Source organism: Clupea harengus, chromosome 21 (assembly GCF_900700415.2).
Source record: "Clupea harengus chromosome 21, Ch_v2.0.2, whole genome shotgun sequence".
Classification (NCBI taxonomy): Eukaryota; Metazoa; Chordata; class Actinopteri; order Clupeiformes; family Clupeidae; genus Clupea; species Clupea harengus.
The window spans coordinates 16,495,158-16,638,277 of NC_045172.1; the positions used below are offsets into that span (position 1 = coordinate 16,495,158).

The 143,120-nt window shown below is 42.7% G+C and overlaps 9 protein-coding genes and 1 long non-coding RNA gene across 21 annotated transcripts in view; 6 read left to right on the forward strand and 4 right to left on the reverse strand.

Annotated features, from left to right (window-relative positions):
- The first annotated feature begins 17,297 nt into the window (after nt 1–17,297).
- LOC105911865 lies at nt 17,298–21,349 on the forward strand. Its single transcript, XM_031558535.1, has 4 exons — nt 17,298–17,837; nt 18,624–18,739; nt 19,881–20,233; nt 21,283–21,349. The coding sequence occupies exons 1-4, from the start codon at nt 17,417–17,419 to the stop codon at nt 21,347–21,349; spliced, it is 957 nt and encodes a 318-aa protein (XP_031414395.1). The 5' UTR covers nt 17,298–17,416.
- Nucleotides 21,350–26,662: 5,313 nt separating this feature from the next.
- On the forward strand, nt 26,663–38,189 carry LOC116218142. Its single transcript, XM_031558536.1, has 4 exons — nt 26,663–27,114; nt 27,362–27,477; nt 29,229–29,431; nt 38,186–38,189. Exons 1-4 carry the CDS (start codon nt 26,673–26,675, stop codon nt 38,187–38,189), a joined length of 765 nt encoding a protein of 254 aa, XP_031414396.1. The 5' UTR covers nt 26,663–26,672.
- A 7,742-nt stretch (nt 38,190–45,931) lies between these two features.
- LOC105911780 lies at nt 45,932–46,974 on the forward strand. The gene is made up of 3 exons (XR_001162849.3): nt 45,932–46,202; nt 46,508–46,555; nt 46,788–46,974. It is a non-coding gene; the product is annotated as an uncharacterized LOC105911780 (long non-coding RNA).
- Nucleotides 46,975–47,442: 468 nt separating this feature from the next.
- Nucleotides 47,443–57,632, forward strand: carm1l (coactivator-associated arginine methyltransferase 1, like). 5 transcript variants are annotated; one of them, XM_042702918.1, is made up of 14 exons: nt 47,443–48,313; nt 49,597–49,722; nt 50,964–51,073; nt 51,382–51,486; nt 51,760–51,870; nt 52,990–53,167; nt 53,605–53,695; nt 55,118–55,199; nt 55,476–55,561; nt 55,711–55,800; nt 56,315–56,452; nt 56,540–56,629; nt 56,866–56,995; nt 57,302–57,632. In XM_042702918.1, exons 1-13 carry the CDS (start codon nt 48,151–48,153, stop codon nt 56,888–56,890), a joined length of 1,395 nt encoding a protein of 464 aa, XP_042558852.1. In that variant the 5' UTR covers nt 47,443–48,150; the 3' UTR covers nt 56,891–56,995; nt 57,302–57,632. The 5 variants fall into 5 exon arrangements, with proteins under 5 accessions (XP_042558852.1, XP_042558851.1, XP_031414783.1 ...); XM_042702917.1 differs by having other exon boundaries at nt 56,315–56,629; XM_031558923.2 differs by having other exon boundaries at nt 51,406–51,486; nt 56,315–56,629.
- A 493-nt stretch (nt 57,633–58,125) lies between these two features.
- pum3 (pumilio RNA-binding family member 3) lies at nt 58,126–69,982 on the forward strand. 2 transcript variants are annotated; one of them, XM_031558779.2, is made up of 19 exons: nt 58,126–58,229; nt 58,745–58,827; nt 58,977–59,456; nt 59,562–59,700; nt 59,957–60,032; nt 60,272–60,365; nt 60,801–60,867; nt 61,053–61,227; nt 62,079–62,182; nt 62,301–62,379; nt 63,195–63,293; nt 63,644–63,697; nt 63,818–63,898; nt 64,141–64,283; nt 64,725–64,947; nt 65,251–65,338; nt 66,461–66,551; nt 68,268–68,444; nt 68,515–69,982. In XM_031558779.2, the coding sequence occupies exons 1-18, from the start codon at nt 58,222–58,224 to the stop codon at nt 68,392–68,394; spliced, it is 2,211 nt and encodes a 736-aa protein (XP_031414639.1). In that variant the 5' UTR covers nt 58,126–58,221; the 3' UTR covers nt 68,395–68,444; nt 68,515–69,982. The 2 variants fall into 2 exon arrangements, with proteins under 2 accessions (XP_031414639.1, XP_031414640.1); XM_031558780.2 differs by having other exon boundaries at nt 58,127–58,224.
- Nucleotides 69,983–70,082: 100 nt separating this feature from the next.
- Nucleotides 70,083–73,248, reverse strand: kcnv2a (potassium channel, subfamily V, member 2a). Its single transcript, XM_012840550.3, has 2 exons — nt 71,794–73,248; nt 70,083–70,438 (listed from the first exon to the last, which is right to left on the reverse strand). The coding sequence occupies exons 1-2, from the start codon at nt 73,108–73,110 to the stop codon at nt 70,100–70,102; spliced, it is 1,656 nt and encodes a 551-aa protein (XP_012696004.2). The 5' UTR covers nt 73,111–73,248; the 3' UTR covers nt 70,083–70,099.
- A 1,768-nt stretch (nt 73,249–75,016) lies between these two features.
- On the reverse strand, nt 75,017–95,181 carry vldlr (very low density lipoprotein receptor). 4 transcript variants are annotated; one of them, XM_012840683.3, is made up of 20 exons: nt 94,844–95,181; nt 92,045–92,164; nt 89,234–89,356; nt 87,540–87,662; nt 86,629–86,997; nt 85,006–85,128; nt 84,261–84,383; nt 83,024–83,143; nt 82,403–82,528; nt 81,719–81,890; nt 80,901–81,125; nt 80,400–80,518; nt 79,989–80,128; nt 79,549–79,690; nt 78,749–78,898; nt 77,430–77,492; nt 77,168–77,254; nt 76,620–76,700; nt 76,044–76,213; nt 75,017–75,888 (listed from the first exon to the last, which is right to left on the reverse strand). In XM_012840683.3, the coding sequence occupies exons 1-20, from the start codon at nt 94,902–94,904 to the stop codon at nt 75,853–75,855; spliced, it is 2,673 nt and encodes an 890-aa protein (XP_012696137.1). In that variant the 5' UTR covers nt 94,905–95,181; the 3' UTR covers nt 75,017–75,852. The 4 variants fall into 4 exon arrangements, with proteins under 4 accessions (XP_012696137.1, XP_031414638.1, XP_012696138.1 ...); XM_031558778.2 differs by lacking the exon at nt 77,430–77,492 and having other exon boundaries at nt 94,844–95,180; XM_012840684.3 differs by lacking the exon at nt 77,168–77,254 and having other exon boundaries at nt 94,844–95,179.
- Nucleotides 95,182–97,381: 2,200 nt separating this feature from the next.
- sh3bp2 (SH3-domain binding protein 2) lies at nt 97,382–113,725 on the reverse strand. Of its 4 annotated transcripts, none has more exons than XM_012840551.3 (13): nt 112,821–113,725; nt 105,515–105,654; nt 105,058–105,160; nt 102,541–102,658; nt 102,289–102,356; nt 101,604–101,689; nt 101,254–101,325; nt 100,430–101,078; nt 99,972–100,092; nt 99,429–99,484; nt 98,756–98,831; nt 98,568–98,627; nt 97,382–98,316 (listed from the first exon to the last, which is right to left on the reverse strand). In XM_012840551.3, exons 1-13 carry the CDS (start codon nt 112,997–112,999, stop codon nt 98,179–98,181), a joined length of 1,866 nt encoding a protein of 621 aa, XP_012696005.2. In that variant the 5' UTR covers nt 113,000–113,725; the 3' UTR covers nt 97,382–98,178. The 4 variants fall into 4 exon arrangements, with proteins under 4 accessions (XP_012696005.2, XP_031414641.1, XP_031414642.1 ...); XM_031558781.2 differs by having other exon boundaries at nt 99,972–100,095; XM_031558782.2 differs by having other exon boundaries at nt 99,972–100,095; nt 111,474–113,725.
- Nucleotides 113,726–135,246: 21,521 nt separating this feature from the next.
- spp1 (secreted phosphoprotein 1) lies at nt 135,247–139,900 on the forward strand. Its single transcript, XM_012840552.3, has 8 exons — nt 135,247–135,336; nt 136,783–136,847; nt 136,967–137,008; nt 137,274–137,336; nt 137,704–137,754; nt 138,025–138,141; nt 138,738–139,046; nt 139,158–139,900. The coding sequence occupies exons 2-8, from the start codon at nt 136,794–136,796 to the stop codon at nt 139,635–139,637; spliced, it is 1,116 nt and encodes a 371-aa protein (XP_012696006.2). The 5' UTR covers nt 135,247–135,336; nt 136,783–136,793; the 3' UTR covers nt 139,638–139,900.
- Nucleotides 139,901–142,051: 2,151 nt separating this feature from the next.
- LOC116218234 (clumping factor A-like) overlaps nt 142,052–143,120 on the reverse strand; it is a 1,331-nt gene continuing 262 nt past the window's right edge. The window contains exons 2-3 of the mRNA XM_031559016.1: nt 143,038–143,120; nt 142,052–142,825 (exon numbers count right to left, since the gene is read on the reverse strand). The exon at nt 143,038–143,120 is cut by the window's right edge and continues 2 nt beyond it. Coding sequence (XP_031414876.1) covers nt 142,220–142,825; nt 143,038–143,097 — 666 coding nt within the window. The 5' untranslated portion in view covers nt 143,098–143,120 and the 3' untranslated portion in view covers nt 142,052–142,219. The remainder of the gene's footprint in view (nt 142,826–143,037) is intronic.

Sequence of the window (143,120 nt, forward strand, 5' to 3'; positions counted from 1 at the left end):
TTGTAAATATGGTCTTTACATGTCTTTGCATCATAAGGCAATCATTTTCAGTTGTGCCAGTTTGTCACCTCAGGACAGCTTTTCATACAATCCAAGTAGCTTAGGTAATCAAGAGGGTTTCCCTAAGAAGCCACAAGATGTCAGCAGAACGTGGCTCACCAACACACAACAGCGTTGATCTCAATTTAATGAAAGAGCAATTCTGTCCTGTTCAGAAGTTTATATGAGGACATCAACAGTGAACTCTGCCATCTAGACTGCAACTGGAATATACAAAAAGGTTAAATTAAAATGCACCATAACATCATGTAATCCTGTCATCGCTTTGTGTGATAGAAATTGGCTGAAAGACCGAGGAAAAGATATAGAGATGAGAGAAGATGTCATGAGATAAATAATGTAAAAATCCTTCAAATATAAGATTTTTGCAGTTGTTGTTTTTAACCACTGTATTTACCCGTGGATACCAGGCTCCCTAAATTAGAGGACAGACTGGACCGAAGAGCAACTCCTGTTTTAATTTTTTTTATTGAACTTTCAAGATGCTGTTGTAAATAAATGCTGGAGTAAAGAGTGATATGAATTGAAAATATGAAAGTATATTCCATCTGGCACAGCATACTGTGTGAGGAGTACAGGGCCGTCGCACCAAGGGCTACCAAAAATAAATACATACAATACATTTTAATCAGCACTAATAATCCACACTCTACTTTTCACACTATTACATCAATATAGGCTATAAACTATATAGCCTAATAATAACATGAAGGATGGCGGTGCGCCTCGCTCTCTGTGGTTTCTTTTGATTGCTCCTGTCATAGTGACGATATGAAGGCTGCAGTCTACAATTTACAAGAGACATGGTGGAAAGGCAACCAGAGTCGGGAGCAGAGAAGAGAAAAGGACAAAACTGCGGGATGGCGCTCTTGCGAGTTTGAATGTGTTCACTCTTAAAATACTGGAACATTAGCCTTCATGCATACCTGACAAGAAACGTCCAAGTTAAGCTAATGTCAGAAAGCAAAAGATTTTATAGGCTAGATTTGAATTTTAGTTATACACAGGAGAAGCTGTTACATGCCACTCATGCTCATACCCATACACAACAACCTAACCTAATCAATATAACAAATTAACCTAATCAATATAACAACAACCCAAACATGGATCCTGAGCAGCAAGGATACAACAACAACGTACCACTAGCTGGTGACAGCCGCAACACACGCCACATGTTGTACCCAGGATCCATAATGACTTTCCTTCACAGTACAACAAGCGCTGTCTGTAGCCCACAACAACTAAACACAACATGACTGCCCAACCATAAAACCTGAGCAGCAGGATACAACAACAACAAAGCTGCCTTCGTGAGCATGTCACTGGGGTTCCTTATCGCAGTTCACTGCGATATAACAGTATGGTACATGACGTCAGTCATGGGGTACAAATCGAAGCATTTATCTATTCACGCCTGAAAGGCCGCGAGATCTGTCACCGCGCGCTCCTGAGCCCGCCCCTCAGGAGTCCTTATCTTATTACGCGCCCTCAGATCTGCCTCTTTTGAAACTTCGCAAGACGGAGTGAACATCTCCGAGCATATCTCAAACGCTCTACCACAGTCAAAGAGTTTTGTGTGCTTTTCGCTCTTTACGGGTTGGTGAGTTATCTGGGTTCCTTAACCCTCACTAGCTCAGGGCGCTACAAAATTCGTTGGCTCAACTTAATTTTGAAAGTAGTGGCTGCTATCCTGGCTGCCTGGCTGGCTACGTTTCTGACTAGCCTGCTAGCTTGCTAACAACGTGTTCGTTGCAGATAGTGTGCTTGTGTTTTAACATTCTTCTCTACTTTCAGATTGAAAAAAGATGGCCAGACACTACCCCGACTGCGGTCACGTCCGTCCCAAGGGCGACCGCCACCGTCGGTGCGTGACCTGCCTCGGCAGGGACCACGCAGAGGGCGCGCTTTCGGGCAAAGCCCCTGTCTGTTCCATCTGTGCTAGCCTCCCGCTAGCTAAGGCTACCAGGCGCCTTGCATTCTGGAAGCGCAAGGACGCCGAGGAGACTGTGCCCCCGTAGGAATGAGTGCGTCTTCAGCCTTGGACTTGGTGAGTGTGAGCAGTCGCCTTGCAGCTGCAGCTCCGCTCCCGGGTCTCTCCCCGTCTCCGCCGCCTGTCAGCCCTGGGGCTGCGGGCAGCGAGGCTGAGGAGCTTCAGCCAAGCGGTGTCCAGCCTGAACTCGAGCTGGACATCAGCCTGGATGATGATAGTCTGCTAGACTTCTCCGATGAGCACAGCTCAATCGTGGAGGTAATGCAGACGAGCCGAGACGTTAGGATGCGGGTGGATACACCTCCTACCTCGTCTCGGATCCTGGGCCAGCAACTCCACGAGGTTGCGCTGAGAGCAGCCAGCTGCCTCGGGCTCCCTCTCTCTCCCCCTCCCAGCGTGCGGTCCTCGCTGCTGGACGGGGAGTTTTATGCTGGCCCCGCCGCGTCAGTTCCCAGCTGCATCCCCTTTTTCGAGGAGGTGCACGAGGAACTGCAGGCGACATGGGCGATACCCTACTCGGGCCGAGCCCCGGTGCCGGGGTTCGCGCCCTACATGCAGCTCCACATGGCTAAGGAGAGGGGCTACCTCTCCTTTCCTCAGGTGGAGGATGCAGTAGCGGGCTACCTCTCGCCCGCCTCCCCCACGATGCGTCTCGGCCAGAAGCCTCTCCTGCCCACGCGGGTGGGCAGACACCAGGCTCAGCTGGCAGAGAAGTCCTACTTAGCTGCAGGGCAGGCTGCCTGCACAACCAATACGGCTGCGTTGCTACAGCGCTACCAGGCAAAGCTCCTGACTGAGCTTGCCTTGTCGCTGGCAGGGATCTGTCGCTCAGACTAACTCGGTGCACGTCACAGGCACTGGGGAGGGTGATGGGTGCCGCGGTGGCTACCCAGAGGTCTCTGTGGCTATCACTGGCTAAGCTGTCCGCCCTCCAGCGCAGCCTGCAGCACAGCAACCAGCTGCGCACCCTGCCCAGGGCGCAGCCCAGGCTCCGCTGCAGCACTCCGCTCGCCACGGGCGAGGCAGAGGGAGACCTCGGGCTTCCTGATCGTGACAGTCCGCCCCTCGGCACACAGGGGGAGCGGTGGAGCCCACACCGCCTCCACAGAAATCAGCCCGTCGCTCACATGTGGAAATCATGTCCAGCACTGTAAGCAGGTTCTCACAAGCACCACAATCATATGTCCTAACTCCTGTCCCAGATGGCGCAGTGCCCAGGCATGCTTGTGCGACTCCCCCCGCGATGCACACAGTGCAATCGCACCACCACATTTTTTTCAAAAACATGAGGGGGCAACCCCAGATCTCGTCTCCCTCCCTAGGCGGAGTGGGTGTAGATCTAGGCTTAGACTCATTGACCATGAGCGGGTTAGTCCCCGACAAATTCAACTCAAAGCACAACCTCCCTGGTTGTGTGGCGAGTTGGCGCGCATGCGCAGTGTCACCATGGGTGCTATAGACAATCACAAGGGGTTACGTGCTGCAATTCGCCCGTTCCCCTCCGCCATTCAGCGGAGTGATACAATCTGTGGTGCAGCGAGAACAGTCTCACTTCCTACGGGAAGAGATAGTCTCCCTGCTCAGAAAAGAGGCAATAAGCAGAGTTCCTCCCGAGGAGGAAACTGCAGGCTTCTACAGCCGTTACTTCCTCGTTCCCAAAAAGGACGGGAATTTTCGGCCAATATTAGATCTACGTGTGTTAAACAAAGCACTCATGCCGCTATGGTTCAGAATGTTGACCCCACGCAGGCTTGTGCAGTTTATAAGGCCAAACGATTGGTTTATCACAATAGACTTAAAAGATGCTTATTTCCACATTCCGATCCACCACAGACATCGGAGATATCTGAGGTTTGCGTTCGGAGGAATAGCGTACCAATTCAACGCACTTCCATTCAGCCTATCTTTAGCGCCGAGGGTATTCACAGAGTGCGTAGAAGCAGCCATCGCTCCGTTACGTCTACGCGGCTTACGCGTATACAATTGTTTGGGCAACTGGTTAGTTGCTTCTCATTCAGAGGCTGCAGCGGTGCAGGACGGCCATCTAGTGATGGCACACCTGTATCGACTGGGCTTTGTGATAAACAGAGAAAAAAGCGAGTTGTGCCCGAGGCAAATTACGCATTTTTTAGGCATGATTCTAGACTCCTCCTCCATGGAGGTCAGGTTGTCTCAAGAACGAATAAATGCCATCAAAACATGCGTGCGCCAGTTCCGACTGGGACAGCAGTGCAGGACGGCCATCTAGTGGTGGCGCACCTGTATCGACTGGGCTTTGTTATAAACAGAGAAAAAAGCGTTCTCTGCCCCAGGCAAGTTACGCATTTTCTGGAGGTCAGGCTGTCAGGCTGTCTCAAGTACGGATAAATGCCATCAAACCATGCGTGCGCCAGTTCCGACGGGGACAGTCAGTGTCGTCACTGTGCTGCCAACGCCTGTAAGGGATGAGGGCGTCAGCCGTCATAGCGCTCCCGTTGGGGATGCTGCGTATGCGGCCATTCCAAATATGGTATCTGTCTATGAGGCTCAACGCAGTCACAGACAAACATCGCAGAGTAGTGGTGTCCTCCAGATGCAGGAAACCCCTGGCGATCTGGAGAACCCCCTGGTTTCTCGCCACGTCGGGCACGATGGGCTCGCCTGCTCCTGTGGGCAGCGAGGCACGTCCTTCCCTCAGGGCAGTTCATATACCAGGTCACCTCAACTACGGTGCGGACCTGTTATCGAGGGGCGATCCTCGAGCAGCAGACTGGTGTCTTCACCCACAAGTGATAGACCAGATCTAGGTGCGCTTTTTCAGGTGGACCTGTTCGCAAACAGGCAGAACACCTGCTGCCCGCTCTGGTTCTCGCTAGGGGGCGACGATCCCCCACTAGGCATAGACACGCTGGGCCACCAGTGGCCAGCTCTACGCCTATATGCTTTTCCCCGATCCCGCTCCTCCAGCAGGTGCTGTGCAGGATAGCGGACGAGGGCAGGGAATTGATATTGATAGCCCCCCACTGGCCCAATCAGCCGTGGGCGGCAGATCTAGTCAATATGTCAGTGCAGCAGCCTTGGGAGCTGCCTCTGCGGAGAGACCTCCTAACGCAGGCGCACAGGACAGTGTGGCATCTCCATCCAGAGTGGTGGCGTCTCAGAGCCTGGCACCTGAGAGGTGCAGGCTCATAGCGTCAGGCTTGTCAGATGCGGTGGTGGCTACAATACAGAGCGCCCGAGCTGTATCGACACGGGCTCTGTATACGCTGAAGTGGCGCAGTTTTGAGCGGTGGTGTGCTGCGCATCAGCACGACCCCATTAACTGCGCGCTGGGCGTTATTCTAGAATTCCTACAGCAGTTGTTTGATGAGGGGAAGGCGGCTTCTACTCTCAAAGTGTACATGTTTCAGCCTGCCACGCAGGCATTAATGGCAGCTCTCCTGGCAGTCACCCGCTATCGTCACGCTTTATGACGGGGGTGAGACGGCTCAGGGTGCCAGAGAGACACCTCATACCCTCTTGGGATCTGCTAGTGGTGTTACGTGCTCTCACAGGGCCTCCGTTCGAGCCCCTGGAGACAGTGGACATAAAGTTTGTCTCTTTAAAGACCGCGCTGCTGCTGGCGTTAACGTCAGCAAAACGCGTTGGTGACATGCAAGCCCTGTCAGTCAGTCCATCGTGCCTTCAGTTCTCGATCGCTGGTGACATTCCGCAATCAGGTGATTGAATTAGCAGTTTTCTCGCCTCCTCCTTTTGCGTCAGCAGAGGAGGAGCGTTTGAATAAGCTCTGTCCAGTGCACGCTCTCCGCTGTTACGCAGAGCGCACTAGAGCTTTCAGACAGTCAGATCAGCTATTCGTGTGCTTCGGTGCACGCGCAAAAGGCAGACCTCTATCAAAACTGAGACAGTAGAGGCTATCGTGTTGTCTTATAAGAGCTTGTCTTTAGATCCCCCGGAGAAGTTGCATGCGCACTCTACGCGGGAGGTCTCGTCTTCCTGGGCCTTACTAAAGGGCGTCTCAGTGGAAGATATTTGCAAAGCTGCAAGCTGGAGTTCTCGCCACACTTTCATTAGATTCTATATGTTAGATGTGGCTGAACCTAGTTTTCTTCATAGCGTTCTGCGGGCAAGCGATCTCTGAATCCCCTGGCCTGAGAACGATATATATGATAAGTGTGTTCATTAGTGTCTACATGTTATGTTGCACATGAAACATCCCAGGGTTTTCCTACGGCTGCGGGATCACGGATCCCTGTCGCCTATGATAAAGGTGGCCCTGTTCACCTGGTGTACGCCACATTCATGGTGTTCTGCAGGCAAGCGATCTCTGAATCCCCTGACCTGAGAACGATGTATATGATAAGTGTGTTCATCGGTGTCTACATGTTTGTTGCACATGAAACACTCCAGGGTGGTTTCCTACAGGCGCAGGATCGCGATCCTTGCCGCCTATGATAAAGGTTGCCCTGTTAATATGTTCACCGCCAGCGGCCGTATGAACCTCTATGAGGGCAAAGGCTTCAATAAAGCTGGTGTGTGTAATTGGCTGCCACTGTATTATCACGCGGGAATGTATAGGGTCCCATACTGTTATATCGCAGTGAACTGCGATAAGGAACGTTTCGGTTACTTACGTAACCTCGGTTCCTTAAGCAGGAACCAGATATAACAAAGTTGGCGTGTACAGTGTTACCTTGGATTGATTGTCTTGCTCAGTTTCTTTCCGAGGCAGATCTGAGGGCGCGTAATAAGATAAGGACTCCTGAGGGGTGGGCTCAGGAGCGCGCGCTGACAGATCTCGCGGCCTTTCAGGCGTGAATAGATAAATGCTTCGATTTGTACCCCATGATTGACGTCATGTACCATACTGTTATATCTGGTTCCTGCTTAAGGAACCGAGGTTACGTAAGTAACCGAGACGTTTTCAAACAGTTCAATTCAATTCAATTTTATTTATACAGCGGCAAAACAATAAAATTGTCTCAAGGCGCTTTACAGAGCCCAGGGTATAATATGCCATACTTGATGGATATGGTGATGAGGAACAATGTTTCCACAGCAATCAGCTATTGCGAGCAAAGGTCATGCTATAAGAGAGAGAAAATATTGTTAGTAAACATCAAATTGATAAACAGATCAAGAGATACATTTAGGTAAACATTTAACAGTAGGTAATTTGGCCCCTTTATAAGTATCAGTGATATAGCATAATGGGTGTGTGGAAATTTTGTTTATGATTAGTTTTGATGAGTTATGTTTATATGGTGCATGCGGATTTTAGTTATACGAGGATAGTAAGGGTGGCGAGCAGCTGTGCCCAGGATGCAAGAGCAGTCCTTCACAGTACAACATGTGCTGTCTCTGTAGCCCAATTTAAGTGATATTGGGAATTTTATACGTGTTCAGATTTGATGTTTTTGTTATATTGAGACATGTGGAATCTGAGCTTATATGAATTACATGATACTGACAACACCTGATTCATGTACACATTGGCTGTCAGTCGAGTTGAATGAAGGATGAAAACAAAACCTGGGAAATGATGAAGTTTTTCTATCAGTAAGGGAAAACTGGTGGTGACTGATGGTGAGATGAATCCTTCTATTGTAAAAAAAAATCTGTGAGGAATTTGGGCATGTAATGACTGTAGTGAGGACAAGTTTCAGAGTTTAGAGAATTCTTTGTTAAGGCTATCCATACTATTGATAAGACCTTCTGGCCTGGTAGCATCTCAAAGTCAAAGTAGCTTTATTGTCAATTTCTTCACATGTCAAGACATACAAAGGAATCAATAGGATGTTTCCCACTCTCCCACGGTGAAACATATAAAAGTGCACAGGCACAACAGATAAGACAAGACATTTCCTAATACTAAGTAAACATAAAGATTCATGTACAGTGGTTATAAATACGTAATACATTCTTAAATGTAATACAAGTGATAAAAGTGCTGAATCCTGAGTTATTTTTAGGGGGGGGCGGGGGGATTTCAGCTTCCTGTCAGACTGGAGGATATGGCTGGGGGGAGTGAGGGGAGAGAATTGAGCTTCCTGACAGCTTGGTGTATGAAGCCATTTCTGAGTCTGGTGGTGCGGCAACGGAGGCTCCTATACCTTTTTCCAGAAGGTAGGAGGCTGAACAGACTGTGTGCGGGGTGGCTGGTGTCACTCGCAATCGAGGTAGCTTTACGGGTGAGGCGAGTGGTGTATATGTCTTGCAAGGAAGGGAGTAGGGCACCAATGATCTTACCAGCTGTGTTCACTATGCGTTGCAGTGCTTTCTTGCTGTGTTCAGTGCAGCTACTGCCCCACACAGTGATACAGTGATACAGGACAGGATGCTTTCAATGGTGCCCCATAGATTGGAAATCCTGATCACACCCACCTGTTACTTGTGTTCCTGTCCAAATCTAGCACAAAGCTAAAGTTTCAAATTTGCTGTTGTGTATGAAGCGCCATTTGTAAAATGTCGCACGTTCTAAAACCCTGCTCAGTTTTGGTACATTTAGCATTATCATATGGGGAAAAAAGCACAACAATATTCAAATGTCACTTTTTCAAACATTTAGAGAGATATTCATGTAAGAATAATGTTTGGCAGTAACACAAAGTTGTTGAATAATATAAATGTTTCATCTAAATGTAAATGTTAAATATAAATGTAAATGTTAAATGTAAATGTAAATGTTAAATATAAACGTAAATGTTCAATGTTATATATAAATGTAAATGCTAAATGTTAAATGTTAAATGTAAATGTTAAATGTAAATGTTAAATGTTCAGTCTACATGTCAGATTTGAAGACTGAACCTTACAATATTTACGGTAATTGGCTTTCATAGTTTTCACGTCACGTCAGAATTACCAGCTTGCGGGCAAGAAATACACTCCACAGCTGTCTACCACTGGAATTTATACTGGAACTGACCATCTTTCATTCAAGATTATTTAATATATCCGCTTTAAAATTGTCTGACATAAGTAGTAAAATGCCAGACAGTTGTTGCTCGGTTGGCTGTTCAAATCGGCGAGGAGACAAGCCCGGCTGTTTCCAGCTGATTGTAGACGTCTTCTGGGTCAACTTTTCTCAGGCGGGCAGTAAAGTAGCCTTCTTTTTGGAGCTTGCAATAAAAGCATTAACCCTGTTTTGGTCGCCTCATTCATCAGAATAACTACCTAAAACGGGAATAGATCAAGAAATAAAGTCAAGAAACAAAGCATCAACACGATTTAAATTGGATTACCCGGTTTCTGCTCTGAGATTGCGACAAGTACCTAAGCAACTAGGCTAGGCTACTGTATTTTGTCATCCAACTGGTAATACTACAATGCCAGTAGAAAATACTTGGGAAGATAATTTCAGTTGTCATTCGCCAGACCAGGTGGTTGTACTTGTGTTAACCAGGAAATTGTGTAAAATGATAAAGAACAGTGTTGGGTAGGCTAAAGGTTGCTAGCTAACAGCATGTAGCTCGCTAGCTGGTAGCTAGCAATTAAATGGCAATCATCTTTGCTCTGATAATGAAGATGTTTATTAGTTTTCACCTTCCAGACGACATCGTTATTAACCCATCCCCTTCTGAAAATTAAATTACTATCTGTGCTTTTGGTAGGCTTTCAGTTTTTGAGGTGTGTAGGGGGACGGATTTTCTATTAGATATATGTAAATATCTCCATACTGGAGCTCAGGCAGGGACTTCTACGACGTTATAGAACAGGGTTCCCGCGGGTCCTTAAAAAGTCTTAAAATGTCTTAAATTAAAATTCGGGTAATTAAGGTCTTAAATTGTCTTAAATTTCACGTAAAGTTGCTGTAGGTATTAATTTTTTTGCCGGTGCGCTTAATGACGATGAGAAAGCACAGTGGCGCATCGTAAAACATCTAATAGTTGATTAATTTAGTATTGTGTGAATTGAGTCTCCGCAATTTAATAGCTGTTTACGGTAGGTCGGCTACAGACGCTGACGTCAGGCTGCGTGTCGCCATTACGCAGTTGTCGATGTGAGGTTCAAAATGCAAAGAAGATGGGGAAGTGCAACGCAGATTTCGGTGCTTCATTTCGGTGCCTGAGCCAATTGAACACGGTCGCTAGGCAGATTCCGTGGGGCACATGTAAAACTGCCCCAGCTCCCAATGTAAACGTTTTCCTGTGTCGCTCACGCTCATTGGTGTTTTCATAGCAACAGTCTTATGACAGTGAAGAGCAGGCAGCATTTCACAGAGCAAGCACAAACAGAACTAGCCAATCAACCTTTTAACAGAGAAAATACCGAAAGGTAAACGGTCAAAAGTGTCACTGTATTTCGCACAAAAAGATTAAAACATCGCGACGTGCAGCAAATGCAACAAAACAATTGCGTGAAAAGAGGGGAGAGAAGGCAAGAGTCAACAGCAGATCAGCAACCGAAGACTGAAAAATAAACGGAGATGACAGCTAAAGTAGGGTGACCAGACGTCCTCTTTTCCCCGGACATGTCCTCTTTTCGAGACCTAAAAAGTGCGTCCGGCAGGGATTCCAAAAACGTCCGGGATTTTGCTTCGTCGGATATTTGTGTTTCTCTGGCTCTTTCACAAACTAGTTATTACGCCCTTACAAGTTTTGGAAATGGTATCTCCCTTACGTTCCACCTTCTTGCGCGAGCTCTGACTGTAGAGAGAACAGTCATTGGTCGACCGATCTCAGTGTTGCCAGATACACAATAATTATCCTCCAAATACGACCATTTTGAGCCTTTGGTACGATACTTAACCATTTCCAATCTGGCAACACTGAGCACCTTGCCGCCTCCTCTACTAGTTGCATTGTTTACAGCACATGACATCTGCAGCCATGCCGAAACGTAAATGTAAGTTCACGGACGAACAAAAAAAAAAATACCCATGTTTTCGCCTCGGCCGTGATGCTTTGGAAGCTGAGTGCATGACATGCAGAGCAGGCACTTACGTGTCAGTGGCAAATAAAGGTGGCAGCGATTTGGAAGCTCACGTGCACTCTGCAAAACACAAAACTGTAGCAAGAGGAGAGAGCTCATCGAGTAAAGTGACAGACTTTTTTTGTGAGTAAAACAGACACTTCTGTTACGAATGCCGAGGGTACCCTTGCTTTTCATACAAGAAAGCATCACAACAGCTACAGATCAATGGACTGCACATCTGGTTTGCTAAGAAAGATTTTCCCAGATTCGGTGACCGCTCAAAAAATCTCAAGTGCTGAAGGGGATTCTGTGCACCCAGTACAATGTCAAACACATGACCTGCAAGGACTTTCATATCTACTTGGGAAAGATTCAGTCTTCAGAGAAATATGCCCAACCACATGAGGAGGACTGAAAAGTTTCTTAATTTTCTTATTTAATATGTGGCCATATAAAGAATTTATTATTTATTATTCATAATTTTGTATTTGTTATCATTATTGCTTTAATATATGAGGAGGACTGAAAAGTGTCTTAATTTTCTTATTTGAATATCTGGCTATATAAAGTATTTATTATTTCGAATTTTTATTTGTTATCATTATTGCTTTAATATATGGACAAGACACATTAAAGAAGCGCTGGACTAAATGCCACAAAAAAGATTTGTTTTACATTTGCATTTTGCAGTTTTGTTAAAGTTCAATAAATAGATGTTCATGTAGTCATTTGTGTCATTTTTGTCATTTCATTTGTGACATTTGTATGCATTCACATGGTCATGGTGCGGCATGCTATACACTACCCCCCCCTCCTCCATCACGCCCCCTGCCACGCCCCCCCCCCCCCCCACCCCGCGCGACGAAGTGTCCTCTTTTTCACAAACTCAAATCTGGTCACCCTACTATAGCCAGACAGAGATATTTAGAAAAAAATAAAATGTTTGATCCATTTACTGCACCTGCTGACATTTGTATTTCTATAACGTCGTAGAAGTCCCTGCCAGAGCTCCAGTGTGGAGATATTTACATCTATCTAATACAAAATCCGTCCCCCTACACATCTCAAAAACTGAAAGCCTACAAAAGCCCAGATAGTTATTTAATTTTCAGAAGTGGATGGGTTCACAACGCTGTCGTCTGGAAGGTGAAAACAAGAAAACATCTTCATAATCAGAGCAAAGATGAGTGCCATTTAATAGCTAGCTACCAGCTAGCGAGATACCTGCTGTTAGCTACGAGCTACCTGCTGTTAGCTAGCAAGATACCTGCTGTTAGCTACGAGCTACCTGCTGTTAGCTAGCAGCCTTTAGCCTACCCAACGCTGTTCTTTATCATTTGAAACAATTTTCTGGTTTAAACAAGTACGAACACCTGGTCTGGCGAATGACAACTTAAATTATCTTCCCATATATTTTCTACTGGCATTGTAGTATTACCAGTTGGATGACAAAATACACTAGCCTAGCCTACTTGCTTAGGTACTTGTCGCAATCTCAGAGAAGAAACCGGGTAATCCAATTTGAATTGTGTTGATGCTTTGTTTCTTGACTTTATTTCTTGATCTATTCCCGTTTTAGGTAGTGATTCTGATAAATGAGGCGACCAGAACAGGGTGACTGCTTTAATTACCAGCCCCAAAAGTATGGCTACTTTACTGTGTGTCCGAGAAAATTGACCCAGAAGACGTCTACAATCAGCTGGTAGCAACGTGGGCGGGTTTTAAATGCGATAAAAACAAAATCCGGGCTTGTCTCCTCGCCGATTTGAACAGCCAACCGAGCAACAACTGTCTAGCATTTTACTACCCAAGTCAGACAATGTTAAAGCAGAGATATTAAATGATCTTGAATGAAAGGTGGTCGGTTCCTGTATAAACTCCAGTGTTTAGACAGGTGTGGAATGCTTTTCTTGCCCTTCAGCTGGTCATTCTGACGTCACGTGAAAACTATGAATACGTCGGACAAATGGAGAGAGGAGAGCCGAGTGGAGCGCCAGTCGTTACGAGTTAGCTAGTTGCTCCTATTGTAATGCTGCCTGTAAGTGCACTGATATAACGTACGTTAGCCGACATTAGTAGCTAACCGTTGGCGAACGTTACAGACTAGCAAACGCTATAGCTATACAAGTTATAACACTGACTGCATTAACGTTACACTTTAACCTACCCTTCCAGTGACGATAAAGCCATTTTTAGCCGGTAGACTACAAAACTGAATATTCATCACGTCCACTGCACTACATAAGTCAACCATGCACAATTCAATATACATTTTAATATGGGATCTTCTGTATGCAAACCACTAGGCAATACATAAATATAGAAAATAATGTGTCAATTTACTCATATGATAATATTGGCTTATTGCTATGGTTAATTGCTTGAAATCATTAGTTCTCGATGGCAAGAGTTTAACAATCTATGCTTTATTTTCATTATTATATCAACATTGTAATGCATTTTGGTATTGCCATGCGACCGATTTTGTTTTGATTGTGTTAATGTTGATGCAACAGTTGATGTTGATTAAGCAGAATATAGAAATCTGTTATTGCAAATTGCGTTATTTACAACATTTAAGTAGGCTATAAGAGTCAATAAGATAACATTTATGTTAACATTATATTATAATTCTCACTAAGTAAAAGCAGGTAAAATTGCTCTGTTGTCTAACTGTAGCTAATTGTTGCAGGTGTTGATTCCGGACGAACTGGTGGAGGACGAGGAGGAGGAGGAGGAGAATTAATTCAGGCTTTAAAAAACTATTTAAATAAAGTGTTTGTTTATACTTTAAATCGTGTTTTTTCTTCTATGAGCATATACATAATAAGTTACAATACACAATACTTAGCAGCCTGTTATACTTTAAGTAGATTTATTTTAAATAAAGAAGTTAAATTACATTGTTGAGTTTAAGTGAACACATTCAGTTTAGTTTTTCACTATAGGCTACACTTTACTAGGTAATATGCATTATAAACTTTGTATACAAAAAAATATCCATTAAATGCATAAATGTGATTATAAATTAAGGTTGAGAACTTGATCCTGCATTTGGTATGTGAAAGTCCCAAGCATAACCTCTCCTACCAAATCTGGGGACGTCCCCTGAACGTCCCCTAAATGTTATGAAGACGTTACATGGACGTCCCGGGGACGTTTGTCTGCAACGTCCCCGGGACCTTTAGGGAACCCTACAAAAAGACATCATGGGGACGTTCCCTTGCGACGTCCTGATAACTTTCGGGGACGTTCAGGGGACGTCCTGGGGACGTCATTTTGTTAGCTGGGCTAGTCCCACATCCAACAATGAGGCACAGTACCATAATTACAAGGCACTGAAATTGTGTCTCCTTCAGAATATGATGGTCAGAGCGGAATAAAACACAGCAAAACAATGCCGTACATGGACCCCAAGATGGCCGCCAAAGCTTGTTGTTATGGATAGGGGTCATGTGAGTGAATACGCCCTATAGTGTAGTCAGCAGTATAGTAGGCACTGGGTCCACGGCTTTATGCAAGTTGTAGTTTTTCTTCACTTTGCTGTAATGAATACATTGGATGCTGATCTTTGGGCTTTGTCACTCTACTCTCTAGTATACATCACACATACACATGTTCCTGTATGTGTGCGTGCGCCCGCATGTTATGTAGTCTGCCTCCTCCATGAAATTAGCCAGCGGCCGCTACTGAGAGTAACCCATGCTGTACCTCTCTACTGTCACGGATGCTGACCCAGCCAATAACCCAGCAGCTGGGCTATGCCAAACTACCCAACAAAATGACCCAACAGCCTCAACCCAGCGTTTGGGTTGAAAAAAAAAACAGATTGGCCCTGATAGCAAGCATTTATCAGTCCACCGGTGGATTTTGGTTGGCAGCCCACTGACCTGACCAGATCCGGCTGAGATGCGGCTCAGGTGGGCTGAGTTTTTTGTGTCTCACAACTCCGCAGAGCTGGCCGAACATTTGAGTGACAATGCCTGGCTTACCAAGCTTGCATATCTTTCAGACCTTTACTGTGAGCTGAACAGACTGATCACTTCTATGCAAGGACATAATACACACATCATCCAGCTGTATGACAGGATAGAGGGCTTTCTGAAGAAAATCAAAAGATGGCGGGATTGAGTCAGAGAGGGCACTTTTTCCATGTTTCAATCTGTGAAAGAGTTAAGTTAAACTGCAGTGCTGTGTCCTCACCTACACACACAATTGTTGCACATTTGGAGGCACTTGATGATGAGTTTGGGAAATACTTCTCTGAGGCTGAGTTGTGGTGCAAAGACAAGACATGGTTACAGTTCCCATTCAAAGATAGTGCAGCAGATGGCTCAAACTTAACAGTGACAGAGGAAGATCAGCTCATTGAACTATCCACTGACAGCACATACAGGAATACATACGACACAAGACCACTCATCCAATTCTGGATTTCTTGCCAGAAATACTTCCCTAAATTGACAGCAAAAGCAATGAGGAGCTTTTTACCTTTTGCTACTACATATCTTTGTGAATTTGGATTTTCCTCTTTTGCCTGCCTGAAGAGCAAATACAGGTCAAGACTGCAGCCTGAGGCTGCTATGGCACTCTGCCTCACAACCTCCATCTGCCCCAGAATAGACAAGCTCAGTGCCACTCACCAGGGTCAGGCCTCTCACTAGGTATGAGATATTTCATCCATACTTAAGCTTCTCAAGGTTGCCAATTCTTTGTCCGTCTCTAATTTAATACAGAGTGATGGCTAACTGTAAGGGAGAAAAAAATGTCAATAATAAACAGAATAAATTGAAACGAGTTGTGTGTTACAGATGATGTGTAATTCTGTTCAAACATGTGTAGGGGAGTGTGTCTCATTCGTAGTTCCACGTTGGTGGAACAAGCTGCCTAGCACTAACAGAGCAGAGCTTTACCTTTAAGAAGCTCTTGAAGACCCTATCTTAAGAGAGCACCTCCCATCCTAACTTGCACTTTCAGCAGTTACATTCCTGCACTTTTTTTTCTATTTCTTATGTAAAATAGTATTTATTGTTACACTAGGTCTCTATTGCTCGTAGCTTGATTGTTCTCTCCCTTGTACGGTGCTTTGGATAAAAGCATCTGCTAAATGTTATGAAATATAATGTAAATGTGTGACTGACACTTAGTTCTAAATAAAATATCTGAATATCAGGTCTAAATTTGGGGCGGCGTGGTGGGGGTCCCCTTGGGCTGAAAAAGGTTGAAGACCCCTGGAGTAGAGCATTAACCCCTCTGGAAATGGTCTACGCAGCCAGCTAGCTAGGTATCCAGAGACACGTCGCTTTGGACAAAAGCGTCTGCTAAATGACTAAATGTAAATGTAAATGTAAATGTAAATGTAGAAGGAATGTTCAGAAAGGAAAGATACAATGGTGCCCTGCTATGGGTATTTAGCAGCATGTTATACCTATCTAGTTGTGTTTATCCTAGAGCCATTACCTTTATGAAGTGCATAGGTATGGTTAGTTTTATGTAGTCATATTATACGGCTCTTCAGAATGTTCAAAAGAGTTCCGTTGATTTGAATGGGCCACCACAAAGTTCACATTTCTTTGTATTCACTGTGCGAAAAATGAATGACCGCTGTCATTGGCAACGGGAATTCACGAAACTGTAACAAAATCATTAAAAACAGGTATTTTGGAGGAATGTCTTCTATAGTTTTGGCAAGTAACCGTATAATAAGGGGGGTAGGCCTACTGTATAGTCCGGCAGTCATTATCGTAAAATAAATCCCTTCAGTACAAAACCAGACTGATCCTCCAGTCAGGATATCATTTTTGGATAATGACCGCATACATGATCCCTTATTGGACTACATACTCTCCGCACGTGCAGTTAACGGAATTTATAGGCAGATTTTTTATTTGCTCGGCTAGGTCTACCAAAAAGGGTCAACTACATCAAACAGATAGATTAAATGGGCGATATAAGTCTTGATAATTAGAGTAAAAGAAAAAAGAAAAAGAAAAAGAAAAAGACACATGTCCTCTACGAGACTTTCGGACAATTTAGATCGGCACTCAGTTCGTCCTTTATGGGAAAATTACTACAACTATGTTCAGCTGTTAAGTCAATCAAATTTGTGAGTATTTAAGTAAGTAAAACCAGCTGCGTTGTCTGATAAACTGAGAAGGAGTTAAGCGATATCGTTGGTCTGGCATCAATTTGTGTTAATTGGGAACAACAGGCTTTGTCAAGTCAAATGTATTTATAAAGCACATTTAAAAACAGCTCACGCTGACCAAAGTGCTGTACAATTAAATCACAATAAAATTAAATATCAAAACAAATAGAAAACAGAAAACAGAAACAAAACAAAACAATTCAATTAGATCACAAAAATTATATGTATTATCTAAAATCTAAAATTAAATCTAAAATCTATTTAGTTTGTATACCCAACTAAAAGAGTCGCGAGACACGCGTTGGTGCAGCTCCCTGTTTATGAACGAAATTTCCAAAATGAGGCTTAAACCAAACAGGGATGTTTTACTTTTGTGTCTTGGCTTTCTTTGTTTCAGCCAAATATGCTGTGTAAGCCTCGAAATCGTGCGAAGACAAAAGAGACACGGAGAGGAAAAAACAGATGATGTTAGAGTGGGGACAATTATGTTCGGCAGAGGAGATATTCCTGATTTTGGCCCTGTGAAAAGTGAAGGAAATCGACACATTAGCGAGGACACTGCAGACGATGGCTTTAACAATCAAGCCGACGCTGGTGGGTTGGTGGGTGGACAAGATGTCATTGATGACTCCAGTTCTAAGACAGCCTGGGCTAGTATGCGACCAACTGTGTTATGTACTAAGGACCTCATGACGTTCTCGGCACAAGGCCCAGGATCATCTTCTCTTCAGCTAGACAGAGGTAAATTACTTCTATTGGGTTCTTAAATATTGGGCTTCAGCCGACTGCTCGTTCTGGGGACATATTTTCAGCAACTCACCGGGGCCTTGCTGTTATCGGCTACTAACTAGCTACACTAATAAACATAGCACAAAAAGTAAGGAGTTTGGTAGATTATTTCTTTGTTGTAACAATTCTTCTTGGCAATAAATCTTATACCGTTGGAAAGCCCCTTTATTTCCCTTTTAAATGGTGCCACATTTGTAAGGAACATGCATTTGGGGGATGAGCAGCAGACCTGAGTATGTAGGTTGAGCCCATGAAACATTTGCCAAATCTTCTCTGCCAATGCCAAACAGCTTATTCTGCCATTGACTCTGGTTTGGTGGATTGGATGATTGAAGTTTGAAGAAACAAGACATATTGGCAATTTAACAATTTATTAATTTATCAAACAGGAGCCTCAGTAGCGTGTGGGAGAACAAATTTGTCATGGGCGCAACCCACATACTCCGCTCTGCTGCTCATCCCCCAAATGCATGTTCCTTACAAATGTGGCACCATTTAAAAGGGAAATAAACAGGCTTTCCAACGGTATGAGACTCATTGCCAATAAGCATTGTTACAACAAAGAAATAATCTACCAAACACATATTTCCTTACTTTTTGTGCTATGTTTACAAAGGCTTACCAGATTCAGCAGACTCTAACTTTTTCTGTTCCTTTCTTGTTTGTGGGGTTGGGTCATTGTAAACTATTGGCATGAACCTCAATACTTGGTGTCCTTTTTATCTTTTTATTCAGCAGGAGGAAAACCCCTTTCGCTAAACCAGCTGCCGCAGGACTGTGGTTACTCTGTGTACAGGACTGAACTGGGCCTTCTGTTTCTCATCCCCTATGATGGTTGTGATGTTATAAATCAGGTAGGCTTTGTCATCGATAGACTAGAAAGTGACAAGTACAAATGGCGTAGGAGTAAATGCGCTCATGGCACCCAGAAGGCATTTCCTTTTATCAGCTATGGAATTTTTGTATTTATTTTTTGTTTCCATGTAGGCAATTTGTTGGATCTGCTGCTGACCATTGGGGTGCCCTAAATATTGAATCATGAAATATAATATGAACATGCTAAAATGTAAATATAAAATGTAACTCTTAAATAAATGACCAAACCCCCACAACATGCAAGCCACTTGAAATGAAAACAAAAAACCTAAACATCGTCTTACAGGCTATATAGGAGTTTTCTTTAGTCAATTGAAGGTGATTAATTTGGTTTGGCTACTCTAAAATGTCCTGAGTCACTTTTAGACATTGTTTTATTTTCTGTTAATCTCTCTTTACGTTCTGTGACCATAAGTGAAGTAAACAATGTCCATTAACTTGAGAATGTAGCAGTAAACAAAATTGGGCGGTGTCTTTTATAGCATTTGATATGGGACAGCCAAAATAAAATAAAAAGGCAAACTTGACAATAATTCATGCTATAGCCTGTACTGAGGTGACTCAGCGGAGATGCTAATGTTTGGAAAGAAGCAGGAGGGTTTGGTGCTAGGCTAGCCTTTAACACCGTATTTTGCATGCATGAGGTGGGTGTTGTCTTGGAATAAGCCACATTCATTAACTTAACTGCTGGCTGCTTGGCTATTTCCCCATTCTGGACCTGTGACACGAGTTGTATTCCATTATAAGTTCTTTTGCTTGCTAGGACCTACCTAAACCAGGATGTGTTTACTGTTGAGTGCATGGTGTAAACTTTTTTTTTTCCTGTTGTCCTGTTAATGTTGTCCTCTGTTCTCCTACTTTTTTTTTTAATCATACCATTTTGTAAATTGATTGCAGTAGCCTATATTTACGTACTTACCTTACACACAGCCTGTAGTGTGCATGTACATGCCTACTGGGTGTACATGGCTTCCAAACCAGAATTGGTCCTGGAGATGGTGCAAAAAAAGACCCTGAAGTAAATCTTTAGCATTCCAGCTCATGTAGGACAGTGTGGAGTTGTTTAAAAACTGGGCATGACTGCATTTTCTTATTGGTATTTATTTATTTTCCCTCCAGGGTGGCAACCATTTGCTCCAGATGTTATGGCAAAGCAATCCAGTAACCCTTTGTTGCCGTATGTCAACCCAAGCCTCACAATCTCCTATGGATCCACCACTTCAGCCTACTCCTGCTCCAACAGAAGCAACTTCATCCACTGCCTCTAAGCTTCCTCCACAAAATCAGCAGCAGCAACAACAGTTGATGCAGCAGCATCAGCAGTTGAATAACCCCTACTTCATGTACACAGGATACTCTAACCCTTTCATGCCAGTGAAGAATCCCTCCCGAACTACTGAAGCTCCAACTACTACAGAAGCAACTTCATCCACTGCCTCTAAGCTTCCAACACATAATCAGCAGCAGCAACAGTTGATGCAGTCTTACTTCATGCAGCCAGGATACTCTAACCCCTTCATGCCAGTGAGGAATCCCTCCCAAACTACAGAAGCAACTTCATCCAATGCTTCTAAGCTTCCTCCACAAAATCAGCAGCAGCAACAGTTGATGCAGCAGCAACATTTGAAGCAGTCTTACTTCATGCACCCAGGATACTCTAATCCTTTCATGCCAGTGAAGGATCCCTATCAAACTACTGAAGCTCCAACTACTGTAGCTCCAACTACTACAGAAGCAACTTCATCCACTGCCTCTAAGCTTCCTCCACAAAATCAGCAGCAGCAACAGTTGATGCAGCAGCAACAGTTGATGCAGTCTTACTTCATGCACCCAGGATACTCTAACCCTTTCATGCCAGTGAAGGCTCCCTCACGAACTACTGAAGCTCCAACTAATACAGAAGCAACTTTATCCACTGCCTCTAAGCTTCCTCCACATAATCAGCAGCAGCAACAGTTGATGCAGTCTTACTTCATGCACCCAGGGTACTCTAACCCTTTCATACCAGTGAAGGACCCCTCCCAAACTACTGAAGCTCCAACTACTGCAGCTCTAACTACTACAGAAGCAACTTCATCCACTGCCTCTAAGCTTCCTCCACAAAATCAGCAGCAGCAGCAACAGTTGATGCAGCAACAACAGTTGGTGCAGTCTTACTTCATGCACCCAGGATACTATAACCCTTTCATGCCAGTGAAGGATCCCTCCCAAACTACTAAAGCTCCAACTACTGCAGAAGCAACTTCATCCACTGCCTCTAAGCTTCCTCCACAAAATCAGCAGCAGCAACAGTTGATGCAGCAGCAACAGTTGATGCAGTCTTACTTAATGCACCAAGGATACTCTAACCCTTTCATGCCAGTGAAGGATCCCTCCCAAACTACAGAAGCAACTTCATCCACCGCCTCTAAACTTCCTCCACAAAATCAGCAGCAGCAACAGTTGATGCAGTCTTATTTAATGTACCCAGGATACTCTAACCCTTTCATGCCAGTGAAGGATCCCTCCCAAACTACTGAAGCTCCAACTACAGAAGTGACTTCATCCACGGCCATTCCGTCAGAACTGCCAACTACCAGCTGCCCTGATAAAAAATCTGCCTCAACAGCACCTCCACCACAGCAGAGTCTGCAAGAGCAGATTCCCTACTACAATGAACCCTTCCAACCCATTTTTGTCAAGTTCCTTAATCCCTCTGATCCTGACCAACCAAAGACCAAATCTTGGACCCAGGTGTTCTCTCAGAATTACCCGTTTATGAACCCTGAGCGCAAGAACGACCCCAATAAACATGTTACTCATTAGTCCAGTGGAGAACACTCCCGTTAGTCCCACAAGACATGCTGGCTATGTCCCTTTTAATAAATGTCTCCAGACCATTGAGAGGAGACTTCAGTTGTCAGAATATGTGCCTTTTTTCCCTTTTATACCAGGGACAATGTGGTCACCAGGATGTGGTAGTATCCTTCAATGTACAACTTTGTGGAAATAAATACAATTGTTTAAGCAGCTGGTCATTGCCTTGTCAGTTTCTTTGAAGAGGAGATTTGCACCTGATTTATCCAAAGCTGGAGGCTTGAAATGGTTCTGGTGCATTTACTTGAGTGTTCAACAAAAATTCTCAATTTTCACCTTTTTGTTAACCAAACAAGCATACAGATTGTTTCAAATAACCTTGACTGATATATTATTATTGTGAAGTCAGAAAATGACTGACTTTTTGCATCCCACAACTGGGGCAAATGGTTTAAAAGTTGCCATAAATGTCACAAACTGATTGTGTAACAAATAACCCACAATTTGTTAACGGAATGTGATCTCTATATGCCCCACAACTTGCAAATGTGCATGCAATGCTTTACAAATACAAAACGCCTTTCAATGAAAATGCCCCCCCCCAAGTGCACTGCAACCATGTCATATATGGATCATGTGACTTGGCACTGTTATTCCTCTTGTATGAGTTGCAAATTTCTAGGCACCAAAACAGCAGGTTGCACTATAAGGGCATCGGCCTTCTGTTCAGCTCTGGAAATGCCTTAGTGAAAATGGTGGGTTGTGTGACTAGAATAAAGCTGATCTGTCTTATTTTTATATGGGTCAGAAACTATTGATTTTTATTCTTTAATTTTTCATAACATCTTTAGAAATTGTCAATTATTATAGCTCCATCTTCCATGTTAAGGTATCACATACATAGCTACATTGCTAGCTGTATCGCTATAATGTTAGCTAGCTTGCCCTCGCACAGTACATTCAAATTCAGTGCTTTTCTCTCAACTGTTCTGTTTTGAGATCTGGATGTACATTAGCACATAGCTCAGTCTTGGTCTGTGTAAAGTAGGACACTGTTGTGTTTGACCTTATTATGTGGACCTCGTTCCTCTGACGGTATTCTAGCTCCCATTTCAAAGACCTCTTCCAATCCAGGGTTGTTTGAATCAGTCCATGGGCCTCATTTATAAAATGCTGCGTAGAAGCCATCTTTCATTTGATCTAAGAACTTTTCTGAAACGATCGTGTGATTCAGAGAAAATAAACCTACACACAAAAAAACATGTGTACGCCAATCCTTCAGTTATAAATCACAAATTATCGTGGAATTGTGCGCAACTGAATCTCCGCCCTAAAAACGCCCCTACTTAATCTAATTAGCATATAAATTGAGTGCATTCTCAATGCACAATCTCTCTGTGACAAAGGCAAGCAAGAAAGAAACACGTAAAAAGAAGAATTATAGTGAGGCCGAAATCGACGTTCTGCTGATGGAAGAGCAGATGCGGGCCAAAACATTGTTCGAAAGCCTGTCTGGTGGCGTAATGGCAAAAGCAAAGTATGTGACATGTGTAAGATAAATTCAGTTTAGGTATGAATTTATTAACATTTTATTTCTATTAACAATGTATGCCCATTTAACCAGTAAAGGCAGTTGGAAAACAGGTTTCAGACAGAGGGGCCTAAGATAACATTCAAAGCATATGCTTTCAAGTTTAGGATGACCAGTGACATAAATTCCAAGGTCATAGGGCACCCTGGGCAGGAGACAGATGAGATAGGGAGACTATCTGTAGGAAGGGAGTGAAGATTCACAGAAACTTAATTGTCAGGCCAGAAATTACGACTGAAACATGCAAGTCACAGAGAGGCGTATACGTGTGGGGCCCAGAAAGTACCAGTGAAGATTGGACTTATAAACCAATTGTGATCACATGTAAAATTCAGAACGCCTTCTCCAGCCGTGGGTGACAGAGCTATTGTGAACTCTTCATTCCGGCTGAATCTTGTCCAATCCTAAAACCAGTGAACTCAACTGTATCAAACCAATTGCTACGTGTGGCGGTCCGTTACTCTGATTTCTCTGTAAACCAACACGCAGTTCATTTTAACTTAACACATGGTAGTAGAAACGTCTCCGAAGCACCAGCGGCCGCACCTGCGGCACGAGCAGCACCAGAAGCCGCATCTGCGGTAGCAGCACCTGCTGCACCAGCATCAGGGCCTCGCCGGCCATTCTTCTTCGGCCCGTCTTGCATCAGGGTGTCGCCGGCCTTCACCAGCTTCCTCTTCCACCCATCATGGTAGGTAATTATCCGAGGCTGTCCTTCAGACACAAAGGGACTTGAATGAGTCTGTTAGTGAGGTTGTTGCCGAACTCTGTCCGCTATTGAGGGTTCTTTGAACAAACGTGCCTAAATAAAACATCCGGAAGAAAATGTGAACATGTGTGCATTTATTCTTCAGCTCCTGTCTTCTTCTCAGCGCACAGATGTGCATGTTCCAGCCAGCGGGGATGGGAGGGTGGTCATCTTGGTCCATGCGCATTTCGTCTTCTGCTAGCTCTATGCCATGGCTTCCACAGATGTAGTGTAGCACAAAACAGGCTAGGATGACCTGGCATACCTGTTTGGGGTCATATAGTAGACTCCTTCCCGATGCATCCTCATATCGCCACCTTCCTGGGAAACTGTCAATGTCAAACTGTTAAGATCTTTTTATGCTTGCTATGATTGTCATGAAAATGTAAGCAGATTCAAAACAGATTTTAAATATTCAAATCTGAAAAAGAACACAACTCGGTAGAAATGGGAAAGAAAGAGGATAGGATAGGATTAGGTTTGCATTTGTTTGAGGCGTACTTTATAAATATCATTGTTTTTGGTATTATTATTGTTATTATTGTCATAATTGAGGGTTTTACTTTAATATGATGAAATTTGAAAGTCATTTGAAAGCCAGTTATGGCAGTTTTTCTCAGTCGCTTTGGTACATCACTTGGGCACATCATAACAATTTTTCATTCTTTTGAACATTTGGCAAATGCCTAAGCACATTCATGCAAACGGTTATGTACAATCAACTGCTGTTTATTCTTACCCCCCGCCCCCCCCCCCCAAAAAAAAAAAACAACCTAGGTATCTTCATTGTGTGAGTTGTGACATGCAAATGTATTAAACTAGTTATGTGTCAAGTTACCAACCACATGTTCCATTAGTTTCAGTGACATGGTATTTTTGGAATGTTTGCTAAATTACTTACTCATTCAAACCTTAATTGTTTACATGTAATTGGTGAGGATTTATTCGATTGGCTGAAAGGCTAAACAAAATTGCGTAAAACCTCATAGGCCACTATGCCAGAGTGGATGTGCCAGTCCAGCATGAAGACAAATCCAGTAACAGTATGACAAGAATGTTTTCAGTCATATTTTCACCATTTGGCTTTACAGAATCTTACCTTACTTCCATAAAAACATTAGCAGGGATCTCATTCACGAGAATGGGAGGGGTTTCGTAAGAAGCAACATGCCACACTACATACTGTACGTGGTCATCTTGGGCTTTATTTACTTAAACAACATTAGATAATGGTTTGGTGGACTCAAGGGAATGCTAATTATTGTTCTATTTATTTTACTCGGTGGTTCTTCGAATTAATTCGAAAAATGCACTTACGGTTTTGAAAATGTTAAGGATGATTTGAAAAAAGTACCATATCGACTGAGATGATGGCGATACATCTTGTTATTTATACGGTTCTTCAGAATGTTCCAAAACAGTAAAGTAACAACACAAGTGATTCAAACTATAGTTTCTAGTCTTCATCATCACTTTTAATAACACATTTTCGGTGCTTCTGAATTTCTTCATGGCTGTTGATGTCTATCAATATCGCTCATTTTGAAGATGACGTCAGAGGGCAACACGGATCCGTATTAGACCGGCGAGGAGGGCAATACGTGGCTGGCATGACTACCCTATTAGCCAATCAGAACGCTGGTACTGTCGTTGCTATATAATAATTCTTCATAATGACTGCTGCGAAAAAATAATGACCGCCGTCATTACTTCTAATTCACATCTTTCATATCATTCCGAAAGTGGTCCGTTTTTTTTAACGTAGCGGAAAGTTGTGGTCATTTGTATCTAACTGTAGCGATTTGGCAACACCTTGCGGGAGAAAAAAACCTTTCGAAAACATGGAAGATTTTACCATCAATTTCAATGTTTATGAGGAGTAGCCTACATTTGAGCGCTGGTGGCAGGCCTAGTTTTCAGAAAAGAAAGGAAAACGGGAAACTAGCACAGATGAAAAGACATAAAGACTTGGATGAGGAAGATGTCTACAAAATAGAGGAGAACAGACATATAAATAAACACCAAACGGATCACTTCATGGGCTATGGAGTTTTCAAGGACTGGTTACTGGAGAAGGGTACAAGTACAATAAAAAGACTTTAAATCAAACTTTGCGGTCATTTTATGCAACGGTGCAGAATTCCTCGGATCATAGTTATTCCGTTGCTAGTTACAATGCCCTTGGAGCTGGTATCAACCTGACCGCATACATTATCCCATTTGGACTACATCCTCTCCACACGTGCGGTTAACATAATTTCTAGGAAGATTTCTGATATGTTCGGGTAGGTCTACTAAAAATGGGCAACTACATACATCAGACAGACAGATTAAATGAGTAGGGCAGCCACCATTTGGTTATCTCGAGATAATAAATCGTGATAGGCCTAATGGGAGTTAAAAAAAAAAAAAAAAAAGGCACATATCCTCTACGGACTTCCGGATCATTTAGATCAGCGCACAGTTCGTCCTTTATGGGAAAATTACTACAACTAGGGCCGTTCATGTCATTTGATGACAGATACCTCGTTTAGCGCCTGAGATTATCCAATTAAACTGATTGAATAGTTGATGTGAACGAGTTGTCATTGGGCTGGCGTCTAATTTTACATGTTCAGCTGTTAACTCAATGAAATGTTCTAGTATTTAAGTAAGACCAGCTGCGTCGTCTGATAAACTGAGAAGGTGTTAAGCGATATCGTTGGTCTGGCATCAATTTATGTTAATTGGGAACAACACGCTTTGTATTTATACCCAACTAAAAGAGTCGCGAAACATGCGTTGGTGCAGCTCCCTGTTTATGAACGAAATGTCCAAAATGAGGCTTAAACCAAACAGGGATGTTTTACTTTTGTGTATTGGCTTTCTTTGTTTCACCCAAATATGCTGTGTAAGCCTTGGAATCATGCGAAGACAAGAGAGACACAAAGAGGAAAAAACAGATGATGTTAGAGTGGGGACCATTATGTTCGGCAGAGGAGATATTCCTGGCCCAGTGAAAAGTGAAGGAACTCGACACATTGGCGAGGACACTGCAGAGGATGGCTATAACATTCAAGCCGACGCTGGTGGGTTGGTGGATGGACAAGATGTCATTGATGACTCCAGTTCTTCTAAGGCAGCCTGGGCTAGTATGCGACCAACTGTGTTATGTACTAAGGACCTCATGAAGTTCTCGGCACAAGGCCCAGGATCCTCTTCACTTCAGCTAGACAGAGGTAAATGGCTTATATTGGGTAGTTCTTAAATATTGGCCTTCAGCCAACTGCTTGTTTTGGGGACTGAAATATTTTCAGCAACTCACCGGGGCCTTGCTGTTATCGGCTACTCACTGGCTAAACTAATACAAAGGCTTGCCAGATTCAGCAGACTCTAACTTTTTCTGTTCCTTTCTTGTTTGTGGGGTTGGGTCATTGTAAACTATTGGCATGAACCTCAATACTTGGTGTCCTTTTTATTCAGCAGGAGGAAAACCCCTTTCGCTAAACCAGCTGCCGCAGGACTGTGGTTACTCTGTGTACAGGACTGAACTGGGCCTTCTGTTTCTCATCCAATATGATGGTTGTGATGTTATAAATCAGGTAGGCTTTGTCATCGATAGACTAGAAAGTGACAAGTACAAATGGCGTAGGAGTAAATGCGCTCATGGCACCCAGAAGGCATTTCGTTTTATCAGCTATGGAATTTTTTTATTTCTTTTTTGCTTCCACGTAGGGTATTTGTTGGATCTGCTGCTGACCATTGGGTTGCCCTAAATATTGAATCATGAAATATAATATGAACATGCTAAAATGTAGCTCTTAAATAAATGACCAAACCCCCACAACATGCAAGCCACTTGAAATTAAAACAAAAGCCCTAAGCATTGTCTTACAGGCTATATAGGAGTTTTCATTAGTCAATTAAAGGTGATTCATTTGGTTTAGCTACTCTAAAATGTGCTGAGACACTGTTGGTCCTCTGTTTATTTCTCTTTACATTCTGTGACCATAAGTGAAGTAAAGACTGTCCATTAACTTGAGAATGTAGCACTAAACAAAAGTGGGTGGTGTCATTTAAAGCATTTGGTATGGGACAGCAAAAAAAGGCAAACTTGACAATAATTCATGCTATAGCCTGTACTGAGATGACTCCGAGCAGATGCTAATGTTTGAAAAGAAGCAGGACGGTTTGGTGCTAGGCTAGCCTTTAACACCGTATTTTGCATGTATGATGTGGGTGTTGTCTTGGAATAAGCCACATTCATTAACTTAACTGCTGGCTGCTTGGCTGGTTGCCCCATTCTGGACCTGTGACACGAGTTGTATTACATTATAAGTTCTTTTGCTTGCTAGGATCTACCAAAACCAGGATGTGTTTACAGGAAAAGTTTACACCATGCACTCAACAGTAGTCTGGTTAATGTAGTCCTCTGTTCTCCTACTTTTTTTTTGACTTGAACCATTTGGTAAATTGATTGCAGTAGCCTATAATTACTTGGCTAATTTGATGGATCAGGCACAATTAAACAAACCACAGGGGTTGAGGCAACGGTTCCATGGCAATGTTCCGAAGGCCCATTATTCCGACAGCCCGCTGTTCCGAAATTTTGAGCACAGCAACGTGAACCACTATAGCCCACATGCACATCCCAATTAATCACACAATCATAAACGTATAAATGCATTTATTTCACAAGCATGAACTTTAATTCAGAATATTATTATACACACATGGCATTTGCATCGCGATGATACAAAAATACTTTTATGATTGCCAAAGCATGCATGCTTTGTCAGTGCTTGACAAGATCTGCGTAATGTCCTGTGACAATCTGCCGGTGATTTCCTTCGCATGAGTGGTACCCCATATTCAAAACCAGAGTAGGCTAAGTTAACAAATATTGCCTAGGAAAAGTTATATGCATGATAGCCCGGTGAGCGTCTCCGCTCCGCTGCGCAAACTAAATGCTGTGTTTTGTGCCACTTAAAATATTTCTAAATTTCGCCAGGAGGACTATTTTTCGGAATATTTAGATTTCGGAATATCGGGCTTTCGGAACACTGGGCCGTCCCCGAGGCACCGTACTACAGTATTTGGTGTGTGTTGCTCATTATATTGGGTTTAATGGTGAACGTAGTGGCCTGTTCAGTGGCTGATCTCTCGCGCTCAAATATAATGTACATACCTACTGGGTGTACATGGCTTCCAAACCAGAATTGGTCCTGGATACGGTGCCAAAAAGACCCTGATGTAAATCTTTAGCATTCAGCTCATGTAGGTCAGTGTGTAGCTGTTTAAAAACTGGGCATGACTGCATTTTCTTATTGGTATTTATTTATTTTCCCTCCAGGGTGGCAACCATTTGCTCCAGATGTTATGGCAAAGCAATCCAGTAACCCTTTGTTGCCCCATGTCAACCCAAGCCTCACAATCTCCTATGGATCCACCACTTCAGCCTACTGCAGCTCCAACAGCAGCAACTTCATCCACTGCCTCTAAGCTTCCTCCACAAAATCAGCAGCAGCAACAGTTGATGCAGCAGCAACAGTTGAAGCAGTCTTACTTCATGCACCCAGGATACTCTAACCCTTTCATGCCAGTGAAGGATCCCTCCCAAACTACAGAAGCAACTTCATCCACTGCCTCTATGCTTCCTCCACAAAATCAGCAACAGTTGATGCAGCAGCAACAGTTGAAGCAGTTGTACTTCATGCACCCAGGATACTCTAACCCTTTCATGCCAGTGAAGGATCCCTCCCAAACTACTGAAGCTCCAACTACTGCAGCTGCAACTACTACAGAAGCAACTTCATCCACTGCCTTAAAGCTTCCTCCAGTGAAGGATCCCTCCCAAACTACTGAAGCTCCAACTACTACAGCTGCAACTACTACAGAAGCAACTTCATCCACTGCCTCTAAGCTTCCTCCACAAAATCAGCAGCAGCAACAGTTGATGAAGCAGCAACAGTTGATGCAGTCTTTCTTCATGCACCCAGGATACTCTAACCCTTTCATGCCAGTGAAGGATCCCTCCCAAACTACAGAAGCAACTTCATCCACTGCCTCTATGCTTCCTCCACAAAATCAGCAACAGTTGATGCAGCAGCAACAGTTGAAGCAGTCTTACTTCATGCACCCAGGATACTCTAGCCCTTTCATGCCAGTGAAGGATCCCTCCCAAACTACTGAAGCTCCAACTACTGCAGCTGCAACTACTACAGAAGCAACTTCATCCACTGCCTCTACGCTTCCTCCACAAAATCAGCAGCAGCAACAGTTGATGAAGCAGCAACAGTTGATGCAGTCTTACTTCATGCACCCAGGATACTCTAACCCTTTCATGCCAGTGAAGGATCCCTCCCAAACTACAGAAGCAACTTCATCCACTGCCTCTATGCTTCCTCCACAAAATCAGCAACAGTTGATGCAGCAGCAACAGTTGAAGCAGTCTTACTTCATGCACCCAGGATACTCTAACCCTTTCATGCCAGTGAAGGATCCCTCCCAAACTACTGCAGCTGCAACTAATACAGCTGCAACTACTACAGAAGCAACTTCATCAACTGCTTCTATGCTTCCTCCACAAAATCAGCAACAGTTGATGCAGCAGCAACAGTTGAAGCAGTCGTACTTCATGCACCCAGGATACTCTAACCCTTTCATGCCAGTGAAGGATCCCTCCCAAACTACAGAAGCAACTTCATCCACTGCCTCTATGCTTCCTCCACAAAATCAGCAACAGTTGATGCAGCAGCAACAGTTGAAGCAGTCTTACTTCATGCACCCAGGATACTCTAACCCTTTCATGCCAGTGAAGGATCCCTCCCAAACTACTGAAGCTCCAACTACTGCAGCTGCAACTACTACAGAAGCAACTTCATCCACTGCCTCTAAGCTTCCTCCACAAAATCAGCAGCAGCAACAGTTGATGAAGCAGCAACAGTTGATGCAGTCTTACTTCATGCACCCAGGATACTCTAACCCTTTCATGCCAGTGAAGGATCCCTCCCAAACTACAGAAGCAACTTCATCCACTGCCTCTATGCTTCCTCCACAAAATCAGCAACAGTTGATGCAGCAGCAACAGTTGAAGCAGTCTTACTTCATGCACCCAGGATACTCTAACCCTTTCATACCAGTGAAGGATCCCTCCCAAACTACAGAAGCTCCAACTACTACAGAAGCAACTTCATCCACTGCCTCAAAGCTTCCTCCAGTGAGGGATCCCTCCCAAACTACTGCAGCTGCAACTACTACAGAAGCAACTTCATCCACTGCCTCTAAGCTTCCTCCACAAAATCAGCAGCAGCAACAGTTGATGAAGCAGCAACAGTTGATGCAGTCTTACTTCATGCACCCAGGATACTCTAACCCTTTCATGCCAGTGAAGGATCCCTCCCAAACTACAGAAGCAACTTCATCCACTGCCTCTATGCTTCCTCCACAAAATCAGCAACAGTTGATGCAGCAGCAACAGTTGAAGCAGTCTTACTTCATGCACCCAGGATACTCTAACCCTTTCATACCAGTGAAGGATCCCTCCCAAACTACAGAAGCTCCAACTACTACAGAAGCAACTTCATCCACTGCCTCAAAGCTTCCTCCAGTGAGGGATCCCTCCCAAACTACTGCAGCTGCAACTACTACAGAAGCAACTTCATCCACTGCCTCTAAGCTTCCTCCACAAAATCAGCAGCAGCAACAGTTGATGAAGCAGCAACAGTTGATGCAGTCTTACTTCATGCACCCAGGATACTCGAACCCTTTCATGCCAGTGAAGGATCCCTCCCAAACTACAGAAGCAACTTCATCCACTGCCTCTATGCTTCCTCCACAAAATCAGCAGCAGCAACAGTTGATGCAGCAGCAACAGTTGAAGCAGTCTTACTTCATGCACCCAGGATATTCTAACCCTTTCATGCCAGTGAAGGATCCCTCCCAAACGACTGAAGCTCCAACTACTGCAGCTGCAACTAATACAGAAGCAACTTCATCCACTGCCTCTAAGCTTCCTCCACAAAATCAGCAGCAGCAACAGTTGATGAAGCAGCAACAGTTGATGCAGTCTTTCTTCATGCACCCAGGATACTCTAACCCTTTCATGCCAGTGAAGGATCCCTCCCAAACTACAGAAGCAACTTCATCCACTGCCTCTATGCTTCCTCCACAAAATCAGCAACAGTTGATGCAGCAGCAACAGTTGAAGCAGTCTTACTTCATGCACCCAGGATACTCTAGCCCTTTCATGCCAGTGAAGGATCCCTCCCAAACTACTGAAGCTCCAACTACTGCAGCTGCAACTACTACAGAAGCAACTTCATCCACTGCCTCTACGCTTCCTCCACAAAATCAGCAGCAGCAACAGTTGATGAAGCAGCAACAGTTGATGCAGTCTTACTTCATGCACCCAGGATACTCTAACCCTTTCATGCCAGTGAAGGATCCCTCCCAAACTACAGAAGCAACTTCATCCACTGCCTCTATGCTTCCTCCACAAAATCAGCAACAGTTGATGCAGCAGCAACAGTTGAAGCAGTCTTACTTCATGCACCCAGGATACTCTAACCCTTTAATGCCAGTGAAGGATCCCTCCCAAACTACTACAGCTGCAACTAATACAGCTGCAACTACTACAGAAGCAACTTCATCAACTGCTTCTATGCTTCCTCCACAAAATCAGCAACAGTTGATGCAGCAGCAACAGTTGAAGCAGTCGTACTTCATGCACCCAGGATACTCTAACCCTTTCATGCCAGTGAAGGATCCCTCCCAAACTACAGAAGCAACTTCATCCACTGCCTCTATGCTTCCTCCACAAAATCAGCAACAGTTGATGCAGCAGCAACAGTTGAAGCAGTCTTACTTCATGCACCCAGGATACTCTAACCCTTTCATGCCAGTGAAGGATCCCTCCCAAACTACTGAAGCTCCAACTACTGCAGCTGCAACTACTACAGAAGCAACTTCATCCACTGCCTCTAAGCTTCCTCCACAAAATCAGCAGCAGCAACAGTTGATGAAGCAGCAACAGTTGATGCAGTCTTACTTCATGCACCCAGGATACTCTAACCCTTTCATGCCAGTGAAGGATCCCTCCCAAACTACAGAAGCAACTTCATCCACTGCCTCTATGCTTCCTCCACAAAATCAGCAACAGTTGATGCAGCAGCAACAGTTGAAGCAGTCTTACTTCATGCACCCAGGATACTCTAACCCTTTCATACCAGTGAAGGATCCCTCCCAAACTACAGAAGCTCCAACTACTACAGAAGCAACTTCATCCACTGCCTCAAAGCTTCCTCCAGTGAGGGATCCCTCCCAAACTACTGCAGCTGCAACTACTACAGAAGCAACTTCATCCACTGCCTCTAAGCTTCCTCCACAAAATCAGCAGCAGCAACAGTTGATGAAGCAGCAACAGTTGATGCAGTCTTACTTCATGCACCCAGGATACTCTAACCCTTTCATGCCAGTGAAGGATCCCTCCCAAACTACAGAAGCAACTTCATCCACTGCCTCTATGCTTCCTCCACAAAATCAGCAACAGTTGATGCAGCAGCAACAGTTGAAGCAGTCTTACTTCATGCACCCAGGATACTCTAACCCTTTCATACCAGTGAAGGATCCCTCCCAAACTACAGAAGCTCCAACTACTACAGAAGCAACTTCATCCACTGCCTCAAAGCTTCCTCCAGTGAGGGATCCCTCCCAAACTACTGCAGCTGCAACTACTACAGAAGCAACTTCATCCACTGCCTCTAAGCTTCCTCCACAAAATCAGCAGCAGCAACAGTTGATGAAGCAGCAACAGTTGATGCAGTCTTACTTCATGCACCCAGGATACTCGAACCCTTTCATGCCAGTGAAGGATCCCTCCCAAACTACAGAAGCAACTTCATCCACTGCCTCTATGCTTCCTCCACAAAATCAGCAGCAGCAACAGTTGATGAAGCAGCAACAGTTGATGCAGTCTTACTTCATGCGCCCAGGATACTCTAACCCTTTCATGCCAGTGAAGGATCCCTCCCAAACTACTGCAGCTGCAACTAATACAGCTGCAACTACTACAGAAGCAACTTCATCAACTGCTTCTAAACTTCCTCCACAAAATCAACAGCAGGGACAGTTGATGAAGCAGCAACAGTTGATGCAGCAGCAACAGTTGAAGCAATCTTACTTCATGCACTCAGGATACTCTAACCCTTTCATGCCAGTGAAGGATCCCTCCCAAACTACTGAAGCTCCAACTACTGCAGCTCCAACTACTACAGAAGCAACTTCATCCACTGCCTGTAAGCTTCCTCTTCAAAATCAGCAGCAGCAACAGTTGATGCAGCATCAACAGTTGAATAACCCCAACTTCATGCACCCAGGATACTCTAACCCTTGCATGCCAGTGAAGGATCCCTCCCAAACTACTACAGCTCCAACTACTACAGGAGCAACTTCATCCACTGCCTGTAAGCTTCCTGCTCCAACTACAGGAACAACTTCATCCACTGCCTGTAAGCTTCCTCCTCAAAATCTGCAGCAGCAACAGTTGACACTTGATTTAGCATCAACAGTTGAATAACCCCTACTTCATGCACCCAGGATACTCTAACCCTTTCATGCCAGTGAAGGATCCCTCCCAAACTACTACAGCTCCAACTACTGCAGCTCCAACTACTACAGAACTAACTTCAACCACGGCCATTCCATCAGAACTGCCAACAACCAGCTGCCCTGACAAAATCTGCCTCAACAGCACCTCCACCACAGCAGAGTCTGCAAGAGCAGATTCCCTACTACAATGAACCCTTCCAACCCATTTTTGTCAAGTTCCTTAATCCCTCTGATCCTGACCAACCAAAGACCAAATCTTGGACCCAGGTGTTCTCTCAGAATTACCCGTTTATGAACCCTGAGCGCAAGAACGACCCCAATAAACATGTTACTCATTAGTCCAGTGGAGAACACTCCCGTTAGTCCCACAAGACATGCTGGCTATGTCCCTTTTAATAAATGTCTCCAGACCATTGAGAGGAGACTTCAGTTGTCAGAATATGTGCCTTTTTTCCCTTTTATACCAGGGACAATGTGGTCACCAGGATGTGGTAGTATCCTTCAATGTACAACTTTGTGGAAATAAATACAATTGTTTAAGCAGCTGGTCATTGCCTTGTCAGTTTCTTTGAAGAGGAGATTTGCACCTGATTTATCCAAAGCTGGAGGCTTGAAATGGTTCTGGTGCATTTACTTGAGTGTTCAACAAAAATTCTCAATTTTCACCTTTGTGTTAACCAAACAAGCATACAGATTGTTTCAAATAACCTTGACTAATATATTATTATTGTGAAGTCAGAAAATGACTGACTTTTTGCATCCCACAACTGGGGCAAATGGTTTAAAAGTTGCCATAAATGTCACAAACTGATTGTGTAACAAATAACCCACAATTTGTTAATGGAATGTGATCTCTATATGCCCCACAATTTGCAAATGTGCATGCAATGCTTTACAAATACAAAACGCCTTTCAATGAAAATGCCCCCCCAAGTGCACTGCAACCATGTCATATATGGATCATGTGACTTTGGCACTGTTATTCCTCTTGTATGAGTTGCAAATTTCTAGGCACCAAAACAGCAGGTGGCACTATGGGCATCGGCCTTCTGTTCAGCTCTGGAAATGCCTTCGGGAAAATGGTGGGTTGTGTGACTAAAGCTGATCTGTCTTATTTTGATATTGGCCTCTTCCATGTTAAGGTATCACATACATGGCTACATTGCTAACTATTGCTATAATGTTAGCTCGCTTGCCCTGGTTCGCATATTATTCAAATTCAGTGCTTTTCTCTTAACTGTTCTGTTTTTGATATCTGGATGCACATAAGCACAGAGCTCAGTCTTGGCCTGTATTATTAAGTAGGACACTTTGTTGGGTTAGACCTTTATTATGTGGACCTGTTCCTCTGACAGTATTCTAGCTCCCAGTGCAGTTTTAGTTACTAGGGTAACTTCTGGACCAATCCAGCCAAGTCAACTCATACTGGTTATTAAAACATTACTTTGTCTGTAGAAACCAAACATTTTTTCATTAAATTTCACACATTCTCCTGTCAGCTCTATTTAGACTAATATCGATTATCTAGGCTAAAAAGATAATAATAGGTAAGTTCGACTTGTAACTTATTTGTATTTTACAACATAACAGGCCTAACTTTGATTTTACAACGCAAGTTCTACTTTCTATCCATTTTGGGGGTAACATCAGCCTTGTACCTTTAAATCAAACACAGAATAGACACTATTATTATCAGTCACTCTTTAAGTAAAAAAATATTCTTGTATTCCATTATCTCCCATAGCAAGAATTTCGTGTACATCTTTGAGAGTCTCTGCAATTGATTTTGACTAATATCACACTTTAAAATAGGCTTTACATCAGACACATTCGTTTAATATTATCAAACATAAACATTAGCTTACTGACAACGTTAGCTAACATAAGCTATAATAAATTAGCTACACAAAAGATACACTTCTTTTCCTCATGCATTGCAAACTTTTCACATGGTTGCCCCGCAGGGGTGGTCCTTGAGTGAGAAATTTGTCTTCGGAAAAGGGTTTTCTCAAACTCACAACCCTGGTCGTGGTGAGGCATTTCCGGGTAACCGAATATAGAAATAATAATACATTCTTGGGATATCTTTTCTGCCGCTGTTTTTCCAGATTTATTCTGTGTCGAATACGCCTGGGCAAAGCACATTAAGTGATCGACTAGGACCAGAATATATTCATAACCCCCTTTAATAGGCTGTAGGTGCAGATAGTCCACACAGACTAAAGGCTGAAATATACTTCTATGACTCCGTTACTCCGTGGTCACGGAGTTGCCTCGACAGACTCGTTTTCATTTATGGTTCTCCGACGGTTGTGGGTGTTGTAAAGCATTTTAATAAAAAAGATGGCGGCGGACCAAACTCTGCAGATGGTCGTATTTGCACATAAAAGTTGTTTGACTTTTTTTTGCTCAGATTTTTTTTAAGTTACTGAGAAATAGACACTGTGCAATGTAAAAACCCCATTATTGTAACTGAAAAATACATCTGAGGGGATTTGCGCAATTTATGGTTGTCTGTTTTCGGAGACACGGAGAGCCCTCTCCGACGTTGCAAACCCTCTCCGAGCACCTCTCCGTAGCCTGACGTGAACCTGCCGATTTTTGTTACTATCCGTCTCCGTCAATCCGTCGCTGTTTACCTTGGTAGTTGTATGCCAACATTAGATAGCTGGCTCAGACACCTCGCAAATTGCTTTCCAACACCCACAACTGTCGGAGAACCATAAATGAAAAAGAGTGGGTCGAGGCAACTGTGTGACCACGGATTAACAGAGTCGTAGAATTATAACGGCAAATTAACTAAATGGGGCACTTGAGGTGATTGAGCCCATGGGTGCTTTCTGAGGCACAGTGGGACGCGTATGCTTTTGCATTAAACAGGAACACGTCTTAGTCACGTAGTCCTCCATCTCGCACTGCATGAAGGGCCAGTAGAACCGCTCACCGTGTCAAATGGATGACCACCAACATGTCCCATCTCATGATGCAGGTTCTTCAGTACCACTGCCTTTAGCTTTCCAGGGAGTACTAACTGATTTGTGCTGTCCACTAGTCCGGTAGAATTTACCATCTTCCACACTCAACTTATTCCACTGAAATAGTATTTGACTTTTGAACATGTTTTCATGCAATGGACAATGACTGAGTGTGTCTGATTATTAAAAAACGGATCAAGATGTTACTACGTTCACAGTCCTAACCTTCAAATATGACATTGACCCCTTTGTTTTCTGGAATGGTTAACAATAATCTGTCATCACATTTGACCTATGACATCAGCAAAGGGTTGGAATTACACATGCAAATCTGAGTTGGGAATTAATATCACACTCCTGGAACTGCTCACATGCAAAGATATATGAATCTGTAGGCACACTTTTTATCCATTTAACACAGAACATAAAAAACATGATGTGCTATGGTTCAGCATCAAAGCAGAGGCTGATTTCTTAGAACATTGATTTTTCAGAGTTCCCAGACGTGTCGATTCAGAATCCACCTTCACAGGAAATTGGCTGAAATTACATGCAAAGCACATTATTAAAACCCCTTGATATTTGCAAATCTGTTCCTGAAACTGGTAACATGCAAAGACATAGGAACCTAGGAGCAACATGTAGAAGACAAACCTGTATTCCTCCTCCAAACCTCCTGTTGGTGGCTGACCAGCTCTTGTCTGAGATCCTTTTGTTGTTCTTGTAGGTAGTCGATCAACCTTTCCCTAGACTTCCACGCAAGCCGGACCCCAATCGGCCAAGCTCTTTTCAGCCACTTGCAGAACACCACGACGTCCACCAGCTTCTTTTTAATTGTTGTTGGGGCCAAGCCCTTCCCCTTCAACGTCCTGATGGCACTAAAAGGTTTGCGAAACAAGTGGCTGTTACTTTAGCATGTGCAGGAATGTTGTGTATACTCACCCTCTTACTTCCTACCTCATTCTGACTCGATATAGAAACAACGCCCTTTTGAACACTTGTACTCCTATTCAATTTATATTCTGCAGTGTCACTGTCACTTATCAACTGATAATTCAAAAGGTCTATCTGACATGTCCACAAATCAGATACATTTTTTGCACCAAATATGATTCATGATATGAAAGTATGATTTTGAGCAAAATAATAATACTGTATTATTTATAAAAAAAGGTACAATATAATGAAAACACATTAAATATTTGATTTCAATTGTGTTTCTCTCCAAAGTACACCATGATGTTTATTTTCAGTTGACAAACTGGAAATTACTGTTGGTCTCAAGAAATCACTGTAGTTTACTGTTGCTTTAACTTGTCAGTCATATTAGATAAAAAAACATCTGGAAATGGTTAATTATACCTCTAATAATATCAAGGTTAAACAAAAAGGTAAAGGTTGAGTATTTAGCAGACGTGACAGCCAAAGCTACATACTGTACATATATAATATAGTAGACAACATAGTACATACACAGTCAGCCGCTGATGCTCCTTCAACAAGAGCAGGTCCCTCCGCGGAATGGCATCCCCGTACACAAAACGGACAAACTGCCGCACATTTGCCACGCGCTGGTTGGCATTGTCACGGTCTTTTGGCCCTGACTTTACCTTTAGCTCCCTCTCCTTGAACTGATCCAGGAGCACATCTGTCAAAAAAAGTCATGGCTAGTGTCATGAACTCCAAGCAGATGGGCTCCCCCTTATGACCCAAAGATGTATTCCTGTCAACAAAGCCACCACTGGTAAAAACGGTGGAAACAAAGTTATATGAAAAATATACTAACCAAACCCGGGCTTTGCCACGAAGTCCTCCACATGCGGTGCCCTTTCAAATCTCCTCCTCTTTGGCCGGAGTTTCCTCCACTTTGCCATGAGGATGGCTATTTTGTAATTGAGGCTGGAATTTTAGGCATCGCGGAGCCTGCACCCATGACAGGGAGCAGGCTCATTGGATGAGCAAGGGTTAGGCGGGACAGCAGGCTGGGTAGCAGTCTGCACAGCCCCATCCTCCACGGCCTGGTCCTCCGGCTTTATACCGAGGAGACTGACCATGGGAGGACTGGGGTTGGAGTGCTGCAGCTGCCGCAGCTCCCCTACCACCCACTGCTGCTTTGCCCTCTGCATCAGGTCCACCCTTGATGCAGCCTATAATGCAGACAAATACATATTTTAGCTAAGTATACACACAGATAGATATAAACATGGATGCAGAGAGTTATGAATCAAAATCATGTTCTTACTACCTAGCAGTTTGGTGGGCAAGCCCTGATACATGATCCCAGACCCCATGATCCCCCCACCCCCACCAACTTCAAAAACACTTAGAGTGCAGGATTCCCATAGGATGTTATATCTCCGAATGTGGACAATTCACTATCCCTAAAGCTGGTCTATAAAGAACTGACAGAAAAACTTACCGTAAGGTCCTTATGGGCAGACAAAAAATGCTTGTCGAGCCTGACTTTATTTTGGTTGCAGACTGGACAACACAACATTGCTGCAACACTAAAACAATAAACAATCATATTTTATTGCAATGAAATGGTTACTAAGGCTGACTCAACATAAACGCATGTCTATGAGCAACATTACAAATAGTGTTACAGTATGAATTAATAAGAAATTAAACAAAATACTCACCGACCATTGGACATCTTCAAAAGGAGTTGCAACTCCTTACGGTTGCTGACCTTGTGGCCCTTCAATAAATGCTGGCGCAAGCCGGCATATTCAATGTCACACAATGGACAATGTGTCATATCTGAACAAGTTGGAAAGAAAATCAAATGAATTGTTATTACTGTTGTTATTATTATTACATAACACATTGTATTTAATGGTCCCTTGGGGTTTAACACAACAGACAGACTGCTGTTGTTGTCACAAAACATGCGCTCGCTTTTTCCTGTTGCGGATTGCTAACATGTGCACTTGAAAATGTTTTGTTTTCATGAGTGAATTTCTTTAAAACTTACTTTAAGGACAGTACAACTGTGTCACCGATTACCTCAGTAACACAATATCAAATGGCAAAATAACATAAGATTGATATTATGAGACTGAAATAGGTTTAAGAAACTTCAACATTGCTGTGCTATCCTTATGCTATGGCTAATCCTATGGCATATTCTTAAAATACTTTATTTTTTTCTAGTAATTTGTTTTCAAAAATATTTTCAGGCCAGTGAAACAAGTCAAATGCATTATATTTACCAGACAAGGCAAACAAAAACCAAAACCACAGCAATTAATCAGGACAAAATACAATTTAAAATACGAGCAAAAAACAGGTTGTTCACTGTTTTCACAGTTTCTACTGCTTAACCTACAACTACAACCTTACAATCATTTTGTAGTCATAGTAGGTGCAGATTCAGTCATTAAACATCCAATGGTTGTGGCTAATACCAGCATAGACATATATGCATGTATGTATATGGCTAATACCCTTGTCTTAGCACCTAGCGTCATTAAGCATGTGCCAACAATCACGTTTTTAGCATGAAAAATTCTTGAACAGGATATCAGCACCTAAGCTAGCACATTGGTTTGAAGAATATTCATGAATTTACCAACCTGTGATGGGATTTAAGAACTCACACTAAACTTTGCGCCAATGAGTTTTTGTAGTTTAATTTATTCTGCAGTTTAAGCCATTACTCACGTCCCGTTCCTGTCACACCCTGAAGCGCCATCTAGTGGCATTGGCATACACCTCTATAAATGATAAAAAAAAATCTTGTTGCTGACTTTGATTCTTTTTTTTCAGACCCCGAAGATGAGGCAGAGAAAGATAGTTTTCCTTAAAAGTCTCACATTATTTAACCTGCTTGATAAATATAAATCTTTTAGTTTTTGGTTTAGTGTTGCTCAAAGTATGACTGTCAATACAGCACTGTTTATGCAAATTATTCTCGTCAGTGTCTAATCTGAGATTTCTTTTTTGGTAACCTACTAAAGGTAGAGGGCTTCTTTATGAGTCAGCAGTAAATATGAATATGTTATATTTCAGTTATATTCAATTCAATGATATGATATAAACCTTTTTTTCTAGACTAGTGATGAGCCAATCATTAACCATGCAAATCTTGTTATGACAGTATTATTGTGCATGTTATGCAATGAATAAAACACATATAACAGCCCATATACATTCAGTCAATTAGTTTCCTCGTAGACAACATGCAGTGCATGATGGGTATACATGCACTGCATGTGCTCCCTAGGAGTCAAACTTGTGACCCATATTTTAATTGTTTCCAACAAAGTCCAAGGATCTTCCTATAGTCATACAGTAGATGGTCGACTTTGCCATTGTGCTTGAGGACAGTGTTTTAAGCTTCAGGGACCAACCAAGTGCTTCCCCCCCCCTCTCATTGGCCTTTAATATTCCTGGATCATTGAGTATCCCAAAGAGATAAATTACACCTTTCAAGTTCAAGTATTTTATTGTCAGATGCACAGAACAACACAGAGTCAGACTGGGCACTGAAATTCTTAAGACAAGACCTTTGAGGTAATCCAAAATTGTTTTAGATCTCGGCAGCAATTCTTTTGCCCTCACTTTCAAAACTAAGCTTTTGCAGTAAGGGCATTTTAAAAATGTGGATTCCTTTTTCTCTTCTGGAAGACCTATGTTTTTTTCTTCTTTTATTTTGGATTCCCCTTTCTTGGGTTTATGTATGTAAAATTATGCTTTTTCCAGAATTAATGTTCTTTAACATTCATATTTCGTATACATACTCTGAGTTATTGCAATGTCGTGTTGTGACATTTGTTATTCAAGTCAAACAATGTAATGTTGTTGCTAAGACGGTTCACAGATGTGAGGTAAACTAATATTGATAAGAGCAGTGTTGGGTGCTGATTAAAAGTGGTGCCATCAAATAAGTATATTTCAATTACACTAAAGATAAGTCTTCGAAAATTGGGATTAAGCATGCTGTTATTCCAAACTAACATATTTAAAATGCACATAGTGTACTATATTTCAAATGTAATAAACGCATCGGAAAAAAGCGCAACTTAAGTATATTTCGTTTTCACCTGGGGATACAGGCTGGAATTTTGAACCTCTTTGCTGATGCCGTCAGACTTGTCTGTAAGTTGAGAAATTAAGCATGTTACAACTGTCACGTTGTTGCATGTTGCTAGTCTCACAGCCAACAGTTAGGTTGATTTGATAACTGCGAAAACTCGGTTCTCCGACTTCATGCAGTATACAAATTCCGATCATGATAGGCTCATAAAAATCGGACCTATGATGTGATGTCAATTGCAAAGTATACACATTCTGTTTGATACAGTCTTGAGCTGAGTTGAGGTTTTCCGTTGGGTAGGCCTAGTTGTAGCTGCACCTCTAAAGCTTCCCTTTTTCGGAAAGTTTGTCAAGGATGAGCAAATGATGATATTCTGTATTTGAAGACCTTTGATTATGTTCTGCAGCGTGTACAAGGTGAAAACATAATACAAAATACCAAATTATTATTATTATTATTATTAATAATAATAATAACAGTGGAATACGAATAGCCAAAGAATTTGGACCAGATTTAACAAGATTTTTGACTGGAGATTATGATATCACTGCTGAATATTTGACGTCATTGCAAAGTTCCATAAATCCATGGTAACGTTGCCAAACAGACAAGCTTCTAACATTGTGAAAAACGTTTTTGCTAAAGGTGGCTGTACTTTACATTGCGGTAAGAATATTTTATTTCTATTTTTTATATTTAATTAAATATCATTTAACTATTTTTCTGAAGAAAGGAAAATAGCATGACTACAAAGGTACTGTTGATTAAATTCAGTCAGATAACAATTTTATATTTCTTTATTTGGGTAAAAATTGTCATTTTAGAACACTTAATACTGAATATTGAAATCAGAACGTGCACAGAATTGAACAATTTTCATAGCGTATGTAGTTATTTCATACTTCTATCATCTAACTATTTCTTCAACTCCATTCTTCTCTCCAGATAATTGTAAACTACATGACAGATATTAAAGACATGGCTGTAAAGCCAGGAATGACAGGAGGAGCCGCTGGTGATGGCCAGAATGCGCAGAGTCCTAAGAAGAAGGGAAAGGGGGCAGCACATAGATGGAGAGTCCTTTTCCTAAGTTGTTTCCTGTGCACTGCTGTGCACCAGGGTAAGGACAATGATATACCAGAAACCAGAGATAGGACCAAAGACAAAAAGGAAAAACCGAAGAAAGAGAAACTGAGAGAGAAAGAGAGAAAGAAGCAGGAGAAGAAGGGAAAGGCTCTGGGCTGGTATGTCCGTTTACTGGGGGAAAGTGCTGCTCCAACCACAGACGATAAACTGATGAACATGAATGAGGAAAAGAGGCTGAGACAGAAAGAAGAGGGCTTGAGAAAGGCCGAGGCTTATGTAGAGGCTTTGTTACTAAGACAGGAGAAGGACAGAATGAGACTTGTCAACGCTCGTCACATTGAGAGGAGCCGAAAGGCTACGGAGGCCAATGTGGTGTGGAGCTCTCTTCCCATGAGAGCAGATAATGTTACCAGAGCCGTGACCTTCCGTGATCAGACACCCTGCAAGGTGTGGGCTACGATAGACGAGAAAAAACCCAGTCAGAGAGACATGGAGTGGCGGAGAGTTTTGGATGAGGTCAGGAAGACCGAGAGGAAAAAAGCTGCTGAGAAGTTGGCCGAGAAGTTGCGAGAGAAGGAGCCAAGATGGCTTACCTTCCTGAAGAGGATATCCTTTAATTTGAAGACAGAACTTGCCCTGCTTTTCTTGGCTTATATTATCTTTCGGTTTGCATGGTTCTGTGCCAATGCACTCAGCAGCAGTGGACAGATCCACCACTTCTTTCAGTGAAGAGACAGGTTGCTTGTCACATTACTGGGAATCGGAATCGGAAGTGTTTACACAAACATAACCACACTATGAGAGACAACAGAAGATCTGACTGCATTTTCACTTCATGGACTAAATAAACTCTTTTGATCAGACAAAGAAAATAAAATGATTTTTTTCCATTGTAAGAACATGGTTTGTCTTGGATAGTTATCATCTTTTCCAAAGATGCATTAATAGCTATAAACACATATTTCTAAATACTGAGATGTGATTCTTAGGGCATAATCATAATTTATCTATTGAACATACAACAAATATAGGCATAGCAAACAGATGCAAGAAGCTCTACAGAAAAACAAACACATTACAACACAGGAAATGCAATAAAAAATAGGCACCTCTTATGAAGCCATTGCAAACATAAAACATAGCTGCAAGCACCTAATTGGGGACCAGGCACAACAGAAACACAGATGGTTTGATGCTGTGAATAGAGCAGGACTGATTCAGTGAGGAGCAGCTGCTGAAATAATTTACATTCTAAGTTTGTGTGTGACAAATACATACAGATGTGAAGAGAGTCTCTGTGATGTTCTGTATTCAGTATAGAATAATTTAGACTAATACAGACCTGGGCCTGTCATAAATTAGTAAGCGTTTCTTTCTTATTAGTATTCCTTATTCTTTCTATCACCAATACAACATCTGCGTTGTAAAGGGCATACACATGTTATGTTCAGTCGTGTGCAATGACCGTTCCATTTCATGGTCCACACTCCCGTCCAATTGGTGGCGATAATGCTCTATTTGCTGGTTTCCAATCTAAAACCAGAAGAACCAAGAGTTCCGTTGACAATAAGCGACAGTACAAGGCAATATGGCGCGACAAGCGTCAAAATAAAAGTTCGCTCCAAAGTTTTGTTTGCAAATCCGGTTTTGCACTGCATACGCCTGTTCTGCTGTTAACTACTCTCTATAAATACACTGTATATTGCATTTCAGACCAAGGGCCACATACCTGATAAAGAAACGTTGTATTTATACAGCTTGTGAGTCAAAGAACACCCTACACAGTGAATAAATTGAGTCTATAGACTGTATGAACAGACAGAACAAAGTTTTACTTACTTGCTATAAGGATTTCATTTCACCCCCATATCAAGAATGCACAATTTGTTGTTTTCTCAGTCACACAATTTGAAGTTCAACCGTAAGCAGGTATTGTTGGCCAATTCTATGCATTTTATCACCTACCTTTCGACTCTGTCTCAGGCAGGTGGAATGACTCATGTAGATGTTCAAACACCTTTTCTCTAGAAGCATTTGTCATTTCCCAGATTTTTTCTTTTAAACAAATACACAAATAATTTTTTTTTAGAAACTAAATAATTTTACACTAGTTGGCGTTTTATATTTTAAAAATAATAATTTTACATTTCGGTTTGTATTTTCCCGAATTTAGGACAATGTACCTTTGGTAGCACGTGCAGTTTGTTGAGCATTTCTTTCTTAATTTCTTGTCCTTGTATAATTTAAAACTAATAAATACATTTTGGCTTTTATTTTGAAAAAATACGAACGGCAGTCATACTAGTTCCCTTTCTGACGGCCACGAGGCACGACTTCTTAAGGAAGTCAAGTACGAACGGCGGTCATACTGAAATGTTCGTTGTCAACGCTAGCTGCACGCGGCTCTTCTTAGTTCCCTTTCTGACGGCCACGAGGCACGATTTCTTAAGGAAGTCGGTGCTTGTTAAATTACACGATAGAAATGCACGTGGAGGCTAGTTTGCATTACTTAAAGTCTACGCATAACAGTGACGTTTCAGTGTAGGTCCTGGTTAGTTGATCCTTTGGTTAGAAAGTTTACTTTCTCTCCAGACACGAAGACGCACGGATTTGTCTTGTAAGTACACAGTTCATGGATTTTGACTGTCTTGTCATTTCTGTTTGTTAATACAATAGTCTAAGAGCTGTCCGTCCGATGATTAAACATTTTTGCTGTTCACATAATGACTTCTTGTGATTAGACTTTTATCTATTTATGAGGACGTGTCGAAAAGAATCTAGCGAGCTAATTTAATCTTGGCTAACTGTCTAACGTTATCTGATACGTGGCCATACGCACGTGGTGAGGTTGGTCCATGATCAAATAAAAATGTTTTTTAGGCCTAGCAGTTGAAAATAATACGCATTTTACTCGTTAATCAGGTTTCTGGTGGATATATGGGCTAAAGACGTATCTACATCCTTGCTCAGGTATGTTGCGAAACATTGCATTTGTCTTTCTTTTGAGAGCGCCCATAATCAGCTAACACTTGTAACTGACTGTCCCAATGATTATACTCACTACCCATTTGACCCTTTTGGGAAAGAAATTTAGGAACTTATTTATGAGGGTGCAGTCCCCGAACTCCTATCTTTCTAAAATTCCTCTGTGAAAATGTACAGTTTGAGAGAATTTAACAGTTGTGTTTGTCACTATTGCCAGGTCCAATATCTACCATGCAGAAGAACGAACAGAGGCTCACTTGTAAGTATGCTACTGATGGTAATGCAAAGTATTTAATGTTGACCATACCAATTTTAGTTTTGTGAAATGCGCACTTGATTTTGTTTTTGCTTTAAAACCAAATGTAAATGTAGGGTTTTGTTTCAATAAAATATTTTTTATTTCAGAGGTGTGTGTGGTGTGTTTTTTTATATTTGATAAAGGTTGTGGAGTCTGACAAATGTCAAAGATGAAAGAAAACCTTTCTGACCATTATCCATTTGTAATAAAAAAAATCTTTTTTGAATATGAATTATTATTTTTTTATATCCAGACAGTTTAATGAAGTATTTTTCTTAGCAATACTGTACTGCTGGCTTCTTTCCATCTGACGAAGAAAAAGCATGTTCATCTTTCAAAACATCCTTAAGTGGGCACAATGTTTCCAGCACACTACACCAATTTGTATTTACCTGAGCTGTAATGGCAGAAGGTTAACCAAATTACACCAACTGAAGCCATAGGGTTTCTCTCTGGTGAGCACAGGTATCTAAAAGTGTTAAAACGACTTTAGATTAAAAAGAGGATCTTCTAATTTTGTGCAGTCAACCTGCATTGCTGGCTAGCCTGTAGGTAGACCTTGAATGGAGGGAAGGGGATGCGCGTTCATCTAAATGTGTTGTCATGAGTTGGGGTGTTTAGGGAAAAACCAACACTGTTTGGTCATCTGGTAAATCAGAAGGCCTGTGGACCATAAGTAACCAACTCCCTCCTATCCAATTTGGAATCAAGTGGAGTAGCTCCAGGCCACAGTGAATGCAGTAGTGCATGATGGCTTTATAATAGACAAGTGTGTGTGTGTGTATATGCAGAGGTAAAATCATCTGCCGTCCATCTAGGCCCAAACAGGGTCTGCTCAGCCACCCACCTCCTGCTGGATGCATCTGATACTTGTTCTGTGATAACCGGAAGGTGGTAAACTATGTAAGAATTCAGATTCCTAATGTCTATCTGAAAGTGTGTCATGCCAGCTGTAAAAACAACTGCTGAAATGATGGTGACTAAAATAAGTCTGCTGTGTAACTTAGTGCTTGGATATGCACACACGAAACTACACATTCAACCATAAGGGGGCAGTAAGATGCCACATAAAAGTCCTTTAGTTGCCCTCAATGAGTCAAACCCCACCCCAGTTGCAACTACACCAGTTTTAGACACTGCCTTCACAGTTTTCGGCCCCTCCTCTCCGTGTATGGTGAGTATATCACAGAGCTTGTGAGAAGCTTCATGTCAAGTAAGCTGAACTCCAGGAGAGCTGCCACCGCTTCCCTGGGGGAGGAGGGAACCACCAGCACATGGGGCCATGGATGCCTCAGAGGAAGAGACCCGTTTCTGTGTCCGCGTGTTCTGTCTGAGCGAAGACCAGCTGCAGGGTGGCATTCAAGTCGCTAAAGATGGGCAGCACCGGGATCTGTTGTTACAAGTCAGTCCAGAGGGGAAGGGGGTCAGCTTGGTCTTGATGGATGGTAAGTGACTCGTGTGTTGTGCACATCTAGATCTTAAGTCTGGAGAAACGGTAACTGAAGCATTAGGAGTTATATTTTAGAAACTCATTCAGTCTAGACACTGAATGTTCTAAGTTCTAATGCCTGAACGTTCTAAGCATTTATGCATGGAGAGATGTCGAGAACACGTTATTTTATGCCTTTCAAGGCAGTTCGTATGACTTTGCCCAACCTGCAGAGCCGGTGGAAACTGTACAGATGTTTTCTGTGGTCATGAGACCCATTACCCTGAGAGCTGTATATGCGAGTACCTATACACCTTTAAGTTATTCTGAGGTTGGAGTCCTTGCAAAAGCCTGCTATCAGTCTCAGTACGTGTTTCTGCAAGAAGGAGTAATGGTCCAGCAGAATGTTTAACATAAAAAGCTCATGCAACTGCATACTACTCATGCTGCCATTTCAGGTTAGGTAAATTTGGCTTGAGCAGGGGAAACAGTAGGGAACAGGCAGTAAAATGAGATTCTGCCCTCTCCCCTGTCCTTCTCCCCTGTCTTTCTCTCCTGTCTTTCTCTCCTGTCTTTCTCTCCTGTCTTTCTCCACTGTTCTTTCTCTCCTGTCTCTCTCTCCTGTCTTTCTCCCCTGTCTCTCTCTCCTGTCTTTCTCCACTGTTCTTTCTCTCCTGTCTCTCTCTCCTGTCTTTCTCCACTGTTCTTTCTCCCCTGTCTTTCTCTCCTGTCTTTCTCCCCTGTTCCTTCTTTACTCAGGTGGGCTGTACATCTGTCTCTCCCTGTCTGGTTCCATTTTTGTTCTGCCCTCTGGCTGCTAAAAGTTGGATGAGATTTACTGCTGGAGTAAGATGCAATGCTAGGTCTGCTGAGGGTAGGGTCTAGCTGTGAGCCCGGGGTGGGGGTCTACTCATCATGCCAGAGCTCCGGAGGTGGTGGGACAAGATCCCTGCCACACAAGAGACCAGTGACGCTCCCAATGCTGGCAACTGTTTTCCACCACCATGGAATCGTGCGTCTGACTGCCAGAGAGATTCCTGTCTGCTGGTGTTTTGGATCAAAGAGTTTTTCTGCTTGTGTTAGCCACTGCTCAAACGTAAAAAATATCATGATTTGTCAGTTCAGTGATAATGCTGTCACTGTTTTTACAACAATCCAAACTTCAAGGAGAATGAGTATGTTTGAATTTGAGATGTCTACTCTAGGGGATGAGTATATTTGAATTTGAGATGCCTACTGTAGAGGAGGAGTATGCTTGAGTTTCTCTGGATGTAGAGGATGTCACTCTCACCCTTACAGATGACAGGACCTGTGTCCTCAAGATCACCATCACCTCAGAGACAGACTGTTGCCGTTTCGGAGCCCAGTCCTTCCTGGTCTCCAGGGGCAACATGAGTTCTGTGTTGTGCTTCAGGACATGCTCAGGTCAGACCTTCACTCAACTATGCACCCAACACGCACACAGACACTCACGCACACTCACAAATATCGATAATCACACCTGCATTGCTCATGTTAGCTCAGAGCTACACATACTATACCTAAAACACATACTTACACAAGCACTTACATGCATCAATCACTCATCTCACAGCAGTCCCAGCCCAAACCCACTCAACCCCATTGGACCTTAAAACAGCAAATAACTCATGTGACATTTGATATGGTACTGTCTCTCAGGACTCACTTTAACAAAACACATAAGGTCTACTTTTAAGTAATGCTTTTAAGAGTTTTGCCTGTTTCAGTTCTTCACTGTAGTCATTGTATTCAATTACATCACTGATATTATACGTGTGTCATATTGCATGTGTAATAACCAACATCAGGCATCCTTGCAACAGCAATGAGGTCACCCCGACTCTCTGAAGTTGACTCCGCTGCACATGTGCGATACATCTGCATGCAGTGTGTGTTTGTGTGCGCTCTTCAAACAAGCCTCTGTCTGGAGCAGTCAGGAACACATGCAGTGACCAGGGCCAGGATCAGACAAGCGTTACGGTGGAGGGGGGTGGAGGGGGTGGGGGGGTAGAGACTGCAAGCTCGGCTGGAGCTGTATTATTTCACCAGCCCGTCCAGAGCAGGGTGTAATGGCCCTTCTTGACATGGTCCGCTTCAGCATGTGGGATGGAATGTCAGTGCGGCACCCGGGCCCCTATTTTCAGAGAGCCCGTTTGAGTGTGAGGTGTTCTGGCTCAGGATGAGGTGGAGAAAGGAGTGAGCAAACGTGGTGGTGCTCTGGTGTGTTTCCAGCTTCGCCACATGTCCTAACACGAGAGTGAATGCTCGTGCGAATGCTCGTGCGAATGCTCGTGCGAATGTGGCTCTCATACACCTAATGCACCCCGCCTGTTGTGTGTGCACAGACATGGTGGCATATGAGCTTTGCGTTTAGGCAGGGTGTGCTGTCATATTTCTCGATAATGAGTATGAGTTCATGCGATGCCAGTGATGATGAATAGCCAGAAATATAAATCAGTGGTTGGAGAGCTTTAAAAAAGCTAGTCAAAGAATAGGAGTGAGGATGACATTAATCAGTTCAGTATCTTAAGGAGTTGATAGCACACAGATGGCTGGATTTAAAAGCCACAATAGATAAGCAGGGTGGATCTCTGACTCTATGATGCACCGGCGGTATAAAACGTACAAATTGTGTTGTTTCACAGAGTACCAAGCCTTCCAAAGACTCCTGAGCCACAGGACGGAGCCTCGGGTGGAGGAACACTGTGTGTTTGACCAGCGAGTCGAAGGCTCCACAGCACTTCAGCACTTCCAGGTGGAAGCCTTCACAACACCGTTTCACCTTTACTGGGCTTATAAGAGATTAATAGAATAAAGCTGTTTGTAGTTATAATACTATGTTTGTGTATAATCTAACTTTCCACTATCCTATCTCACCAATCTCCTCTTAACCTTCATTTGAACCTGGATTTGAAGGGTGATAGCCATGGATTTTTAATGTGTTGGCAGTGGCGGACCACAACTAAAAGTATTGCAATGATGTATTCTCAGAAACTACAAACAGAAGGGATAAGAAGCCTTTGTGATGTTTTTTTTTTACATAATTCCTCACTCTCATTGTAGTCTTCTGGCTGTTTATTACAACAGCAGAACATGCTTCAGGACTACCTGAGGACTGCTACTTACCAGAAGGCCATTCTCCTGAATGAGGTGGACTTCAAAGATAAGGTAAGAAAAATGACTAGTAATGGATGATGGATCTGTATCACTTTCTGATTTTTATTTGTGCAGTCAATGTGAATTCATGTACAAATCTTCCAATTCAGTGTCGTTGCCAGACCATTATAAGGCCATATACACTTAGACCAGTCAGAGCAATAAACAGGATTTTGCTTTTCATTTTAAGCACGTCCAATACACACTGGTTCTTTTTCATCCATGACAGAGCCCACATATGGATCATCAAAGCCCTAATTTCTGCTCTTCTCACTCTGTTGTTAGATAGTGCTGGATGTGGGCTGTGGAACGGGGATTTTGTCATTTTTCGCGTTGCAAGCAGGTGCCAAAAAAGTGTATGCTGTGGAGGCGAGTGCTGTGGCCAAACATGCAGAGGTGAGGGTGTGCCACTGATTCAGTTTTTGCTCAAATTCCAGTGAGTTACTTATTTACATATGCTATTATCCACAATTAACTTATAACAATTCCATCGTTTAGATATTGATGTGCAACTGGCCTCGAGTACGTATTCATTTCAAACGTATTGCTCATTGCTTTCTATATTCGAGCATGACATTTTCTGGCTTTTCCCAGGTCTAAATGCAGTTATTTGACACTAAGTAATAGGCCATCTGGCCTCATCAATGTAGCCTGTCTCAAAGCCATTTTGCCAATGCTCCCTTGGACCTCAGTTAGCAAAAATATTTTTAATGTCTATGTTTGTAATGTCATAATTCTGTGCAAATAAAAGTGGAATATCTGCTGTAATGTCAATAATGTATTTCATCCTCATGTTGCCAACTATTTCTCTTGGGTAATTGCAAAACTCTAAGCACGAAATATCCAGGAAATGTTTACTGAAAATAACAGTCCTGGACTGAAAACAAAAATGTCAGAGTAGTTAGGAAATGTTACAAAATCAAGGAGACACATCTAGAGTTTTCCAAACTCCCCTCAGAATGACCCTAAAGCGCCAAATTCAGAGTGCTAAATGATGCACGGGCCGTTTTTGGCGCGCAAAAAAAAACTGCAATGGGGCAAAAGAAAACATATTTTCATGGATGGGTGGATGCTCGCCAAACAGTCAAGCACCGTCAAGCATACGCGTCTCTGTTCCACTCTCGACTCGCACTGGAAAAAAACACAAAGGGGTTCATTTTTAAGAGAGCAACCAGATGTTTCTCCCAGCGGCTCCTCCACATTGCCTCTTATCTGTCTGTGTTTGTGCTAATTTAGAGAAAACTTAAAAAATCACCAGAGGCTAGTCCATTAGACCACACAGACAACCAATCCACAGAAACCCACTGTATGCTTGTTAATGTTTTATGTGCAGGTAGGCTCTGTCCTACTGCACTTGTGTGTAATACAGACGGCAACAATAACTCCGCCAAAGATTTCTAGACCATTCTACTACACGGGAAAGTGTTGTGTTACTCTTGTCAGAACACAGATCATGGGCTCAAGCTCTTTGTTTGAAACTTGTTTGTATAAACGAACCGGTCTTTTCCTTTTCAGGTTCTTGTGAAGAGCAATGGTCTGTCAGATAAAATCGTAGTTTTGGAAGGAAAGGTGGAAGAGGTCACGCTACCTGAGCAGGTGGACGTTATTATCTCAGAGCCCATTGGCTACATGCTGCTGAATGAGAGGATGCTGGAGGGTTACCTGCATGCCAAGAAATGGCTTAAGCCCAAAGGTGAGCTCAAACTGTATCAATTACATTAATATAATTTGAAGACTAGCATGAACAGTCCCAACATAGCTTTACACTGGTAATGTTTATTGTGTCCTTTGGCTTACAAGTGAAGTACAATAACAGTTAATAGGCACCTGGGAGAGGTGGTACCTTTGTAGCCATATAAGGAAATAAAATGGACAAAGTCCAAAAACAAAGTCCAAAGTAAAGCTGACCAGCGATGATTTAATATGTGTTGTTAATGATGTAATTGGAAATATATCCTAGATATATCTAGATATCTGCATTCCTGTGTTAATATATCAAATCTAATGTAAATCAAACTGTTTTAAGTCTTTCAAAGGTGTAAACATGCATATAGATCCAAAGGTTGAAGGTGAATGAGATCTCTTGCTCTCTTGTTTAGCATTTCTCTCCCTCTGTGTTGTTGTGGTTAGGTATGATGTTCCCCACCTTCAGTGATATACACCTGGCACCATTCACAGATGAACAACTCTACATGGAACACAATGCACGCTCCAGCTTTTGGTGAGATAAGGAAACAGAGATGTTTGTAACTGAATCCTTGACTTACTTTAAACTTACAGCACTGATTTAAAAGCCATTGTTTTGGTGACTGCATTCTGAAACTCTGACCACTCTACACTCTAGTAACTCTCTGTTATCATGGTAATCATGGTAAAAGCCCTAATCATAACAGTTGTATAATTAGTAGCACTACCATCTGTAGAACTAGGTGATGTAGTTGTACTAGTATTTGTCATATCACCACAAGTGCCCATAGCATTTTGGTGTATTGTCAACAGATCCCCTGTGGTGTTGCAGAAGTTTTGCTGCTGCCTACTAGTAGCTTGCACAGATTTTCTGTGGAAACACTTTTTAGCAGATGAGCTCACTTTTTCTCCCTCCCCCACAGTACTTGGTGGAACAATACATAGCAGTGTTTTAACAGCCCATACATGAAGCCGCCTCGCTCCCCCGCAGTCACCCACACAGCGTCTCAGACCGTCTCATACACAAACACACACACAAACACACACACACACACACACACACATCCTGCATGTCTACTGCCTCTGGTAATTCCCCTTCATTGCAAATATAAGCAAGCATACTTCTGTACTCAAGCATACAATTCATGTGCAAACACACAGATACACGCAGTGAGACAGACTCTCATTCATATCCACTCTAACACACACATGCACATAGGCAAACACCCATGTACATACATGCACGCTCACTTGGTGGATGGGCTTATGTAGTTAGCAGTCCTCCCACCCACCATGTTTGTCCTTGAGGTCACTGGGCCATGACCCCTTTTGTATGGGTTTCCAGGATGCTGTTAAATGCTTCAGTTCTGCCCTAACCCTGATTCCTGGCCCAAATCTGACAGCGTAAAGCCAAAAACTGAACTTCGGAGATTCTGAACCCGGGTCCTTACAGTGTAAGGATCAACTAGGACCCACAGCCTGTAGCTCAAGCTGCCTCATTTCCTTGACTTATTTGGTTCACTTTAGACAGGAGACAGGAATGTCAGTTTTATGGAAGTTTATGTTTTGGAAGCAAAACAGCCATGACATTGTAAATTTCACTGCAGCACTGGGGGGGGGGGGGCTGGCATTTAGCAGTCTGGCCAGCTCTCAGCTCTAGAGGTTTTCAGTCTCCAAAACATGGTGAACTATCCCCATGACTCATGAAGGTCTCAAAGGACAAAACTGCTAAAGCACAACTGTTCTATTAAAACAAAATGTATCCAGTTGTCTTTCAAATCTGCTGAGAGAGCACAAGTGAAATTGTTTGTAATCTGTTACAGACCTTTGCAGTTTGACTGTTAATTTAACACGGACTGTTAATTGCACGGAGTTGCTAAACATTCGTGCAGTTACAGTAACAGTGTCAATGTCATTTAAAAACTTGATTTGAAATGCATGCTGTCTTCCTTGGCAGGCAACAGACCTGTTTCCATGGCGTCAATCTGAGTGGGCTTCACAGCGCAGCTGTGGATGAGTTCTTCAAACAGCCAATTGTGGTACGTCACACAAACACAGAGACAAAAATATATACACAAAGAAAATAGGCACAAATACATAACCGCATACCTTCTTATTTTTCTCACTGCTCAATCATCTAGTCATTGAGATAATATATATAAATGGAGGAATATGAATAGGCTCCTGTACAAATATGAGAGGATAAACATTCCTAACATATTAATTTGCCTTATGCCTGAATTAACAGATATACCATATACTGTAACTGGATATGTTCACCTATTTTGATTCATGCCATTCATGTCTTCATCTAGGACACATTTGAGTGGCAGATTTTAATGGCTCGGTCCACAAAATACACTATTAATTTTCTTGAGGCAAAGGAGGAGGACTTACACAGGTTTTGTATTCCACTTGTCTAGTTTCTTGGTCAAGGTCATTTTATGTAAAAAGTGCTGTAACAATGTAACTTGTGTACATCTGAACTTTAACATTTTCAGTCAAAAGCCATGATTCATTAAATAGCTTGTACTTGTTTTCAAAATATAGGCTGGACATTCCCTTTGTGTTCAAGTTGTCACAAACAGGACTGATCCATGGAATTGCCTTCTGGTTTGATGTTGCCTTTGTTGGATCCAGGTACATGTCATTAAATGGCTTGAAATTCCAATCAGTAGCATGATGCAACAAAAGCACATTAAGAGGTTATCTTGTGTTCTTTACAAGATTACAGCAACCTCATAAAGCTGCGTAGTATAAGGCAGTGGAGGCCAGAGATTATGGCAGCATCCATAATGGTGTTAGTTTCAATCTTGTCTATAGCGTCCCTGTCCATCAACAATATCAATGTGAGGTCCTGCAATTTCTTTGAATTTGATTGCATTTTTTTCCCATCATCTGTTGAATCTTTGTCATCCTTGTTTCAATCACATAATTAAAGTATTTTTTCATTTTTGTGTCTTGTTCCACATCTTTTCCTAATATGCATTGCATTTTTTGTTTAATTTCATAATTTTGTTGTCAGTTCAATCCTGAGCCTAGTAATAATAATATATGTATTTTATATATTACTCTCTTTGATATGGCTGAGATGAAGGAGAGCAGCTTTGATTCCCTAGATTTAGAATGATTTGCTAATGATTATTTCCCACAGAATGACTGTATGGCTCTCAACAGCCCCAAACCAGCCTCTGACTCATTGGTACCAGGTCCGCTGCCTCCTTCAGACACCGCTGTTTGCCAAAACGGGGCAAACGTTATCAGGGAAAGTTCAACTCATAGCCAATAAGAGGTACATAAGTACTACAGGAATTATTCTGAGATATTTTCTACACAATCCTTTCAAAGAAATAAAAACACATCAATCTCTCTTGTGTAGGCAAAGTTATGATATTCACATCATGGCAGTAATTGACCAGTCAGGATTTAAGTCTGGCAATACACTGGACCTAAAAAATCCTTTCTTCAGGTGAGAGATTGTTTGTGATGCTACCGTAAAGTTCTGTCATACGTTATTGGACGGCTAGAAATTACACCCATATTGGTGTTGACACAAAAGTGATGAGGAAGTGAATCGTTCCCAATGTGTTTACAGAGAAGGTATCCAGTATTACAGTGCACTACAACCACTTCATAATAGTTAACTATTCAGAGCAGCAATCACAAGTTTTTTTTATGTAGTGCCCTTTTTGTCTGCTTGTCTAGGGCGCCCACTTGGCTTCGGGCATAAAGTGTCCACAGCAGGAGCATAGAGTGTGTCGACACCAGCAGGGCATGATTGGACAGATTAGATCAGTGCCACTCAGGCTGGGACTGAGCCCTTGGACTAGGCTGGGTAATGTACACTATAGAAGCAGAACAATAAAATGGGTGGGGACAATGTCTGTGATACATTTAAATGTATCAATCATATGTGACTACAGTACAGCCAGGTTAGAATTAGACTTTCCTATCCGGGTAGTTTTTGTCTCTTAGCAGTAAAATCAGAGTTCTTAATTTTCCCTAATATCTTACAAAATGTTTAATTGCCTTTACACTCTACATTTATGTATGTACCAGTTCCACACTAATAATAAGTCTGCTTGTAGTGATTACTCATGATGGTTAAAATCATGCATCTGGTCCTCTGTGCTTCCTACAGGTACGCCTAGGAACAGGTACACCTGGCCTCAGACGTCATCACATCACTGTCCGCTTCCATTTACACCTACGATTTCTGATATGCCGATTAGGCTACGCTAAAAATCTGATTCACTTTTTTAATTCGGACCTGTAGAAAACTGGTTCTTGTGTTAAAAGAAGCATGTGTGTTGATAAGGCCCTGTTTTGAAAATACAGACACATATGTGTTAGCTATTTGTTATGAGTCATGAGTTTTTTTCTAATAATTTCATAGTAAATCTGTGCAGTGGAATGTTTTATAATGGCTGAATTCAAAATGTTTAAAAATAAAGTTGAATTTTAAAAATGTTGAGTGTTTTAGCTTGTCAAAATTTTCTATTATTTTAATGATATCTGTGATATTACAGTTAATGTGAGGAGCCTATTACATTGCATGCACTAAATATACTTAACTCGGTTTTGGTTGTTCAACATAACAATGTAATCTTGGTTGTTTTATTACTCACAATGGCATCATTGTGAGTACACTGTATAACTTAAAAGGTTATATTGAGAAAACAAACTCATCCAACATATAAAACTAAATAATTACACTGACAAGCACACATCTGTGGGTAGGACAGGATTTCTTTCATTTTTCTTTCGTTTTATGCCAATTTTCATTTATTGAATGCCTAGGCAGTCGTTGATACAGGCTACTCTAAATAGTAGGCTACACACTGCCACATAATGGAAACATCTTCCATCCACATTATAGCCTAGCTCGTATCTTAGCGGCCCCAAACTCACAATTAGGCAAACACAAATAAGAAAATGAAAACGTGTCACATTTGCGATACTGTGTTGATTCCACCAGAGTCCACGTTGTTTACGACAGCTCTCCTGCCTATTCGGTCTTTGCCGTAAAGTGCGTTAAAGCGTGTGCACAGTGCGACTCACATGGTAAGGTAAGCAAGGGAGTGAATTTAACTTAGGTATTAACATAGTTATTACAGTGTATATTGTGACAAGTACGGAAAAATGCTTGGCCGTGCCTCGGCGTCATCTGGATGTCTGAGATCTGATTCTGTATTCAAACATTTTGTGGAGACTGATGTAAAACCTAGTGCGAAGAATTAGTCGCCAGGCTATGCTATCTAGGGAAGCTAGCGCTTAAGTCCCTAACCATACCCCCAAAAGCTTAGTTTACTTATCAGCTAGTACGGGGCTTTGTCAGAAAAAAAAATATTGTCATCGACACACTTTAGTAATTTGTACTTGTGTGATGAATGCCATTAAGGTCAGGGGTGAAATCTAGTAAATCCTCGATTTGTTTGTTAGCTAGGTAGCGTGCTCGCTAATTAGCCAGCAAGCAAGCTACATCACAGTCAAGTGAGCGCAGTTTTAAGCTTTCCGCTGTATCGAGATCCTGTCGTCAGCTTTGGCTAGGTAACATTCATACTTTTTTGTTTAATTGCGACAGAGTCACCATGGACGTAAAGCCAAAAAAGAAGTCATTTGTTCACAAGGACGGGAAAAAATCAGGAGAAGGTGGTGCTATGTCAGGTAAGGAGTGATGTGAATTTATGTGTTCCTTTTTTTAGTTCAACAAGCATGATTTATTCTTTTCCATTGTCATTATTTTGACAGGGCATGTATGCACCTTTTCCATAATTTCTAATGAAGAGTTTTGTCATTTTTTCCACTCGATACAGGTAAACCTAAAGGAAAAGGTTTAGGCAAACCAGGAAAGCGTCCTTTCAAGCCATTTGACGCCGGTAAAGGCAAAAAGTTTGATGGACCAGGAAAGAAGTTTGATGGACCCAGAAAGAAGTTTGATGGACCTAAGAAGAAATTTGATGGACCTAAGAAGAAATTTGATGGACCTGCAAAAAAGTTTGATGGACCAGCAAAGAAATTTGATGGACCCGGAAAGAAGTTTGATGGACCCAGAAAGAAATTCGATGGACCCGGAAAGAAGTTTGATGGACCCAGAAAGAAATTCGATGGACCCGGAAAGAAGTTCGATGGACCCGGAAAGAAGTTTGATGGACCCGGAAAGAAGTTCGATGGACCCGGAAAGAAGTTTGATGGAACAGGAAAGAATGGTCCACAGAAGTTCATTAAGAAGACCCCAAATGATGGAAAATTCTCCCAGAAGAGAAAGTTTCAACCGGGGAAGGAGGGTGAAAATGGTGAGGATTTTCCAACGTTTTATCAAGTGCATGGGGACAGTCATATCACCGTGTTTATCTTGCTGTGAAATTGACCATATTATCCATATTTTACTCAAATTTTAGGTTCAGAGGCAAAGAAGCCTAAATGGGACGAGTTTAAACAGCAGAAGAAGGAATTGAAGCAGAATCGCCAGCAGCTTGAGCGGAAAGACACCTTTCACGTCATTAGTAGAGCTAAGCAGGTGTGGGAAGCAGTTAGGAGGTGAGTACAAATGACATATGTTTGTTGGACTAATTGTATGATGTGGTAGACACCATGATTTTGTCTTATTCATTTGTTTTGCATCCTAATTGAGAGCGTTTCAGGTTTTATCCATGTTTGATGTCTGATTGTCAGTGCTGTACCTCATAGCCCTAAACGAATTAACCTCACCATGTACCATGTCTGAGTTTTTTTTATTTTTTTTTATTATTGGTTCCTGAATTTATTCTAAAATGGTGCCTAATAATTATTCCAGGAAAGACTGTGATAAAGACAAAAGGGCCAAACTGATGAACGAGCTTCATGACCTCGTACAAGGGAAGATAAAATCTGTGAGTGTGTTGCTCTTTTTCTTTATATGCTTAGACTTTACAACATTTCCAAGGATGTTGACAGGTTGATCGAAATTCAATAAGTAGTGATCAATAAGTATTGTGTTAGCCTACTTGTTCTTGGCAGTTTAATCGTAATGTAGGCAAAGTCTTGCTTTAGATAACAGGCAGTGTCACATTTGGCCAGTTTTATCGACTTGGGTTGCTTGTGAGCGTTAACCAAATTGTCTGTTCTCCAGATTGCCTTTGCACATGACTCAACACGCGTGCTTCAGTGTTTCATCCAGTTTGGAAATGAAAAGCAGAGACAAGAAGTGTTTGATGAACTCAAAGGTGAGTGTTCTGCCCTAAGCCGTCACATAGATTAATTGATCCATTGGTGAAGTCTTTCATATTGGGAGTTAGGATTGTGGGTCTTGTATTAGGAATAGCCATCAAAAGGGAATAAGGAATATGTCTAGCCCTTAGAAGTCTCTTATTCCCCGTGGGGAATATTGAGGTTTTTTGTAAGGGTATGATTAGATTTGCTTTAAATAAAAAAAGTTTTTACTACATTCCTTTTACTCATGTTATTATTGCTCAGGTCTTCTAGAAAATAATCATACATGCTTTTGCCTCAATGTTTTTAGTTAGGGGAACTATACAAAAACATCAAGGCATGTCAGACTACCTAAAAGAGTCCAAGACTCCCAAGTGCAGCATAGTTGTACAAATCTTCAAAGTGCTGCCCAGACACAGTCATGTGATGCCTTCTGTTTTATTTTTCAGATTCCTTTGTTGAGTTGAGCAAATCAAAATATGCCAGAAATATTGTTAAGAAATTCTTAATGTATGGGTAAGTCTCTCTTTTTCACTTGCTACTTTTCATTCATGAGAAGATTCTCATACACTTCCTGTCCACACCTACTTTCAGATTCCCTTTTTTGTCAGATGTGCACATTTAGTTTAGAGACCATGAATTTAGTAAGAGGATGTCCGCCAACAGTCCGGCTTAAATGTGTGCTGTGTTTTCTCCTCCAGGAGCAAGCAGCAGGTGGGGGAGGTGATGTTGGCCTTTAAGGGAAACGTGCGGACGATGCTGCGTCACTCAGAGGCCTCGTCCGTGGTGGAGTATGCCTACAACGACAAGGCCATCCTTCCACAGCGCCTCATGCTCACCGAGGAGCTCTACGGAAACACATTCCAAGTACTCAAGGTATACACCCACCCCCGCTACAGTTATTCTTAAAATGTGATAAATAATTCAGTTATTTTGTTATTGTTACTGGTTTAGCAGTGTTAAACCCCATACCTAGTGAGTTATCTGTATAGAGGTTGCTTTGAAGGATCTTGATTGTTTACAGTAGAGAAATTTGTCTTGGGATTTAATCTGTGCCTTGCATCTTGCCCACATGCCGTACATCAGTCAAATGCAGTAGAATCGCGTGTTAACGCTAATGGATATACACAGACCTGTGTAGATATAAATTAATTTTTACTCATGTGAGTGTAGGCAGTTGACCTTATCTGCCCCCATGTCTTGCGTACATAATGGGTGCTATGAGAAGCTGCACATTCTTAGGGTAGGGATTAGCTGTATGTGTACGTCCTGACTGGTGTGGTCAGAATGCACACATGAGATGTCCACGTCCACACTGGTTTTGGTTGCCTCTATTTGCCATTATTTATGTCAGTCACATATAAGTGCTTTTGTTTTTATGTCATATTTGTTTAATGTTAAGTTTTGCATCAGTGCTTGGTATATATCGGTAATATTTTTTTGAATGCCGCAATTGTTGCAGCAGAATAAATGACCCCATTCCACCTGATGTGCATCAGCAAGTCTGAAAAGGCTGCTTTTATGAACTTAATTTTTGACATGATCACTTCAATTAACCTACATCCTCAAATGAATGGCTATACAAGATTGCTTTTAACTGTGGATAATTCTTAGATAGAATTTTCAATTGCATAGAAAATGATGGGGATGTGTGCAAACATTATATATCTTTCGGTTACTGATAAATGGACAGTGTTAAGTAAAAGGTGTTATACTTTCTATTGCAGTCAACAGTTTGTCCCACGCTAGACAAGGTTCTTGAAATGAACCCAGGCAAGATAGACGGCATCATGGAGGAGATGAAACAGATTCTCACACCCATGTCACAAAAGTGAGTACAGCATTAAAAATGTTAGATTTTTAAACAAATATATTGTTATTTGTTAAAAAAAATACACCTACAGTTCCTCTCTGAAATGCACTGAACACAAATATTTCTGTTAAAACAGAGAAGCTGTTGTCAAACATTCCCTGGTCCATAAAGTGTTCCTGGATTTCTTCCTCCATGCCCCAGCCAAACAAAGAACAGTAAGCGTCATACTTTGCTTTAATAATTCCTTCTGCTTTTTGCTGCTGTGTGTTTGGTTGTGCTGTAGGGCAGTGTTTCTTAGCTGGTGGGACGTGTATTCATTCTGAGTGTCGCGCAGTGTGTTCCTTCAGAACTTAAATGATGTTTGTAGAAAATATATGAACAGTAGCTTTCATTTTTAAATGGGCAACGGCTGAGTCTTTGCCGTTCTCATGACTCAATCACAAAGGGAAAAGGGAGCTCCTGGAAAGAGGCCGAGAAAGTCCTGCGTGAGCGGCAGATGCATAGCCTACTGTATGAGAGTGTGACGTGACGGCTGGAGTAGTGCTGTAACATGAGCGGGGAGAGCTACCAGTTGTCTACAGGGATGCTACCGGTGGGCTTGTTAAATATTTGTGTTAGAATTCATAATGGTTCACATGGTTTGCAGCCCATTGGGTTAGTTGTAAGTTGAAGTGCTCAGTACATTTGCAAGCTTGTGAAACTCCATGTGAGTCCGTTGGATGCCATCAGACATTTTAACTATCACATATGAACAGAAACAGAAATAATAACAAAACCCAGGCAGCAGTGTTAGTGTTATGTTAAATATTTCAAATAAATCGCAAAAATAAAATAAAAAACTAACATAAATATTGTGTTTATATTGTTATATGTCCTGTTTATATTATATGTTTACTTTATAGTTTGAATTCCAGTAAAGTTGGGTCACAGCTTAATGACCATGGAAATTGTGGGTCCCAAGGTCAGACCAGTTGAGAACCTATGCTGTAGGTTACTGTGTGTCTGCTAACATCTGTGTCCCTCTGCGTAGGAGATGATCGAGTCCATCAGGGAGTCGGTTGTGTACATGGCCCACACCCATGACGGGGCACGGGTGGCCATGCACTGCCTGTGGCACGGGACCCCCAAGGTGAGGCTGAATGTTTATCGTAACGGTGTTAATTACCGGCATGCGTGTGTTATCAGCAAACGTTCACGTTGTCATGTTAATCCATTATGTATGTATACTTGTGCATATCGATTGTTTAATAGAATGGCCGATGTTTAACACAACTCTCTGATAACAACGTAGCTACGCTACATGTGGTTAGCTCACGAAACCACTGTCTGCCCCTCATACACATCACTTGTACATTTTTGACTAAAAAAAGAGTGATTCGGCCTCTTTTTAAGGCCTTTTGTATGTGGCATTTGTTTCCTGCCATTTCTGCTGTTCTGGTGGTTTGTGTTTGAACATCCACTATGCTGTTCTTGTTTCAGGATAGGAAAGTCATTGTCAAAACCCTGAAGACCTACATAGACAAATTTTCCGTGGTAAGTCATATAGTCTGTAGATATATTGTCTTAAGTCTTAACTCATAGAAAGTAGAGACATTTTATAGTGCGATCTGATATTGAGATACATCCATGTGTGTTTTCTGTTTCTCTGTCCAGGGGGAGTACGCTCACCTAGCGCTCCTGGCTGCCTTCGACTGCATCGATGACACCAAACTAGTCAAGCAACTTATCATATCAGTGAGTCATTCCCAAATTTGACTAAATGCACGACTACTGGAACCTAGTACACTGTAGAACTTGCATGTATGTAACTCAGGCTCAGACTACATAAAACATGCCAAACTAGTTGTTTTTAATAGTGTCATCCCAATGATATTCACTGAGCACTGAAGACCATGACTGAGTGTCAGTTAGGTCCATGGATAACATGACGGTATAAGAATGGCAATTTTAACCGAACTTTACACACTGATCTGCAGGAGATCATCGCCTCCCTCACTGAAATCATCAGCAACAAACACGGCAGGAAGGTGCTGCTGTATCTGCTCTGCCCGCGGGACCCCGCCAACCTGCTGCCCGAGATCATCCAGCTGCTGGAGAAAGGAGATGGGAATGCATACAGGTCTGGAGCTGGAGTTTGCATCTCTGTGTGTTTCTGAATAACAGTTAAATGTTGGTGAAAGACCATCGGGTCAAAGGGGTGTATTCCACGGTTGTTCTGAATCTAGCTTTGTGGTTCCCGCACATTGCCTTTTAAAAGTGGGGTGTGGGGGTTATTATTCAAAACATTACTCAAAGTATTTATGAATTAAGGTAATTTCAGATACCTGCAGCTGTCAATATAGTTTATATAGGTTAAGAAAAAGCATCCAGCCTCTGTGGTCAAGGACAAGAAGGTGCTCATGTGTCCTATTTAAGGTAGTGTGTGCATACCTGATCTTGGGAGATGGGCTTAGATTTAGCATTCTAGAATGAAGGATTAGCCACGAGGCAATCTAAATTCGCTGTGTGGCTATGTCTTTCCATTCAGCGAGTAATGTTCATCTGCTCTGTGCCTCTGCAGTAAGAAAGACACAGCTGTTAGGCGGCAGGAGCTGCTAGAGGCCGTCTCCCCAACTCTGCTTCAGCACCTGACTGAAAATGCACGTGCCATGGTAACGGACAAGGGCTCTATCAACGCCGTGAGTGACATCCTGGGCGGAACGGTTGGCGACCTTCGACCTGCCATGGAGGCAGTTGCCGACATCGCTTCTGAGGAGTTTGTACCTGGTGGAGTGGAAGGACAGGTGAGACCTGTGGGACTTTTATCTCCCTTTTTTCTTTGTCATACATATTCCTGTGTATGTCTTTCTCTCTGTCGTAATCTCTAATCTTGTTGCGCTTAATCTGTTTCTGCATTAATCTCTCTCAGCCCCAGACACTATGAAAATGAGACCATTTGTACCTATTAGTGTCTGTTGTCTTTTGTGTAATTACCTAGTTAGTGGCCAGTTGTGGCGGATATACAATTATCACATAATAAGGTGGCATTGAGGCTAACAATAAACTCTTAAATTGAATTCAAGTCCCGGTTGTCCTCTGTGTTGCAGCTGCACATGGCTGAGCATCCTGCGGGTCATCTGGTGCTGAAGTGGCTGATCGAACAGGATTCCAAGATGAAGGAATCGGGCAGAGAAGGTGAGGGCTGATGGACTACTGTAGATTGAAGCTGCCGCAAAAACAGTTTGCAGTTTGTCCAGAGAAATGTGTGTATATCACAGTAATTAGTTTCACATCACAGTTGCAGAAGACAATCCCTTTGCTTTAGGTGTGATTAAATATGTTTCATTAGAGGGTACATATACATAGACTTTGAATGTTAAGTGTAGTTCCATAGTAATTGTATAGTCTGAGGCCATACTTTATTTCTATGTACTCATGTGTAGAGTTTGCTTTGCCAGTTTTGTGCTTGAACTCCAGCCTATTTCTCTGGCATAGGACCAGGTACTATACAAGCTAGTATAGTCATTTGTTAGATGGAGTTATTCTCTGTTTACTGCAGATGCATTTTAGATATGTGTGCCCTAAATTGAGCCTCTGGAGGGAGCTGTTACACTAGAAAAACAGACAGTGAGTTGTGTTTTGTCTTCAGTGGAGCTTAATTTCGAGTAACACAGGCTTTTTTAAGTTTTGCTGTAGACCACAAGACTAAAGGGAGGATGTGGGTAATAGTCAAAGACAAAATGTGGAAAATGCTGTACAATCAAACCGATATTAAGGGTTTACTTCATACACACTATTGGACTATGTGTTCTTCACTGCCACTTTAGATGACAGGAACCATAACTGCAAGTTGTTTTGACAAGCAAATATAAACAAAGTCCTTATAGGCAAGTCTTGCCACATGGCAGCCGTCTTGGCAAAGCATCTGGGCAGCTTTTTTGGGCAAGCAAGATCAGGCGCCTTTCTAAATTAATGGGGATGAACTCATAACTCCAGATAAAATGGTCAATCAGACCTTAAATGTACGTAGCTGGAATCACTGTTTAAATCTGACTCTAGAATATGGCTGAAAAATACTTTATTTTTCAGGTTGATTTGCTTAAAGTGTGTGTGCGGTAGGCACAGGGTTTCTGGATGTTGTGCCTGGTCTCCCTGCACTATCAAGCCTGCTTGAACTCATCAGACAATACTGTTAATCCAACCAACAGGGAGTAGGACAAATGTTTAATAGAGATGCATCGCTTTGTGCTGCCGGATGCAGAAGGGAGAGCCTGAGGTGGAACGAGTGTTAATCTGACTGAGTGTGTTGGTCCACAGAGCGTTTCTCCCGGGTGTTACTGGAGAAGGTGGGTCTGGAGAAGATGAAGGCCTGGGTGGCAGTAAACCGTGGAGCCATCGTGCTTGGCTGGTGAGTGCATGTCCAATTCTGTGTATACGCATTACACATTACTTAGCACTAGGAATGTCATAAAAGATCAATATATTGATCATTGTTCGGCACACATTTTCCAGGCATCGATGTATTAAAATTAGCTGGTATTTAGATTAGACGCCTGATATATCTGCTCTCCAGTTCGTTCAGTTGGTCTTCTGTTTAATATAGTCTGGAATAGTAGCTTTCTGTGTCCACAAGAGGTGATATAAAATCAAGGCCTTCTACAGTTATTACTAAATGACCTTGCTCACCTCTCACCCCTAACTTTGTAGGCTACTGCTGGTGGATGTTTAAACTAGGATAAACTAGGCTAATGTTATGGTGGATGTTTAAACTAGGGTAAACTAGGCTAATGTTATGGTGGATGTTTAAACTAGGGTAAACTAGGCTAATGTTATGGTGGATGTTTAAACTAGGGTAAACTAGGCTAATGTTATGGTGGATGTTTAAACTAGGGTAAACTAGGCTAATGTTATGGCGGATGAACATATTCAGAGGGTTTTTGGGGAAGAGCAAAAGAAGCAACGTTTGGAATCATATTTGAGCGTTTGGTGGGCTATGCAGCGGCTTGTAATGTGGTGGAGAGTTCCTTTTTCCAAAACATTCTAGAGGAAATGAAACTGTTGATGATGAACAATCTGACCTGACGAATTGAAAACTCGTTCAAACAGGCTGGCTAATATGGTTACATCTAGTGGTACTTCCTTATATGACACTGAAAACCGGTAAGCCCCTTGCAGTTTAGATAATTAAGGGTTTGTTGTAGTAAAGACGCCTATTTATTTCCATCTGAAAAAAATATATAGATATAGATCGATAACCATCAGGTACATTTTCTGATTATCGAAGCCTGACCACACTGCTGTTATTAGAAGATACACAACACTACACTAAGCATGTGGATGTTTTCTGTATAGTCAGAGTTCAAATTGTATGAACTTAAATACAAGAGTTCAGAACCCTCTATCAAGCCAGATTTCTTGCCCTGCCTTTGTAGGGCTGGATTATTCATCCAGGCTTTGTTTCTATCCTGAAGAGTTTCATTCCCAGCAATCAGCGTCTGAGCATGACCAGTCCCCCCCCACCCCCCCAGGACTAACACACTTACTCAGGCGCAGGATGCCAATCAGACGCATGCCCGAACTGGGGATTACCTCTCCTCCACTCCCTCGGTTTTCTTCTCTGCTCTCATCCACTCCCTCTATTCTTTACCCCTCTCCTCTCTGGCTCTCCCCTCTCCTCTCTGGCTCTCCCCTCCCCTCTCTGGTCCTCCTCCTGATAATCTCTTAAACAAAAACCGTAAGCAGTGGTTTGTTTGTTCTGACTTTGTTCCCATGGTACTTTTCTTGAACATTTGTTATTTATTTATATATCAACAAATGTATGACTTCAAAACAGACCAGTGTTTGTATTTCAAAAGTAAAATGTGATCGAAAAGTTGTTGTCTATTTACCAACACCCACTACTCTGTACTGTACAGCAGGGAACTGTTTTAAACCCCAAGGCTGAGCATAGGACTGTCAGTAATGTTTGAACAGAAGATTCATATTTGAAGAGGGCACAGCCCGCCTCTTATGCATTTTTGCGTGGCTTGCTCTTTCCCTTCTCCCTAGTCTTCTGTCTGAATGATCTTTCTCTTATGAATTTAAATAATTGCAGCTGTAATAAACTGTGTGTCTGTGTATACAGCCTTCTGCAGAGTGCTGATGATGGAGTGGCTGAAGAAGTCAAACAGGCCCTGAAGATGATCGTCCCTGATCTCAAGGAGATCAAGAACTCTAAAGGAGTGGAGGCGCTGTTGGAGAAGCTTGACTGAGGGAGGCAATGAGAGACACTGTGTGTGTGTGTGTGTGTGTGTGTGTGTGTGTGTGTGTGTGTGTGTGTGTGTGTGTGTGTGTGTGTGTGTGTGTGTGTGTGTGTGTGTGTGTGTGAGAGAGAGAGATTGATGCTCCGGTTAATGGATACCTTGGTTCACGAATCTGGAGAAACCTGGGCACTGTTCAAAGCAGTCTTTGCATTTTCAAGGATCTCCGCCCGAAAGATGTCTCTGTTTGGACCTTCACTGCCCATTTGTTCCGGCCCTGCTGTCATTTTATGTGTTCAGGGTTGACGTACATACAATGGTCCAGCTAATCAAGGCGCACAGGTCTTGAACCATTTTTTGTCAATTTGTTAAAAATGTTACCTTGGAATAATGGCTTTTATGTATTTAAATATAAAATACATCAGTAATAATCTGTTGGCACAGTCTTTACTTTTTCAAAATGTTGGGAAACATGTTTGTTTCCTGTTTGGGAAAAGGCCATGTTGCAACCACCATTAGGCTCTTTAGAATTTAAACATGGATCTCAAATTTGGAATACCGCACCTCCTTCCAAATAAAGGGAGATACTGTGTATAGACATGTTTTAGTCGAGCACATCACTCACGTACACATCAGAAAATTAGCTGGTTTTCAAAAGGAACCACTTACCCTGGCAAACCTGACACACCATTTTTAGGACATCGTTGGCCTTGGCAATCTACTCATCTGAAATAGTGTGTGAAGTTTGGGCTCGTCACTAGATGTTTGGCCCCCAGAATTGTAATGTTTTACATACACACACACACACATTGGTTGATATGGGGTGGGACAAATGCTGCCATTACCTTGCCATTAAATCCTAGAGCCCGTTGTCCGTCGGAAGTCTCATTCCATCTGCCAACTGGGAGCTGAGAGACTGTTTATATGCCCAGCAATTCTTTCCCAATCCCTGGCATCCCTCTATTTTTTACAGATTATACTTTTTAAAGTATTATCAACGTCTGCATGGATGCTGCGTTGAGATATAATTGAATGTCAATAACGTTTTATAGAAAATAATCAAGATAGGTAGGCCAATCGTGCAGTGGCAGACGTAACATGCTGCCCAATCGGAAAACATGCTTATCAAAACAATGTAATCATTAATGGTGTGGCCTAAACATAAAGCGGCCTTATGCGATCAGGTCAAGACTTACAGATTCCCACCGAGAGCAGGGAACTACTGGAACTCCACCAGATCATCTGTGCCCGGCTCTGGGTTACAATTCGTTTTTATCCATGTGATCATACATCTTTACGTTTATAAAATGTTTGTATTGTCTGTAGTAGTAGCAAAAATAGACTTTCAGATTTTGTATGTATGTAGGCATAGGTCGAGATGATTTTCTTATTTTGCTATCATATGACAGAACGTATTCCTGACATTAAAGTTAGTTTAACTATACTAACTATAATTAACTATAGTTCTATTTCAGAATATGCAACATCAAAGAGGAGCTCACCCCAAAGAGCCACCCCGCAGTAAAGTGGTCTCTGGCTGTGGTTTACAAATTTGTCCATGCTAATTGTCAGAATAAATAAAGAAGTTCATTGCTGATCACTCAATTGAAGTGTGAATGTGGGGGGTGCAAGCTAATTATTGAGCCTTGGGCAGTTCTTCTGTGTCCTAACTACAGAAATACGTGTGATACAATAGGGCAATACAGAACGTCCTCATTCAACCGGGAAGTTCAAGATGGCATTTCTCAACTCCCGACTCGTCGTGGAACGCAGTGTAACTTCTTTGGAAAGGTTCCCGCACACGCGTGGCATCTTTGCAGCAGTCTGCGAGCTTCTGAACTACTCTCCCACCAATGCGGAGCTTGCCACGTCCCTTTAAAGTTGACGTGAACTCGTGGGACTTCAGTTTGGAGTAATAGTCTGAGAACTTGTTGTAGAGAATGGAGATGGGCATGCCGTTCAGAATGATTCCAAAGGAAATGCAGATGAAGGCGAAGAGCCGGCCCAGGTGAGTCTCGGGGTACATGTCGCCGTAGCCCACGGTAGAGATGCTTGCCTAAAGGGGAAAACATGCAGCCTTTACAAAATGTTAGAGGCTTGCCATTATTATTATTTTGTTACAATAGATGTAAACGACTTCATACACCAGCTTCTCCTTTTTTGTTTATTTGACACATTTTTTTGTAGTTGAAAGGCTAAATGAAAAGTTCCATTTTTAATTTAGGTCTGCTTGGATTAACATTGTTGTAGGCTAACTATGACTATGACCCGAAGAACGCACGGGGTAGAAGCACTTAGGATTTCCCCCACATTTCTGACATTCGGTGGTGTCATGTCTTATTTACATCCTGGACAGGCACCGACTTTAGTGTGACCTGTTGAACAGGAACAGAACAGACAGCCTCAGTATCTGGAGTACTTTTTGTAAAGGACGCGCGCATGAGTGTCAGTGGCTGTTAATGTGAGTCTCAAAGTAAGTGTTTAATAGCCTTACAAAGTGAAGCCCAGAGACACAATCCAATTCTGGCACCTGGCCAGGTGGTTAACTCTCCAGTATCCTGACCACCAAGGATAAGTGAAATCCTTGGAATTGTATATTTTTTGTAATTCTTATATGAGCAGACATATACAAACTGAAAGGGTAATTTGATTTAGTTCAGTTTTTGGTAAAATTATCAAATTGTGCTTTTTTTTTTTTAGAAAATAAATAACACATTTGTTCTTCAAGGTCTCACGCAGAATTATTTGAGTAGTTGTCCTTTCACATTCAGAACATACTGCATTCGAGGATATTTGAAGTTATGTGTGTCAGACAAAGATTATCTTAAGACCCTTACTAAGCTCCAGCGGGCGCTGTAGAAATGATGAGCTACTGTTCCATGTAGAACTGTAGGTTATACTGATAACACTTAAAACATATAACTCAAAGGATGGTAAGAATAATAATACTGAGAAAGAAAGTTTAATAAAACAAATAAAACAGAATTCATTTGATGCTTCAATATTAAATAAATAGGTGATAAGAAAAGCAAATCTTCCAGCGTTGCTCTGCAACTATTTCCCTTTGCACTTAACTGGAAACCACCAATGTAATATGCCAATCGCTACAAATATTGATAAAAAATATATATACAAATTGCCATTTTTAGGCAATATGATTATTTTAGCGTGTGACCTAAAGTTACTACACTTGAAACAAAGAAGGTTATGAAGGTTATGCTTATGGGGAGATTGACACCTTCTTTTATTTGTTGGTCTATATACAGTATTTAACAGCAAAAACTACTCTCCTCCACACTGATATATGAAGATAGGTAGGTATGTATAAACAGTGATATATGAAGATATGTGGGTCTGTATAAACAGTGATATACAGTATGAAGATAGGAAGGTCTGTATAAAGGTACTTACAGCAGCCCACCACCAGGCGGCTGGCATGCTGGTGAAGTTGGTCTTGTGGACATCGTGCTCCACTGTGTACACCATGGCAGAGAACGTGAAGATGCCCATGGCGATGAACAGGAAGAGGCAGCCCACCTGTTGGTAGCACTGGCGCAGTGTGAAGCCAAACGCCCGGAGGCCCGTGGAGTGGCGTGCCAGTTTGAGGATCCGGAAGATGCGCATGAGCCTCATGATGCGCAGCACCTGGCCAAGTTTTCCCACGCGGGCGACTGTCTCGATGTCGCCGTGGTGGGCCCGGTCCTCAGTCTCGAAAAACTCGAGGAACATCTGCAGGTGCAGTGGCAGGATGGCGAGGAGGTCGACTGCATTGAGCATGCTGCGACTGAAACGCTTCAGGTCGGGTGTGGATATTAGACGCAGAAGGTACTCTATGGTGAAGAAGGCGATGCAGAAGGTCTCCACGTGCTCCACGTATGAATGTCCACTCAGCTGGCGGGTTGGCGTGGTGTACTGCATCTCCTCGACTGTGCTGAGGGTCAAGGCCACCAGAGAAACCAGCACGAAGAAGCTTGAGGCCAACGCCATGAGCTTGGCTGTGATCGAGGAGAAGGGCATCTCCATGAGGTTCCAGATCCTCCGCCGGGTGTTTCCGAACGCCATCTCCTCAAACAGCTCCTCGTGTTCTTCCGTCTCCACTTCAGCCTCAAGTTCTCTCTGTATCTTCAGCTGCTCGTTCAGCTCATCCTGGCGTTCCTCAAAGGAGATGCGGCAACAGCGATGGGTGCTCTTGATCCGGACACCCCAGTAATTGATCTCCTCCAGGAAGTTGCGAGGGCACAGCTCATCTTTGATCCAGAGCACACCCGTCCGGTAGAAATTGAAGATGTTATGGAAGATGTCTGGATCTCTGTCAAAAAAGAACTCATTGTTTTGGACTATGTAGTCATCACACAGGTCCAACTTCCTGTTGTGGTCAGTGAACGTTGCCAGCCGACCTATCCTTGTCTTAGGGTACTTCGCTGCAGACCTGTAGGAGATCTGGTACACCTTACCTCCGACGTTGATGTTGAGCATGTAGTTCTTGACTGGAGAGGCAAACCTCATTGAGGTCCCTGCAATCCTGTCATCATCATCATCCTCGTATTCAGCGTAGATGTCATAGATATCTCTGTTTAGCTCCGTCAAGGAGTTCCATGGCTTCAACAAGCTGTGTTGAGCGAAGGGTAGGTCGATGTCATCCCCGGGGTCTTTTGCTGCTGGGGCTGGACATCCCACTTTGTAGTTGGGAAAGAGACTCTGCCTCCTAGCCTTGAGATTTTGATTCATACTGGTGGTCCTATGCCGGATGGGACTTTAAAGTTACTGGATGCCTGGGCGCATCCTTTGGTGTAACAATGTCCAGTGCTCAGTGTGTCTAATGTTGCCGACTGAGAGGATCTGGGTGCTTAAAGGTTTAAAAACCATTATCCTCTTCCCCTGATCAACTCACTCTGTCTCCGCCCCGACGTCTCTCACTCACCTATCCTGTACAAATTTCAACGACCATTGGCGGTCCAATTTTCATGTGACACAACATACTGTTTTGCATTACCCGTATGGAAAGTGTATAGCATACTTTCAATAAAACAATGACCAGTCAAGTAGAGTGATATTAGAAGATAGTCCGTGTTGTTATTGTTAAGCACTGTATAAGCACAGCAAATAGGACATCATACATCATACATTCAAGTATGGTCACTTGCCATTCTTCATATTTAAATTAAAGAAATATAGAAGGAATGAAGTAGAAAGAATGCCTAACGCCATCCAGTGCTCTATGTAGTCTCTACTTATGACTGAAACCTATGATGTCTCGATATTCTAGTATTATGTGTTACAAGATAGCACAAATCAATCAGCAATGGGAAAGAGATTTATCACAATTCCATATCTTCTGCCCTTGGGAATTATATCCAGGCTTCTTGTGGCATGCAGATTACAGGGCTCAGATTATGAGTCAGTGATGTCATAGATAGGTCAGATGGGGAAAGCCCTCAAGGTCTTATTCATGCGGCTTTAAAAATGCCTGTGAACACATGGACCACTCTCGATTGCTTATTGCAAACAATCCAAAAAGAAAACAAATACCATATTAAAAGTATGCTATTTCACATTCATACTGTGCCATCTGTTTTTGAGTAAATTTGAGTAAAGCACCCAGACATAAAAGAAACCCCAGTTCAGGAAGTATTTTTGTCTTCCTTCTGGATAATTAACAAACTATGTAGATCATTTACCCATATAAGAGTACATCACAGCATGATGTTTGTTTAGATGTTCAGTTTAACGTGACTCCTAAAAATGAGCAAATGTTATGTTACATGCAATTTAGGATTTGTACTTTGCGTACCAGAATAATTTCATCTGTACAAATATAAGCCACCATAATGACCTAACCTTCTGAACTGGAGTAGACTGGGCTGTGTTCTTATTAATGTGGATTGAAGTGGCAAAGTGGTTTATCCTGATCAAAAAGCGTTGAGTATCAGCAGCCTGTGTACATACACATAATCAGCCCAGCCAACACCATGCCATGGTTTATGCAGTTAACCTTTTAGACGCAGGTTGTTATGCAGTAATTACATTGACATGAACTTTTTAGTAGCTGCCTGAACTTTCACGGCTTAAGATTCATAGGAATTCACTAATACAGAGAACAGTGCGATCATACGTAGGTTTTTCCATACACCAAAACTTCTCTGTATGCTATGACACTTGCAACTGTGACTACAATCTAAAAACAAATCTCTTTGAATGTGCAGTTAATCTATAGAACTATTGTTTTAAGCACATGGGTTTGCCCACAACAACCATGCGGACAAAACATTAGCCTGGGAAAAATATTCATGACGAACCAGAGGAGAGAAGAATAATATATATAAATCTGATAAAAGATGTATTTTTAGAATAAATTCCCAATTCAACAAGAGGGTCCTGCTCTAGATGCTATAGTTACAGGTAGGCAGTGTTTTACTGGCTTCACAGCTTCATATTGTACTAGCATAAATTAGGCCCCATACTGTGAAGATGCTTTGAAGTCGTTTGAATTAATTATAGCATAGTATTAATATCACTCATTTTAAAAGAGCTCTAGTTCAATCAGTATTGTAGTGGTGTAATCAGTGTCTACCATCTACTATAATGATTTCTTTGAAGTTAAGCGGCACATGTTAACGCAATTCAACAAAAGAGGTCAAGTTTGAATAACCTTGTCAGGTTTTATTTAATCTATTTGCAAATATGATCCCCCGTCACAATACAGAGCATGTTGTTTCCCTGTACAATGCTAGAAAAGGTCACAGGTACAGCACACAAACATACAAAATATTTTAACAAATTCCTTTTTTTTTTTACTTCTTTAAATACATTATTTCCTTACCCCTGGTAGTTTGCCCCATCATAGCAAAATTGATTCAGTGAAATGTATACAATCTTATTTACAGAGGAACATTTGATCAAAGTGCTTCAGAGCCCTCCTTGTGGTCTCCGCTGAGGGACGTTTATGTACACTGTTTTACAAATGGAGTGACCGCACTCGCCTTATAAAGCTCCTTTTTGCCTTTGTCACACAAACACACATGAAAAGCCTTATAAGAACACGCTAGGAGGTAAAGTTCATATGAAAAAAAAAAAAAAGAGAAACGAAACACCTTACTGACACGGGTGCCTAAAATATCCATTTCCTCTCTCAAATATTCACATGCGCAGATTAGCGCAGAGACAAGTGTGGGGGGTCTTCAGCCGCGTTTCTGAGACGCTGAACCTTAGACAGGAAGTGTTGTGGGGCATTGGAAGTGGGCAGAGGGTACAGTTGACGTAGGTAAATCCAACACACCGTGATTCCTAAATGCTTGTCGCACTGTGAGGGGTGGGGAGCAATTCAACATACTCTCAAAAAATGTTCCTTCATCTTTTCTCCCTCAGAAGAAAAGAAAAATACAACATAATGCACTCCAGAAGGCATCTGGTTGTAGCTCTGCTAGAGCAGCAGTCACTGGTAAACAGGTGAGAACACTGAAGAGGGGTGGGTTAGGAAAGGTCGTCGTCTGTGCTTACCACGGATATCTGGGCAAGAAAGAGAAAGATCAGCATTAGTATTTCGTTGAGGTAAAGAATTAAAACAACCAAAACGTTGAGAATGCTAGTTCTCAAGGGAGTGAGATTGTGAAGATAAATTCAGTTTGAAACACTGAAGTCTACTCGAGCTCTATTGCCCTTACCGCTGGGTACGTGTGTCCGACAGAAGCCGTGTGTCTGGTGATGTCAATGTTAAGGTCTTCCTCTGTGGTCTTCAGGTACACTGGATTGTCAAAGTTCATGCTTTTCTTATTCTTCGATTGCCAGTTTCTCCACATCAGATAACCACCAGCAACCGCCATTGCCAAAAGCACTGCAGAGAACACACAGGATTGACATTAATAATAAATTGTAGAATAATGAAGGTTCTACAAGTTACAAAAATCAAATCACATTTCAACTTTAAAACTGTATCTGCACATTAATATACCAACATCAGTGGAAGCGATGCATGCCTAATGCACATCAATATTTTATCCATCATCACCCACCATATTGCTGGATGAGGCAATCAAGTAGTAATGTTCCGACATGGAAGGCTTAGCAACAAAGCATCCGGACCGGATATGCACAACTGTTAAACCCGTCAGCAGAACCTCTGCATCAAATGATTCAGCTCAGATTATGAGTGGACTGGGTACTATCAAGTACGATCTGGGCCAGAGGTTGTCCACTATAAGCTACAGAACTGCAGAGCAGAAGGGAGGACCAATACTCACAGACAGGCAGAATGGCCCACGCAGCTGCGGATCCTTTAGCAGAAGAGCTGACCTCGTGCATGGATGCACTGACATTCCCATCTGGGAGGGGGGAGGGTGGTGGAGAGAGGACAGCGTTAATATGGGGAAAACCCATAGAGCAACAAAACAGAAACATAATATGTCACCTTTCATTTTGAAAAAAAGGATCTATGGTATTTAGTGGGGTAAAGACAAAGGGCTGCATTAAGTCTAAGGATCTCTGTGCCAGAAGCAAGTTAGAATATCAGTTTGATCAAAGCTTGGCTCGCCATGCTAGTGAAGGAGCCAACACTTCCACAAGAGCAAGTATTCAGCAAACACTACTGAAGGATATGAGTAAGGTAAACTATGAGATACTGTTATTTTCAAGGACACACTCCATTACTCTATAATGGATTCAAGCAATGTGGATGTGAGTGTAAAGGTCTAGGTACTGTGTGTAATTTGTGACATTCTGGACTAAGCATGTTCAGGTAAGATAATAGGGCATACATCTAGACTTAGTAGCAGAGCGTTTTAGGCATTACCTTTTATTGTGTGAAAAAAATGACTACCACCACATTCAGCAGATTTACAACTGCCGTTCTGTTCGTTTGGAGTATGCAAGGGCCATTCTATTTCAGAGGAACATGGGATTAATTGTAATTAAAAGCACAAGACAGCATTCCATCACCCCTTACTAATAAAGAATCACCAAACCTCAGCAGAAGCACACCACTAATTGAGTCAAGTCATTAACGGAGAGAGAATACCTACAGACTACAGGGGTCATGCCATGACCTCATTTACCTTGAGGGGGAGCAGAGGGTGACTGTGCCTTCCCAGCATCCTTTGGGGCAGCTGAGGCATTGGCTGTTTTTGAGGGGTGAGAGCCAGAGAGCAAAGTCTCACGCAATGCCAGGAACTGACAACTGTGATACTGTAACTTATTACAATACTATTATTCACCATCACCAAGCTATATTACAGTGAATGCCCCCTTATACAAATAACAATGAGGCATCTGTGTGAAGTCAGCAGCAGTAGGATGGAGATGAGGAAGACGAAGAAGTAGAACAGCAACAGGAAGCAGCACAGCAAACACCAGAGCACATCCAATGATGCAGCACAAACAAGGCATCCTTTAAGCAGCACGACAATGTCTCTCTAAAACAGAATCTTGGGAATTACCTTCAATTAACAACAATACACAAATCATACAAAAACAACAATGTAGCCGTAAACAGAAAGCAATGCCACTACATATTGAATGCTACTGTCCAGAAATAACCACATTACCCATCTCTGAATATGCTCACTGTCTAATCAGGCGTTCAGTACGAACTGCAGAACACACTCTGACTCAAAGCTTTGGCTGGGCTTAGCACAGGCCTGACCTGAATCGAACACAACTCCTGGATGCACACTCCTGCTTTTAGAGCTTTCCGCAACTGAAAAGAGGACTACAAGAATCCCTGCATCAATCCATACAGCTTGTGCTTGACACTCCTATTGAATGCCCTGCCTCTAGTGTGAGGAGCTCTGGGCCTTTTCAATCCTTTATCTTCCTAAACTGAAGGAATCCATGACCGAATACAACGTGCCATTCTCTACCCATTATCACCAAGGAAAAAAAAACAAGCCTTTTTGCAGCTGACAGCTCAATACAGTTGACGAGGAATGTCGGGATAAAAGGCTTACAGCGCTGAATTTTAAACCATATAGGCATTCATGTGGCAGCAGCGATCGCTTGGCCCTCAGACTGCTGCTGTCCCCCCCATCCTCCTTTTCCCTGGCTTTCCTTTGGTTCAGAACTCACTTCCAACAAGCTGGAGATGCCAAGTGCTACCCCTACAATACTAAATGCTACACGACTCCACAAGAGCAGAGGGGAAGCGGGGAGAAAAACATGAAAAACAAATTCAAGCTGAAAGTGGAGCCATCGCTCAATCCGAGAAGGGGTAGAGGGGATGACGACAGCAAGAGCTTGCACTGGGCAGCTCCCAGCAGAAAGGAACAGAGAGGAGCTGAAAAGAGTCCCCCCCCCCCCCCCCTTAAAAGGGAGAGTTGCCCCCACTATTGCCTGAGCAGTTAACCCCCCACCGATGGCTCCTTGCTTGGATACTTGCCTGGTTTACACGTCCGGCCGTCGGAGCCAAGCTTCCAGCCATCGGGGCAGACGCACGTGTACTTTGGAGAGTGCTTGTTGATCTGCGGCGCTGGCAGGCACATGTAAGAGCAGCCGCCATTCTCTTGCTTCTCGTTGCACCAGTCAGTTCCTGCAGGACCATATCACATTAAACAAAAGGAGGGTTTGTTGTTGTGGGGCTGAAAGAACAAAGTCTGCACAGTGGGTTTTTAAACAACATTTTTTATACTTCTTGGCAGGAACTTTTCCTTGACTGCTTTGACAGACAACATGTTGACCATGAGGTGGTCTCTGCTGATGGTTTGCTGAGGCCCCAGATGGCTGCTGACTGGGACACATCAGGGCCGCATCAGGACCAAATCAGTCTTGGCGTCAGCTGCCATCTGGGGTATCAGCAAACCATCAGCAGAGACCACCTCATCCAATGCACTGCAGGGGGATACCCTCAGTAGACATGATAATCCTGTCTCAACCAATTTACACTGTAGTTTGAGCAGCCACAGTGTGGACACAATTTTCTTAAACGCTACATGAATTCTGTAAGTGGCAAGAAATAAGAGGCGTGGGGAATAAGATGGCCAGTATAATAGTGTGTGACAAGGACGACTACAGTAATTAAAATCTGTTCACCAAGACTGAGCAGGAACTCAAGTTGAAGGTAATGATTAATATCTTCTGGGCCAATACAGTAACTGAAACGGACAGAATGATTGAAGCTCAAATAGCGATAGGCTATACTGTGGTGGGGCATCATGTCACACTTTTCAAACCGGGACTCACCTGAGAGTTGAATTAGCTCATGATAAACTATAATGTCCTGAGGTTCATTCAGATTGCTGGCCAAAACGGTCACGTCAGATCCTGTGAACTTGTTTGCACCATAAATTGCCTCATTCTCTCCGTCTGTCCAGAACACCCGGTCCTTGTAACAAAATAGATGCAAAAAATACATCATCCAAGTCATACGCACAGAGAAGGGAAGATGGAACTGTACAGTGGTCCCACCATCACTGAATCATCATACAAGCCTTTGCAGCAATCTTTCAGCAACATCATACAAATATGAGGTAAGTAACAGCAACACAGTCCCGTTAGGAAATTCACAATTTCTCTGCATTAAATCACTACAATGTACTCTACATCCATTTCCTCATCAAAACATTGCTTTGAGTCTTCTATACCATATACATCACACTAAGGTGCATCTCGTCCCGTCTTACCTCAAACACAGTGAGGGCAAACGGGTGAGCCAGGTAGTTCGATGACTGAAGTACTTTCCGGCGGTTGTCGCCATTGAAGTCGACACTGCAGAGCATGTGCAGCTTAGAATCCACCCAGTAGAGGCGGCTCTTGATCAGATCTGAGGATGAAAGGTTTGTGTAGAATAGATCAGGTTACCAACATGGCCGTACACAATCAAATGAATGAGGATCCTAAAAAATAGATATCTACAAAAACATTAATTGTAAAATAGAAAAGTAATATGTTGCATTAATGTTAATAATAGTAATATGCAAACATTTTGGTGCCTGTTCCTATGTGCTCGAAATGTAATACCATAGATTTTGCACAAAAGTGAAAGTGTCAAATAGTGTTGTGTTCTGACAGCATTGTAACATCAGTTCACCCACCCAGAGTGATTCCATTGGGCCACTGAATGTCTGTGTCGACCAGGACCTGCCGGTCAACTCCATTCATCCCAGACTTCTCAATCTTAGCTGGCTCACCCCAGTCAGACCAGTACAAAAACCTAGAACAGACCCGCATCAAGTTATGATCATATTATCAGTCAGCACATATTATCAGTCAGTAGAGTTACATTATCAGAATTAAATTCTGCCACGCTTATTACTTGTGTATCCTAGGAATAGACCATGGTGTTTTTATGCACTTTCCGTTGCTTGCCCTCCTCGCATAGGAGGCATTCTGCATACCTGATGACAGTTCAGTTGAATACCTGATTACAGTTTAAAGCCTCAATAGAGGCAATACAACTCAACCCAAGGCCAATGCATCCAGGTCAGTCATGCCGTCACATAACAAGTTGTTCGATGGTCGAAGGGGAAAGAATGGGATAATCCCCTTATCTCACCTATTGACATTTGCTGTAGGATCAGGCCATCCTAACTTACCCTGAGAGGGGATCCACAGCTATGGAGGCTGGCTCCTTCAGGCCACTGCCAAACAGAACTTTCCTCTTGGTGCCGTTGAAGTTTGCCACTGCAATGCTCTTGCTGCCCAGATCCGACCAGTAGATGTTCTTATAAATCCAGTCCACTGCAATCCCTACGGGCATCTGAACATCTTCTATTACCCTGACATGGCTCGAGGTCTCCTCTCGTTTATCTAGCCACGTGCTGAAAAACAGTATGATTCATTATTCAACATTGACACTGGTTTACTGTTCTTTGGCGCTTCTCAAACATTATGTGTCCACCTTTGGACCTGTTCTTGAAAAAACAGATTTGGGTAATTTCCTAATGAGTATACACATCTACAACTGGAAACTAGAGTTGTGAGCTAACAGACATGGCCTCGATCACGAAGAGCAGTCGTTATGAAGTGAATTATGAACACTTCATAATTGTGCTCAATGTTGCATCTCAAGGCGTCAGTGACATCTTCACTTGCAGCAATTTTCATGCTGACATTTAACAAATAAGATGGTCAGACACAATTCAGTCTTTGATCATCCTAGGTTCTGTAATCAGAAGACCTAGTTACTTACACAGATTCATTTATGAACCTGTCAATTCCTTTGGCAAGTATACCATATACACCAACATTTAATAGGATGAGGTAAAGTGTTTGGAGGAAGGTCTGAATGGGGATGGGGGCAGCTGGTTTCTAGACTCTTCTTGTGTCAAATTTGCACAGCATCTCCCAAAATGGCTTGCTGCAACAAAACAAAGCCACCCATCGGGGGAAAAAAAGAAAAAAAAACACTCACCTGAAGATGGCTTTCTGCCCCAGGTCCGCCCAGAAGATCTTCTGCTGGGTGAAATCAGCATCTAAGGCCACAGTGTTCCTCAGCTGCTCCACGATCTGGGTGTACTCCCTCCTCTCCAGCCCCAGTTTACGGATATCCCGCCGATTAGTGAAGATTAGGCAGGGCTCTTTACCTGCAGGTTCAAGCCAGCATGAAGACCATATCATTACCTTTTCAACAAGCAAAGCGTCAGCAAAGCAACCGACCGTAATAGATTAAAACCGTATGTGTTATCCATGCCAAACACATGACCCATATTTTCAAACACACCCAATTAAAATCACAAAGTAGTGACACGTTAGAAACTGCTGCAAGGGTGGCATGCAGAGAAGCCTGATGTCCATCCTCTGCAGTCCATTCACAGGAAAAGAATAATTTTCCTTTCTTGGTGAAGCCTTTTAGACAGTTGGTCATGCTTTTTACCCCATTTATGTATGGGGCAGGTGATTTCAGACTCCCAATTGGACAGTTAAGGTAATTATGGCAAACCGTGATTGGCAACAAAATACACCAGAGAGGACATTCACTACCTGGGCAGTGATCAGGCACATCTGCTTCACTGGAGTATGAGGAGCAGACGGACACAGGTTAACTGCTGAAACTGACTGGCTCGGGTGCAAGTACAGAAGGCAACGCGTTACTTACCGACAGCCTTGCAGACTCCCGTGGTGGGGTCCATCTGGTACCCACTGTGGCACTCGCACTTGTACCCTCCTTTCAGGTTTATACAGATCTGGCTACAGATCCCAGGGTTCTGACATTCATTTATATCTATGAAGAGAGACAGGAAGTTGACATTTATCAGAATCGTTTTTTTATTGTCAAGTAGGTTTACACCTACCAGGAATTTTCTATGGTGCGTTGGTGCGAACAATAAACATATTAAGTGCTTTTACAAACCTGGGTTATTGTGTAAAATTCATGTACACACAGTTTTTGTCAACCATGCAGTGTTGTGTGCAGTGTGTAACTGCATTTAATGTGAAGATGCCCTTGTTAGCTCTGATATTTCTTCTTCGTATTGACAGATATGTTATCTCTGTGCATCCAAGAGCCTCAAGAAGTTTTGATTAGAGATATGGTCAGCACATTTAGGTCCTGTTGGCCCTTCATGTTGAGACAGGTCTCAAACTGGGACTATTGAGGAAGATGAATTTGCGACATACAAGCGTTTTGCCAGGAATGACGCTGATGATTTAAATTTAGAATCTGGGTCTTCTCGGAATTTAATCAGACTTGTGATTAAAATTTCCCATGACCACGTACCTCCACAGGTCTTGCGATCTATGAGCTGCAGGCCAGGAGTACAGTCGCACTCATAACCAATCACCATGTCCCTGCAGATATGGGAACAGCCACCATTGTTGAGCAGACACTCGTTCAGATCTAGATTGAAGAGGGGAGACAGACGGACATATTTGTTTCACCTGGCTAGAGATTTTTGTTGTATTACCATAGTAACACATACCACACACACACCGTCGTCAAACAAAAGTGCATGTATTACATTATGAACACAGATCTCTCCAGTGGCTGACATCCATCCATTCATTCTTTCATATTGCAAGACATTTGAGCTTGAGCCGTTTGTTGCAAAATGGCCATAAAAGATCACTTGTACCCCATGTTTGTTGGGCTTAAAGCACATTTTATAATTTGGAGACTTAACCAAATCACCAAGTAACTTTCTGAGCCTATGTGCACTTCTGCTTCGAATGCCATAGAAACCGAGAGTGCTGTACACCCACAAGTCTAAACCCTACCCTTTATGTATTACATGTGGGATCTGAATGGGCAACAATATCCTGGCATTCTGGTTTCAGGTTGCATCAGGAATGGAGCAGTGATCTACAGCCAGTCCAGTTTGTCCAAAAAGTGTTTCTCAAAGAAATTCATTTTAACAATGAATGAATTAAGTGCTGTGTTGTTTATATGAATATATAATTTATATGAACACCCCATTTAATAATTTTTTTTGTTACTCAGCAACACAGATTGTGATAATGTTGGGGTTAGGTGTCCTTGAAAATGAGCAGTAAGCACATTAAGCCAACATATCTGGGAAGAAAGACAGAAGTAGTGAACTGGTAGAGATAGTATGTCCTTGAACCACTAAAACAAACATGCACCTATAAGGCAAATATCAATCCTACTGTATGTAGGCCATGATCCAAAGACAGGTTTGCCTCTCGGCTCAGAGGGTGCCACGTAGACAGAGACCAATTTAACACCAGCCCAGACTTCTTTTAAAGAGCTCTAAACACCCCCATGCTACCTGCACTGCATACTCTCGAACATCATAACGAGCCTCTGCTCGGCAAGTTGCTGACGAAGAAAAGAGCAGGTTCCACATTCCTTAAAAACCCTCATAACTATTGATGACTTCCAGTTCCCTGAGCTGTTCATTTTTAAAGGCTTAACATTCTACTGAAGTGTGGCCACCTTCCACTTCAGTGGTAATGCACAAGAGTGCACTGAAACGGAAGACTTCCAGACTACTTACTGCACTCCTTGATGGGCTCGTCGCTCCAGTCGGGACAGTCGCGGGCCTTGTTGCACACCTTGCTCATCTCGATGCACTCTCCACTCCGACACTTGAACTTGTCTGGGCCATTGCACTGGGTCACTGCACAGAAGGGGCGGCAACAGGGACCATTAGTATAGTTATTATATATTATGCACATCTGTGCTTTATGACCTATAATAGTGGGGTTAATTCACAATCAACAATTCAGTTTTTCATAACACTAACAAATGATTTGTATACTTTAAAGACTAACTTCATTTGAATTTAACTGAAGAGGGGCTTGGGCTCTCCATGTCACATTTTAAAAGTATAGAGCAGAAAACAGACATAATAAAAGGTGCTTTGTCTAAGCAAAACATGCCATCTGTGAGACTTCTTTTCCACAGAGGTTACAAAATGAAATATGTATAGCAAGCACAGTGAGCACATCTCATGTCTGACCTGCAAAACTGGCATTTTAGTAGCAAGCCAACATGGTGCTTCTGACCTGACCCACTTCAGGTGGCAACAATTCACATAGCCTCAATTCTTCAAAACCACATTTAACCTCAATTGGGTTACGTGTGAAACTGGGGGCATCCTTTTCATCTAAGTGCATCCTAGCTTTAAAAACATTAGAGAAATGACTCCCACTCAGCTTTGCCGCTCCGGCGGAGATGTGTGATTAGTCACATCCGTAATACTGTAGCTGAAAGCACAGGAGGAGGAGATGATTACTCACCATTTTTACAGTTTACTTCATCAGTGCCATCTGCACAGTCCCTCATGCCATTGCACTGCCGGCTGCCGTGGATACAGATGCCGTCCTCACACTTGAATTGGTCTGGCCTGCAGGTGCGGACAGCTGGAGAAAACAAACAGAGGAGGGAACACATGCTGATGCTTCTGCACCATGAAGACCCCTCACACCACACTCGGACGCTTACAAAACATGCCATACGGCCTAATGTTTTCGCAGTCATTCGTTTTAGTTCCACTGCAGTCATTTGGGGTCATGGCATTATATACATAAATTCCTTACATGCAGTGCCTTCAGAAAGTATTTAGACACCTTCGCCTTTTCACACTCTGTTGCAGTCTTATGCTAAAATCAATTTAAATTCATTTTTTATATTCATATTCTAAACTCAATACCGATAACTCAATAATGACGAAGTAAAAACAAGATTTTACATTTTGTTTGCAATTAAAAAAAGGAAAAACTGGAATAATCAGGGCCCCAGTCCCTACTGCTGCAAAAAAAAACTGACAGCATGATGCTGCCACCACCATGCTTTACCGTTGGGGTGGTATTGGGCAGGCGATGAGCGGTGCCTGGTTTCCTCCAGACATGATGTCTAGAATTGAGGCAAAACAGTTCAATCTTGGTTTCATTAGACCAGAAAATCTTCCTCACAGTCGTGAGTCTTTGACTGGAAGTTCCCATTCCACACAGGATCTCAGCCATCATGTTCTTGGTCACCTCTCTTACCAAGGCCCTTTTCCTCCCAACTGCTAAGTTTGCCTGGGCAGACAGCTCTAGGAAGAGTCCTGATGTTCCAACCCTTTTTCCATTTAAAAACTATTCCACTGTGCTCTTTGAAAAGTCGTCTTCCCCAGATCTGTGCCTCAATCCTGTCTCTGAGCTCTGCAGACAGCTCCTTTGACCTCATGGCTTGGGTTCTGCTCTAATATGCATCGTCACTTGTGAGACAGGTGTGTGCTTTCCAACTCATGTCCAATGAATTTAATTTACCACAGGTGGACTCCAATCAAAGAGGATCAAGAGAAATGGGAGGCACCAGAGCTAAATTTCAAGCGTCATAGCAAAGGGTCTGAATGGGATTTCAGCTTTCCCTTTTTAATACATTTGCACATTTTTCACTTAGTCGTTATGGGGTAGAGTGTAGATTAATGAAGGAAAAAAATTAATTTAAACTTTTTTAGTACATAGTGCAACATGACAAAATGTGAAAGAATGAAGGGGGCTGAATACTTTCTGAATTCACTATCAATTCCAGTCAGTTCATGGAAATCAATGCAGCATCTTCTGGGCAGTTGTTATGCTCCCAGCTGGAAAAGAACCTCATGACCTGCTTGCAATGTGCTTTACTAACAACAGAAGGACCTACTTCAGCAACCCTTCACACAGCGGTGCCTGGTCCTCCTGGAGATTCTGTTCTCATTCAGTATTCAGTTACAGCCCTAATCTCACATAGGCTCGTGCTCTGCCAGTGGCTTAACCATGTGAATCAGGTGTATTATTATAGCGATTATACCTACTCAGTGGGTGGGGAAAATCTTCTGGAGGTAACCTTTAAACCTTGCCACACCCTCCATATCCCAGCGGTTCCCAAAGACTTACGGCAGTTCTTCTCGTCGCTGCCGTCCTTGCAGTCGGGGTCACCGTCGCAGCGCCACTTCCTGTGGATGCACTCCCCCGAGCTGCACTGGACCTCGCTGGACGAGCACTTGGCCGGCGGGGTGGGCCGCCCGCAGCGCTGCGGCGCCTCGTCCGACTGGTCCTGGCAGTCCACGTCGTCGTCGCACACCCAGTTGCCGGGGATGCAGTAGGCGTTGCCGCATTGGAACTCACTCGGGCCGCAGGACGATGGGGGGCAGTCCTTCTCGTCGCTCCCGTCGCCGCAGTCGTCCTCGCCGTTGCACACGAAGTTGGCAGAGATGCAGCGGCCGCTGGCGCAGGTGAACTCCAGAGGAGCGCAGGTGATGTTACCTGAACACACAACATAGAAGGGTTCAAATTATAATTATAATAACAAGAATATACATATGTTAGGAATATGTATACATACACACAAAATCAACTATCTATGCACCTGTGAAGTTGTATTTGTAACTGATAAGGTACAGCACTACCAATGTCAGGTGGATGATGGTTATGGAACTACTATATATACACACACACACACACACACACACACACACACACAGTTCCATAACCATCATCCACCTGACATTGGTAGTGCTGTACCTTATCAGTTACAAATACAACTTCACAGGTGACATTACTATAAAAGGAAGACTGCTCCAGGGAAACTCCATTTGACAGACTTGCACTACATCAAAGGTCTATGAATAAGTGACAGGATTTTAAAACAGGAGTTGGCATGAAATAATATCCATGACATTTGCCTACACACAAAAAGCTCATGAGAGGAATAGATGGTGTCTTGTTAGAGATACAATCGGGCATTAATATACATGCCCTTTATACACCAGCTCAAAGCACAAATAGACTCCAGACAGCAATCTTACCACAGAGCACCTCATCCTCTCCGTTGTCACAGTCCTTCTCTCCGTCACACTTCCAGGAGACGGGAATGCACTGTGTGGAGCCGGTGCCGCAACTGAACTCATTCACTCGACACGTCCTGGTGTCTGCACAAGAAACACGCATCAATTAATACATCAATTAATGCACTCATTCATACACTCATTATTCATTTATTCAGGTACTCAGGGTTTCCACGCCCACTCATCTCTTCGTTTTAAGAACAGTTTCACAAAGAGGTCTACGTTCCGCTAATGTTCAGTGTCATTAGCATAGATGGGCTTTTAAAGGGCTTTTTAAAGACTGGATTGGATTGAGATTAAAGAGGGCCCCCACGTCACCTTACAACCCGAGGACGTGCAGTAGGCCCACACCTCCCACTGCGTTCAACACATGCCACAAGCTATTAGTGCACAGGGAATGTATAAACCTCCGGCGTTAATAATGCCAGCCGTCTGAGGCAAATACAGCAATGCTTGTGTGGTCTGGGAGCAGCATTGCACAATCAGTTGGAGGAGTTCCACATACTGTGTTTGACCACATAATGAGTCAAGGTAAGGCAGTGCGCAGTGTCCTTTCAAAATACTTATACGTGAAGTCATTATGCAAAACAGACGTCTTCTTGAGAAATGGGAGGTCCAGACGGGCAAGTTACCCCAGCAAACAGTACAAGTGCAGAGGCATCAGAAGAAATGAATCAGTGAATCATTTCCTGCTGTATGTGGAGCAACCCCATACAGCAGGGCACATCAGAGTAACTAAGAGTAGCCTTCCTGACAACAAAGCACAAGCTACGCTAGCCCTTACTGACACACACTCACGCTGCACTCCCCCACACTGACACGCACTCCCCACACTGACACACACACACACACACACACACACACACACACGCTACACTCCCCCACACACACTTACTCCCCTGACTCCATTTGTTGCTGACAAACCACTGCAGAGAGCTGATTAGCCACTATCCGATATGAGGTCTGGCCGAGAGCACCTCCATATGCACCATGTCACAAGTTATGAGATGGACTGGGTGAAATGTTGTTTCTATGTGCACAGCCAGTAGCTGTGGAGTACACATTAGGGCGAAACATTCTGCTTCTCAACAAGAGTGAAATGAAGTGAGATGAGTCGATGACTGTAAAGTTAGATCTCCCAGAGGAACCAGTGTAACCTGATCTGTTACAGTGTTGATCTACAGCCATTTCCACAAGCTGGCACAGCTGCTGCTTTTCCACAGCCAAGTGCTGACCGCGTGACCGGTCAGTTCTCTGGCTCCTTTTGTACGCGTGATAATGCACGCTTGTCAAGGGAAGGTTCATTTAAACAGATATTGCTCCACGTAGACAAAAAAAAACAAAAAACACAGTACTCCCTGAGGCCAACTTAGCAATCAATACTCAGCTGTGTATCCAGAGATGCAGCAGTCTCTTGTCCAAGACATGATCAAGACTGATGCATGATTAACACACACAGGCTAAAGTGATTAGGCTACCTGAAAAGATTATGCAACACAACTGTTGGAATAACTTCTATATGATTAATGCAGTTATTCCTTAGGAATCTCTCTCTTGGCAGGCTGACCGAAGTAATTCCTACTCGATTGGAGGCAGGGTGCCAGAAAAACCAACCGACAAACAAACAAAGCCAAGCAGAAGAGTGCACCACTTACGGCACAGGTCGATGCTCTCGTCGGTACCATCTTCACAGTCCGGCTCCCCATCGCAGTGCCACCGCTTGGGGATGCACTGGCCATTCCGGCAAACAAAGTCCACCTCCGCACAGGTCTTCCTCACTGCACCAATGAAAAAAAGCACACACACGATTTATATCTTCAACATGATTAGTAGCATTACTTGTAGTAGTAGCACACATAGGTATTTATATAGTCTGAAGACAGATGAAAGCATAGAGTAAATAAAGAATATTTCAATGAACACATACCACCCCCTTTTACAAATGCTTCCTGTTTTCAAGCTCACTTCAAAAACATAATGCAGGGGAAAACAATATGTACACACACACACACACACACACTCCCCAACAGTCTTCTGAATCATAATGAAGGAAAACAAAGACACGGAATGTCATAAACCCTTAAGCCCCTGATCTGAAATCAGGATAAACATGTTCACAGTTTGTGTTCACATCTGAGTCATCGGGACACTTTAAGCAACAACTGGTGCCAGATCTGCTTGTATGCCAACATCCTTGATGAATTGTGAGAGTTAGAGCCAAAATGAAGACAGACTCGTCTGTTTGAATCCCACATTGAATCTCACAAATCTCTTTCCTGAGACCCGTGGGCACTGTCACAAACACAAAGTGCGTTTGTTAACACATTATCTTTCTTCTGAGGATGTTAATTTGCCTGCGTATTTCTTCTGTAGGCCATGCCTTGTTTACAGGGGGGGGGTTATGTCAGGGTAATTTACCAAAGTAAACACCAACTGATTACACATGTACTCAATAGCAGTATCAATGTCTAACACTAACAGTATCAACGTCTCCTTACTTGGTTTGAATGGAAAATGAGGTCAACTTTTCTGAATGGCAGAAGGCAAACAGCCATGAGGCACAGAGCCAAAGTAAGTGGTGGTGCCGGCCAGCACCTGATATTTACACCTGTTCATTGCAGCGGAGGAACAGGCAAGGGTACTGAAGCTAATGCTGGCAGCCAACTTGGAGGGAAATGTGCCTTCTGTACGACTCCCCCATTTTTTTTTTTTAGGCCTTTTCTGTCTGCTTTTGTGTCCGAGTGCGTACTCAGAGGCCATGCTGGCCTGTGGCTGGAATGGTAATAAGTGTCAGGAGTTCTTCCCCTGTGATCGATCAGTATTCATGTCACAGGAGGAACACTCAGAGAGGAGTGCTGAAGAAGGGAAAACTGAACAGCTTTTCCAATTACAACCCAACTGGGCAAACACCACAATGGCCATTACTTCATGAATTGTATTTTTTTTTTTTTTACCATTTCAATATATTTACTAATATATATTTGACTACATTTTAAAATGGAGAAAGACTACACAAAAGATGACAACAGGATGAATAACTGTCCACCATCAAGCTGCAAATCCCCAATTCCTGATGCAAATTATCCACATCTGGAATTAGATTTGAAAGATTTTTTACAAGGGGATCTGCGGTATTGTGAATAGAGTGGTGTTGACAACCCATAACAATTTGATACCAGCTGAGTGGAGACCTTGAATCTGCATAGTGCAGGATCAAAGCAGGCACAAGCAGCAGTTCTCACACACCGCATGCAAGTCCCAGGAGGACATCGCTCTGGTGCATGGAGACATTTCTGCAGAGAGCACCTCTTCCCGTGTGCTGTAACCATGCCTCCCTGTGCATCACGTTTGAGATAAAAGCTTCTGTTTAATACATCAAGGTAAACGTCTGGTAGAATTTTCTAAGCAATCCAGCAAAAGGTGGAAATGCCAGGCCTATTTTCTGTCAATTTTAAAACGTAAAGAATTCTGGATGCAAGTCTTCAAATTTGAGCAAAAATGATCACAAATGGCAAAATTCTACAGACTGGCAAACCACCTTAAGTCAGTAGACATGTTTTTGCAGCTCTGGGAAGATCCCCATTTTTGTCACTCCAGTGCAAGGTCACATGCTCACTTTTAGAAGGGGAGTCAAACTCCCTGAACTGAGGCCCAGTCAGCTGATCTTTACTCAACACAGTGGACAACATCCAAGGGAGAGGCAACCAGCTGCAGTTTGGTGTTATTCACAGCAGCTCAACGCCCGAATGGAAGCCTTCCATCAAACACATGCTGCATTTAATTTCATTCTCATTTCTGTGCCAGCCCCTCCCTTCTCCTTTCATATTCGTTCATCCTCCCCCAGCCCAATTTCCCTCCCTTTTTCACTCCCAAGACTCATTTCATGACCCAGAAAACACAGAGATAGAGGATGTGGCTCATACAGATGTGAACCTCTGCACTGATGCCATTTTTAGCACTTGTTTGACATCCAAGGAAGAACATGGGATTCGGGGTCTGGGGTAGAGCCGAGTATCGAACCAGGCTAGCAGTGCACAGGGACGTCATGCTGACCAGTCAATACGATGCTCACTCGTGAGGGGCACAGGTGCTGAGCAGCACGGTCGAGCAGCCAAGCAGAAAACCCTGCAGAGGGCTGGGGGGGCTACAGTGCACATCCAATCCTGTAATGACCTTCTGTTACAGTTAGAGAGGGGTGCAACGTTTGTGTCCTACTGTGTGTGTGTGTGTGTGTGTGTGTGTGTGTGTGTGTGTGTGAGAGAGAGATAGAGGTGGGTTGTGTGCGAGTGCTTCTTAATCTTCACAGCTATACTTCCAAAGAGTGTTTCTGCATGCGTATTCCTGTAACATGTCTGCTTCTGAGGGTTTGAGTAAAAAGGAGAGAGAAAAGATGATGAGTGCAGTGAGACTGGGGGTGTGTGTGTGTGTGTGTGTGTGTGTGTGTGAGAGAGAGAGAGAAGACTCACCACAGGTGTTCTCGTCGCTGCCGTCTGAGCAGTCCTCGTCTCCATCACACTTCCACACAGAGGGGATGCAGCGGCCATTCCCACACTGGAACTGCGAGGGCTCGCACTGTGTCTGCGTCCCTGAGGGACGGAGAGGAAGGAGGCGCACACAGTGACTCAACTCCGCTGCCGACTACGTCCACATTTCCAGTGATCACACAGTTACCCTACTACACAAGGACACAGCTGAACAATGAACAATGAGTGGAAAGATGAAGACAATGACTGCATTATTAGTAACATTGGAGCATCCATCTCCATGTCTTATTCACGGTGGAACGAGTACATAACGTTCCACAGGTGCGGGATGTTGTGGATTTGGACCCAGGGTTCCATCTGTCCATTAGCATAAATCCAGTGGTGGTGATTCTAAAGGAATACTTAAACATCAAGTTGTTCAGAATGAAATGATAAATAAGCATTATAGTAATGCATTCGAAATGCATGCCAGTTGAGCACGTTTCCCATTTCTATTTTTATGAACGCCCCATTCAGGCACATGCTCAGGGCACAGCCATTCCTATTGTAAGTTACATGGAGATATCTGCAAGAGATGCACTACTGCCACCCAAAACAAATGGAAGTCAGGGTTACCTGACAAAGACTCATACAAGTTTTTTTTTAAAGATTATGCATGGTCTTTTAGAAACAATTTCAGGTGCAATTTGTAATTCCAGTGTCCAGTAGAAAAGAATAAAATGGATGAACTCACTATTATATTTCATCTGTATTTGTTTTCAGCTTCGTTCAGTGAAGTGTCTGCACCTTATGAGCAGTTAAGGTCAAAACTGAAATTGCAATTTAGAATCTAATCAGGGCAAACTTAAAAAATTCACAGCAAACTACTCAGAGTGCAGTTCTGCAATTCTGAATCACTGCATGATTTAAATGGCAGTGTCAACCATTTTTTCTCCCCATGCAAACCATAATGTGATTTGCCAGGACCTATGTAGTATGGAATAAGTCATTACTTTTATAATATTTACCTTAATAATTCACAGCCCTGACAGATCTTTTGTGACTTTCAGAACAAACCTACACTGAGGTAATACTAGTGTGGCCTGGGCTAAGGTCAAGAGCCATGCATTCAGTCTAAGTAATGTCATGTGACATTCTGCCCTTGACCCACGACTGGCCCAGTCATATGGAAATGCTAACCATAAAACGTAAAGGTTATTTATTTGACAACATTTCATCCGCTTGAAACCCTCATAAGGAGACGCGTTGCCCGAGTTAAGGCTGCCATACTGTTGCTGCGAGCAGGTGCATGAAGAAAAACAAAAACAAATCTCGTAATGCCTTCTATTTTGTTAATGTAGATCTTCGTAACATAAATTGGCGTGAAGATGTTCCCTCCTCTGGCTTTACTTTAAAGACAGGATAGCACTAATTTTGTGCACATTGCCCAGAGTTTAACCTTCCATTGCCTGAACAGCAGTACGGAGGTGTACCTAAAGTCTGTGTTGATTCACAATATGGGCTTTGTTGCGACAACATCCCTTTAATTTGTATGGTTGGTAGGCTGCATCGCTTAGCCTGCAATGATACCTGTCAGCTGTTGGTTACCGAACATGAAGAACCTGCTTTTAAAGCCCACGTTGCGTTTTTCAGTCCTATAATCAAGAGGGTTCTGTGTTTACCTGATTTCAGTGCAGAACATATGGCTGAAGCTCATTAGGAAAATGAAAACACCTGGCTAACCTGCCGCAGTCCAGTGCCGTGGTCCCGCCCCCGATGTGGAAGATTCGGAAATAGAATAGTGTTGTGTAACGAGAATACTCGTGTGATAACTGACGTGTGAACATTATTCAGGGACGCCAATACAACAGTCTGCTCTACATAAAGCAACAGGCCTCCATAAAGGCAAACCGCCAGCAACCCCACTTGGGGTTATCAAAGCGAGGAAGTTTGAATCATGCAATGGCATATGTAGCAGCCTGCAAATGCAACCCAGCTATACTAAAGAACACAAAAATGTAAGGGTAGCGTAGTCAGACACTGGCCCTGTTATTATCTTGGGATACCAAACCAGGGCAAACAACCCCCCATTAATTGAAGTCACCTGCTTATTAATTAGATGGCACCCCCCTCCTCACCTTGCCACCTTCAACTCAATGAATGAAGCCCAAGATCGGGTAAGCCCACTGACAGGGCATTTCAATAGGCTAACCAAATCAATGTAGAATCGGCCCCATCTTGGAGAATAAATAAATAAATTATTGCCCCCAGAGCGAACTAAGCTGAAATAGACTATGGAACATCAATTTATTAAAGCCGACGCACGCAAACGTCAGTAAAATTAAATGCATTTGAGTGTTGGACGAAAGGAAAATGTCCCTACAAGCACTCTGGATTTTGTGTGTCTATTGTGTTAAAGAATTAATTTACAAAATGTAACCAGAGGCCTATGTTTGGTCGAATTTAAACCAGAGTCGGTGATCCATTTATAAAATTAAAGACTGTCCAAATCAAGCCGGACACAAATGATTATGTTTTCGCCGCAACAAAACACGCAGGCTACTGTGTAACGCTAGATATCGGATATAACGTTACCCTAAGATTTGCATTTACTCGTTACACTGTTTTAATGTCCAACCATATTCCCACGCCGAAGGCAGCTTAACACTAGGAAATGAGACGCTTTCGTTCCTTCGCATGAGCTCAACTGGCTACAGAATAAGAAACACATTGCCCGTGCGTAAGAAAATAAGTCCTCGGTAACAGCAGCGGTTTGTATTCATCTCCACATAGGCTACTCACCTCGAACATATCCACACAGACATATTGGCAGAATAAGAAATCCCAGAATAGACGTGACCATTTCGTGGTATTGCTGAACAGTGCGCCCGTGGCCTCGTCCTCCGCTGATATTACGGCTCAACCGATCCGTCCGTGTGGCGACAAACAGAAACGCCCGCTAACCACGCGCCTTTATCTCATTTAGTCGGACCCTTTAATCGTTCCCTCCTCTCAAGTTGGCCATACAACTGCAGTCCATGTCCTAATTTAATGATAGCGAAAAACCTGCAGCAAATAACCGCGCCGGTAGAGTCCAGGCTTTCCTCCTCTCGATGTCATGTATTCTTACTTAACCCTTTGTCTCCCTCACCCGCATATTAAACGTTCACACTCTATTCACCCATTCAGTGCCTGCAGTCCATATGCACCCACATTCGTAATCAGAAAACTGTACTTATTAGATCCCTGGGGATATGCCTACATATTTAAGTGTTAGAAGAGGTTCTGATTTCCAACTGGTATTAACCTAACTAAAAAAATGTACGACAAATATTGGTAGCTATTCAGGTGTGTTATTGACAAACACTGTGGTTTGGATAATTCTTGGTTGAAAGTGCTAGTGATTTAACATGAAGTAAGCCAAGCATTTTAAGGGGTACATGATGATCTGCATTTAGTCCAGAATATTATGGGTTTATTGTAGTGGTTTGTGGGTCTGCAATTCTAATAAATAAGATATTTGTGGGCTAAAATAATTGTATAAGAAGTGATGGTAATTTTCACCAGCACAAACCCACAGACTCTTTCAGACAAAGGTGACAAGGCAAGACAAGGCTTTAGTGTTACATCTGCAGATGGAGAGTGTGGCTTCACGAGTTGATTCACCAGCCTCTCTGACTAGATCAGAGAAGCCTGAGCTTAAGTGCCTTAGTTATTGGAATAGGTTGACAGGAGAGAGTGTTAATCAATGTACCCAGCCTGCACGGATATGATATGCGGCCACTCCAGGACAGAGGGGCAGTAAGCTGCCCTAATCAGTGCAGTCTGTTTGGTGACAGAGAATGCATAAGAATAACAGTCTCACTGTGACCTTGCAGGCAGTCAGCAGGACACATTCCTACCACCTTTATCACAGTTCACACACGCAGGGAATAAAGACATGTTAGAATTATTTCTGTTTAACTCTAATTCTGATATACAACTCTTTCAGAAGAATGATATAAACATACAGATACAAAAACACATAAAGAGTTCCCTGTGGCATCAGGTGTAGGACTTTTACCCTGTATCGTGTGTATTAACCATGCTCATCGGGTTTGACTGAGAACTCCATACATTTGGGTGGGCGGTAAGAACCTTCAAAAGAACCAGTGATTTTCAGAATTATTGTTTTGGATATGCTGTGTCATATTACACTGTGACTTCATCCGTTCCTTTTCCTCTCCCTCTCCCAATGTCTCTCTCGTTTCTCTCACAGTACTCTCAGATGTGTCTGGAGGGGTTTCACCATTAATTCAGTTCAATCCAATTTATTATTTATATAGCGCCAAAACAATAAAATTGTCTCAAGGCGCTTTCCAGAGCCTAGGGCCTGAACACTAAACAGGGCCTGTTTCACCACTGATCCGGCACAGGTCCACTGGAGAGCCTTTCCTTCTTCTTTTTGCACATGGGGCAGGTCTACCAGGTATACAAATAAACAAAGGATGCGTCATGAGCCTGTACTTTGTAGCTGATCTGATAGAGGGAATTATACATAGGATTTCCAGAGTGCTAATATGCATGGGTCATCACAGCATGTTGATGGGCATGCCACTGTGTGAGTTTGGCTGCAGCAGGAAAGACTTCACTTCAGTCTGCATACATCCTTTAACATGTCATGGATTCATGTCTGTCGTCTGCCAGTCATTCGCCCTACCTTGTCTCTCCATTCTATTACATTTTACAATAGGTTTTCTAGTTCCTTGATAGAATGAACCTACTCATCCTTATCTATTGTTTCAGTTAATCTGAATGAACATGGACACTTGTCTTAATAACATAGCATCAAAAGGCATTGTGTGATATGTTTCAAAAAGTATACTTAATTCTAAACTTCTTATACAGGTAAACTGCATATGTACTCTCTTCATATATCTATCAGACACGTAAAACTATCTCCTGAAATTGCCTCAGCAATATTAGACAGTCGCATCAAGGAATACTCAAGGAATTTTCTCAAAAGAGCACCTTGTCAAATGATGGTGAATTTGTGCTACACAAATCAATTTCAATGTGTAACACTTTAACAAAATGAAAAAAGGGATCGCAGCTCATTTAGACAGTCTGTTCACCTCTGCATCAACATGGATAGCACATGCTCCTGCTTTGCGATGTCTGATTTATCATACTAACAAATCAAAAATACCATGACAACCCCTTTCAAGAAAAATGACCTATCAATGTATTAGTCTAGCTGTCCAAAAGGATAGCCACTCCCACACCATTAGAGATTATAACAATTTCTTTCTGCCGGAGGCCTACATGCAATATGGAACGCAATGTGGTACTGTGCTCAGATTAAGTATACAAATCCTTTAATTTAGACATATAGTTATTAAAATATACTGTTATAATGTACATACAGTTTTGCTAGCAGTCTTACACACATTTATTTACAAACAGTACAAGGAAGGTTGGCATTTTATAAGTATCTGTTGTGCCTAGACACCATGGCCTTGGCATTTTGTTCCTCTTGCTGAGCTCCAGCAAGAAACATCAATGGATGAACCTGTGACCTAGAATAGATTAAGTCTTTCTGATATGAATACATAGGTCTCAGCATTCAGTCATTCTATGATGTTATGTGCTGCATTTCAAATGCACAAAGCACATCCATGTACTTTCTTTTTAAACTAGGAAGCGGAAAAACAACATAATACTGTGGCGTCCTCTTAATGCTTCTTGCTGTGTCTTTCTTGAACCGCTGTTCCAGCTTTACCTTTGTAATAGAGTTCAGTCAGGGAAACAACTGTTTGTTTTACCTTGGCATTTGAACCCGTTGGCCTTTTTAACCCCACGGCAGTTTTGAAGTGATTCATTGCCCTCGCAGTTTGGTGACCCTACTGTTGAGTCCACTGCGGAGAATGTGGGTATTCAGAGCGAACAAACGTGCAGTAGTAGATCCCACCCACGGCTCCTGCAGTGCACACACGCTACATGTGTCCTCCCACATGACCGATGGGGGCCATCTGTAGGTGTAGTGACATGTCTCAACCTGCAGAGGGCACTTCACTTGCAGGTCTGGGAGTCTAATGCCGTTGTGCGCAGGCTGACACTGATGGGTGCCATGAGCCCTTGCAGACGGATAGGTGAGATCACCTGGGCGGGGTGTAGCCGTAGGGCTTCTGCAACAAGAGGGAGCCGTGGTTGGGTAGTGGGTTGCCGTAATAGAACTCCACCAGATCGGCCAGCGAGCTAAAGGTGTAGTCCGTCTCCAGGAAGAACTCCGACTCCTGAAAAGGGAGTAAGACAGCCAGTTGTGAACTCAGGATGCCATGCAGGCTACAATGGTATGATTGAATCTGTATAAGGCTCTGAAGTAGGAGGCCATCATATTGGCATATCTTAGGATGTAATGGTACACTGTCATGGTTTTGCATTGTTAAAGACATCATGCTATATGACACATATGTCATTGTTGTGTTAATGTGACACCATGTCTGGGTTTAGGGTGATGACGGATATTATTCCCTCTGCAACTCACCTCTTCAAAGAGCCTGTAGTTCCTTGCTTTGTTTAAGCTCACATCCCACACGACTAGCACCTATGTATATAGAAAGAACAGTGGTGAAAAGATGCACACACATTCTCTCTATCTTTACACACACACACACACACACACACACACACACACACACACACACACACACAATAGTATTGAGGGAAATTAACCTTGGATGTTTTAGTTCCTGAGTTGCGGAAGCAGTAAATTCCATCATCTGGAAAGCTAGGCAACTCCTTAAACATTCTGTAGGAGACAGCAAATACATCTTAATGTAAAGCACCAGAGGACACTGTATGATAACCTTTGGCAGTGTACACGCTAAGTCCTATTAGGGTTAGAATTATTTATGAGGTATGAACATTTCCAAACAAATTGCAAAGCAAGCAAAGTCCTAGCTAAAATTTGTGAATGGCAAAAGCTCCTGCTCCCCCTAGGGGCTTGTTTATGTGACTCCTCTCCTTCACCACTGGGTGGCAGTAGACGGTGGCAGAGTGGAAATGGGGGTTTCACATCTGCCTACATCAGGATGTTTGTGCCTTGAAATAACAGTGGAATTTCCATTCGTTTTCAAATATACTCACTGACGTAAATGGCACTCGTCATTTAACATATACTAACATCCTACTTACAATTTTTGCAAAAACAAATTTTGGGGGCAATAGTTCATTGACACTCTGTCAAAAGTATGCATAACATTCCTGACTTGTAATATAAGAAATTCATTGGTTAACGATTGATTTGGGTGTTTTCTGACATAAACTGTGAGTTATGAAGTCCTGTGTCAATACTGATAGAAAAAATGTAAGGCCTCATGTTGAGGAATAGGTCGGAATGTCTTACTTTTCAACCATGCTGGTTTCTGTTGTGTCGACAAATACAGAATCTGGCAGTTGCACCTAAACAGACATATGAAACAAACAAATGAGTACAAATGAAAAAAGTCTGCAAACACTGTTCATCAATGTGCAAAGTACTACAGCTGTCCGTTTCTGATTCCTTACTACAATGTTGTATCCATTCTATGACAAATCTATGATTGCACATCTATGGTGGAGTATTGTGGCAAATCAGTCCACACAATGTTCCTAAACACTGCTAATCTAAAACACAATGGAACTCAGTGGTACTCTGTGCTACTGTGTTTTATGTATGAGCAGTTTCCTAGGTGCTGCAACATTTGCTTCTTGATGTTCTCTGCAGCAAAGTGTCTGTGAAAGCCCACATTGTAGGCCAGGCTTTATTTTGATATAGTGTCACCACCAGCCATGGCTTTTTTGGCAACCTCTTTTTCTGCAGCCTCTTTCATGCCGCTTCAAGTGTGTGAATGTGCAACTGAGCTGCAGTTGCGGACAGGAAGCCCTACCGTGCGAAAGCCGCACTCACATTTTCATAGTCATCATCAGAGTCCTCATCATCTTCCTTGCACTTCTTCTTTTTCTTCTTTCTCACTGCGCTGGGAACCTCTTCCACCGAGGAGCGAAAGCTTTGCCCGTCCGGAGACGATCTTCTGGAAAGAAAGGCATGTGGTGATCATGACCTCAGTCCCATTTCTGGTGGACCAATGTGTGACTTCTTTATTTTTTTCAAACATTTACAGCCACAGAAATAAAACGACTATTTTGGTCATGGTATGAGATACACTTCCTCATGTAGGGCCATACATATTTTTTGTATTCTTACTATCTAATATAAATACCTTAAACATAAATCTGACCTTGTGAAAATAATTTCCCTGCTTATTAAGTAATTATTGCTGTTTACCATGCATAAAATATATTTAGTAAGTCTAACGTGTTTCCTGTAGCTGTGTTATTGTACAGACATTAAAAAGGGGTGCTTACTGCAGTGAGGGGCCTCTTGCTGTGGCCTTAGCTGTTGGGAGTGGAGGTTTAGGAGGAGGAGGCTTGGGTTTGGTCAGAGCGAGGTTGGGGGAGGTTGCCGTCACCTGGCTTTGGGGTTTGCTGCCTGGGCTGGGCACTGTCGGAAATGGAGGCTTGTTGATTCGGTAGTGGTTGGGTAGAGGGGGAGGAGGAGGTCTGTTGGGTGGAGCGAAGGGAGGGGGTTTTGGGTGGCCGTCCAGGGCGACCTTCTTCACCAGACCAATGCAGATGGGAAGCGTGGCTGGCTCCGAGATGACCACGGAGGGGCTGGCCCTCCGGTCCCTGGCCTCACTAGGGGGCATGGTGGAGGTAACCCTAGAGCCGATCTGCTTCCTCAGGCTGTCGATGGACGGGACGGGAGGCGTTGGACTTCGAGGGCCCCGTAAGCACCCTGGTTTGGGTAATGGGAGTATGGGCGCGTGCAGTGGGGGAAAGCTGGGGGACAGGCTGCATGGGGTGGGCACAGGGATGGACGGCGGCGGCTTCTTTGGGATGGCGGGAGGGGGCGGGGGCGGGGGCGGGCCCTTCGAAGGAGCAGGCGGTGAGTTCAGGTGGGGGTGAAAGGGCACGGGAGGGGGAGGGTACGAGGGAGGGGGTGCGATGGGTCGACCTGAACAACAGAAGACAAAAATAAAACCAAAGTCAGCCTATAGCCTCTTAAATTTGCATCAAACAAATGTATGCATTTCCTTCAAAACAAACTACAGTCCGCAACACAATGCTAATTTAGTTCAATTGGTTTCAGTGCACCATAAAGTCTTTTTTAACAGTTCTATTGATTATACCTGCTGTTGGAGATGGTCCATCAGGCTTCAGGTAGTCCTCTTCATCATCAGAGTCCTCCTCCAAGAGATAATCTAAATGCAAAACATAAAGTTTAATTTAACTTTGCTACCACACAATAGAACAGAACAATAACCAATAACTTCTAAACAATGAATGCATTCATTCCTTAGGTAAACATGCATTTAAGAGAGAAATGCATATGCTCAAATACTTAATAATCTGATTTTGTACTTAAATGAAGTAACCCGAGTCCCTCCTAATACAATATAAAATGCAAACCAGTGGACTAACAGTCCGTCAAATTCCATCATGACCTCACGGCGACACTCAAAAGACTTCTTTCTCTTACCAGCTTCGGGGTTTTCAGCCACGTGGGTGATATTCATTGGACTCTCGATTGACCCATAGAAGCTCTCTGCATCAGAGTCTGAGTCACTGTGGAGGGAACAGTTACAGTCAGCAATGTCAAACCATTTCTCCACCCATCCCTCCCTGCCTCCCTCAACCAAACCAGTCACGTTGTCCCCCCCACAAAAACAAAAAGTGTCGATGGTGTACATAGAAGAAGAGGTATTTAAGAGCTCAGGAGATTGCATCAAGAACAGTTCCCTCCCCTGCAGAAGGTAAAGTGCACAATAGGCAAACACTCAGTGTTTTGGAACTGTGTATGGAAATAGTCAGTGTTTCTATCAATAAAACTATACTCCCTAGAGACTGCTGTTCTGAACAGTAATAGCAATCAAAGAATCTCTACGTCACCAGTACACAACCAGGCCTTTAAAAAAAGCTCCTCAAGTTCCCCATTTGTAAGAGGGCGGTGACTTCACTAACAGCATTCTGGGCCTGAACACATGCTCTGGAGTGTCAACACACTAAGAAATATAAACAACTTGTTTGTCCAGTTCATCTCCAGATGCAAAAGCGAAAAGTTGAATGAAGATAGAGGATGTGCTGGGACTTTCTTAATGAACCACATAAGATCTCAAAATGAGAATGAGAGGGACTGAGAATTTAGTATATTGTTTTTTCTTTACCTTGGAGCACAGTAGTCTCTACGGTCATTATAGTGGTCGATTTCTCTCCTTAAATGACTCATCCATTTCTGTCAACAAATCAAGAAATAGATACATATGAATAGATACAAATTAATTATTTATTTCTCAATCATGCATTGAAATGTACACATCTTTCAAGACAATCAAATGTCCCCACCACCACCACATATATAGTAGTGAACATAGTAACCATAGTAACCCCATATGTAGGATTTGAATGGAGGCTCTCACCCTCCTCTCATCCTCGCTGGCGGCAGAGAAGTACCAGGTTCTGTTTCTCTTACGGAAGTGCACCACCTTGAAGGGGAACACATTGCTGGAAGTTGTTTCTTCCGCTGCCCTCATAACCCTGCCATTCAATCACAATAGTTGAAAATCAAAACAGATTCATCCCATGACAAGAATGTGTGCTTTTCTCCGACTTGCTTTTCACCCAGCAAACATCCCTCTGGAATGTGGTCTTAAAGCATTACTTTGCATACCTTCAGTGATTTTTGTCAAATACAAAAGCACACTGTCTTCAATTACTTGTTTTTTCTTGGCCGTGATATGCCTTGCTTTAGGCCTACGCAGTCTAGCTATGGAGACACGTTGGGCAGGCAAAACCCAGCATTCCATGACGCAACCGTGTTTAATGGCTATTTATACCCAGCTGCAGGGGGCGTAAGAGTAGTTCCAGTCAATAATTAGCCATGCTGCCTTTGACACTGTGGCCGCAAACAGGGACGAGCTGAAGGAGAAACAGAGTGAACTATGGACCAGGGGAGACGTTTTCTCAGAAACTACCCTGCTGAAGGCAACGGCAGTTGTTCCTTGTTTCCTTGTCAGTGGCCTCTAGCGCCATCATTTTGTTTTTGAGACATAAAAAAAACAGTAAGCATGTGGGTGTTCAGATGATACAGAATACTCCTAAATCTCTACTCCTTTTGAGATAAAAGCATTTGATGTCCTAATTTATAGGCAAATCTTCATCAGCGAATCTGTTTTGGTGTGTGTTGTAAGTTGTGACATCTAAAAGGTTTTCATGATCTGTCTACTATTTTAGCCCCAAATAAAACACTAATGGGCCTCATTTACTAACATTGCGACCGCAGCTTAATCTGCGCCTTTGCCAAACCGCAAATAACGCACGGTATTTTGCATCCTATTTATGAAACAAGAACCCTCGTCGCGTCATCTGCGCCTAACACCGCCCATTAGTGTTATTTAGCGCTCCGCGAAAATAGGGAAGAAAGAGCCTGTGTGTTCCACCGTGGATGATGAGCTAAAATTAGAATTAGAGCTTTTGGTTCACGAGGTTACAGCAAACTAACCCAGGTAAATATAGAAACTCATAAATATTTCTCCGTTTAGCCCTTCCGTCCACATTAAAAGTTTTTTATTGGTGAGCTGATTTGGGGAAATTAAACTTTTCAGCGAACATTGAGTTTCTGGGTTGCTATGGTTACCCCTCAGGGTGCATGTGCAGCTTCATATTAACGAGTTTATGTTCACAAGAAAGTTCATATTCACACATATTAACATGAGTTAATCACACACAGGAAACTGCAAACTGTTAAGATGGGTCTCTAAGCTAGAGATAGCTAGGATAGTTCATATCCAGGTTAACTGCTCCATAGCATCCCGTTAAATAGTCTGGTAGGAATACACGACACCCCTTACTTTAAAACAGCGTATTCCAACACTGAAAACCATGCTTTTCAAAAACGCTGCCCTAGGCAGATACATTTGAAAACTGTAGTTGTAGGTTGCCATGGCACTGGGGGTAGCTTGCGCTTGAGAGGCTATAACGTCAAAATAAACATGGAAGGTGAAATGAATATGCTGCTCTGTCTCTACAATTTACTTACCGGTAGTTTAGTTAGTGTACTTCGAGTACAAGTACCTTTCCTGAATAGATACGCGTTACTCCTACGCAGAAGGTGTGCACTGTACTCGTTGTGCTTGAACTATGAAATACCGTTTAAACCATACAATGAACGGCGATTCTGGGTAGGACGTGGCCGAACTTTTCCCGAACAGCTAGCTGGTGGGACAGTTTGTAATTCTATTTGTTTGTATGCCTATATTAAATGATATATCAAATATAAACATTTTTCAAATTTCTTGCAGGCACATAGTTTTCATTTAGCAGCTTGATATGTCATGCTAAAACACCTCTTGTTTCGTTACTAATACATAATTAGGCGCTCTTTACGCATCTCCTCCCATCTCTTTGCGATGAACACCCACTTTCCCACACCCACTTCCTAGCAGCGGTAATCTGCGCTTTTACTCAGGTGCGCCTCCTTTGGAAATAGGGTTTTATGTCTTTACCCGCTATTTTACGCCTGAAATGGGCGCAATCCTGTTAGTAAATGAGGCCCTAATGTGTCATCCAAAAACACTGAGAACTAATAAAAATGAACCCAGCATTATTTCAGCTGCTATGCCTATATGTATTATGAGCTTACTGTGGGTTTTATGTACATCTTTCACTACCCTTTCTCACTACAACAAACTGGCTATAGCATTTCTAAGAGAAGCATTGCAACAACTGACCCACTCACCGCAGACACACAGTTATGTCTAGTGTTTCTAAAGTAAGATCATATTCAATCAACAAAAATGGAAATGTTTTTCGCAAACCCACTGTATGCATACTCAGAGTAAACAAGGCATTAAGTACAAATCTAAAAACATGACATTTGCGACAAAACTTGAGACACATCTCTGACAAAGTGTTTGGAAAGTTTATTTGCTACTGACCTGTTGTAACCATTGAGTGAGAAAGCCCCTTGCGGTGTAGCAGAAGTGCTTGTTTTAAAGTAGTACACACACCCTTTGTGAATGATGATATACCGTAAGGGCCCTGGGACCAGGAGCAAAAAAAAAAAATGATGTTAGAACAGATGTGTTATGTGACACTTTCATTGTTACAGACTAACAATACACAAAGAACAGGTAGGAACTGAATAAAACATATAAACAAATCAAAATCAGACTACGTATGATGACAGTGTTCTAGATAAACAGACATCAGGAATCTTGTAGTGCTTTAACATGGAGTACTCAAAGACCACTTTTTATGTTTATTACAAATAATGACAAAGCCATTTGTCAATCCTAACATTACAACACTTAGGACAGAGGTTTATATAGATTTCCATTCGGGTGAGTTCACCTTCTAAAGACACGACTGACAGAACTTTACAAAAACACTCACATTTCATGAGACTTAACTGGCTTCCGCCTTTCTTGTGTAGGTATCCGGCTGTGGTGACGCCCCCGGGCATGGTCAGGAGGTTCTGAGCTCCGATGGCCCTCATGGGCACGGGCCAGTAGACCTGAGTAGTTGACATGTTCCTGTTTGAGGGGAGACAAACGCACAATAAGGAACTGAACCCTCTTGGTACACAATACGACGATACTCTTACGGTGATTTACAAACAAAAAGTCACATATGCACCACTGACAAAGAGCTTGACAAGATGCCCTTCCTCTCAAGTTCAAGTTCACAAACGCGTGTTGAACAGACACAGTGAAATTACATGCTGGAATGCAATGCTTACTCTCCAACTTCCGTCTTATCCAAGCAGCAACAACAACAACAACAACCACCAAAAAAAAGGCGACGTGGGAAACAAGATGTCTTTGTAGCAGGACTAACTCTGTGTGGAAAATCAAGCCTTGTGTTTGTCCTCGGTGCTTCAGCAGACACTGGCGGCCAGTAGCTTCACCACAAGCCCATCTTTTGTTTATCACAGTAGAGGCTCACCGGGGGCACCTCCCAGACCAGCTTACAACTGTTTCAGCTCCAAGCATGAAGATGAAATCTACAGAGACCAAATCCTTTGACTGAAAATAGATGTCAAATATATGTGTGTCATGTGATGTTAAAGTTTTCCTCACTCCTGTTAACACATACATAAAGTAAATAAAGGCAATGTTGACATGAAGGAGCTGTAAGCCAAGAAAGAAAACAACGTTTTAGTTGGAACGGCCTTCATTTGTGCCGTACGTATTTATAGTCGTACTTACAGTAATTTTTCAACCCTATTTCTCAGGATACACGACTGAAGCGCTTCAGTTCACTTGTTATTTACAGAAAATTAGATTAAAAGATGGCCGACGTTCCACTACATTAGTTTCAGTCTTGTTTTGCTGCACGCAGCTACTGACCACAGAACACTGCTCTGAGCCACACAGACAGGCCCATATCTGCCACACAGACATGTCATAATGCAGACTCACCAGTGCCGAGGCTAAGAATAACACTGTCTCTGTTCCCTTCCCGTCCACAGTGGCTCTTACCTCCTGCTCCTCTGTCTCCTGACACGCGGAACTGGGGAATTCTCGCACATCATGCTGCCTCTCCGCTGCGCTTCAGGCAGGGCGGAGGACTGAGCGAGAGCGAGTTTGTCTACCACAAAAAAGGGCCCTTCTGTGTCAGAGCGTGGTGCCTGAAGCCAGCACAAGCTGCTGCTGCTGCTGCTGCTGCTGCCCGAGCCTCAGCCCCAAAAACCTGAACCCAGAGCGGATGCTTGCTCAGGAAGCGGGACGTTTCCCCTGGAATGCGCGTGCCCCTTTAGAGTTGCTGATTGTTCGCTAAGGTCTCCTGCTTCCTGTCCCCTTGATGACTTTGGCTGTGGTCTGCTCGGTGCTGCGGCGGTAGCATGCTCCGAACGGACCCGAGACCGAACTGATGACGAAGGTCGAAAAATTCCCCCTGACTAACCCAAGAGGTATCTGATTCTCCCTGACATAAGTCTGAAGATACTGGGTGGGGTCAGCAGGAAGATTAAATGCTGTGGGACAAACACAGTTGGGCTGTCTGACTGAACATGGGCCCAGATTGCAGGGGTAATTTAACCCATCAAGGAGAACAAAGGCACAACTTCTCAGAAGAATGCAGGAATGCAGCCCACTCCACAGTGTAGCAGAGCTGCTAACAGGAAACATTTAAGGGGCTTGCTCTTTCTTCAATCAGTCTGATCTTAAGGGATGACGGTGGATGTCTAGAAGGGGACTGTGAGACTAAAATAGTAAGATGAGTTTAGTCTAGGCTAAACAGTGGGACTGTCCAGAGGAACATCAAGGCCAAAAGAAACGTCTATCTCTCCTCCCTCGATAGATGAAGCTAGGGTTGTCCTTCACTGAGTAGCTTAATGAAGTGAAGGAGCAAATACAACACACTCACTTGCTCTCACACACACACACGCACATACACTCTCTCTCACACACACTCAGTCTCACACACACTCACAAACAGACTCTCTCTCTCTTTCTCTCTCTCTCTCACACACACACACACACACACACACACACACACACACACATACTGACTTACACGCTCAGTGTTACTGCACTGTAACACCGCATCAAAGATACATACAAAGGACATACAATTCATAATGTTTGGCTGAAGCTAGGATACGACATAAATGCTCTCAAACAACCTCTAACACTGCGAACAAGCTTTATCCTCTCTCTCTGCTCATTTAAAAAAAACAGATTTCATAACATTACACATCATTTGTGGCCTCGATCAGTGTTTTACAACTGCTTACACAGATTTTCGGAAACTTGGTCAAATTCTTTTTGGGTGAAATGGCAAACACGGCAAATCATATGGTTCGTTTTTTAATCACTAAATACACACTAGTGTGATCAATCTAAAACACTCCTATCTTTGTTAGGCTTACACCTTTTGAAGTTACGTGTGTTACAGTGCACTTTATAGAGCAATCTAACAAAACTGGTTACAATCTTCATTTTTTCTGAAACACTGTGGACCGAAGCGTTGCTGATAGATGTGCACCTTTTGCATTTTCAGTGTTCGAATGTAGAAAATAGAAAATAGTTTGCTAAAGATGTTCAGCAAACTGAAATATATTTGGGCAATATATAAATGCAAGGCCATTAAGTATGCTGATGGTTGTAACATTACTGTAACCAAGACTATTTTCAAAGCGTTCAGCAAGGAAACACACCATAAACAATATTTGGTAGTATGTAAGTATAAAAACATTGACCCTGTATGACCGCACCCTGCCTCCTATCTGGGTCTTGTCACAGCAACACATCAACATCACAACCAATGTGGGCCTTTATAAAACAATTGGGTTCTATCGAATTATTTAGCTGTTTCTGATTGGACGAGAGACCTTCCATGAGTTGGAATACCCCAGGACATCCCAACTCGGACTTTTCACAGCTAATAATAAATCACTCCACAATGAAACACTCTATAGCGCGTTGATACAATTAAGCGATAACCGTTAATTCAAAGTTTTTATAATTCCAAAAGACGTTGACAATGGAACAATTTTTTTCTTGCGGAGAAACAATGGCGTAGGCCTCCGGCCTCGTGGCTACAGCCGAACACCACCCGTGGGAATATCCCTTACCTACCCCACTCGCACTCGTACTATATTGCTTAATTGGCACTGTTATAGATGTGTTGCATTTTGAAGGGCAGTGCCTTATTAAATGTGTGTAATGTTTTGCAAAAAAGGAATGGAAATGGAATTAGCTTACAGTTTTGCAGATTTGGTGTGAGTTTCAGAAAGTGTGTACATGCATGTGTGTGTAAGCAGTTAAAAATAAACTGCAATGAGTAATGCAGCCATGATTAAAGATGACTATGTATCCATTTTGAGATTGGCCATTTCACTTATTCATTCATTTTTTGCACAAGTGTTTACCAAAGAAGCAGTCACGGTGCAAAAGGGTGAAGAGAAGAAATATGTGTGAGAAAAGGTGCGCAAATATTAATAGTAGTAAATATTATTTTCACACAAAACCTTTCTGTGTGAGTTTGATGTGATGTACAGATTGTATGTTGTTTTTTTGGATGTCTATTACACACTGTCATGACAAAACTTGGATCAACTGCTGCATTAAGTGTAACTAGCTCAAAGGCCTAAAGTCATTTGTAAATTCCCTATTGCACAATTTGGAATTCCTCCATTTTAGTCTGACACGCTAGTATTTCTACATAATATGTTTAGCAAATGGAATTTGTTTAGATTTCTTTGGGGTTTGTGTAATGGTCAGTTAAAGGGTTCCCCTGTGTCATTCTAATTTCTACAGACTCTTTGCGGATAACCAGCTTCCTTTGTTCATCAGAACCCCCCCCGTCCCAACACTGACTGTGACTCACGGTTTTATCGTCCTTATAGTGAGTGTCAGCTGATGACTGTAATGGTTTATTCCACTCAAGGTTCCTTTTCAAATAAGTTGTGGTATGCCTGTTACGACTATCTAGGAATTTCCATAGCAGTAAATGACAAGCCACACATCGCCAGAAGCTCAAGTGGCATATGATTGAACAAAACCCATGCTATTTATTGCCGTATAACAGCAGTCAAGAAGTATGAAAGAACTTTCTGAACCACTTTCTATTTTCATATATCTCACCATGACAACACAGCTTTCTTGTGGGTGTGGAGGGTGGCTACGCAAACACACTCTAAAGAGGCTACTGGATAGTCAGACAGCTGACAGTTGGTTTCTAAAACTTCAACCTCTGTTCTCTACATTGTTGATGTCAAATGCATTTGTGATCCATCATAACAACAAAAACAGTTCTGATACTATGGACCAATGCTATGGATCATAATTTGTAATGTTGGGGCATTTGTCCTTCACACTGTCCAAACCCTTACCTGCACTGGACACACTATGGAGGTGAATGTAACATTTTATATGACAGGACAGGTTTATGGTGTAATGACAGCTATGAAACAAGGTTAGTAAAAACATTACTCATACAGAATAACACAAGTAACCATAACAGTCAGTCAAGGCCATTTCAAACTATTTAAATATGGTTCCCACAGGAATGCCTTCCTCGTCAGTTACTGAGACAAAGTGATCCACTGTCAGTGACCCAGCCTACTGATCCAGTGTCAGTGACCCAGCCTACTGATCCAGCATCAGTGATCTAGCTTATCGATCCAGCATCAGTGATCTAGCTTATTGATCCAGCATCAGTGAACCAGCTTATTGATCCAGCATCAGTGACCCAGCTTATTGATCCACTGTCAGTGACCCAGCCTACTGATCCACTGTCAGTGACCCAGCCTACTGATCCAGTGTCAGTGACCCAGCCTCCTGATCCAGTGCCTGCAGCAGGAACATAAACATAAAGTTATCTGCTGACTTCCGGGCTGTACTAAAGGCAGTGGAAATGTGTCTTTCACTGGAGCTGCTGACCTGCACTCACATATTGGGCCTTTCTTCTTCGTGAGCATTATCAATTCAATTCAATTCAATTTAATTCAATTCAATTTCTATAGCGCCAAAACAATACAACTGTCTCATATACGGTCCATTAAGACTATAGGGTCTGAGAGGTGTTCAGATTATTACCATGGGAAGGCCAGCCAAGCCTACACTGTTGTGGAAAAGTCATCCTGGCCTTTGAACTGAGGGGCCCCCCTTCTCTGATAGGCAGTTAGGTAGGTTCCCATTTTCTGACAGGCTGAAAGGGAGGCCAGTATCCTCCACTAGACAGTCTGACAGCTCTGTGTTCACCACATTCTGCGGCTGGGGACTGTGTCATAACTGTTCTGTTCAGTGTGCATACATGCCAGGGTTAGTTTCTACAATTTGAGTTGCATTGTAAAAAATATGTGCGGTCAGTTCGGGCACAAGCATTCACTCTAGCACGTCTCCAAAGAGGAAGCTCTGGTTAGAATACGTCCTATTCCTCAAACTTGTGCATTATTTTCAGTTTTCACTTCACGCTCACCAGGTTCATGTGTAGTCTTTCTGCTGTTCCACTGCATCACTTCCTGTCTCCAAATATGTGCTTTCCTCTTAAAAAAGGGAAGCCCTCTCTTTACAATAATTATAGCCTTTCTGAGAAAATAAAACGAAACCCTTGTCTAAAGCTGAAGTCAGGAGAAAACTGAAGGCATATTTTTAAGTCGCTATTTCAGTGCTTCTTTGTTGAATGCAAAGCCATTTTTAAAACCAAGAAGCACACGCGAGCCGCACATCCAACATTGATTTAATCTAATCATCAAACCAAAAAACCTGACAGTACTGTTCAGAGAAACCACAACTGTGATACAATCCAAGAGCCTTCCGCCCATCCTGTCACTGATAGCTTGGACTACACACTTTGAACTGCAGATTGGTACGAGAAAAAACAACCCAGCTAAATATCTACTTACTTAGTGCGCTCGCGACACATCTTCCCACTGGAGTGAGCTGGAGAGCTGGCGAATCCCTTCTTTTTCACCGACAAAGCCATCGGATCTCACACATCCACTGAACCATGTTACTGCCCAGCAAAGATGGTGAGGCCGGACGGAAGCTAGTGACAGTTTGGGGCGCTAAATGAGGATGGCTGGTGCCTGAGGTTACTGTGGGCTGTCTGGGGGCCCAGTAAGGCTTGTCATTTCCGGCCGGCCTCTCATCTCACTCTAACCAATACTGCACAGGTACCGTTGTGTCACAGCTGTCGTTTCCTGTTCACTTCCTAGTAGGCCAGCTACTGAAGGCTCACAAGGTTTTGGGGGCTGGATGGCATGAGTGTGGGACTTTCCAGCGTACTTGCCGTAAAGACATGTCCACACTGAGTGACTGAATGGAAAGGAAATGGGGTTGAGACCCACTGTTGAAATTCACCTGTTAATACGCGTCAGGTTTTGGATTTGGATGGTTTTCACCTCTGTTCAGACTCATCATCTCAGTATTATCACTGATCGATGGCACGACCTGACGATCACTGTCAACATCATCTCGGTATTATCACTGATCGATGGCATGACCTGACGATCACTGTCAATACAGAAGTCTGTATTGCTAGTATATGGCAAGCCATATTATCTTAGAATTCAGTATTTCCACCATTGAAGAGACCTTTTAACTTTATTAAATTTAAGAATTTCATGAATTTAATGAAACTCTTACCAGTCAGCTTAACAGGCTTAACTAGTACACGGTAAAATCCAGTTTTTACAGCACGCATGGTTGTCTTTTAACTATTAAACTTGAATTGCTATATCATGTAAAATGTAAAAAATGATTCCCTTTCGTATATTTAAGTAAGTACTTAAGTATTTAATGACATCAAATAGCTGTCCATTTTAAATTTAACTGAACTGTATTATTTATGTTCAAGATGTTCTTGCTGGTGTGATATGTACCTCCCGTCGAGTGAAAGAAAAAGTCTTTTCACATTACAAATGTTCCTATGTATAGCAGTGAACACTTAAATTATATTTTGACTAAAATGAACATGGTCTTTAAAGATATTTTCAAAATACTGGCTGGCTTTAATCTGAAGCATCTTGCCATACTAGATCAAACTGTTTCCTGTCCAGCTGCAAATACCCTAGATGCCCTCCGGACTGCCCTAGATGCCCTCCGGACTGCCCTAGATATGGTCAGACGCACCACACGCTCAAATCAGACTGATGGCAGCTTTTACTCAACAGTTACACAACATTTACACATTCACATAACCTGTTTGAAACACCAAGTGACCCATTTAGAAACATAGAAAACAGACTCACCCATTGAGAAGGTTTGATTGTGACTGCTCTTGCTTCATGTCGCTGGAGAACAAGGCCGCTTCCTCTCTATGTGACGGCTCTAGCTCAGACCCTCCCATCTGATGCCTAAACCTTGCCGACTGCTGAGGCCACAAATTACAAGACTGGGTCTGCGATTGAGCGCAGGCACGCACTTGCATTGCTTGCTGACCAACCTCTGCTTTGGAAATGCTCTACTGTGGTATTCTTTAGTGGCCATTTTGAGGAACACATAATAAAGTTTAACAGCAGGTTGCAGAGAGAATGCCCTTAAAAGTACACGTAACCTCAAACTTATGCATCTGAATGTCATAGTTTCCTATTCAAAGGGGACTTTTAATGTAGGTTTAGATGCACACTCAGGAAATGTTATCTGTGGGGATATAATTAGGTGCAGTAAACTGCTAAATAAATGAAGAGACTATTTGCATCAACAGATATAGATGTTGCACTAGATAAACTAGAGCACGTTAAGTATCTGTATAGGTATCAAGCATCTACATTTAGTGTCACTACTACAAGTGTTGGAGGAACATTCATAAAGCTAGTCCATGAAATATATCTCTCACAGTCAGACACAAAATGAAACATGGAAAGGACTTGATTTGAATATAAATCACCAACTAAATGTTGTAGTTTTATTATTCTTGGGTATGCTAAATGTCTGTTTTATAAAGGATAGCTGTCCTTTCCTCCTATGGTTGCCAGTGGAAAGATAAATTACATGATGTACACCAGAACTCAAGAATGTTGGTTCCGCAGTTCCTTCCTCTTACCTCTAGTCTTAAGGCAGACTTGAAAGCAAGATAAACCACAGTGAAAAAGTGCTGTGAACTCCTTGAGTTCCTCATTCTCTATGACCACCAGCTAGCTTCAGTTTCATGGGAGAAAAACATGCTAATTCAGCGCCAACAGTCATGGGATATTAAAGGTGCAGTATGTCAGATTTAGTGGCATCTAGTGGTGAGGCTGCAGATTGCAAACAACTAAATACCTCTTCCTTTCCAAAACGTGTAGGAGAAGCTATGGTGGCCGTGAGGTGCCATCAAAATGTGAAAGGCCCTCTCTAATGCCAATGTTTTGGTCTGTCCGTTCTAGAAACATGGGGGCACAACATGGCCGACTTTGTGGAAGAGGACCTGCTCCCTATGTAGATACGAAAGGCTCATTCTACGCTAACAGAAACACAATGATTTGTAGTTACAGGTGATAATGAAATTCACTAATGAAAACATCAGTATGAATACTATATTCCATTTCTGTGAATAAATCACCCTAAACCCTCTATACTGCATCTTTAAAAACTTGTATTAGATGCACCACCAGAACACAAAGAGAAAGTGTACATGTAATAAAGTTATGTTAAAATGTAATCACAAGGCTATTGTAACTTTGTTCTTGGCTTATATACTGAAAAGTAATTTACAGTCCATCAACACTTGGTTTACCATTTCATTTCAAGATTATGCATATGGTTTAAGGGTGGTTATCTGTATTGTTAGCATCTCAGCAATATTGATGGTTAAAACACTGATGGACGTGTCAGTACATGGTACACAATTAATTGTTTTTTTTTATTTATCTGCAAAACTGTCTGCCCAGTTGACCACAGAAACAGCCAAAAATATAGCATCCAGATCCTTTGCTACGACACTTGAAATGTTTACATATTACTCAGGTGCCTGACATTTCTCTTGATCCTCTTTGAGATGTTTCCACACTGTGGTTGGAGGAAGGGCAGGGAGGTGGGCTGAGTAAATGTATTATTTAGTGTTTCATTGATGTTTGATGGCTTAGTCTAGCCCCACTTATGTTAGCGTATCAGTCACAGTTACTGTCTATCATGCCATGCCGTGTATAAGGCCTACCTACTGTGCTGTGATTCTGGGTGTGTTTTTTGTCACCCCAGGTGTCGTGTGGTATGGGGCACGGGACTTGCCTTTAACCTGTGATCTCGGCGTCCGCCTCCATTCCTCGGGGCAAGCTCAGCCCCCGTATATTCAGAGAAAAACGAAAACGAACGACCAAAACAAAGAAACACAATTCAAATCATGCCTGTGAACGCCAATTTCAAATGAGTCATCTTCATGGGATATTTCGCCACCCATTTGTCTACTACACGGTTCTGTTGCTGTAAGTCCTCTCGGATATGTACAGAACAAACAAGCGGTCTTGAAGAGAGAAAAAAAACTACAACAGATCCCCAGAAACAACATTTGCTCACTCCCACTCATCCTGAAGAGGCTATCATTAAACACGCATCGAGCGGAAATATTGACGATTTTCTCACAAATCGACATCCCACAATATTTGCATTGCAAGGGCCATTTTTGACGCTGTGGGCAGCCTCCACTTCCTGTTACTGTCTCAAAGACAAGATAACCACATAAAGCACGCATGGAACAAACTATTTCTCTTCTTTTACATTCTCTGGAACATAACTCTTACAATAACAGCGGGGGACGTGAAACGTAATTAGCGTGGTTCAAGTTCCTTCCTTTTCACCTTTTTGCCATGTAGGCCTGAGCAGTTTCTCGCATTAGAGGGCGTGCAATACATAAAGCTGAGCAGTTGCTTACTAACAACACCAGATCAAAGTCATGGTCGATTTGTCACAAAACTGTCAGAACTCCGTTGAGACGACAGGCCCAAATGGTCTTTATGAAGTTTCAGCTTCTTCTAAGTAATTTGGCTGTCTATTACACTGCCAGCTCACTATGGTCTACGGACTATGGTCCACACAGCTGTCAGAGTTTGCAGGTTGCCACGCTAAAGCACAGTGGGCTGGACATCCTGAATGAGTCTAGCGAGAGCATTAGCAAACAGCGCTCTCTAGTGGTACGTTATCCAGTGGTGATCAAAACTCCACGAGCATCTACTGTAAACGTTTTTGAATAAATCCATTTATCAAATACAGCATTTTGTAGGCATTTGTACTTGGTCATAGAGCTGATTGAATTTTTTTTCAGAAACAAGGTTTGCCAAGATGTAGCCAGAATTGTGTGAGACCGCCTAGTCTCCCTCTAGTTTTAAAAAGGACAAGAATAAAATCACATCAATGGAGAAACTTTACTACACTGTAAAGTCAGACAATTCCCTTATACCGTCACTCCATTTTGGGTTAGCTTGTGGAGATGGCAAAATTAGAACAGGCCACTTTCCAGTCCCTGAATTTCGTTTAACTTTTAATGGAATCGGTCTGGACAGAAGCCACTTTCCTCTGTTTTGAGTGTGGGGGACGTTAAATCAGCTCACATCAAAAACAGACTGAGAAGGGCACTGGTTTTATTTGGACTTCAGAATTGAAGGGGCCCATACTCAGTACGTGTTCATTAAGTCAATTAGGTATGAAGATCCTTACAAATGTCTCACGTACTTAGTGTAATTGGAAAAAGAATCGTAAATGACGTGAAACAAATAAACCAACTAAGATGCCTCGGCTTTGTGCATTGCATTTACTGTTTTCTCCTCCCATTCTCGCGCTTGTAAAATGCTCTGAAACTGTTTATAAGACTCAACTTTGCCTGGAAATGGAGAACAAGTACATCCAGAAGTTTGTCCCCAAAAATAGGTACTTAACAAGACAAGTATAACACCATATAAAAAACAAAGTTCTATCAAAATCCTGTAGTGAGGACCATATCATGGAAGAACTGTGTATTACCAAAGGCCTAGACAAACACAGATGTATGGTAACTAAACTTGGAAAACGTATGCAAATGTTCATTTGTGCTAAACGTGTTATCAGCATTAGACTAAAGTCTGTGTAATGTTTACCCACACATAGCAACAATATCTTGGAAATCCTGACTAAATGTTAGACATGAGGTTAGAGAGGACTGTGAAACGGTTCATATGTTTCTATAATCTCTAAGATCTGAAATATACCATTAGAGAAAGATAGTGAATCCCTCAGGATTACATCATGGGTCCATGAAATCAATTATAACCTTACAAGTAAAAAGTTTTTTTTTCAAACTACTGCAGTGCAAGACAACCATACTAAAGAGAAAACAAATGTCTGAAGCACAGGTCACACATACTTTTCACTTTCTGCATGCATGTGGTCACCTGTAGAGCTCCATTAGTGCACAGCAGTGAGGGTTTCCTCTTTCTATAGGCTTGAAGCTCGATGTGACACATTTGGGTGGTGGTGCCTTTACGGCTACAAGAATACCATAATGCATGTGGTTAATACACCACAGCCATCTGACTGACCAAGCTGAGTTTCTAATGTGGTGCGCATTGAGTCGTCTCACTGCTCAGGTGAGTGTACTTACATTATCTGTCCAGCAGATGGAGACCTTTCCCCCAGGCCAGGCCTCGATGACTATACTCAATACCATCAGCTCATTCTGCCTAGGCATCTCTGCAGACTCCGCCCTAGTTCCTACATGCATTTGTAGTCATTCAAAAGTGTTTTTATTAATTTAAATTTGTATGGTTAAATAGAAGTTATCAGCATCTTATAGTTATGCTGCTACATTGAGAAGGAGGGGCATGAATGGAAAAAAAATATTGCCAGATAAAGTAATGACATAGAATAATGTATATACTGTATGTGGTTAAACCTATTATAACCACCACAGATAAGGCAGCTAATATAATAATCACATCTTGCCATGCAATTCTTTATACCTAATCCATGAAGGAGACAATCAGCATCAATTACTTACAGCAGAATTAGCTTTTGTACTAAACAGTCCCTTTTCTCATTAGTGTCGAAATGAGTGACTTAACTCTTTGGGCATGACTCCACACACTCTTTTTTTGTGTTCTGTGCGGAGGGACATGGAGATATGGAGATATTTACTCCAGAGTGGCAGAGGTTCAAGACATGCATACGAGGGAGGGAATGAAGAACATTGTATGTCGGTGTATTGTTGTGAGTTGAGTAGGGTTTTTGTAGGGTACACTTGCCTTTCAGATTCTAGAATCAAATTTGGATTACATTCTCTGGTCTGGACAGGTCAGCACCAACACAGGACATGTGCTTGTGTACCGTTTGCCCATATAAGGGCTTTCCTGCTTGTCCTACCCAGAAGAGGAGCCTGTAATTACACAAGAGGAGGCTCAGTCATGGAGCGTTGGCGGCACCCAAACCAATGCCACATGGAGCTTCCTGGCACTTCCTTTGGCATTTTTTACCCTCTTGTCCTTAAACATACTGTAGGAAGTTTGTGACCCACCTTTTAAGGTCACAGTGTGAGTGCTTGTGAATGGAGGCTCCGTTCTTCAAGGCCTCCCTGGGAAGACCGTTGTCATAGCAGCCAAATCGTATGGTCTGCACAACAGAGCTTGCTGATACAATAGCACCACAGTGATAGTGATAAAGAGAAGGGCAAGGTCTGAATTCCTGAAAAGAGACTGGTGCTCCAAACATACCACATATATCATAGTGATGATATGCATCCATGCCCTTATTTCATGGTTGAGCATGGAGATGTTCGTTCCAAAATGGATGCAAGAATAGTCTGTGTTGCTTAACCGGGTTTCTTGATGAAGCCCTGCCTGAAAGTGGGTCCCTCTGGACTGAGCTACTTACACATATGCCAGGGAGAAATCTGGCACACAAGAAAATAACAATTAAACAACATTTCCACATCCTACCCGCTTTAAAGCCCAATTTCTGTCCACACATATTTTCTTTGCCATTTGACGGTGCCTGGCTCTCACTGACCGTGGAAGACGCTAGATTACCCAATCAGACGGGTTTAAAATAGGTGCATGTTTAGGTTCAAGGGTTTGTTTCAAAGTAAACAGTGATTTTTCATTGTCTGTTTGTTTTCAGGGCAATCTTATTTCAGAATTGTGGGAGTTTCCCTGCTCGCTGTGCATGTTTATGCATGTGATGTCCAGAATCCTACAACACCCTCATCAGACTTGAGATCCAAAACAAACTTCTTTGTAAACCAAAACAGAGACGCCCAGTAGTCTTTGACAACATAGGGCTCCAAGTACCACCAAGGGTTTCTCTACACGGACAAGCAAAAGACCCATCAAAAAGAGAAGAGCAATCGGGTAGGAGACCCCTGAGCATTGGGAGCACGCCTCCTGGCACAAAATGGTGTGTTGTTTTTCACAAAATCCTTTTACATGGCAACCCATAAGACATATCATGTGTCCTGTTAAGCTATGTTACATCATACAACATTTGAGACACGTGGATAATGAAAAAGTGGGATAATTTAATGTGGAGCCACATCATGTTTGCTTATGAAGGCTCCTGGATGCAACTTTCTTCCATAGCTTTCCACCTGTAACTTGCTACTCTAGCTATGTAGCAAGAGGGGACATACTGTATTACTGTTGTGTGCTGCCAATAGTGGACAAAAAGGTATTGCTGTGTGAGTTAATCAGCTAACTTAATGTACCTACTGAATGTGTCGCCTTAATCATTATAAAAAAAATTGCCCCCCCTGAGAATTTTTTCGGGAGCCGCCCCTGATTGCAACCCATAATACTGGCTGGCTGTCATAATTTCACACATTCTAGAGCAGAGTGCAGGGCCTCGGGTCTGTCTTCACACAGCTCACCGATGTTTATTTAAAAAACTTGTCACATCCTCTGACCGCACCTGAAATGTCTCTGTTGACTTTCACCGGTGGCCATCAGCTTTCACACCGGAAGCATGCCAGACAGTGTTGGGAAACAGGGTGCGTAAATAAAGGCAGGAAGCCTGGCCTCTGTACTAACAACAGATCGATTTTGACATGACGTGGGTGTAGACTTAATTGACAAAGACTGGTTATTACATGTTTGTCATGCTCTCGCTCTCGCTCTCGCTCTCTCAGCCCTGATGTGGTCCACTCCCTCCACAACATACGCAGACGTGTTTCCGTCCATTTATTTTGCTCACAGAGGGCATTACAGGCTGAGTCTGTCGGGGTTGGAACTTCAACATGCAGCGGTGGGTTGTCATTCAGCGTATAACCCTGTAGGTAAAGCTGTAGCTGTAGTAAATATACACTTCAGACGGAACCTCAAATATTCTTTTGAAGAGTTGTAATCTCCTTGTGTATAATCTCTGTTTCACTGCAGCCGTTTACACACGCACACACCCACGCAAAGAGACACATACACATCATGCATTCTCCACTCACACATAGTCACAAACACTGAGCGTGCTCCCGCACATGTACACTGTCACAAACAACAACTCACATGCAAATACGTGAAAGTCAAGGCTAAGTATGCGCTCACCATTTCTCTTACACGCACTGAAATAAACAAACTTGCGTGTTTGCGTCAAACTCACAAACATACTTTCCACATGTACACTCTCTCTCACACGCACACTCAATCACATAGAAACAAAGATACACGAAACTGAGCATGCTCTCCGTGTCTGTCTACCTCATATACACATTCGTATGAACACACAGACAAGTGCACACACACACACACACACACACACACACACACACACACACACACACACACACACACACACACACACACACACACAGTTTTTCCTTTGCCATAAAAATGCTTGGAGCCTTAGGCTGTGAGGAGCTGGTGGTGGTGTCTGTGCAGAGTGGGCTTCCAGCAGCATGATGTGGTTAGGTTTTACTGCAGCCCGCGACAGACTTCCCCTGCCCTGCCACCCGCCTCCCACACAATGAGCCCTGGCTACACGGCCTAACAACTGCCCACGGCCTCGACCGCAAACTATTTTTGACGACAGACATCCTAATAACACACACACACACACACACACACAGAGAAACACAGATACACATACACACACTTACAAATTATACATGAATACTAACACAAAAGAGCACACATGTACTGTGTGTGTAGTATACACAGTCTGTGTGGAGGGAAGCACAAGCACGCACACACACACACACACACACACACACACACACACACACACACACACACACACACAAACACACACACACACATGCTTGCACAAGTCTGTACTCCAAACACATACTGCACACGCACACACATATTTGTGGAAATATTCACTGAGAGACACATAGTCATGCAAGGATACACTCAGACGCACAACACCATGTGTACAGCTGTACAAACACATTATGGAGACATACATCACACATTCACCCTCAGGCACACACACACACACACGTACTTAGACACACACACACACACTGACACACACAAATAGAGGGCTTTCTATTGAGACACACAACAGTAAAAACACCCGTAAAGGGTGGGACACAACTCCTCCTTTTAGAAACACCAGAGGTCAGACGGCGCTCCACTTTGTTTTTGGAGCTGATCACCCGTCTGCCAGTATTTAGTAATACGGGAAAGCAAGCCTTCACACCCTCACCTGGGTTTGATCATAGGCTCCCTAACCACACTGGCAATTTGATGACATGTTTGGCCCACACACCAAGCCTCGCAGTACGTTACTTTCAGATGCGAGAGTGGTATTTCTTCGAAAAGATGGCCTTACCACCTAGTGTTATTGCTGCGATGTATGAATAGACTCGAAATACAAAACATCTACCGATGGTGGGCATATAGGCAGGAAGGCACTAAGGCCTGAGAGAAAATGGGCTCATGAAGAGCTATTCCGTGGCTATTGTGTTGCTTATTTAGCTGGGGCAAGAATGCCACCTCATGCAGACTTAGGTCTTGGTCCATGTCCAAGTATTTATTGGATCAGGAGTGTAATAAGAGCCTGCTAAGACGGTTATGCAATTTTTAAATCCTCAGCCACGGCATTCTGACCTGTAACAGGTGGCAGTTTAGTTTGCATTCACTAAACTGCCCTTCAGGACCATCAAGACGTCCATAACAGCGATTGTTACAGTATTTGTAGTGGGGCACCTGTTCCAGTCTGCCTAGAGCACTCGCAAGCTAACATGGCCGACTCCACTGACCCGTGGTTCATACCCATGGTTCATGTTCCTTGCGTGTTTTTGCCAAGTGGAAGGATCTCCATCTCCTCCTCTGTCATGACCTGCGACATGCACGCCATCCGTGCAGGAACATAACAGGCTTGGGGTTCACTTTGAGGTGGATAGCTTGTGTTCGTGGCCATAAAAGACATGCGGTGGGCGAGCTTGTTGACATCTGTTCCTGGATGCCTGAAAAAGATGATCGTCCCACAACTGTCAGTTTTATATATTCCCTCATGTGTTTTTCGCATCAGACTGGGTCCCAATAACAGAAAATATTACTGTAAAAAGATGAAAATGTCTAAAGAAAGTAAGCGGAGAAGAGCACACAAAGCATGTCGCTACATGTGAAAATGTACCGTGCGGTGAAAGCGTGTTTTTTTTTGTCGCGCACAGACTGATGCTCTTCATGTGCAGCAGGGGGGTGGGGGGGGGGGGGGCACAGGAAACGCTTGCGGTTTCCCTGTTAAAAGTGTTTGATTGTTTAACATGGAAAGAATAAGTGAGCTCAGTGGTCAGACATCACATGGGTGACCTTTCAGGAGCCCCACTGGTGCACTGGCATCAGAAGCCATACTTTGAAGGCACGAGTGCAATGACAAAAATATTATGTAAAAAGTTAAGTTTAGATCAGCTCTGAAGATCATTCTGTCAAATTTTACTTTTTCTCTTTTCTTTTTTTTCTCTCAATTTTAGCAAAGCTCAGGATGACAGCACAATATTTAGCACAGACATAATATTTAGATTAATAGATTAAATATAATGTCTCTGATTAATTAATTATCTGAAATACAATGAAGAGATGAGTCTGGGTAACAGCATACTCTATCATGGATGAAGAAGTTACAGAAGACTAATAATAGCGGAGTGAAACTCATGTTAATGACACACAGAGAAATGTGGGCGGAGAAGAAGACGTGGGGAAAACACGAAGTGTAAAACTGATGAAATGATTAAACCTTTAGACAAGCCTGATTTATAGACCTCTTTAACCTCACAGGGACTTTTTAAAGACGCCTGTAAGGTTTTCCGTAACTTAAGGTTCATAAGTGGAGACAGTATCCTCACCAGAAGTAAGAATAGTTTATTGATGAGGTCAGGTGAACTGTTTGGTGTGAAGGGGAGGTGTATTACCATGGCAGTGACTTGAGATGTTGTGTGCGCCATATCCATCCAGAGCCTTTTCCTCAGATACCGACAAAAAAGAATAATGGCAGAGGCATTGTGTTTCTGAAACTCTGTTTCCACATTTCATCAGCATATGTCACAGTATTCCCCATGGTGTATTACCATGGCAGTGACTTGAGATGTTGTGTGCTCCATATCCATCCAGAGCCTTTTCCTCAGATACCGACAAAAAAGAATAATGGCAGAGGCATTATGCTTCTGAAACTCTGTTTCCACATTTCATCAGCATATGTCACAGTATTCCCCATGGTGTATTACCATGGCAGTGACCTGAGATGTTGTGTGCGCCATATCCATCCAGAGCCTTTTCCTCAGATACCGACAAAAAATAATAATGGCAGAGGCATTATGCTTCTGAAACTCTGTTTCCACATTTCATCAGCATATGTCACAGTATTCCCCATGGTGTATTACCATGGCAGTGACTTGAGATGTTGTGTGCGCCATATCCATCCAGAGCCTTTTCCTCAGATACCGACAAAAAAGAATAATGGCAGAGGCATTATGCTTCTGAAACTCTGTTTCCACATTTCATCAGCATATGTCACAGTATTCCCCATGGTGTATTACCATGGCAGTGGCTTGAGATGTTGTGTGCTCCATATCCATCAAGAGCCTTTTCCTCAGATACCGACAAAAAAGAATAATGGCAGAGGCATTATGCTTCTGAAACTCCATTTCCACATTTCACCAGCGTTTGTCACAGTCTTCCCCACACTCATTTCAGATTAAGTTCTGAGGTGTCTCCCAGCAACGGCGAGGTCACTCGGGCCACTGGGTCACCATGTTGTCCTGCTGCCTCCTCGTTTGTGATTTACTAAGTATCTGGCCTCCAGAGCTCCTTTCAAAGAACTAATTTATCGCCTACATTTATAACCCGAGGCCATTCTCCATCTTACATGGACACTGATGTTTCTGACACTTACGTCAGGGGTTTGCCCTCTCTGTGGCTTGGGAGAAAGGCACTAAACAGTCACCGCCACTCACTATCGTCACCACAATGTCATTTCAGCAACCAAAGTCAAAGCTGATCATTTTTCAATATTTAAAATTTTTATAGATTTGTTAATATCATAATTTAGATTCCATTTACAGTATATTTGTATTGGATCCATGCCGCCAAGCTACAGCGTAATTTCTTTAGTGCAGATCTCATTTTTTTCACTGGCATGCTGTCCTATGAAGCCCTGTCCCAGCAAGGGGGATTTCTGTGTTGGCGTCCCTGCCCTGCTCCTATCTGGCGGCCACCACATTATTCTGGGTTTCCATCCATCATCCTGTTTCACTTTTTACAATTCGTCTAATTGAGATTTTTATGCCTTTTGCAGCCCTGATATGAACCACATCCATCATAATTTTTGTCCACACTTTTTTATAAGGGGACCCGTGTCAAATTTAAATATTTATAAAACATACTGTGGTAATCTTTATTTTGTGAACACAAATTTTAATTGCTGTGTTAAAATGACAACATGGATTTTCCTCTTTTTAAGTTTTATGTTGAAATGCATAGGCCTGCTGTGGTAATCTTTTTAATGTATCCTTCCAATTCTACAGCAGCGCATGTTTACATAAAGAGGGCAAAAAGGCATAAAACTCGGTCAGCGTTCGCTCAGACATCATTCTTGGCATCATTCCTCTTGCTTTTCCTTGTCATTCCCAGAATTTGTCAATAGGTGATAACGCCACAAGAATGGAATTTCCATCTGATGCTAACCAAAGCCATGAGCTTCCCTACTGTCCTGCTGATTTTTTCATCAGTAGGTGGCAGGTTATTGGTAGACAAGATACACACAAACACAGACCATGGCAAAAACCATAGACTATGGCAAAAAACCTAGACACAAACACCCACTTCTGATTTTTTTGGTGCGATCAGTAAGCTAAAGGTAGCTTTATCCAAGCAAGTTTCTTATTAGCATTGTTTATATCCATTTATATGGAGATTATCAGTCTATTCTGTGTTTTTTTTCCCAGATATACAAAACTCAACAGTATTAACCTGGAAGTGTCCATGAAGTGTACATTATTGCACCATATAAATGTCGGCCTCAGATATAACAGACTCCAGAGACTTGCCTCGTCTTGTTCTCCGCTTCTGCCTCACCTCCTTTCCTCAGCCTCTCAGCCTCCTCCTTGAGTCTGTCTGTTGGTCTGACAGACAGTCTCTCCGTCCGTCTCTGTGTGTCTGACAGCCTTGCCTGTCTGGCTGCTCAGACAGTCTTATGGGTAAACGCCATTGGTTTTGGGAGGCTCGTTTGTAATCATAACAGAGTTTACAGTTTATTGTCTGGATGGAAAGGAGTAAATGAAGCTGCACACAAACATACAGCAGCTCTGATGTCTAGACGTCATAAAGTAAACATCACATGCTCAGCGTTTATGCCCCGATGTGCAGAAAGCATAGCCGAGCACCATTTTATATCACTTTCAGCAGGCTATCGTCTTAGCCATAATTCTGCACAGCCTCATCTGAATTCATACACTGTTAATCTTCCTGTGCAATGCTATCTGTTATTTTATGATTGTATGTGCGTTGTTTTTCCATAATACAAATGGAAATAAACACTCTGAAACGATACTGTTTTAGATAATGACTTTACAATAGCATGTATAACAGCTCGTTTTATTACAGTAATATGATCTGTGATGTGTGAAGTCAAATACCTGTGGGTTGAACCCCTCTGATAATCAGTGTTATACGTTATATATATATGTTATCAGTCAGTGTATATTCTTTTCTCTCCTAGTATGATGGTCAGAACATTCATTTCTGCCTACACAACAATGCAACAACATCATTATATAAGAACTCCAAAGTATTTGTCCCACTGTCAAACCCAGTATTTTTTTAGTGCAACCATAAACTTGCTGAGTCTCTTCCCTGCTTAGAAATGGTCAAAGTTAGTTTATAGGCACATTTAACAGAGAGCTTGTTAAAATAATATTGAAATACCCTTGGATATCACACCCATTTACTCCACTGTGCCCAACAGATTGAGTTTCCCTCTTTAAGATGGAAAACAAGGGAGCACTGATGGGACATTTCCAAGGGTCTCATGTTGAAGTTCAGTGAAGCTTAATTGTGAAATGTAACCTTCCATACAAAAAACTGCGTATAGAAGGATGAGTCCTTTGTTTGTTAGCAATGCATTTTTAATATAGCGAGCCTCTGGTGTATCAGTTGACCGAAATCCAGTGCAGTCCAGTGTTGACAGATGACCTGATTTTGAAGTGCCTTCACTCCTCACACTTGTTATTCTTAATTTTTTTTGTGGCGGCACAGTTAATGAGTTTGTTTTTAATGATAGTTGTTGACTTAATGTTGGCATTCATTCTGCCCACATGCATTGGCACAACACTTGAAGACTGGCCAGATTTGAGCCTGCCCCTAATTTTAACACACTAGACAATGGCACCCTGTGGAGAGGGGTTTTGTTAACCCTTTGTAACTGTCATCATTTAAAATGAAATTATCTGTAAATGCAATACCAATTTCTTACCATTTTAAGAAAGCAGGAGATTCTTCTAGTCTTGACTATGGTGCATTAATGTTGTGGTGTGAAACATGTACCAGTGTCAAATGGGGTCACAAGGAGTTGACCACCACTGTACTCTCTGCCAGCGTCAATAGACTTTATGATGTGGGAAAGACCGGCTGTATATCAACTAACCTTTCCAGTAGCATGTTAGGGACATGACACAGATCCACATGAGCCCTGGTAGAGAGGTTAAGCAGCCGTCTCCTCAGCACACCACTAATCACATGGTTGGCTACACTGGGTTAGAGATGGCTGGGATGTGCTGTTCTGTGGTACCTCGCTTTAGGAGGTACAGCGTACAGAAACGGGATAATCCTTTGTCGGATTTTTTTATTTACTATGATGACTCCACCTTGAAAAAACAGAAGTCAGAGGCCCTGAGTAAACCGAGGTTGCTTTTAACACACAGTTGTTTATTTTTGGGTTGAGAAGCCTGACTGTTGTCTTGGTATAATCTACTGTGGACCAAGTGACAAGAACAAGTTTAGTGACACGCACATTATGTGAATGAAAAAGGTTATTTTGCTTGTTTCCTGATGGACTCTGTTTGTACCCCTCCCAGACCCCAAAGAACCCCATTTACAACTCAGTGTTTCTTTTGAAAAAAAAGGTTCTGTATCATTTCTATACTGAACCTCTCCCTCAAAGGTTTTTCAAAACCGTCAAGAATTCTTAACTCCATTACTACATTTTCAAAAGGTTTCAAAAGGCATCAAAAAGGATTTTATCTTCTCTCCCAAAGAAAATGTTCACGCTGCTAATGTTCAAGTTTGCCCCTTGGTTTTGCCTCATGGCCACCTCGGCATACTTCTGGCAAGATAAGATGGCTGCTTCACGTTTATATCTTTGCAACATTGAGTCTGTAATCATTTGGGTGCCGTTCAATGTTCAACTGCATTACTGTGCGTGTGGTCTGTGTTGAGGTCAGTTGACTAGGCGGGAATGTGCCTTTGGTTGTGTTTTGTTTTTTCAGGTTATAACAAGGCGGATGAATGTGCATGCGTAAGCAGGAGGGGTTGGGGGGGTGGGGGGTGGTGGTGGTACATGGTCAGATGTACAGTATCTGATGTGTGCCAGTAGAGCCTGACCCACTCTGACCTGGCCAAGGACAGTGAGACCAGAGACCTGAGCCTGAGATCTGAGCCGGAGGAACTGAGGACTAGTCTGAGGGACTGGAGGCCCGTGGATCTAGTTCTTTGTACGTTGCTGATGGTGACCATTGATCTATGCAAATGGCAGGATCCTGTTTTTAGACTGAATCATGCATGTCCATAATTAGTGTCTAGTTGGTGGATCTGTCCCCTCCCTTGTGTGTTATAATGTGTTGATGTGTGTGTGTGTGTGTGTGTATGTGTATGTGTGTGGCTGTCTGTCTGTCTGCATGCGTTGATTGATAATAAAAGACGTTTCTCTTACTCTTGTCATGGACTTGTTATTTGGGGCTTACCACTGTATTACATATTTCATCCACTGACTTATCATTCTTTATATAAGTTCTATTTACAGAACTAATTACAGTTCCGTTAACTGCTTAATTACCTTCATTACGCTTGTGCCAGTAGATCGTGACGACCCCTTCTGACCTGGCCCAGGATGGTGACTCAGTGGAAAGGAGACCTGAGAGTGAGGAACCGAAGACTAGTCTGAGGGACAGGAAGTCTGTGGACCTTGTCATGGTGGAAACTGTGGAGGTGGAAACCAAGAATACATACAGACATGAACACTCACTCCCCCACCCCCCACAAACCATTACAACCCCCCCCCCCCCCCCCTCGCCACATTACACAGTATAATACACAAAACCAGAGAAAACAGCAGTTGTAGACATTTTGTAATGCAATGTCTCAGTGACCTTAACTCATTGGAGGATTGTGGAGAAGTGAGGACGACAGGGTAAAAAGACTGGTAGGTTAAAAATTGAAAAAAAAAAAAACAGAAAACCGCTTGAAATCACAAACCACGTCAAATTCATGGAAGTTAAGTTTAGGCCGGGTTCAGGAAGTCTAAGGCTGTGCTGGAGAAACCTGATCTAGTGACTGGTGACACTGCTGCCCTGAAACGGCTTTCTTCTCTCTTCATAGGTGTGAAATCTTCTTTAAGTTCCCCTTTTTTTTGACCCCTCCCTAATCCCATTCTCCACACTGAACATGACAAAAACTTCCATCATAGGAGGTCCTCCATGCATTTGGTGTTGAATGTAAAAGGATGCACGGCCCACGCACTCTTCCAAATCATGTCTTATGAAAACATATAACTTAAAGGGATAAATCACTCTCCTGCTATGGGCCCAAGAGTACATAGACATGCCAATTTACAGCCAGTGATGACTGTGACCATCAAGATACATGATACAACAAAAGAAAGTCAACACAGAATGTAAGACTCAGTGGAAGCCAGACTGTTTCTAGCAGGGATGCAGTTCTGAGTTTTAAATTGTATTGATGGCTGTTGATCTGGGCTTGGAAGTGGCTTATTGATACTGTGCCAGTGGAGCATACTATATTGCACATCCCTCTAGCACAACAACAGGGCTGACTTGGAACAGTCTTTCAATGGATTCCACAATGTTTGATTTTTATTTACTGCCACTATTTTATTTCTAGTTCTCATATTCTTTTATATATTTTATATACGCAAAATTGTCATTGCAGATGGTGGTTTAACAAAATAAATAATGAAGGGGAAATCCATTGTTTCCAGTCCTCTTGAACTCTGTTGTTTCTTAACGGTGGGCCAATCCCTTGGTTTTAAGACGTGTCGAAAATATTAGTTTTATGATTGTTATTGGGTAATTTGTATTTGAACAATAAAATATGTTCTTTCCCCTCTCTGTATCTGAAGCAGGAACACCAGTTATAAAACACAACAAAATATTTTTTCACTTTTGCTGACACACAATAGCCTTACATATATTTTATATATTGTTTTTTTGTTAAAAAAAGCCTCAAGGCAAAGACAGTCATAACATTGATGCATGTATTCTGTATTACAAAAGTAAAATTAAATCATCATTCTACAGGGAAGACAAGAGACATTTCTAATCTCCTCAGATGTTATTTCAGGTCCCATTAAACCCTATCTAAGACATGAACAGTCTCAGTTTGATCAGAGCCATTCTCTGTAAATCAGTTAGGGCCAGGGACATGGAAGTGCACTCCTTTTAGGCCTTTAAGTGCCGACTGATAAAAGCAGACCCTGGAATGGATCCAGCCTTGATCATGCTTGTGTCTTGAGCATGCCAGAGACTACAGTGTTGTGCAGTGAGTAAACCACACTCCCCGACATCTTAAAGGGAACTTCAGTGTTTTTAACCTTTTTAACTTGGCCCTTTTTGGGTCAAATTTTTTACCAGGGACAGAAATGGTCCAAACCAGTCCAATATTGAGTTAGAACGCTATAACTGGCAACCACAAAATGGCTATACGATGTAATCATATGGGGCATGCATCCGCATCAACCACTTTTTTCTGCCACTGACAAGCTCATAATGTAATTATACGTGTCTGACTATATGGAAAGAATCCCTAGAAAGATAGACCTGTGTCTATTTTCTTCAATAACTGTAAAATTACTGTTTTTACTTAAACTACAGAAACTGAAGAAACAGTTATTTTCGAGAATTTCGTCACAGCTTTTGAGGTAAACAGACACAGGTTTACTTTGACGCAGATGCTTGCCCCATAGGATTATATTGTATAGCTGTTTTGTGGTTGCTTTTTTATAGCGTTTTAACTCAATACTACACTGATTTAAATCGTTTTTTGTCCCTAGCAAAAATGTGGCCAAAGAAGTTTCCCCCAAAGGGAAGTGCTAGCGACAGATGCTAGAGCCCATGGGTTTCAGCCTCCTTCGTAGCACACCCGTAGCACACCTGAGGTTGCAAGGTTGAGTCAGGCACGGGACTGTACTTGTCTACACCAGGCAGTTTACATTGGTGCCGTGACCTGGATAGGGAGTGAGGTTTAGGGAGGTGAGTGTAATGGAAGCCAGCGTGTACAGTGAGTAAACCTCACTCCCCGACACCTTAAGCCAGGGACCTGCTAGCGACAGATGCTACCACCCATGGGTTTTACCCTCCTTGAGCACGCCTGCCTCCCATGCCTTACGACTTTGAGTATGGTGTGGGACTGTGTTTGTCTACACAATGTAGGTTACACATGGTTTCAGCGGATGATGGATTCAGGCAGCTTTGATCAGTAATGATCAAGTAGACTCCATTTAAATGTGTATCTATTTGTTTATTTATTCATTTTTTTAAAGTATGATGGAAATGTCAACCACTGATTATTCAATTTAGCAAGACCGGATGTGTGTTTGAGAGAGGCGGCTGACATTTCCCAACAAACTGGGTCTGCAAGTCTGCAATGTTTATCTGTCTGATGTCTTAATTGCCTGAAAGGTGTAGGATGAGTAGGTCTGTCTAGTTGTTGTGTGAATCACCTATCATTTCGACATATGTATTACTGTTAGTGTCTACGATGCATGTACTTAGTGGTTAAGATGTTTCTCTGGGGTTCCCCACTTTGGTCCCTTTCCACACCGTTCCCCACTGCTCTCCCCCTCTCTCTCCCTCCCTCTCCCCTTATTTCTCCCTTAATCTCTCCCTCTCTCTCTCTCTCCCTCCCTCTCCCCCGTCTCCCTCTCTCTCTCTCTCTCTAGTCTGCCAAACTGTCTTTTCAAAACAAAGGAATAAAAACACAAAAAGAAAAGTACGCTTAACGGCCTCCTGTCTAAGCATATATAGGCTTGTGCAGAGCAATAGAATTCTACCCTTATTTTGTTTAAACAAAATGTCATTCGAAATTACCCTCTTAAAGAGACAGCGTGCCACAATTTGCCACTTTTTGAAGCTTGTTTTTTTCAAGGCAACTAGTTCTGTTATCATCTTTAAATTAATTGTCCTGGTATATGGTCCTGTGAAGGACAAATAAACACCCCGCCATTCCAACTAGCCACTTAGGCCATGCACTATGCAGTTCTGTAGTTGGGGCCAGACCACCCTGCAAAAATGTAAAAAAAAGCTTACACAGCACGACCTCTCCAACTATATCGCCATAAACATGACATAGCATCCTAGCAAGCCTTTCACCAGTGCCAGCTGTGCTGTTGTTGGTGTTTAAAAGGTTATTGCAAGCCTGCAGTAGTTAGATTTCTAGTTTTTGACCAAAACTCCTTACTGCTGCTTTAAGGACCAGCTCCCTAGCCTCTGTGCTGTATAAGTTTGGCATGATCTTCAAAAATACAACTCTTTTTACTGTAACCTTCAAAAAGCTTTAACAACTGGTTGTACAGAGACATCACTCAGTAGCAGACACTTAATTCCTCTTTAACATTAAACGACTCTCCTCCCTTTCCAGTGAACCTTGCTGCCATTAACATGGCTGAAACCTTTAAGACACAAAACATACTACATACAAATAATGGAAAACACACTCTAACCAGTTATTTGCAGAATACTGACAATGGTCTCCCAGCAACAAGAGCACCTGACTGTAGCAGGGGCATACTATATAGGCTTCACAGTGCCCTGACAGTTGTTAGCTGGGATTGTATAATAGTTAGTGCTACACCACACTTTATGACCCCTGGGTCTTAAACAACTCATTCAGCCGACATAAATTGAACCAGTAAAGGGCCACATCATTCCTGGTGTGTTCCAGTGTTCTTATACATTTTCTACCGGACAAAAGCTCATGGCTGAAATCCACATTCCAAGGCGAAAATATGGATATTAATAGCAAATCCACATACTGTAATATGGAATTTATGGGTTATTTCCAAACAAAAATGGACCACAATGATGGCCTGGTCTCAACTTGACCACAGTGGAGTTGTATTGTACATGGGTTAAGTGTCTCAAGGAATGACATCAGCATCGTAAACTAATGCTGTGGATCCGTCTCAATTGGTGCCACATGTATTTTTAAGGTCTTACACACAGCCAAACCACAGCACCAAACTGACCCGGCTGCGATTAAGATATTTAACACACTCTGTGGAGAACATGGAGAGCCATCCAGTATCACATTGTGCCTCAGATTGCCGAAGCATTAGTTAGGACCACTTGCGCCTATGTCAATTTGTTTTTACACAAAGACTCATCCATAAGGTAGCCAACACACCCATTCAATAAACTCTTGTATACATTTGGGATACAATACATGTTTATTAAATTCTATAATATCTCATAATACATACGTAAAACACAATATATACATCTAAATAGTTCTTAATAATCTTATCTAAATAAGAAAATGCAATATCATCATAAATACTATCTCCTAATTAATATCTGAGTTGAGGTCAAAGTATCAAGCGCCATCTTCCTGCTCACCATGGAATTTCCCAGCTGTTTTGGACTACACTATTTATTTTACATTATCTATAGGCCAGTTTTAAAATATTGTATTGACATCCTGCCTCTTCATATTAAAATATAATTCCATTACATTTAATGATATTTTCAGACTATCAATATCTGTTTATGTGATTAAGGGCAAATAAAAAGACAGATAAATTTGAAGAGGCTCTTTGATCCAGAGGCAGCGCCGAGTTTGGTGGAGTCTATGATTACTTCAGAATGGCGTGGGGAAAATCATCCCGTGGCAGTCGTGGTGGTGGTGTCTTTTGTGTCGATCTTGCCGGCGAACCACAGATTGCTTGGCACGGCGCAAGACAGCGGAAAAACAGGACGCTCATTTGGACGCTCTCGAAAACGTCCAGACAAAGACCGTTGAGGAAACGTATAGTTGCGGTGACACTCAAGATGGAACACTGTGAGGTAAAAACATACGGCTTTTGCTCTACTCAAACCTCTCGGTCTGTGTCGAATGTGACATGTCCTGGCGCATTCAATCCGAGCTTGTCAGACAGAAGTCTGGAATTCAGGCGCATTCTTAACCTTAATGGAGTGCTTCACTCCCCTGGTATCTAAATCACTTAAAAAAAAAAAAACAGGTTCTCCACTCCTGAGGGGAGGTGGCCCAGCACATGGATGTATAGAGATCAAGTGATTCAAATGGGAAAGGACAGACTCCTGTCAAATGAGTTCCCCAGATCCAGACTAGTTAATTGCAAGCCCGAGGTGGAGTCTGTGACAAAGAGGCAAATCATCAGAGAGTTTGACTCTAACTACCACTTAGGGTGGATTGTTTTCTATAATGTGCGCCCAACTTTATAGCAAATAATCATATTGTAGAATTCAGGGAATGCACAGTTGTCTGGCTGTGTCAGGGAATGGTAGCATAAAGCAGACAGTCTTCTTTACACCCATGAAGAAGAGTGATGGCCCAACCCTCCCCTAGACAGGGCCAAATCTGCATTCCTAAGCCATTCTTCTTAAAGTAGATCACAACTTATCTTGCTGAATAAAGGCTGAGCCTTTATATAACTTCCTTATGTAAGTGATTGAGCTCCATCTGTCTCTGTTGCCTTGAGTTTGTTTTTTTTCTCCACAGAGGCCCATGCTGATTAGCAGATAATCAGCATGTCCCCTTCAAAACGTACAGTATGCAGTGTTACTGTATCCTAATTCATTTGTAGAACAAAAGCCAATAACACTTAGCAGAGCATTTTGTAGTGATTGTGTTTTGCAGTTATTCATCTTGCACTGAGATCAGATATCCTCAACACACAGATGACTTACAGCATGAAGTCACTAGTTGCCTTGTTTCTGTCCCGCTACAGCCAACAAAGGTTAGTCTCAGACCTATCTTCAAATTGTGCTTTAACAGAGGTCATGACCTAAGAGCCAGATTGTCTGTCAGTTCCATTGTGTTCAGGCCTCCCACATGGGGAACTGGGATGCAGGGAGTGGGTGAGACAACACAACACAACACAACACAACACGACTCACTCACTCACTCGTTCCTCCCGGTAGGGACCTCTAGTGTTGACCAGCCACCATCTTCTCCATCACTTTGCAACAGTTGCCTTCTGTAAACTTTTGAACAAGGCTAGTCAATCAAAGTCGTTCACACAAACTTGAGAAATCCATGTGATGGACCACCATGACTTAGATCGTTGTCAAAGGCAATGAACACACATTTCATTTAGTTTTCTTTTTCTACTGTTTTTCAGTGGTGATTATGTTGTTTTATCACATTTAACCCATGCCTGTGAGTTCCTGTTATTTGCTTCCTTCACCATATTTGTTTTCTTTATTTTTTAATCCAATAACATGCTATTCATATGACGGATGAATCAACAAAACACGAGGTAAATGCAAATTCTAAAAATAAAGCAGTGCATCTGTTTCTATATTTACTTTAAGTGGAAATATTATTACTTTGAAAATATACGGAATTTAAACCGATTTAGACTAAAAAACAATCTATTTCTGCTCTAAAGTCCTTATCAACAAATTCTGCTTTCGGGATGCATACTTGCTTAGTTGGATTGTCATTGGAATGTTTCAATGCCTTTTTCATTTTTGGACACTGGCTGCTCGAGAGATATGATATAAAAGACATGATATCCTCACAACTTGCGTGGAAATGTTAAAATCTTCTATAGACATGCAACCGGTCCACCTTTCTTATGTTTTTTCGACTTTGGAAAGATTATTCACAAGAATAATACAAAATATGACAGTTTTTGTTGTGCCCATATCATGCCCATTGGTGAATGTTTGCATTGGCTGTCCGCAGAAACCACAGGAAGAGTGGGAGATGGGAGGTGGGACAGCCGTGGTAAACCTCATGACATCACGGGCTGCTCTACCATTGGCTGACACTGGAGGCTGCAGGGTTTATAAGCCAACTAGCAGCATCCTCAAAGGCAGCATCAAAGTCCACAGTCACTTCACTGGCAACCAGGAGCATACTGAGGAACACTCTGACTCTAACCTGAAGTGAATCTTTGAATTCCTTGAAGACACAACTACAGGTAAAAAAAAGCTTTCAATACATTTTGTCTGTTTTTATTCAGTTTATTTTTTATAATACTTACAACTTGTTATCTGTAAATCTTTAAAATGCCATCCTCACCTCTTGTTGAATGCAAAAGGCTGCACACAACTTGTAAATGGCAACTTCAGTTCATCATCTGTGTGTTATGAAAGTGATTATTGTGAGGGAAACAGCATGCACTTCAGGTTCTAAGAGCCATTCCCCCTGAAACTGAAGACCTTGATTTACACTTCAAGGATTCAATACTTCAGTGTTCCTGTGCTATGTATGCTTCTTATACAGTGTGTGCAGTATGCACTAAAGACAGTCTGGTGACGAAGACTTTCAGAAGTCTTTCTCTCCCAGTGTGAGACAAGAATAGCAGCCACTGCAATCCTAACGCTTTCATCCAGGCTCTCTAAAACAAAGAGTTGCATAATTGAGAAATGCACCCTGTCAGAGGCTCATTTTGGAAAGATGAAACCGCAATTCGTGTTTGGGAACCAGAGCAATTAACACAGACATGGCCGAGGGGAAAGGGAGGAAGCAATTGGCTGTCTGAATTCCCCCCATCCTGGTTTTGTCACTGACTCACAAGTTCCAGTAACAAAGCCACAATATCAAAGCCTCATTAGACCAAACGGTAATAATAGCAGGCGGTGCAAATAAAGCTGACACACAGACGTGCCTCTGCCTCGGCCTCTGCAGTCCCTTCCCACCGCAGCTCCGTTTCACGTAAGCTACGTTACACATTTTCCACCAGGGCCACAAATTTCAGGGCTCGCCTCGTTGTAATAGAGGAGCTAATGAGAAGCTGGCTCCAGCCTCCAAAATAAATCTTGAGGCGTTTCTCACTACCCCCCCCCCCCTTCCCCCAACGCCCCCTTGTGGCTTTGGCTTTCTCTGCGCCTCCACATTTAACTCTGAGAATTATACACTTGCCGAGATCATTATAGGTGGAGTCCACGAGCGGGAGGTTTCAACGTATACTTTGTGCAAGTTTGTGCTGCTGAAATGGAAAACATGGAGGATGTTCTGGGCCGGAAGTTAGTTGGCAAGTTAGTTGGCGGTTCTCGGCGACGAGGGGCCCGAGCGGCCCGGATATCCGCCATGACTGCGGGCACGCATCCTCCCTCTGGAATGCTCCCTCGTCTGGCTTTGTTGTGAAGTTGTGAGGTCGCACTTCAGACAGGCGTCACAATGTGACTGGCAGTAAATGTCCCTTTAATTGTAGTAGAGTTAGATCTGAGACGTTATGTAGAACAGTTCATAAAGCTTTCACCAGGATTTAGAGGACCCAAAAAATGCAGAGCTAACTATTTTAATGTTTACTGTGTGGAAATGTGAGACACAATGATGAAAAGTCCCGTTTAAAGGTTTACTGTGATGGGAATAAGGAATTCTTGAAATGTAAGAAGGCTAACGATTTTTCCTTCTTTTCCAGACATCAAGACCATGAAGGCTGTAATCGTTTTCGTACTTCTTTTTGCAAGCGTTTTCTGCCACCCAGTAAGTCACATGTAAAACAAAACACTCTACTCTAAATAAATACATTTCCTCCAGAACTATGATTCCATTTATGTAATGACCATGTAACATGATCATTTAATTGTACTCTTCTTTCTTAGGTGAAACGCTCTGCAAGCAGTTCAGAGAGTTCAGAAGAAGTGGTAAGTTTAATTTAAAATATGAACATCAGGTTTACAGAAGGCACTTTGTGTCCTTTCCAAATATGCAGGCCCTCTAAACTGACAAAATCTTGATGCACATTTCAGATGATTCAGTCATACAGTTTTGCAATAATTTACAAGGTGGCAATCATTTTACCTGTTAATATCTACCTCTAATAATATATACTCTATACAGTATATAACAAGCTACTTGTCTTTTGTTTGTCTCTGTGTTGACCGTGTAAATGTCTTCTTCTGTGCCCAGGTGAGGCCAGCTCCAGCTCTTCGGAAAGCTGCTGAAAAACTGACTCTTGAGGCTGCAGAGCCGGTAAACACATACACACACACAACACACAACTCACACAAACTCACACAAACTGACCCTTGAGGCTGTAGAGCCGGTAAGACTCTACTGTTCAACTGAGAACTCAGTTGTTTAAATGCTTAGATTAAACCCAATTACAAAAATGCGCAATAAACACACACACACACACACATACAAACACATGCACATATACAAGCGCACACACAGACACACAGACACACAGACACACAGACACACACACACACACACACACACACACACACAGACACACATATACACACACACGTAGGCTTGGGGTAATTGCTACTTGCCTGATGAGTGGGAGTGTTTTAGTGTTTTAGTGTTTTCTCACCGTGGGCTGTTGTTTCAGGCCGCTCCTGCTGATTCGGATGAGAGCTCAGAGACATCAGAGGAAACTGAGGTATGTAGATGGATCTGTTTGTAAACAAGCCCTGGAGCGTACCGCATCTGCTACATTTTTAGATTTTCTTAGTGAAACACAGACACACTCAGACACACAAACACACACACACACACACACACACACACACACACACACACCATTCATATACATTGGAAGTTCCTGGGAAGTAATCCATTTGCATGAAATACACAAAGATGTTGATTTGCCTTTGGGTAATTTGCATGGTGGTGAAATGAAACTGACTGGTGTATGCTCTTCTGTCTTCAGGAATCCGACACGGCATCCGATGACAGCACAGACAGCACAGACAGCACAGACAGCACAGACAGCACAGACAGCGCCGACAGCGCCGACAGCGCAGACAGCGTGGCCACGGTGGAGAGCGTGAGTCACCGCATTTATGCCATCTTGAGACCGACGTGTCTCGAGACATGTTCCTCCTCTCACACACATGTGGCATGAGTCACCAGAGCTATATGCGGCCATACAATGGAGATGGGCTGGAAATCCAGCAACATCCCAGAGAAGTCACCCATGCCATATATCATTTTCATCTTCCGGTTTTGCACAGAGACCAAATGATATATGCCAGAGTTACCCCATTCTAACACATATGCAAATGCATGTAAATATGAATGACACAGGTCTGCGATAGTCATACTGCAGATGACTATGAATAGATACTACAATGAAGCTGCTGTGATGTAGAAAAAGGGAAACTTCCTGTTTGTCCTGTTGGCTCTATAAAGTGTTTTTTTTTTTTTTTTTACTCTAAACGTTTCCAAGTGCCACTATATGGTACAACTTCGCAATGTGTGTGTACGGTTCTGGTGAGAACAAGCATGGACTTTACTTTTATAACTGAGATATACATAGCTTTGTTTGGATTACCGCTGAGGGCAGAAGGATTTACAGAGCAGTAGAGTATGGTAATGACAGAGCAGGCTATCTCCAGACTAAAGGCCATGTATGTTTTACAGGAGACTGAAGAGAGCATTAGTCAAAGTACGGAGTCTGGAGAGGCACCAACTGCCGCCACCACTGCTATTCCCGTGTCTATAGTGGTGCCCACGTTCCCTGCTTTCACCGACAGTGGCCGGGGAGACAGCATGGGCTACAGTGACTACAAGAAATCCATCATCTACGTGGAGAGCAACGCCATTGAGAAGGAGCCTTCACCTTACAAGTTCTACGATGACAAGATGGGAATGAACCTGGTGAGCAAGAAATCCGGGGCGACCTTCGAGGACAACACCAATGACATCGACAAGACCCTGAAGGTTTACAAGGTATACACCGTCCTACGGCCATCGCATAGCTCCCGCATGCCCGCCTCATCTGCACTGCCTGTAAGTAAGCTCAGTCCTGCCAGTAAACCCACTGTTCTGTCTCGGCCAAAGGCCCTCCAGGTGCACGAGGAGATGCTGGAGGAGGACACCAGCACCCCAGACGTGGAGAGCCAGGGCCTGGACACCTCCAGCGGAACCCAGGACGAGGCCAGCCTGAAGCAGGCAGCCGCCGACGAGGCCGTCCTGGAGAGCGGTGCCCCCGCTGCCGAAGGTCCAGTGTCCCAGAGCGAGAGCCAGAGCGACGAGCAGCAGGCGGCAGCGGCGGAGGGAGCAGCGGCTCAGGCCGAGGGGGAGAGCACCAGCGCGGACAGCGACGGCACCAGCGAGAGCGCCAGCGCCAGCGCCAGCCAGGAGGAGGACGAGTCCAAGAGCAGCCAGAGCAGCGAGGAGAGCGCGGCAACGGCCACGGCCGGCGCTGCCGACAGTGACGAGAGCGACGAGAGCGAGGAGAGTATGTCCGACTCGAACTCAGATGAGCAGGGCCCGGAACCCACTAGCGAGGCCCCCATCATTGTCATTACTGCCAAGTAAAACTAATGGCCCGGCCCCCCATGGTTGGTGAGGAAACTTCTGTGGTGTTCACAGCTAAGCACCGACAAGTCTGACAGGACTGATAAACTGAGCTAGAGGGCGTAGTAGGGAACATTCAAAGACATTGTGGCCCTTTGAAGGTCTGTACTTGCAACATTTGTAAAGAGCAATTAAATGTCAATGGTGTCTCAGAGAAGCACAGGCATTTTTGTTTATTGCACATTTACCATATATGTTTACGTTTATATATATATATATTTTACTACTATGTATAACGGTATAATGTATCTAAATGTATTAATAAAAATGCTCTTTTTCAGTACTTTTAGCTTGTTGCATTTCCTGTGTTTTCGGCATTTGCCCAGTACAACCCCACCCCCGCTGCCACCCCCGGCCCCTCCAAAAAAAGACTTTGTTATTGTGAGCCCCAAAACCATGCAGTCTAGTCCTCAAATGGTTTAGCCAGTTCTCCACAAATGAGCAATGTACAAAACCAGCCTAACCACAAACTGAACCTAAAGTATTGGTGATAGCGTCACTCTACTTGTGTGAAGGCCACAAACCAAATGTCCGATCCCGAAGCTTGTGTCATTAACTTAAAGAAGCACTGAATCAATACATCTGATAAATGAACATTCAACAGAGAGGAGTTTCAGCTCATATTAACGCTTGATGCTACCAGTTCCAAAACACAGGTTGACATAACATAGGAGAAATAGCTAATACAAATTATCTATTAGCTAATGCTAAATGTATAGCTCATTTATCATTTATAGGACTGATTTCATAAAAATAAGATTCCTCTGAGGGGAAAATTGTTAAATAAATTACTACTACATTACCTGTTACAAAAACTAATGAGATGGCTGGTTTTATACAAGATGGTTATTTATTGGGAGTTATTGGCAATTGACTGATATAGTACATGTATGTCTATCGCTCATTTAGATGTACAGCTCATTTATTTCTCATTTAGATGTACAGGTGTAATAAAGACAACAACAGTTTACGAGAAAAGAACTTGAAAAGCTGGCCTGTATGTGAGAATAGGCCCACTGTGTAGCTCTCAATGCAAAACTCACACCACCACCTCCCTGGGTATTCCCCTTAAGTGGCATTCAGCCATGGTGTTTGTATGTATCAAGGTCTCCTCTGCTCCGAAGACTTGCCAGCGCTATGAGAAGATCTGAATCTATGTTGGCACCCCTAAAAAGAAAGTTGAGATGAGGCCTTATGTGTATGTCCACTTATCTGGACAGGCTTATTTGAATGTCCAGAATTCCTCTAGCGTCGAAAGATCCTTGGGGTTGTCTAACAGCCAGTGTAAGGACCTCCAATGTGTAGCACCTCATTGCTTGCATTGCTTTGTGGGGAAAAGGTAACTATGCAATGCCTGACAATATCTCACACACTCATCTTTCACCAGGATTACTGTATATTCTGGAAAAGATCAGTCGAGAGGAGACAGGTACAGCTGATTTTCTATTGGGTCAGGCAACAAGATCCAGAGAGTGAGAAGGTGATGACAAAATGGGAAAGCGCTCAGTTAAAATCCAGACAGGGCTATGGCTATTGTTAGAGAAGTTAGCAGTATCATGTTTGATGAGATGTGGCCAATGCTGACATTGTTATTTAGTTCAATGGAAATTTCCCCATGGTTCCCTACTACGCCCTCTAGCTCAGTTTCTCAGAAACAACAGCCTTTTAAAAAATCTCAACAGTCGTTTACTCATTCGAGTCTAACCAACATCGAACAACTATGGATAAACATTTACTTACAATTTTGAGGGGAAAGGACTACCCGGCATTTTTTTTCAATTGCATTTTTTCCTGGTCGGATTCCTTGGAAGACTCACAGCCCTTGTTTGCATATTTGGTAGTTGAACACGGATTTAGACAAACTCAGACATATAATAAAAATAAATAAAAAATACACTCATACACATGCACACACACACACACACACACACACACACACACACACACACACACACACACACACACACACACACAGACACAGACACACACACACACACACACACACACACACACACACACACACACACATACATATATATATATATATATATATATATATATTCTTATTTATTTATTTATTTTTGTAACCACAGGGCTTCCTCAGCCTCACCCTGGGGGAACGACCTTTCCGAGGAGTGCAGTCATAACCAAATCTTGACACACCTAATTTAGCTAAGCTAAGGCTTTCTAATCATTTTCTCAGCAGCAATAGTTAAGTTAAATTGGGACTGGATCTAAACCTGGCTGGAGATTATCTCTCCAGGAGGATTGCACACTGCAACGGAAGGGTAACAGAGAGGCTTTGACCAATTCCATGTCAGTGAAAGACAAGCTGTCTTTGATAAGATGGCTTTATTAATTTAAGTACAGCTGCTTACATATATACATGATAAATCAAAACAAGGAAGCACAGAATTAATTTCTGTAAAAGCATACAGAATAAACAACATATAACATGCAATCCACTCTGCTCATGAACAGTATTACTCAGGAATATGCCACAAAATGCAACATAGACTGGCACAGTGTTTAAGTGTTATAACTTAATTGTCTCCTCTGCCCTTTGTTGTAATATCCAGAGTTACACAGTTTGTGATATTATTTTCAGTTATTGCTGTCACAGTGTCCGCAGTTGTTCTTGTCACAGTGTCTGCAGTTGTTCCTGTCACAGTGTCTGCAGTTGTTTCTGTCACAGTGTCTGCAGTTGTTGTCACAGTGTTTGCAGTTGTTGTCAGAGTGTCCGCAGTTGTTGTCACAGTGTCCGCAGTGGTTGTCACAGTGTCTGCAGTTGTTGTCACAGTGTCTGCAGTTGTGGTTATCACAGTAGTACTTGCAGCTGTTTCCGCGGTGATTGGTGACCTTGTGGTACTCACAACCTCATCTGAGTCCGAATCTGAATCTGATTCCGAGTTTGAACCAGAATCCGAGTTTGAACCAGAATCTGAGTTTGAACCAGAATCCGAGTTTGAACCAGAATCTGAGTTTGAACCAGAATGTGAGTTTGAACCAGACTCCGAGTTTGAACCAGACTCAAAACTGGATTGCATGCTGGACCACGCTCTGCTGTCCTTCTCACCCTGCCTATCAAGCGTGTAAATGTTGTCCTTAGATTCGCTGGATTCAGAGGATTCTTGTCTGCGCCAACCAAACTGTAAAAAGGATACACACGTTTGTCAGTTTACCCATACACTTCCACTCTAGAGTAAAGGCTCATCCAGATTTTATGATTACGAGTAATATTGGAAGTTACTCCTATTTCCAATTACCAAAGTAATTAAAGGAGCAAGACCACAAGAGCACAACACCATGCCTTTTCCTATAATACAATGCTGGGCACCATGCTCTGCAGTCAAAGACTTACTGATTTTGACAGTGCTGCTGTCACAAACATCATGAGGAGAGCTGTCCTTAGCATTGCCATTGTTAAGTTCCTGGTGCTGTGTT

Coding starts and splice junctions, on each gene's coding strand:
- LOC105911865 (XM_031558535.1), top strand. CDS start 17,417: ATGAACGAAATTTCCAAAATGAGGCTTAAACCAAACAGGGATGTTTTA. Junction 17,838..18,623: donor TTCTCTTCAGCTAGACAGAG/GTAAATTACTTC, acceptor TTTATTCAGCAG/GAGGAAAACCCCTTTCGCTA. Junction 20,234..21,282: donor CATAATCAGCAGCAGCAACA/GTTGATGCAGTC, acceptor AAACTACTGAAG/CTCCAACTACAGAAGTGACT.
- sh3bp2 (XM_031558781.2), bottom strand. CDS start 112,999: ATGCAAGTGCGTGCCTGCGCTCAATCGCAGACCCAGTCTTGTAATTTG. Junction 105,161..105,514: donor CCAGTTAAGTCTCATGAAAT/GTGAGTGTTTTT, acceptor TCCTGGTCCCAG/GGCCCTTACGGTATATCATC. Junction 102,357..102,540: donor CCAGCGAGGATGAGAGGAGG/GTGAGAGCCTCC, acceptor ATTTGTTGACAG/AAATGGATGAGTCATTTAAG.
- pum3 (XM_031558779.2), top strand. Junction 63,899..64,140: donor TCAAGCAACTTATCATATCA/GTGAGTCATTCC, acceptor ACTGATCTGCAG/GAGATCATCGCCTCCCTCAC. Junction 66,552..68,267: donor GGAGCCATCGTGCTTGGCTG/GTGAGTGCATGT, acceptor CTGTGTATACAG/CCTTCTGCAGAGTGCTGATG.
- spp1 (XM_012840552.3), top strand. CDS start 136,794: ATGAAGGCTGTAATCGTTTTCGTACTTCTTTTTGCAAGCGTTTTCTGC. Junction 137,009..137,273: donor CAGAGAGTTCAGAAGAAGTG/GTAAGTTTAATT, acceptor TTCTGTGCCCAG/GTGAGGCCAGCTCCAGCTCT. Junction 137,337..137,703: donor CTCTTGAGGCTGCAGAGCCG/GTAAACACATAC, acceptor CTGTTGTTTCAG/GCCGCTCCTGCTGATTCGGA.
- carm1l (XM_042702917.1), top strand. CDS start 48,151: ATGGATGCCTCAGAGGAAGAGACCCGTTTCTGTGTCCGCGTGTTCTGT. Junction 51,487..51,759: donor AGGTGGACTTCAAAGATAAG/GTAAGAAAAATG, acceptor CTCTGTTGTTAG/ATAGTGCTGGATGTGGGCTG. Junction 55,200..55,475: donor TCTTCAAACAGCCAATTGTG/GTACGTCACACA, acceptor GTCTTCATCTAG/GACACATTTGAGTGGCAGAT.
- kcnv2a (XM_012840550.3), bottom strand. CDS start 73,110: ATGAATCAAAATCTCAAGGCTAGGAGGCAGAGTCTCTTTCCCAACTAC. Junction 70,439..71,793: donor CCGCCTGGTGGTGGGCTGCT/GTAAGTACCTTT, acceptor TTTCCCCTTTAG/GCAAGCATCTCTACCGTGGG.
- LOC116218142 (XM_031558536.1), top strand. CDS start 26,673: ATGCGTTGGTGCAGCTCCCTGTTTATGAACGAAATGTCCAAAATGAGG. Junction 27,115..27,361: donor TTCACTTCAGCTAGACAGAG/GTAAATGGCTTA, acceptor TTTATTCAGCAG/GAGGAAAACCCCTTTCGCTA. Junction 27,478..29,228: donor GTTGTGATGTTATAAATCAG/GTAGGCTTTGTC, acceptor TTTTCCCTCCAG/GGTGGCAACCATTTGCTCCA.
- vldlr (XM_012840683.3), bottom strand. CDS start 94,904: ATGGTCACGTCTATTCTGGGATTTCTTATTCTGCCAATATGTCTGTGT. Junction 79,691..79,988: donor TTGCCCTCACTGTGTTTGAG/GTAAGACGGGAC, acceptor TTTTGTTACAAG/GACCGGGTGTTCTGGACAGA. Junction 76,214..76,619: donor GTGGGCCATTCTGCCTGTCT/GTGAGTATTGGT, acceptor TGTTCTCTGCAG/TGCTTTTGGCAATGGCGGTT.